General features: G+C 43.7%; 4 protein-coding genes across 12 annotated transcripts in view; 2 read left to right on the plus strand and 2 right to left on the minus strand.

Moving 5' to 3' along the window:
- The window catches only part of LOC143298839 (uncharacterized), a 27,069-nt gene extending 25,111 nt beyond the window's left edge, over positions 1 to 1,958 (minus strand). For all 3 annotated transcript variants that reach the window (XM_076611838.1, XM_076611839.1, XM_076611837.1), the window contains exon 1: positions 1,602 to 1,958. The gene's annotated coding sequence lies outside the window, so the exon portion shown is untranslated. The remainder of the gene's footprint in view (positions 1 to 1,601) is intronic.
- A 7,792-nt stretch (positions 1,959 to 9,750) lies between these two features.
- Positions 9,751 to 62,989, minus strand: LOC143298505 (UDP-N-acetylglucosamine--peptide N-acetylglucosaminyltransferase 110 kDa subunit-like). 5 transcript variants are annotated; one of them, XM_076611336.1, is made up of 23 exons: positions 62,713 to 62,989; positions 58,909 to 59,050; positions 55,996 to 56,239; positions 54,629 to 54,697; positions 51,298 to 51,414; positions 47,949 to 48,028; positions 43,396 to 43,485; positions 42,938 to 43,043; positions 40,797 to 40,937; positions 38,801 to 38,901; positions 37,590 to 37,743; positions 34,869 to 34,970; positions 30,536 to 30,715; positions 28,922 to 29,074; positions 28,117 to 28,206; positions 24,423 to 24,548; positions 22,762 to 23,040; positions 20,826 to 21,014; positions 17,671 to 17,871; positions 15,166 to 15,288; positions 14,161 to 14,278; positions 12,981 to 13,104; positions 9,751 to 11,292 (listed from the first exon to the last, which is right to left on the minus strand). In XM_076611336.1, the coding sequence occupies exons 1-23, from the start codon at positions 62,741 to 62,743 to the stop codon at positions 11,097 to 11,099; spliced, it is 3,156 nt and encodes a 1,051-aa protein (XP_076467451.1). In that variant the 5' UTR covers positions 62,744 to 62,989; the 3' UTR covers positions 9,751 to 11,096. The 5 variants fall into 5 exon arrangements, with proteins under 5 accessions (XP_076467451.1, XP_076467452.1, XP_076467450.1 ...); XM_076611337.1 differs by having other exon boundaries at positions 17,671 to 17,835; positions 58,909 to 59,059; XM_076611335.1 differs by having other exon boundaries at positions 58,909 to 59,059.
- Positions 62,990 to 66,160: 3,171 nt separating this feature from the next.
- Positions 66,161 to 85,158, plus strand: LOC143298544 (torsin-1A-like). Its single transcript, XM_076611411.1, has 5 exons — positions 66,161 to 66,418; positions 69,319 to 69,584; positions 76,137 to 76,312; positions 80,294 to 80,424; positions 83,430 to 85,158. Exons 1-5 carry the CDS (start codon positions 66,226 to 66,228, stop codon positions 83,693 to 83,695), a joined length of 1,032 nt encoding a protein of 343 aa, XP_076467526.1. The 5' UTR covers positions 66,161 to 66,225; the 3' UTR covers positions 83,696 to 85,158.
- A 7,848-nt stretch (positions 85,159 to 93,006) lies between these two features.
- LOC143299027 (torsin-1A-like) lies at positions 93,007 to 99,930 on the plus strand. 3 transcript variants are annotated; one of them, XM_076612109.1, is made up of 5 exons: positions 93,007 to 93,128; positions 95,399 to 95,664; positions 96,190 to 96,365; positions 96,810 to 96,940; positions 98,042 to 99,930. In XM_076612109.1, exons 1-5 carry the CDS (start codon positions 93,089 to 93,091, stop codon positions 98,302 to 98,304), a joined length of 876 nt encoding a protein of 291 aa, XP_076468224.1. In that variant the 5' UTR covers positions 93,007 to 93,088; the 3' UTR covers positions 98,305 to 99,930. The 3 variants fall into 3 exon arrangements, with proteins under 3 accessions (XP_076468224.1, XP_076468223.1, XP_076468225.1); XM_076612108.1 differs by having other exon boundaries at positions 93,014 to 93,375; positions 98,042 to 99,929; XM_076612110.1 differs by having other exon boundaries at positions 93,060 to 93,101.
- The last annotated feature ends 5,070 nt before the right edge of the window (positions 99,931 to 105,000 follow it).

Below are 105,000 nucleotides of genomic sequence, written 5' to 3' on the forward strand. Positions count from 1 at the left end.
ATGGCCCCAAAGCATGCATTCAATATTTCAATGGCCCCAATGGATGCATTCAATGTTTCAATGGCCCAAATAGATGCATTCAATGTTTCAATGGCCCAAATAGATGCGTTCACTGTTTCAATGGCCCAAATAGATGCATTCAATGTTTCACCGGATAGCCCCAATAGATGCATGAAATAATTTCCTAACAGACTTGCCTTCCCGTGCCACGTTTTGCTTCCTTGGCCCCAAAATGATATCGGTTAACTTGAACTGACTCGCCCACTGAAGCCAAGTATGAAGCGCCTGAACCACAAACACAGCAACGACTTAGTGAATCCTTCAGGACCACAGCTGGAAATAATGTCAACACTAATGTTGATTTCTGTCTTCACCAGTTCACATGATTGTTTGAAGTTGACGCTTTACCGCTGAATGACAGAACGTCACGGATAACGACTGGGGATGAGGATGTCAAAGACTGATAAGACGTGGCATTGTCGTTGACTACTGTCGTCAAAAAAGTGTGTGTGTATGTGTGTGATAGGTAGAGAGAGCGTTTATCTGATTTTGATTAGTTTATTTATTTTTACATTTGTAATTCAGGCCTTCGCTAACTCAGTCGCACAATACGCACACACGGCACGGCAAACATGCACGTCCAGTACGAACATAACCCAACTGAACATAAAAGGCAAACACGTGCAAGCAAACACGCACGTACGCACATTACACACGGCCGGCACATACGCGCGCGCGCCGTGAGCAATCACTGAGAGAGAGAGAATTGCGAATGCGAATATTGTATTCATATTAAGGAATTAGCCCCTTCCTGGTAACAAATATATATATATATATATATATATATATATATATATATATATAAAGAACTGAATAATATAATTCTCACTAACTTACACAGGTAAAAGTCAGCAGACATGAGCTCTACAAACAAATATCAAAAGACCGCAGTGCTAATCCTCTTGCTTGCTTCATAATTATACATGGCTGAATGAAAGAGACCCGTCTGGTTGTTGTTGAACCAACCTATCATTTTAGCCTGAAATCACATGGTTCCGTATAACGGGCCCACTTTGAATGAATTAATTTCACGAGAGAGAGAGAGAGACAGAGACAGAGAGAGACAGAGAGAGACAGAGAGAGCCTGGGAGAGAGAGACAGACAGACAGAGAAACGCGTTCGCGCGGTCCTGTGTGTGTGTGTGAGTGTGTGTGTGTGAGTGTGTGTGTGAGTGTGTGTGTGTGTGTGTGTGTGTGTGTGTGTGTGTGTGTGTGTGTGTGTGTGTCACTGTGTGTGTGTGTGTGTGTGTGTGTGTGTGTGTGTGTGTGTGTGTGTGTGTGTGTGTCGCGCGGTCCTGTATTTGTGTGTGTGTGTGTGTGTGTGTGTGTGTGTGTGTGTGTGTGTGTGTGTGTGTGTGTGTGTGTGTCAGTGTGTGCGTGTGTGCGTGCGCGCGCGCATGTTTACTTTGAGAACAAACAGACAAACAGAAGAAGCAGACCGTCGGATAATCTCAGTGAAAGACTGACGAGCAATACACACATAGAGGCCAAGTATTCACCCAAAGAACAGACCCGGCAATAAGATTATGATCAAGAACTTACCTGACATACTGGTCTACATGAAGTGTACTCTCCAATCGGCACCGTCCCGACACACCTGGGATCAAACCCCAACACACACTTTCCTCTCCACTTCACCAACACCCCTCAAACACGCCCTGTGTCCCGGAGTTCATTTCCTCCAACCATGTTGACAACAACAACAGCACGAAACGCAAACTAAGTAAACGACAAGACTGAAAACTTTGTTCCAGAGCCCCGGCAAGTTTTCTCACCGGGAACGGCACCAGCAGAACAAAGCAGAAGGAATCGCTGGGTGTGTGTGTGGGTGGGCGGGCCTGACTGTCTCCGTGCCTCTGATACAAAGTCAACGATTGAACATGACCCTGCTGTTCTCGTTTCTTGCCCAACACAGCACAGCACAGCACAGCACAACGTGACACACACACACACAGGGGCATATCTTCCAAGACATGTTCAGGCCCATTTTGGCATTCCCCCCACGCACCCGGGTATTATTCTACCCGCACATACATAGGTATGTATATATATATAGGGGCAGGGCCTGTCAGGTCTTGTAGAAAGCGTCGGCTCCCTACCACTACAACACCCAAACGCGCTATACATACGGTCCTCTCTCTCTCTCTCTCTCTCCTCAAAGCTCGGTCGATCAGTAGCTGCCCCGTCTCCACTCCCCAACCCAGCCACCAGTGGCTTTAATCCCAAGTCTATCTCTACAGGCAGTGAATACATACAACAGGCTCACAGATTAGAGCTTGTGGGGCGAAACATAGTCTGTGGGAACGCGTCTCAACTCGTTGTTAAAAAAGTTGGCTTTGATGCAGCCTGTATAGGGCCTGTTACACACACACACACACACACACACACACACACACACACACACACACACACACACACTGGTTTGGTTTGACTGGAACGGTGTATTGAGTGACAGCAGACAAGGTCTATGACTGAACTAGGAGTCTGGAACTGAAGTGGATAAACACAGGTATGGTCGTTCAGCAACGGTAATCTGCTTCTGTTTTGACTTTGGCTGTTTGAACAAGAAGAGGTGCCGGTCAAGTTGTTGGAACAACTTGAGCTTAGCATTCTAAGGTTCTCAGTGACGTGTCACTGAGTGGAAACGGGAACCTCAGTGCTAGCTCAGTAATCATCAGTGCAGCCAGCGGTGATGTATTTTCTCTGCTGACTCCAGCTCTGACGACTGAACACAAAAGACGTCCGGTACATTGTTGCATGACGGCGCCACTGGGAGTGCGAATATATGTGCACTGTATGTGGCGAGAAGTGATGAGAGGAAGATATTATGATAACTAAGGAAAAACAGTGATGAAATACTGACGGTCTACCTTTCTGAGGGAGAGTCACAAGTTTCACAAACTACAACACTCGGATCAGTGATAATCCACACACACACACACACACACACACACACACACACACACACACACATGTAACCTCTGTGACACATACACTGCACGCACATGCACTGACACAATGTGACAGACACACAAACCGTCACACTGGCACACACATCACATCACACACACACCGTCGCACACACACACTGTCACACACACACACACACACACACACACACACTGGGCACACACACACACCGCGACACACACACACACAAAAAAAAAACCCACAAAAAATCACGCACACACACACACACACACACACACACACACACACACACACCACACCGCACACACACACACACCGCACACACACACACACTGTCACACACACACACACACACACACACACACACACACACACACACTGGGCACACACACACACCGCGACACACACACACACACACACACAAAACACTAAAAATCACGCACGCACACACACACACACACACACACACACACACACACACACACACACACACACTGTGTAGATGTTAAAAGGGTGATTCAAAGAGAACGAGTGCGAGCACGTTTGTTTCCATGTCAGTGTGGGGAAGAGAGAGAGAGACACTGACACTGACACTAGTTTATTGAATAGGCCACAGCCCCTTTCAATGGGGGTTCACAGTCGACAGACACATTATTATTTACACGAGGAGAAAAAAAATTACACAGAGAGAGAGAGAGAGAATACGAGCAAGCATGTGCCCAAACCGCCCGCTGAATGAATCGGGTCAACACACAGTCCCATTATGACCTCGCTTTGACGTCTCTGTGAAACAAACTGAAACGGAACTTGTAAAAGGTCACCATGACTTAGCTCCCCTGAAGAGACAGTAGCGTTCATTTTGTCGGAAGGCATTCTTTAAACCGAATGGAGATGGTCGGGGGAACATGACTGGGCCTGTTCCTCCCCCACGCCCCTCCTTCCCCGTCACCACACTCTAACTCACAAGTGTCTGTGCAAGGGCACTATTTGATGTATGGTGTATTGACGTGGGCTATTTTATCGGACAACTTGGACGGGCAGCCCGTGGAGTCAGTGCGTGGGTGCTGTCCCCCCCCCTCCCCCCCTTTTTTTTTTGGGTGGGGGACAAAAAGATGCGATCATTTTACAAACGCAGGTCATTGGATGCCTCCTTCAAACCGGATTTTCCCTGAAAGAGTCTTTTCCATCTCTCACCTTGTGTGTGTGTGTGTGTGTGTGTGTTGTGAATACATGTGTGTTTGTGCTCGCCAATGTGTATGTATGTGGAGGGTAGCAGCTATGCACAGATACGTATGTTAAAATGTATGTATGCATTGTATGTTTGTGCGTGTGTGTGTTCGTCACATTTTGGTGTGTGTACGAAACATTGATGTAATGTGTTAACAAGTTTTTTTGTAAAGCACCCAGAGCAGAATTCCGGATAGTGTGCTGTATAAGTATCCATTATTATTATAGTTATTATCCATTTCCACCACCCCTCCCACTTTTACCCCTTCTTTCTCTTTTCTTTCCCTGTTTCCTAGTTCCTCCCCCCCCCCTCCCCCATTTGTTCTCCACCCTTTTGTCAGTCCAGGGAGGAGGGTGGCAGAATGGTTACGAAGCTCATCAGTCTGCCAACACACAGTCCTTGAGGGTCAGGGTTCAAATCCCGCTCTCGCCAGGCTTTCTCCCAAGTGTGACTGCAAAATCAAATTGAGCATCTTGTCGTTCAGATCAGACGATAAACTGAGGTCCCATTTGCAGCACAAACTTGGCGCAGTGAAAAAGAACCCATGGCAATGAGAGCGTTGTCCTCTGGCAAAATTCTTTTGAAGAAATCCACTGATAGGTACGCAAATAAATATGCATGCACTCAGGGCCTGACTAAGGCGTTGGGTTACACTACTGGTCAGGCATCTGCCCAGCAGATGTGCTGTAGTGTCATGCACTCAAGGCCTGACTGAGCGCGTTGGGTTACACTACTGGTCAGGCATCTGCCCAGCAGATGTGGTGTAGTGTCATGCACTCAAGGCCTGACTGAGCGCGTTGGGTTACACTACTGGTCAGGCATCTGCCCAGCAGATGTGCTGTAGCGTGGATTAGTCCAAACTCAGTGATGCCTCCTTGAGAAACTTAAACTGAAATTTTCTTCACCATCCTCTTTTCCGTCTGTGACTTTGTGATGTGTGTTAACACCTGTATGTTAGTCTGTGGCAGTTGGTCTTTGAGGATAGGAGTGCATGACCACATCTTCAGTCTGTGGCGGTTGGTCTTTGAGGATAGGAGTGCATGACCACATCTTTACTCTGTGGCAGTTGGTCTTTGAGGATAGGAGCGCATGACCACATCTTCAGTCTGTGGCGGTTGGTCTTTGAGGATAGGAGTGCATGACCACATCTTCAGTCTGTGGCGGTTGGTCTTTGAGGATAGGAGTGCATGACCACATCTTCAGTCTGTGGCAGTTGGTCTTTGAGGATAGGAGCGCATGACCACATCTTCAGTCTGTGGCGGTTGGTCTTTGAGGATAGGAGTGCATGACCACATCTTCAGTCTGTGGCAGTTGGTCTTTGAGGATAGGAGTGCATGACCACATCTTTCCATCTTTGCTGTTCCCCCTGCCCTCCCTGTGTCCCCTCCCCCCATTTCCTTTTTCTCAGCTTGTGTGAGTGATGATGAGTTTCCTCTTCTTATCGCAACAGTGAAAATGCCTGGCCGCAACAATTTTACTATCACTCAGTCTTGATGCTATCCGTAAAATACACACTTAATAAATATATTACGTGGTCTGTATGTAATAAACCACATGGCATTCAATCAGTGTCATGGTGCTATTTATAGAATGCACACTTCATACTGTATGTGGTCTGTGTGTGTCCTTTGGGCAAGGCAGAACAGATTTTGGGTTGGGAGAGAAGATGATCAGGAAAACTAGGCAGTAGTGAGGTGGGAGGAGAGCAGGAGAGGGTGAGTGCTGCAGACACACTTTACTTGAGGCATACACATCACTATCAACTTCACGGAGACCATTGTTACTGTCTTAGCAAGGTGACATTGTAGTGTAACCAGCTGGAGTGTTCACAGGTGGAATGACTTATTTCTGTCACGCTTGAATGTATACAGGTGGAGTCTGGGGGCTGTTTGACCTAATTTTTTGTCTTATTTAGTACTAAAACAAAATAAAGGGGGGGGGGGAAAAGTAGGGAAATCCGCATTATATGGAAATACTCCCATTCATGGTATTGTAGAGTGGAGAGTGACCACCTGTTGTACTGACCACAAGATGTGTGTTGCTGAACACGTCTGCCTCAGTGCAGGGATGTCAGAGGGACTGAATCAAAAAACGTACTATAGACGGGGAGCAATATGGGGGAGGGCTGCGAAAGACCGGCATGGTGCATTGGAAAGATGACACCTCAGTGGAGGGTCTGGGGGCAAAGTCCCCCGGAAGCTGAGAGGAAAAAGATCACAAACCCCATAGTAGTGCAGGAATCACCATGGTTTGTTTTGCAGGGATCAATATATATATATATATATATATATATATATATATATATATATATATATATATAAATGGCACACAAACACACAAAAGGCAGAACAGTGTTTCCTTACAAAACGTTCTCTGCTCATAATGGAAATGAATCGTTGGTACTTTCACAACAGATCTCAGATCTATACAACAGCCATAACTGCAGCCACCATGTGTATCACCGTATCATTGGCTGACGTAATTTCAGTGCACACACACACAAAAAAAAGTAAAACTAGTGCTAGTTGGTTAGGGAGCAAGAAAAATTCTAAGACTCGTTATATGAAACATTTAGGTATGGACTGGAATCCTACAAGATTATGAATTTTGGGAATTTGGTTTACTAATGATTTAAAAGAAAGTGTAACTATAAATTATTCAGAGATTAGTAGAAATATTTGTATAAGATATGGGTAAAACGCCAGTTAACACCTCTGGGCAGTGTAGCAATTCTGAAATCTATTATTCTTTCTAAATTGACTCACCTGTGGTCGTTTTTGCCAAACCCACCAGATACATGTTAAGTTGTTTGGAACAATAAACCAGATAAAATCAGCTGTAAAACTGCTCATAAAAGTGTAAAAAAAAAAATTTTTAAATGGTGGCATAGGTCTTCCTGATGTTAAATTGTTTGCCTTATCTTTAAAACTTTCCTGGATTCGTAAAGCTGAAAAAATCAAATCACACGTGGAAGCACCTTCTGTTAACTTTCCCCAGTGGCCAGTTATTGATAAATATGGTCCAGAGTTTATGTTAAATTTTGCCAAATATAACCAGTTCTGGAGAAACTTGAAATTTATAAGGTTTTCTTTTATAAATGTGAACCCAAAAACTCAGCGGAACTGCTTGCTGAGCCACTGTGTAAAAATAATTCTGTATATCATATCCAGACTCTTCAGTTATCATGATGTGTATTGTCCAGCACAGTTTTTTTGATGATGATGGCAAGTTCTTTCATATGTACGCTTCAAAGAAAAATATAATTTGCACATAGATTGCCTTACTTATGCTGGATATAAATCGACAATAAATGAATTAGTTAAAAAATATATTACTGTGGAGAGCAACAGACACACAAGTACTTCGCTCTGCTTCAAACACTTGTTTTCTGTTTCTAAAGGCTCAAGACCATATTATGATGTGTTGACTGAAAATAATATGAAACCAAAATGTTGTAATAAATGGGACTTAAAGCTTTTCATGCATCATAACTGGAAATCCTGTTTTATGCATGCACACAAGATAGTCGATGTAAAACTGAAATGGTTTCAGCTGAAAATAATACACAGATATTTAAAATGTACAAAAATGATTTTAAAAGAGATTGGTGTTACTGATAACAACTGTAGTTTTTGTAGAGAACACAAATACAATACTGATCATACATTTTGGAAGTGCAATTATGTGCAAATGTTTTTGAATGCTTTAACAGATTTGATAAAAGAGAGATGTGTAAACACAGGAAATTTAAAGTTAACAGAATCACTTGTGTTATTTGGATATGATGTAACAATAGCAACTGATGCTGTTTTGTGTTTTATAATATTATTTGCAAAGTATTACTTATATTCATGTAAAACTGAAGACAGCTTTCCACAAATATCAAGATGTTTTTTTTTTTGTTTGTTTTTTAACAAATTAAAAACTCAACAAAGAATTGAAGAATCTAGTGCATATATTAACTTTTAACTATGCCACTTTATCTGCCAGATGGCTGCCTTACAAATTATTGACCACAAAAAACACAAAAACAAAAAAAAAGATTAGTAACCTGTTCATGATTAGCGAAAATTAACCACCTATTTTTTGTTCATTTATTTATTTATTGATATTCATAAGAAATGAGTGTGAATGTTCACTAACTGTGAACATTCTCTGAGACACTTCACAGTTTGTATTCCTTAACAGCTTGTGTAAGATCTTAAGAAATGAATGATAATACTCCATGATAACCAACCCATGTGTAACCCTGCTGCTTGGCTGTTTCTGTCAATCTGTTTATACATGTTTTTTTTTTCTGTTGTTTTGTTTTTCTTTCTTTATAAATGTCCATTAAGATGTTGCTGTTGTTGGTTGTGTTGTAGTAAAATGTCAACCTATCAAAATGGAATTTAAAAAAAAAAGTTAAAAAAAAAAGTCAATTGTAGTGTTTTTTGTCAAATGAAGCGAGGAATGGCTAAAGTGGCAAGACAGGAACACTGATCATGCATGTGCATGTGTGTGTGTATGCACACGTGTGTATTTGCATCTGTACCTGTGTGGGGTGGGGGTGTCTATGTATGCATGTATACCAGTGTGCGTGTGTGCGTGCGTTCCCTGTTAAAACTAGGTTTAGTGTGAAGAACGCATATTGGCACATCGGGCTATGGGAACACTGGTATGCTCTGACAAGAGTGAATAATTTTGTTTGTTTCTTGTTGTTTTTAATCCAAAGCATGCTAGATTTCATCAAAACAACTCAGAATTGACTGTCAGCCGGTTCTAATGAGTTGGTTCCATCGACACAGAACACAACAGGCCTTTCATCACTGGGATGGAAGAGTATGGCAGTGCGTTGCTTTTTTATTTTCCATCGTCAAATACACCTGCAGTAGCTTTGCACCAGCCACTGGCAGCAACATCATACTTGTCTTTACCCCTTTCCACTCCATTTTCTTCCCACATTTCCACAGATCTGAGGAATGGACTCTGCGGCTGCTCTGCAGAAGTCATGCCAATCTGACAGACGTGATTTTTTTTAGAATATTTTTTAATGAAATGAGTTTCAGTGTCGTTCTCACATCCCTGCCAGTATCTAACCATCACCAACTAATCATACAAAAAGCATGTACAAACTTAACTTCTGAAGAATCTTTCTTTTCAGCAGAGCGCACTTCTTCTTAATTTTGGCTTTATCGAAGCTGGTTAATGCACACTGTCTGAATTATAACTTCCCATACCCTGTAAGGTCAATCCACCTGTGAAAAAAGATACCATTTGTTTCTTTTTTATTTGTTTTTTCCCCCATAATGCATGATCAGGCCTCAGGGACTGTAAAATCTGAACTGGCAATTTTTTTTTTATATGTTTCCATAAAAAAAGCATGGCAAATTGGGAGCGCAGGGCATGTATGGTGATGTAACACTGCGTTACCTACCCTTCTGCTGCAGACCTCAGCATCACTTGCCTCCCTCTCCATTCACCACACTTCACCCACAGCTGAACCCAAACCAATCAATCAATCCATCTATACTCAATCAAAAATAAGATAAACAATTTCTCAGAAATTTTTAATCAAATAAAAACAAGACCTGAAAATAATACAAATTAAAAAAAATCCAAAACAAACAAACAAATGGATCAACATTTGTCGAGCCCAATTAACAAACAATCCAACATTCAATCAAACAGCGATCTGACCTCCAGACCAGATCCCCTTTTCAAGTAGCCATGAAGCTGCAGTGCTCATTTCTACCAGAACCTCTGAATCTTCACCATTTCCTCCGCTGCCTGCCAGGACTGGGACAGTCCATCGCTCACACATGCTGCTCCAGATCCATCATCATCAGGACCAGCAAGTTCAAAGCCTTTGTCTTACATGACCCACAGAGGCCAGCCACTACACTGCATCCAGTGAAAACAACGAACTCGACATTTGGCACTGTTGCTAGTGTCCAACTGACCAAACAGCGCCTTGTCAGGACTGCCCCACTAAATAGAAAATTCAAACATATTGAACACAATACTCTCACACCAGGTAATAAAAAAAAAAAGAGAAAAAAAAAGAAAGAAAGAAAAAAAAGTGTACTGAAAACTTCAAACCCAGATCATTTTGCTGTAAGACAGTGGATCCATCCATTGCAAAGTGAGCCCCTGACATACACAGTGTCACCAGGCAGCGCTGAGAAAAAGAACCGCTACTCATTCTGTAAGTTAGAAATAAAAGGAAACCCCAGTCTCACATGAATTCTGCAAGAATCTGCACATTCTGAACTTGTAATGCAAAAAGGACATTTTTACACAAACATTCAAGAACTTCTTCATGAGAACACAATATTAAAGGCTAGATGAACCAAGTTTCCCATCTTAATATAAAAAAAAAATAAAAAAATTACACACACAAAAAAACATGCATTTTCTTATTCCTGACAGTTTTAAAACCATCTTGATTGGCTACTCCATTAATGAAAATCAGGCTGAATATTAAATGCAAGCAAGCTAAGTCTTTGACGTCTCTGCATTGCCGCAGCAGACTGCTGGAACCCAGAGCATCACACGATACAAGGCGAACTCATCACTGTACACTATTTTACATGGTCAATGCTCCTGGGCGTGGGGTGGGGAAGGGGAGGTAGGCAGGGGAGAGGGGTTCAGCCACTGCAGTCACTTTCCTTCCTACACACACACACACACACACACATACACACACGCAGAGTTCCCAGAAATCACTTATGAAAAAAAACAACGCCCAGTCATGTCATTTAAATGAAAGACTCCTTTGTAAGGCTGAGCTAAAAAAAAACCAAAAAACAAAAAAAAAAAAAAAAAAAAAGTGGTGGGCGATAGGGGGAGAGAGGGGTTGGAGTTACCAGGGGAACCACATCACACACACACAGAGTTCAGTGTCCGTTGTGGGGAAGGGCACATGGGGGTGTGGGGGCGGCGATGTGGGTGAGGTGGTCGGGGGCGCCGTGTGCCTCCTGCTGGTTCCACATCTGGTAGAACAGCGTCTCCAGGTTGGTGGCGTACGTCTTCGTGTTGAACAGGGGAGACGACTTCCTCGCCAGGGACACCTTGGCCTGCATCCCCCGCAGGCTGCAACACACCACACCGCCTTCAGCGTCAACACACCACCACCTTCAGCGTCAAACACACCACACCGCCTTCAACGTCAACACACCACACCGCCTTCAGCGTCAAACACACCACACCGCCTTCAACGTCAACACACCACACCACCTTCAGCGTCAACACACCACACCACCTTCAGCGTCAAACACACCACACCGCCTTCAACGTCAACACACCACACCACCTTCAGCGTCAACACACCACACCACCTTCAGCGTCAAACACACCACACCACACCACCTTCAGCGTCAACACACCACAACACACCACACCGCCTTCAACGTCAACACACCACACCACCTTCAGTGTCAACACACCACACCGCCTTCAGCGTCAAACACACCACACCACCTTCAGCGTCAACACATCACATTACATGGCCTTCAGCATCAACATACCACACCACCTTCAGCGTCAACACACACCACCACACCACCTTCAGCATCATCACACCACACCACACCACCTTCGGCATCAACACAACACACCACCTTCAGCATCAACACAACACACTACCTTCGGCATCAACACATAACACCACACCACCTTCAGCGTTAACACAACACACCACACCACCTTCGGCATCAACACATCACACCACACCACCTTCAGCATCATCACACACACCACACCACCTTCAGCATCAACCACCACACCACACCACCTTCAGCATCAACACACACCACCACCACCTTCAGCATCAACACAACCACCACACCACCTTCAGCATCATCACACCACACCACACCACCTTCAGCATCAACACACCACACCACACCACCTTCAGCATCATCACACACACACACCACCTTCAGCATCTCCACCACCACCTTCGCATCACAACGACCACCACCACCTTCTAGCATCATCACACACACAAACACACATCAGCACACTACCTTCGGCATCAACACATAACACCACACCACCTTCAGCGTTAACACAACACACCACACCACCTTCGGCATCAACACATCACACCACACCACCTTCAGCATCATCACACCACACCACACCACCTTCAGCATCAACACACACCACCACACCACCTTCAGCATCAACACACACCACCACACCACCTTCAGCATCATCACACCACACCACACCACCTTCAGCATCAACACACACCACCACACCACCTTCAGCATCATCACACCACACCACACCACCTTCAGCATCAACACATCACACCACACCACCTTCGGCATCAACACATCGCACCACACCACCTTCAGCGTCAACACACACCATCACACCACCTTCGGCGTCAACAAATCACACCATACCACCTTCAGCATCAACACACCACACCACACCACCTTCAGCATCAACACACCACACCACACCACCTTCAGCGTCAACACACCACACACCACCTTCAGCATTCCTCTCATCAGCAGTGGTGTCTCCCATCAAAATGTGATGTCACCTTTATGTTCACAGTCTCTCTCTCCCTTGAAAAAAAAAAAAAAAAAAAAAAAATCTTAACTAATAAGCTCCACATTTTCCTGCCACTTATATGTAAAATACTTCCAAATTTACCAAAGTCTATACTACCAGATCAAGGAAACATGTTAACACTAAATCAGCTTGGCGGCACTAAATTCGCTGGAGCCAGGTGAGGGAGAACAGGCAGAGGAGAAGTGACTCACTATTCGAGGTCGGTGCCCAGCTGCACAGCAATCCTGATGTAGTCCTCCCGGGATGTGGCCACCAGCTCCGGACATCCCAGACAATTCAGCTGGGAGGACGCAACTCGGGAGGCTAGCGTCTCACCTGACACACACACACATGAACATGTTACAACACACACACACAACACGTCACAACATATGCACACACATCGTCATAACATACACATACAACATGTCATAACATACACACACACATCCACACATCACAACACACATCCACACAACATGTCACGACAAAAACACATGTCACAACACAAACAAAACATGTCACACCACACACACAACATGTCACAAAACACATGCATCTCACCTCACACAAACCTGTCACACCACACACAACATGTCACAACACACACACACACACGTCACAACACACATCCACACACAACATGTCACAACATACACACACACACGCACGTCACAACATTAACACACACACACACACACACACACGTCACAACACACATCCACACACATCACAACATTAACACAGACACTCACACATCACAACGTAAACACACACACACATGTCACAGCACACATCCACACACATGTCACAACATTAACACACACACACACAAACACATCACAACACACCCACAACAATTAACAACATTCTCACACACACAACAGTACAGGCTTTGGATGATAAGGCAACAAAGGGAAGTAACTGATCATCTCGTATCACAGGATTTGGAAAAGGTGACACACAAAGGGCAGTTACTGGTCAGCTCTTAGCACAGGATTCAGACAAGCACTTCAGTGCCAGGAACATTTTTCTGTTCTGGGGAAGACAGACAGATGATGATGGCATAGACACAAAAGACAGCTGATGGTAATAAACCAAAGACCAGGGAAAGTGACCATGGGCATGCCATTATCACTGGCAGTTGATTTGTACAGGGAAGACAGAGACAGATACTGATGATGGCAAACAAAAACAGATGATGGTAATAAACCAAAGACCAGGGAAAGTGACCATGGGCATGCCATTATCACTGGCAGTTGATTTGTACAGGGAAGACAGAGACAGATACTGATGATGGCAAACAAAAACAGATGATGGTAATAAATCACAGACCAGGCAAAGTGGCGATCACACACACACACACACACACACACGTAAGGATGCACTGACCAGGCAGTGTCACCATGGGAGTGCCAGCCCACAACACGTCCATGCCCGTCGTGTGCCCGTTACACAGCGGAGTGTCCAGACACACGTCCGCCAGCTGACCACGACGCACATGTTCTTCCTGCAACAACACACCATGCACATCAATTTTGCTGCCTTCAACACCACAACAAAGCACCACCTGGTAAAACACTCATGAGCCATCAACCTAATCCAGGCAACTGCTTGAAACAAAACAAAACAAAACGCTGAAAACTATGGGCATCCATGATCCCCCGGATGTTACAAGAAACAACAACAAAATGTTCAAAGTACAGAAATATCTCCGTGCAATCAGGGGCTATCATGGGGATATCTTCTAGTTTTAAAAAAGATGTCTGACGTAATATGTAACTTGCATTCAGAATGTCACAACTCCACTGACATTCACCTTATGACATCGCACTACTAGCACTCACGCCACACCACACATGTGCATGCTCGCTCGCACGCACACACACACACACACACCACACCCCATCTCACATTCACATTCACACACACACTCACACCACACACACACACACACACACACACACACACACACACACACACACAGTCATCAAAAATCACACGAGTTTTTGTACATGTAAAGTGCTTTGAGCTCCATTTGAGAAAAAGGGCTGGATAAGTGCTCTTCATTATTATCATGAACGGAAGCATACAGAACATCAATGTCATGCTGTGCGAACCAAATTGCATATATGTATCTAGGTTACTAAAAAATAAATAAATAAAATATATAAAAAAATTTTAAAAAGAAGAAAAGAAACAAATCTACCTGAAAGATGGGATGGGACAGCACAAAATGTACACACCCAAACCCAAACAAATTATCCTGAAACAGTAACCCACATAACATCTGCACTTCATGCGGTACAAGACGACAGACATCATTTCAGTCAGGTCAAAAAATAATGAGCCCAGCTGCTGCCCTCAGTTCCCACCCAGACCTCAGTGTGTGTGTACCTTGGGAGCCACGTTGGAGAAGATGATGCGACCCGACGGCAGACCGAATGCGCTGGCGGCCTGGGAGATGTTGGTCTCTCCTACTGCAGGGAACCGAAGCAACCACAGCACTCCGTTGGGGACCTGTCACATCATCATCATCAACAACCACATCAACATCCACATCAACCACAGCACTCCGTTGGGGACCTGTCACATCATCATCATCAACAACCACATCAACATCCACATCAACCACAGCACTCCGTTGGGGACCTGTCACATCATCATCATCAACAACCACATCAACATCCACATCAACCACAGCACTCCGTTGGGGACCTGTCACATCATCATCATCATCAACCACATCAACATCCACATCAACCACAGCACTCCGTTGGGGACCTGTCACATCATCATCATCAACAACCACATCAACATCCACATCAACCACAGCACTCCGTTGGGGACCTGTCACATCATCATCATCAACAACCACATCAACAGCACTCCGTTGGGGACCTGTCACATCATCATCAACCACATCAACATCCACATCACCCACAACACTCCGTTGGGGACAGGTCACATCATCACATCAACATCCACATCACCCACAGCACTCCGTTGGGGACCTGTCACATCATCACATCAACAACCACATCAACCACAGCACTCCGTTGGGGACCTGTCACATCATCACATCCACATCAACCACAGCACTCCGTTGGGGACCTGTCACATCATCACATCAATATCCACATCAACCACAGCACTCCGTTGGGGACCTGTCACATCATCACATCCACATCAACCACAGCACTCCGTTGGGGACCTGTCACATCATCACATCCACATCAACCACAGCACTCCATTGGGGACCTGTCACATCATCACATCAACATCCACATCAACCACAGCACTCCATTGGGGACCTGTCACATCATCATCAACATCCACATCAACCACAGCACTCCGTTGGGGACCTGTCATATCATCACATCAACATCCACATCAACCACAGCACTCCGTTGATGACATGTCACATCCACATCATCAATCACACCACTCTGTTGGGGACATGTCACATAATCAATCACACCACTCCGTTGGGGACATGTCACATCATCAATCACACCACTCCGTTGGAGACATGTCACATCATCAATCACACCACTCCGATGGGGACATGTCACATCATCAATCACACCACTCCGTTGGGGACATGTCACATCATCAACCACACCACTCCGTTGGGGACATGTCACATCATCAATCACACCACTCCGCTGGGGACATGTCACATCATCAATCACACCACTCCGTTGGGGACATGTCACATCATCAATCACACCACTCCGTTGGGGACATGTCACATCATCAACCACACCACTCCGTTGGGGACATGTCACATCAACAACCACAGCACTCCACTGGGGACATGTCACATCATCAATCACACCACTCCGTTGGGGACATGTCACATCATCAATCACAGCACTCCGTTGGGGACATGTCACATCATCAATCACACCACTCCGTTGGGGACATGTCACATCATCAATCACACCACTCCGTTGGGGACATGTCACATCATCAATCACACCACTCCGCTGGGGACATGTCACATCATCAACCACACCACTCCGTTGGGGACATGTCACATCATCAATCACACCACTCCGCTGGGGACATGTCACATCATCAATCACACCACTCCGTTGGGGACATGTCACATCATCAATCACACCACTCCGTTGGGGACATGTCACATCATCAATCACACCACTCCGTTGGGGACATGTCACATCATCAATCACAGCACTCCGTTGGGGACATGTCACATCATCAATCACAGCACTCTGTTAGGGACATGTCACATCCACATCATCAATGACAACAACGACACCACTCCGTTGGGGACATGTCACATCAACAACCACAGCACTCCATTGGTGACCTGGTTCACACAAAACCATGCTTCACTATCTCCTTTCAGAAAGGACCCCACCCCCACGCCCCCAAAAAAATCTGGCCATGATCCGACAGTGCTGACCCTGACAGGGGTCTGATTCCTGCCCTGTGCAGAACACTGGTCAACAAGAAGGGACAGAAATAAAACTAGCGATAGCTGGTGATCTCCTGTAGGTTTATTACCTCCCTTCTACTTATGCACAAAACACCCTCTTTGAAGGCTAGCCATCTACAATCACTCAACCTGTGTTCTGTATGGCCACATTATTTTTTGCAGTTCTACGGACATGTGCTCTGTATGCTAAGTTATTTTCTACATTTCTATCAAACTGTGCTCTGTATGAGTGTATGTGAGAGTATGTGTGAGTGAGTGCACGCTTCCTTGCTGTGTGTGTGTGTGTGTGTGTGTGTTTGTGCATGCGTGTGCATGTATAAGCGGACTTGTACACTTGAAAACGTCAAGTAAATCCCTATCAATTCCTACCAGCCCTCACTGACTATCCATCTACCCCTCCACACCCCCCCCCCCCTCCCCCCAAAGCCACATACCTGTTTGAGGATCTGAACCCACATGTCCAGGGTGGCGGGCTCTATCTTGTAGAGCTGGTTAAAGTTGCAGTAGACGATGGCGTCCTCTGGCAGACCGTACTGTGCGCGTGCCGACAGGACAATACAGCGTGGAACCTCCTCCCCAGTGGCAGCCTTGTTGTTTGTCTGTAATAGTGTTCCCATGCGCAGTTCAGCCACAGGCTACCACCATTAACAAAAAGGTGGAAATCACTGGACTGCTCCTTATCGTCATGGCATCACACTATGGCATCAGTCTATCGCTTTTGACACAAAGTTCATCATCACTGACTGCTCCTTACCTACACAGTAATCACACTGTGGCATCAGTCTATCGCTTTTGACATAAAGTTCATCATCACTGACTGCTCCTGACCTACACAGTAATCACACTGTGGCATCAGTCTATCGCTTTTGACATAAAGTTCATCATCACTGACTGCTCCTGACCTACACAGTAATCACACTGTGGCATCAGTCTATCGCTTTTGACATAAAGTTCATCATCACTGACTGCTCCTGACCTACACAGTAATCACACTGTGGCATCAGTCTATCGCTTTTGACAAAGTTCATCATCACTGACTGCTCCTGACCTACACAGTAATCACACTGTGGCATCAGTCTATCGCTTTTGACATAAAGTTCATCATCACTGACTGCTCCTGACCTACACAGTAATCACACTGTGGCATCAGTCTATCGCTTTTGACAAAGTTCATCATCACTGACTGCTCCTGACCTACACAGTAATCACACTGTGGCATCACTCTGTTGCTTGTAACTGTAAAGATCATATTGTGTATGTTACTACTCTATTGCTTCTAGCTGTCAAAATCACATTGAATATTTTACCACTCTACTGCTTGTAACTGCTATAATCACATGAAGTATGGTATCACTTTGCTCCTTCTTGCAACAAGAAAAAGTACCAAATCACTCTACCACTTCTTAGTCACAACAGCACAGTATGGCATCACTTCACCACTTCTAACAGTTCTAGTAAAAAAACACATAAATCATCACTTTATCAGTTCTTACAAAAACAACAAAAAGCATTTTATCAGCTTAAAACATAAACATTTTTTGACATTAATGTACAAACAGTGACAAACTACAGTACTTTCAATACAAACACATTACAACAAGCTGCAGTGGTTTAAACAGCAGTTTGAAAATACACATACTATAACAGCTACACTGGTCTGAAAATGAACACATCATGACAAGCTGCTGTGGTTTGAACTGTAACCAACACACCCAAACAAACCACGGTGGGGTAAAACACAGTGACAATGGTTTCCAATATGAACAGACTGTGACCAGCGGTATCAATCATAAACAGACTGTGACAGTGGTATCAAACAAAACATACAGACCGTCTGACAGATGCAACATAAACATCCACACCATGCCAAGTGACAGTGATTATCAAAAACAACATCAAATAAAAACCAAAGCCACACTGATTATTAAGGCCACACAAGCACAACAGTTAAAAACAACAAGAAAAAAAAACGAAAAAAAAAAGAAAGAAAGAAGGGCCCCTGATCATCACGGCCACACCAAAACAATAGTTAAAAAAACACAAAAACAAAGAGAACAAAGGCTCCCTCATAACCAAGGACACACCAGCACACAGACACTGATCCCTACACCAAAGCAGTCCACTGATCAAGGCCACACCAGCACACAGACACTGACCATCAAGGCCACACCAACATAGACACTGACCATCAAGGCCACACCACTTAGGGACTCGGTTTATCGTCTCATCCGAAAGACTAGACGCTCAGTTTGATTTTCCAGTCAAACTTAGGAGAAAGGGCGAGAGCGGGATTCGAACCCACACCCTCACGGACTCTCTGTATTGGCAGCTGAGCGTCTTAACCATTCTGCCACCTTCCTCCCACACCAACATAGACACTGACCATCAAGGCCACACCAACACGGACACTGACCATCAAGGCCACACCAACACACAGACACTGACCATCAAGGCCACACCAACAGACACTGACCATCAAGGCCACTGATCACACACAGACACTGACCATCAAGGCCACACCAACAGACACTGACCATCAAGGCCACACCAACAGACACTGACCATCAAGGCCACTGATCACACATAGACACTGACCATCAAGCCCACTGATCACGTGAATACAGACACTGACCATCAAGGCCATACCAACACACAGACACTGATGACTGACCGTCAAGCCCACTGATCACACACAGACACTGACCGTCAAGCCCACTGATCACACACAGACACTGACCGTCAAGCCCACTGATCACACACTGACACTGACCATCAAGCCCACTGATCACACACAGACCATCAAGCCCACTGATCACACACAGACACTGACCATCACCAACAGACACTGACCATCAGGCCCACTGATCACACACAGACACTGACCATCAGGCCCACTGATCACACACAGACACTGACCATCAAGCCCACTGATCACACACAGACACTGACCATCAAGCCCACTGATCACACATAGACACTGACCATCAAGCCCACTGATCACACACAGACACTGACCATCAGGCCCACTGATCACACACAGACACTGACCATCAAGCCCACTGATCACACACAGACACTGACCATCAAGCCCACTGATCACACACAGACACTGACCATCAAGCCCACTGATCACACACAGACACTGACCATCAGGCCCACTGATCACACACAGACACTGACCGTCAAGCCCACTGATCACACACAGACACTGACCATCAAGCCCACTGATCACACACAGACACTGACCATCAGGCCCACTGATCACACACAGACACTGACCATCAGCCCACTGATCACACAGACACTGACCATCAAGCCCACTGATCACACACAGACACTGACCATCAGGCCCACTGATCACACACAGACACTGACCATCAAGCCCACTGATCACACACAGACACTGACCATCAAGCCCACTGATCACACACAGACACTGACCATCAAGCCCACTGATCACACACTGACACTGACCATCAAGCCCACTGATCACACACAGACACTGACCATCAAGCCCACTGATCACACACAGACACTGACCATCAAGCCCACTGATCACACACAGACACATCCCTTCTAAGGTGCTGACCTGGTTGGTGGTGAGGCCATTCTGCACCAGCACGGTGCCGACGTTGCACTGCGGCTGGTTGGAGGTGATCATGGTCTGCAGGGCCTGGACCATGGCCAGGGGCAGCTCAATCACCGTGCTCTTCACCTCCCCCACCTCCCCTGTTGCCAGGTCTGTTGTGGGGCCAGGCAGGGCTTTCTGGGTGTTCTCCTGTCGTCAATGACACAATACTGTTATCTGGCTGTTCTGTCACCAGTGACACAATACTGTTATCATCTGGCTGTTTCCTGTCACCAGTGACACAATACTGTTATCATCTGGCTGTTCTGTCACCAGTGACACAATACTGTTATCATCTGGCTGTTTCCTGTCACCAGTGACACAATACTGTTATCATCTGGCTGTTCTGTCACTAGTGACACAATACTGTTATCATCTGGCTGTTTCCTGTCACCAGTGACACAATACTGTTATCCTCTGGCTGTTCTGTCACCAGTGACACAATACTGTTATCATCTGGCTGTTTCCTGTCACCAGTGACACAATACTGTTGTCATCTGACTGTTCTGTCACTAGTGACACAATACTGTTATCATCTGGCTGTTCTGTCACCAGTGACACAATACTGTTATCATCTGACTGTTCTGTCACCAGTGACACAATACTGTTATCATCTGGCTGTTCTGTCACTAGTGACACAATACTGTTATCATCTGGCTGTTTCCTGTCACCAGTGACACAATACTGTTATCATCTGACTGTTCTGTCACAAAACTGTTATCATCTGACTGTTCTGTCACCAGTGACACAATACTGTTATCATCTGGCTGTTCTGTCACCAGTGACACAATACTGTTATCATCTGACTGTTCTGTCACCAGTGTCACAAAACTGTTATCATCTGACTGTTCTGTCACCAGTGACACAATACTGTTATCATCTGGCTGTTCTGTCACTAGTGACACAATACTGTTATCATCTGACTGTTCTGTCACCAGTGACACAATACTGTTATCATCTGGCTGTTCTGTCACCAGTGACACAATACTGTTATCATCTGGCTGTTCTGTCACCAGTGACACAATACTGTTATCATCTGGCTGTTCTGTCACTAGTGACACAATACTGTTATCATCTGACTGTTCTGTCACCAGTGACACAATACTGTCATCATCTGTCTGCATAAGAGGGTCACAGTAAAGTATGTGTAGTGAAAACTGTTATCATCTGCCTGTTCTGTCACCAATGACACAATACTGTTGTCTGCCTTTTCTCCTGTCACCAGTGACACAATACTTTACATATCTGGCTGTTCTGTCACCAGTGACATAATACTTTAAATATCTGGCTGTTCTGTCACCAGTGACACAATACTGTTATCATCTGGCTGTTTCCTGTCGCCAATGACACAATACTTTTATCATCTAGCTGTTCTCCTGTCAGCTCACAAATCCTTTATGTTCAGCCCACAGTCTGTCAGTCATAGTTTCTGTTTCTCAAGGAGGCATCACTGCGTTCGGACAAATCCATATACACTACACCACATCTGCTAGGCAGATACCTGACAACAGCATAACCCAATGAGCTTGTCAAGACTTGAGTGCATGCTTATATATTTGTGTACCTATCAGAATGGATTTCTTTATATATAATTTTGCCAGAGGACAACATTCTAGTTGCCATGGGTTCTTTTTCAGTGCGCCAAGTGCGTGCTGCACAAGGAACCTTGGTTTATTGTCTCAACCTAACGACTAGACACTCAGTTTAATTTTCCAGTCAAACTTGGGAGAAAGAAAGGGTGAGAGCAGGATTCAATCCCACGGATTCTCTGTATTGGCAGACGAGCGTCTTAACCAATCTGCCAGCTTCCTCCTTGGGACTCCAAAGATGATCTAACAGATCCTGTGACCCCCCCAACCCCCCACCACCTTCCCCCGCCCCTGACCCCACCACCCACCTCCACAGTGGTGGCCAGCTGTTTGACGGCCTCCAGGTCCATACCGCTGAAGATCCAGTGGAACTTGCTGCCCGTGCTGGCGTCCACGATGCGTAGCAGGATGCGCTCAGTCATGTGGGGGAACATGTGCTGGTGGTCGCCGATGAAGAACGTGTCGCGCATGTAGGCCAGCTTCTCCGAGTACTGGTCGGCCAGCTCCGCAGGGGAAGTAATGTGGTCCGTCACGATGTAGTCCATGAAGGACGCCCCACTTGTGCCAGGGTACCCCAGCCACATCACCTGAACACACAACACGCCCCTGCTTTATTCTTTTGCAAGTGTGTGTGTTGTGTGTATTGTGTGCGTGTTGTGTTGTGTTGTGTTGTGTGTTGTTGTGCTGTGTGTGTGTGTGTGTGTGTGTGCGTGTGTGTGTGTGTGTGTGTGTGTGTAGGTGAGTCTGCATGCGTGTGTCTGTGTGTGCGAGTCTGTGTGCGCTTGTGTGTATGCATACTCCAAACAACAACAGATATGTAAGTCAGCCTATGTGCTGATATCTCCACCATTAGAAGTAAAAGATTCTGTCATTCACAGAGCTGAAACAGGCACTCCTTGAGTCCCTCTCTGAAAAACACACACACATAATTGCCAACATCATTCATTCATTCATGTAACTAGAGATGGAATTAAGTGCAAAGCGATCATTTAAAAAAAACACACACTGTTCCCCATACAAAATCATGCACACAGTGTCATTATGCTACCCGCATGGTGGCAGGTGTGAGGGCAAACAGCTGGTTATGTTACCTGTATGGGGACAGGTGTGAGGGCAAACAGCTGGTTATGTTACCTGTATGGGGACAGGTGTGAGGGCAAACAGCTGGTTATGTTACCTGTATGGTGGCAGGTGTGAGGGCAAACAGCTGGTTATGTTACCTGTATGGGGACAGGTGTGAGGGCAAACAGTTGGTTATGTTACCTGCATGGTGGCAGGTGTGAGGGCAAACAGCTGGTTATGTTACCTGTATGGGGACAGGTGTGAGGGCAAACAGCTGGTTATGTTTCCTGTATGGGGACAGGTGTGAGGGCAAACAGCTGGTTATGTTACCTGTATGGGGACAGGTGTGAGGGCAAACAGCTGGTTATGTTACCTGTATGGGGACAGGTGTGAGTGCAAACAGCTAGTTGTTATCTGTATGGGGGCAGGTGTGAGGGCAAACAACTGGTTGTTACCTGTATGGGGGCATGTGTGAGAGCAAACAGCTGGTTGTTACCTGTATGGGGACAGGTGTGAGTGCAAACAGCTAGTTGTTATCCTGTATGGGGGCAGGTGTGAGGGCAAACAACTGGTTGTTACCTGTATGGGGGCAGGTGTGAGGGCAAACAGCTAGTTGTTACCTGTATGGGGGCAGGTGTGAGAGCAAACAACTGGTTGTTACCTGTATGGGGGCAGGTGTGAGGGCAAACAGCTGGTTGTTACCTGTATGGGGGCAGGTGTGAGGGCAAACAGCTGGTTGTTACCTGTATGGGGGCATGTGTGAGAGCAAACAACTGGTTGTTACCTGTATGGGGGCAGGTGTGAGGGCAAACAGCTAGTTGTTACCTATATGGGGGCAGGTGTGAGGGCAAACAGCTAGTTGTTATCTGTATTGGGGCAGGTGTGAGGGCAAACAGCTGGTTGTTACCTGTATGGGGGCAGGTCTGAGGGCAAACAGCTCGTTGCGAGCGCCTTTCGTGTAGCCGTTCATGTTGACCAGAATGTGGATGCCATCCGCATGGATTCTGTCCGCCGCCTTGCCGTTACATGGAATCTGCAACCAGCATCACACATTGCCTCACACACTCAAATCAAATCAAATTACGGTGAATCTGCCACGTAAAGTCTGTGTCTAATGTCATGCAGATCTGATCCCAGCGCATGTTTCACAGTAGGAGGCTCGTTACATGGAATGCATTGAGGGACCTCCTACTCTTTTAATCAGTAAAAATGAGTGAGCAAAGTGTGCCCTGTGTGCAGTCTGCACAATGCAGACTGTTCCTTGCCGTTCCTCATGACCGACGGGAGGATCTCTTTTAGGTCTGGACGAATTTTGAACAGCTTGTCCGTCTGTGTGTTCCACTCCTCTTACCACAGACCTTTAACATAAGTGTTTACTTTCTGCTTCATGTCTGTGTATGGTACACAGGACTTGGATAATGTCTCCTTTGTGGCATTCTTGGCCAGCTGGTCTGCCATTTCATTATCAGACCCGTTTACCCTTTATTTGTGCTTGGTGTATTCTTGTCAAAAAAATGGTGTACTCCTCCTCAAAATAGTGTACCAAGCGAACATGTCCGAAACTGTTATTCTGCAATTTCCACTGTACAACTGTGTTATCTATATACTGCAGATTCCACAATATTATCATCACTGTTAGCACTGTTGATTTCAGTTTAGCCCAGCCGACCATCCAGGGCCAACTCAAGACTAATGACTTTTTTAACCTCCACTGCAAACAGCAACATGTGTGGAGTGGAGGCGTGGGCTGTCATGTATGTGTTTCAGTGTGTGTATGTGTGTGTGAGGGGTGTGGTCGTGTTGTTTGTTTTGGGTTTTTTTTTTTCGGGGAGGTGGGGTGGAGGGGTACAGTATGTGTTTCACAGTATGTGTGTGTGTTTCAGGTATTCATAGTGTGTGTGTGTGTGTGTGTGTGTGTGTGTGTGTGTGTGTGTGTGTGTGACTGAAATAAAAGAGGATGGTGAAGGGTCACAGTTCCAGAGAGGGAAGATGTAGTGGTGCAGCCAGCTGGTCTATCTACATGGAGGTTGCTTAGCAACAGGGTTTTCCACAGTGCCCTTCGATAAGTCTCGGTCCCCTCAGCATAACTGAACTTTGACCCCCTCCCCCCCACTCTGACTCCATCCCTCTGGCATCCCCACACCTTGAAAAGGAGGGTTGGGGGAGGGGAGGGGTGGGTTAAGTAGCAAGTTTGCAATACAGGCGGTACAGGTGGAGGGAAGAAAGAGAAAGTGAGTGAGAGGGGGTGAAGGAATGAGAGGGGTGGGGGGGGGGGGGGATTGTGGAGGTCATGTTTGTGTTGACTTGGTTTAAGTCAGTTCTCCAGAATGGCCGATTCCTTTTTGATTGACCCACAGGACCTTAACACTAAGATGGGAGAGATAGAGAGAGAGAGAGACAGACAGACAGACAGAGACAGAGACAGAGACAGAGAAATTCTAACGCTCAATGAACCTCATACAAAAAATTGAAAGTGGAATGGGAAGCCCAGAGTGGCATGAGGCAATGCACAACTTTCAGATTAAAAAAAACTTACATAGTCATACTGCCTGGGACATGCAGGTGTTAAGGGAAATAAGCGAGCTGACATGCTGGTAATGCAGTAACGAGTGGCCTACATCTAGGAAAATCGGAAATCCTGAGGAAAGTAAAGAATACCAAAAAGAACAGGTACAAGGCCATCACACCATCAACTGCTTCAAAGAAAGAAAGGTAGAGAGAAGGAGCAGCCTAAGTCTAGCATGAAAGGTAGAGCATGATGCTTTGCAAATCAAATGAATATTGGCATCTTTTCCAAACCAGCATTGCGCAAATTTCTTCAACAGTCTCTCTTGGCTTTTCCAAATATAACAGACTGAGCAACACACAAGGCGCCATGTTCCTAGCATCAGAGATCTTTTCCCACCCCTCTTGCTGCCAATCAGTGGCAGCCTGTGTGCGTGCATGTGTCTGTGTGTGTGTGTGTAAGTGTACACGTGTCAGGAGAGCTCTGTGCATGTGCAAGCACATGCATGTGTGTTTCTGCTTAAGTGTGTGTGTGTGTGTGGATGAGGGTGTGAGGGTTGTGTGTTGTGGGGGTTACGATTTGTGTGTGTGTGTGTGTGTGTGTTGAGGATGAGGCGTGTGTGTATGCATGTCTGTATTGTAGGAGCAGTGGAATATTGGAACGTGCGGGTGTGCATATATATGTGTGGGAGTGGTATAGGCGTATGTGTGTGTGTTTGTGTGAGTGAGTGAGTGTGTGTATGTGTGTGTGTGTGCCAGGTGTGTGAGTGTGTGTGCCGTGGAAGCTGCTATACATAGCCAAGAAAAGCGTGTGTGGGGAGTGGGGGGAAAACAGGATAATTTGGGAGATGGTGTGTGTATGTGTGTGTGTGTGTCAGTGCTCGTGTTCATTTATGTGTATTTGGGCCTGTGCACTTTTGCTTGTGCTTTCACATCTGTGAAACTGCATGGTTGTTGCATATCTGTTATGCATGTGTGTGTGAGTGTGCGTCTGTATGTTTTACATTTATTTGCTTATTTGTTTATTTATTATCATTACTGGCTTTTTATTCTAATTTCTTTTTTCTTTCTTTTTTTTTTATATAATTTTTCATTCTATTTCATTTTATTTTATTCATTTTATTATCATTATCTTTTTTTTTTTTAACTATCCATGTATTTATCTTTTTTTTTCTTTTTTTTTCATTTGAGCTTCACTTCTATTTCTTTTTTTTTCTCAAGTCCTGACTAAGCGCTTTGGGTTATGCTGCTGGTCAGGCATCTGCTTAGCAGATGTGGTATAGCATATTTGGATTTGTTCAAACGCAGCAACGCCTCCTTGAGCTACTGATACTTAAAAATTACACGCATACAAACCAACCACAAAAGAAAGAACAATGTTTCCAACAGGCCTAAAATCTGACAGCAAACATGGCCTTCTGTCTGAAAACCTGAGGGACATTTGGCAATTTCAGAGGAACAAGTCTGGATAAAAAGAAAAAGGAAATTTGTTTTCCTAAAATTAGGTGTAACAAACATACTTACTGTGACCCACTGGTGCAGACTCCGACAGGGGTCTGGATTCCTGTCCTGTCCAAACTACTAGTCCAGTATGCAGAGAAATCGAAAGAAGCTGCGGCAAATAGCCTCCCTTGTGTTACCAGACGCAGCGTTTTCCAGCAGCAGCAATCTTAACGTATCTATATCATTTGTATTACTAGTGTGTGTGTGTGTGTGTGTTTTGGAATTCACATTGGGTATGTGCTAAACTGAGAGGTTGGAAAGGTGTAACCATGACATGTTCTTTTGATTATCTGTACATGTGGCAGTCGCATCTATGTGACAGACTTTCTTGTTCTTTTCTTTTCTAATATGGATAGGTGCACTGATGAGTTGATGCCTTATGTCTCACATCCCTGAAATCTCTGTTATCATTATGATTATCATGGTTTTTTTACATGCCAGCTGACAGCCCAGCACCACATCAGGGTGACAACATCGTCATTACTGATCCCACAGAACCTCCTTGTACATAGACACACATGCACTCCCCCTCCACACACACACAGACATACACATTCACATTCTCTCTCTGTCTTTTAAAAGCCATTGTTTACCTTTGACAGATCAATGAAATTCTCTGCCTCCAAAGCAATCTTGCTCCTGAAGTTTGTACTGTCATCAGCACTCAGAGAATAGCAGAATACCTGCAACAGTTTTCCTTTCCTGTTAATTTAACCCATCAATCAATTCCTTAATACTTTCAGTGAAACTGCAACCTAATTACTTAAGATACATTTTCATCTTAACATTTCCTTTCAAAACTCAAGTTGGGATTACAAATCTTTCAAATGCAGTCAAGGAATACTTATGAAAACAGGCCATTATAATACTCAGCTGATTATCAAAAATCATTATTGTCACACTGGTTTACAACAGGAAACAAGCCTGCATCAAAAAAGCAAGAAACCAACGACCAAACAAACAAACTTTCAATTATCTCTTCACCCACTGTATAACTTTAATCTCTTTGAACTCGATCCTTTAACTCTGTGCCAGCCCTGCACCCGAGCACTGCACTGGTGTCAAAACTCGTCTCATCACAATGGTTTTCTCGTTCCTACTTATGCATAAACCGCAAAGAGAGGGAACTAACTAGCTGAAAAAATGGTGACTACTGGACCTTTTAAAACAAAGTTAAAAATGATGAAAGTTGGTGTACACCACCTTTTATCAACACCACCTTTCATCATTTTTAACTACTACAGCATTCCTCGAAGTGTTCACATGTAATGTAGAGGAGAAACAGTACATTTTCTATGGGTTTTTTTCCCCACATCAACATAGCCGAGAAGCCTGGCTAGGCAGCAAACTCCCCAGGGTTGAAAAGGTTAAAGCTGCACAACTGACAGCTGCCCTCACCTCCACCTTGTCTCTGTCGTGCATGCCGGGAATGCTCTGCATCAGGTGGGAGGTGGGGTGGTTTCCAAAGTCAGAGCTAACGTAGCCGATACGTAGACGGCCCCCGCCGAGGTCCTTGGGGTGCTGGTAGGGGGGCTTGTGCAGCACGTTGATCTGGGGACAGCAGTGTGAACAACACCTTCATGATGACTTTGAGCAAACAGCATGGTACAAACTGTCAATGTAGTGGAGGAAACAGCGTGGTACAAACTGTCAATGTAGTGGAGGAAACAGCATGGTACAAACTGTCAATGTAGTGGAGGAAACAGCGTGGTACAAACTGTCAATCTAGTGGAGGAAACAGCATGGTACAAACTGTCAATGTAGTGGAGCAAACAGCGTGGTACAAACTGTCAATCTAGTGGAGGAAACAGCATGGTACAAACTGTCAATGTAGTGGAGCAAACAGCGTGGTACAAACTGTCAATCTAGTGGAGGAAACAGCATGGTACAAACTGTCAATGTAGTGGAGCAAACAGCGTGGTACAAACTGTCAATGTAGTGGAGGAAACAGCATGGTACAAACTGTCAATGTAGTGGAGGAAACAGCATGGTACAAACTGTCAATGTAGTGGAGCAAACAGCATGGTACAAACTGTCAATGTAGTGGAGGAAACAGCATGGTACAAACTGTCAATGTAGTGGAGCAAACAGCATGGTACAAACTGTCAATGTAGTGGAGGAAACAGCATGGTACAAACTGTCAATGTAGTGGAGGAAACAGCGTGGTATAAACTGTCACACATGTATTGGAGCAAACAGCGTGGTACAAACTGTCACACATGTATTGCAGTAAACAGCATGGTACAAAATGTCACACATGTATTGCAGTAAACAGCATGGTACAAACTGTCACACATGTATCATTGGAGGAAACAGCGTGGTACAAACTGTCACACATGTACTGGAGGAAACAGCAATGGTACAAACTGTCACACATGTGTTATTGGAGGAAACAGCGTGGTACAAACTGTCACACATGTATTGGAGGAAACAGCGTGGTACAAACTGTCACACATGTATTTTGGGGGGAAACAGCGTGGTACAAACTGTCACACATGTATTGGAGGAAACAGTATGGTACAAACTGTCACACATGTACTGGAGGAAACAGCGTGGTACAAACTGTCACACATGTACTGGAGGAAACAGCGTGGTACAAACTGTCACACATGTACTGGAGGAAACAGCATGGTACAAACTGTCACACATGTATTGGAGGAAACAGCATGGTACAAACTGTCACATATGTACTGGAGGACACAGCGTGGTACAAACTGTCACACATGTAATGGAGGAAACAGCATGGTACAAACTGTCACACATGTATTGGAAGAAGGAGCAGCATGGTACAAACTGTCACATATGTACTGGAGGAAACAGCATGGTACAAACTGTCACATATGTACTGGAGGAAACAGCATGGTACAAACTGTCACACATGTACTGGAGGAAACAGCATGGTACAAACTGTCACATATGTACTGGAGGAAACAGCATGGTACAAACTGTCACACATGTACTGGAGCACACAAAAGACGACCACCCAAGTTTTCCTCTCAGAACACCACCCACCTTTTCCAGACAGAGACTGGCGTGTCTGGCGGCAATGGCTTTCCTCATGGGGTGTGACAGGGGGTACAGCATGGAGTGGTGCGGGTGCACTGACGGCAGACGGTTCTTCTCCAGCTGGTCCTGAACGATCTGCACCAGGCGCTTCATGCGCGCACTGTAGTCGCTCCAGTCACACACGATCTGAACACCGCAACACAGCACAATATTGTAGTCCCTCCAGTCACACGATGTGAATGCCGCAACACAACACAATAGTCACTCCACTCACACACGATCTGAACACCACAACACAACACAATACTGTAGTCGCTCCACTCACACACAATCTGAACACCACAACACAACACAATACTGTAGTCGCTCCACTCATACGATCTGAACACCACAACACAACACGATACTGTAGTCGCTCCACTCATATGATCTGAACACCACAACACAACACAATACTGTAGTCGCTCCACTCATATGATCTGAACACCACAACACAACAATACTGTAGTCGCTCCACTCATACGATCTGAACACCACAACACTACACAATACTGTAGTCGCTCCACTCATACGATCTGAACACCACAACACAACACGATACTGTAGTCGCTCCACTCATATGATCTGAACACCACAACACAACAATACTGTAGTCGCTCCACTCATACGATCTGAACACCACAACACAACACAATACTGTAGTCGCTCCACTCATACGATCTGAACACCACAACACAACACAATACTGTAGTCCCTCCACTCATACGATCTGAACACCACAACACAACACAATACTGTAGTCGCTCCACTCATACGATCTGAACACCACAACACAACACAATACTGTAGTCGCTCCACTCACACACGATCTGAACACCACAACACAACACAATACTGTAGTCGCTCCACTCATACGATCTGAACACCACAACACAACACAATACTGTAGTCGCTCCACTCATACGATCTGAACACCACAACACAACACAATACTGTAGTCGCTCCACTCATACGATCTGAACACCACAACACAACACGATACTGTAGTCGCTCCACTCATATGATCTGAACACCACAACACAACAATACTGTAGTCGCTCCACTCATACGATCTGAACACCACAACACAACACAATACTGTAGTCGCTCCACTCATACGATCTGAACACCACAACACAACACAATACTGTAGTCCCTCCACTCATACGATCTGAACACCACAACACAACACAATACTGTAGTCGCTCCACTCATACGATCTGAACACCACAACACAACACAATACTGTAGTCGCTCCACTCATATGATCTGAACACCACAACACAACAATACTGTAGTCGCTCCACTCATACGATCTGAACACCACAACACAACACAATACTGTAGTCGCTCCACTCACACACGATCTAAACACCACAACACTACACAATACTGTAGTGGCTCCACACACATACTCTGAACACCACAACACATCACAAAGCTCTAGTCACTCCACTCACACGATCTGAACACCACAACACACTGCTGTAGTCGCTCCACTCACACGATCTGAACACCACAACACAACACAAAGCTGTAGTCGCTCCACACATACAATCTGAACACCACAACACAACACAATACTGCAGTTGCTCTACACACATACTCTGAATACCACAACACAACACAATACTGTAGTCGCTTCAGTAACATACGATCTGAGTACAGAAATACAATACTGTAGTCGCTCCAGTCACACATTATCTATACACTACAACACAACAAAACAATACTATGTACCCACATGCAGTCACTCCAGTCACACAATGTCTGAAGACTACAACAAAACAAAATACTATGTACCTCCATGTAGTCACTTCAGACACACATGATCTAAACACCATAACACAACAAAAACTTGCTATGTATATTTGCCAAAAAATAAAGTGGCCACACGCACATTCAACCAAAACATTTTATGTGCATTACGGTGATGAATCTACAGATGCAATGAATGTTGAAAAACTTCAAGATTCTTTATTTTTGATATTTTGCAAAGCTGATGGCATGGTTCTTTCCACATCTTTCACAAAAGAAAGTGGCAATACCAGTTACATTCATATTAGTTTAATTTTCATACATTGTGTACACCAGACTATTTTTGTAACATGGAAGGTGCAAAATGTACAGAGCAGTTCATGATTTAGCTTGGACAACACAGGAATAAATAATGTTTCGCTGGTATTTTATTGTTGGTCAACAAGTCAGAACATAAGACGATACTTAGATCTGGAAGAGAAACATCTCCATTTCATCAATCAAATCTCAGCAGATTCTTTTCCAACTCACAGGCACAGCATGCTCGTTGTGATAAGAATCTGTGTCAGTTTGATCAAAATGATGTATTTCACTCCCCGATCTAACTTAGGTATAGCATTTCTTGATTCTAGCAAGCTCACAAACAAGGAAGGACACACTGATCTACTGCAGACTGTCCAAATCCCCACAGCTTTGCAAAGAAATCTGTTGTGACAAAAAAAGCAATCAAAACAAATTACAGCATAATAATACAGAATAGGACCAGAAATCTCGGTAACAGTGCCTGGTGGGTGAAGGGTGGAGATTTTTCCCATCTCCCAGGTCAGTATATATGCAGACCTGCTTGTGTCTGAACCCCCCTTGAGTGTATGAGCATGCAGAACATCAAATACGCACGTTAACTCTTTCATCCCTGCAGCACGGTTTTCCGGTTTACAGGATTTTTACCCTTCATTCCTGGAGGCCGGAAAACCGTGCAGCAGAGAATTCCCCCTTTCCTTCCTGCAGCCCGGAAAATCGGTTCTCGCGGTAAGCGCTTTGAACTTCCCGCGAGTCGCGTCATCACTGCACGTCATCTATCCTTGACCGGGTCACTAGCAGGGCAGTGTTTATGAGTGGAATGGATGCCAGACACCCCCTTCCCCCTAGGCCGTGGGAAAGTGGGCGCCGCTACATTCTTGCTGATGTGCTGTGTAGACACACGGGCACAGAAAAACGGAATGTGTAGAAAGTTCGGATTGTAACCAGTTTTCTGATGATGAGTTTCACAACGCTCTAACAGATAATGATTTCGATCTGTTTCAAATGAATGACAAGGAGACAGTGCAATTAGCTGTTGCTACAGAAGCACAGATAGCGGGTGATGAAAAGTTAAAAAAGTAAGAAGTGTAAAAAATTGTTGTGTATACTTGTGCAGTAACTGGCATGACTGCTTCAAGGTATATCACACACGTGTCACCTTTGTGTGGCATATTACGTGATGATTGTGACATGGACATGCGTATTTAGAGACAGTATCGTTTCTGAATAGTTTTTGCTCAAGAATTGTGTAGATAATGAACTGATTCTGGCTCAGTGACTGCTAGTGTAGTGAAAGGCATATAATATTCTCTTTGAGACAAAGTTCAAATCATTCATGTGATAAGGACAATAGTTGTGACAATTGTGACAGTTTTTCGTGGATATGACTAGCAGTGTGGCACTGAGATACATGCAAGGCACTACTCGGTAAGTACCTGCATGATGTGCATACTCTGCAAGCAAAACACTGTCCTGCATGTGCATGTAGTACATAGTTGTATGCACTCTGTTTGACCCCAAAGTCACCTGTTTTACACCTGAATGTCACCAGAGATATCACCCTATAGTGTCAACAGGGTCTCAGACAACTTCTCACATCAATTCTGAACACAACAGAAAATGACAATCTTAGTGTACTGTAATGAGCCGCGTTACCGTAAGCCTCCAAAATAAGTACCCTGCTTCATACTTTCTTTCTCTTCTCTAAATCCAGGAATGAAGGGAATATGCGAATGGTAGGGATCTCAGAACAAGGGGGAGTAATGGTTCATAGAAAAATAGGAACGAAAGAGTTAAAGATCCAGTAATCAATGTCATCATTTGTTGAGTTATGGAAACAAGAACATGCCCAGCATGTACACTCCCCAAAACGGAGTATGGCTGCCTACATGGTGTGGTATATAAACAAAATGGTCACACACATAAAATGTGCGCCCAATGGCAGCTGTCAGTCAGCTCTACCCAGTTAGGCAGCATGTTGTGCAAGTGACCCTGTGTTTGTAGAGCGCTTAGAGATTGGTCTCTGACGAATAGGCACTATGCGAGTATCCATATCATTCATTCATTCAACAGCATGCCTCAATCTGCATAACAAGGAAGCTTTCAAAACACACACTAAATTTTAGATGAGATCAAATAAAAAGAAAAGAGCACACCCCTCTCTCAATATATAAACCATGCCTTTCTCCTGTCTCTGTTGTGAAGGAGCAACAACACAACCAGACCCTGATCCTCCACCCACCTGTAAGCAGTGGGCCAGATTGCAGTAGGCATCGGGAAAGTCAGGTTTCAGCTTCAGTGCCGTCCTGTAGGAAGCTATGGCTTCTGGAATGTTGCCAGAGTCCTGTCCACACACACACACACACACAATACTCAGTGTCTAACAGGGAGCATCTGACCACGCACACACACAAACACACCACACTCAATGCCTAACATACACAAACCACACAGTGTCTTACGCACAAACACACTCCAACACACACACACATATATATACATATACTAAAGTGTCTTACAGGGCGCATTGTACAACACGCACACACATGCCCACACACACACACACACGAGCACACATGTATGCAGGCACACACACACATCTCACTTTTAATACAATAAAAGAAACAGTCAGTTTCCAACAAATACAGAATTCCATGAAAGCGTAAGAAAGACTACTTAACTGTTAACATCAAAAAAAAAAAAAAAAAAAGAAAAAGGAAAGAAAAAAGAAATCTATCTGCAGCTGACAAAGCAAGGTGTGAAAAAACCAACTCTGTGGACAATCAGCAAGTTGAGGAAGACCACAGACTGCCCTTTGTACTCCCACCAGACCAGTGTAGTCATCACTGACCCCTGTACACAGTGCTTCACTGACCGCAAGGCCCTTCCCATGTAAGGCACACGCTCCACATCTTTTTAAATATTCTGGATTTTAACATTCACTAGAGGCAACATGTTGTAAGGTGCACATCAAAAATGAAAACTGAACCAACAGTGATCAGAATCACAGAGAATGAATAGAACAGAATAGAATATGTCTTTATTACCAAGTGTACTGGGGTCACAAGGAATACTGGATCTATGGCTGTGACTGGTGAGGCCAAGTCTGCACCGTCAGCCAATACTGTACTCTATCACATGCTGCATCCTCACCTCCCTTCTCTACACTGTCCATCTCTGCCTTCGTCGTGCTCACCACGTACCACCATCACACTTCCCACAGTAAGAGGTCGACCTCACTATCATTCACATTCATGACAGCATTCTGACAATTTTAACTACACATAGGACATACAATATTATAGAGCGCATGGGTCAGAAATAAGGAAAGATGTATGGCTTCAGTGTGTAAAACAAGGAACACATCACAAGAAAAAAAGAAAAGTATGGCCTCACAGTCTTTAATACAGTATAACATCGCTGTGTCCCTGGCCAGCTGTTAAACCAGGGAACCCCTCACTGTGTCATGGCCAGCTGTTAAACCAGGGAACCCTTCACTGTGTCATGGCCAGCTGTCAAGATAAGGAACCCCTCACTGTGTCAAGGCCAGCTGTCAAGACAAGGAACCCCTCACTGTCATGGCCAGCTGTTAAACCAGGGAACCCTTCACTGTGTCATGGCCAGCTGTCAAGATAAGGAACCCCTCACTGTGTCGTGGCCAGCTGTTAAAGCAGGGAACCCCTCACTGTGTCAAGGCCACCTGTCAAGACAAGGAACCCCTCACTGTGTCATGGCCAGCTGTTAAACCAGGGAACCCCTCACTGTGTCATGGCCAGCTGTTAAACCAGGGAATCCCTCACTGTGTCATGGCCAGCTGTTAAAGCAGGGAACCCCTCACTGTGTCATGGCCAGCTGTAAAGATAAGGAACCCCTCATTGTGTCATGGCCAGCTGTTAAAGCAGGGAACCCCTCACTGTGTCAAGGCCAGCTGTCAAGACAAGGAACCCCTCACTGTGTCATGGCCAGCTGTTAAACCAGGGAACCCCTCACTGTGTCATGGCCAGCTGTTAAAGCAGGGAACCCCTCACTGTGTCAAGGCCAGCTGCCAAGATAAGGAACCCTCACTGTGTCAAGGCCAGCTGTTAGGGAACCCCTCACTGTGTCATGGCCAGCTGTTAAAGCAGGGAACCCCTCACTGTGTCATGGCCAGCTGTTAAACTAGGGAACCCCTCACTGTGTCAAGGCCAGCTGTCAAGATAATGAACCCCTCACTGTGTCATGGCCAGCTGTCAAGATAATGAACCCCTCACTGTGTCATGGCCAGTTGTTAAACCAGGGAACCCCTCACTGTGTCATGGCCAGCTGTCAAGATAAGGAACCCCTCACTGTGTAATGGCCAGCTGTCAAGATAAGGAACCCCTCACTGTGTCATGGCCAGCTGTTAAACCAGGGAACCCCTCACTGTGTAATGGCCAGCTGCCAAGATAAGGAACCCCTCACTGTGTCATGGCCAGCTGTCAAGATAAGGAACCCTTCACTGTGTCATGGCCAGCTGTCAAGATAAGGAACCCCTCACTGTGTCATGGCCAGTTGTTAAACCAGGGAACCCTTCACTGTGTCATGGCCAGCTGCCAAGATAAGGAACCCCTCACTGTGTCATGGCCAGCTGCCAAGACAAGGAACCCTTCACTGTGTCATGACCAGCTGCCAAGATAAGGAACCCCTCACTGTGTCATGGCCAGCTGTCAAGATAAGGAACCCTTCACTGTGTCATGGCCAGCTGCCAAGATAAGGAACCCCTCACTGTGTCATGGCCAGCTGTCAAGATAAGGAACCCTTCACTGTGTCATGGCCAGCTGTCAAGATAAGGAACCCTTCACTGTGTCATGGCCAGCTGCCAAGACAAGGAACCCTTCACTGTGTCATGACCAGCTGTCAAGATAAGGAACCCTCACTGTCATGGCCAGCTGTTAAACCAGGGAACCCCTCACTGTGTCATGGCCAGCCGTGCCTGGTAGTGTACCTTGTGTATGGAAGCCAGGTTGCTGTGGGCATCAGCGAAGGCAGGGTTGATCTGGATAGCACGGGTGTAGCACTGCAGAGCCCCCTGGATGTCCTGCATCTCCTTCAGCGTGTTGCCCATGTTGGAGTACGCATCCGCAAACGCCGGGGATATTCTGCACCACAGGCCAACACGCAACACCATAATTTTTAATTGAAACGCACCAAACCCTGAGTGAAGCATTTCACTTTTTTCTTCAGCTGTTTGTCTGCAGGGGGTAAAAAAGCAGAATCATAATGTGACGGTGAGTTCATGACACTTGCATGAAGAAGTACAAGGAAGACAGATCTCAGCATGCAGAGTACCAGTCTGTAGGTTCAGGTGTGCTACAGGGCTATCAATATTGATCAGGTGAGTAGATTTACTTAGTTGTATCATCCATCCCAAACTCTAATTGAACACAGACCATAAGAGAGTAAAGTAAGCATGATGGAATATTTACAGAGCAACTGAAAGCTTTTTCCACATTACTTATGTTAAAAGTAAATTAAAAGTTTTGACTGCACTTTGTAATCCATGTCACACTGACCTTATTTCACCAACGTTCAGCACTCCTACGGTTATCAATGGAAGTACAATCACCAAAGTTCAACAGTCCTAGGCTTAATATTGAAAATACAATCATTGACAGAAAACTTAGGCATAGTACACTTAAACTGGTGGTTAGTTATAAGAAGCAATGTGGAATGGTGGCCTCACCTGATACCTGATGTCCCTGTAAAGCATGAGGGTTAGTTGTGAGAGGCATAGTGTCATTTAGGGAGGAAGGTGGCAGAATGGTTAGGACACTGATCTGCCAATACAGTGTCCATGAGGGTCTGGCTTCCATTCCTGGTTTCACCCTTTCTCCAAAGTTTGAGTGGAAAATAAAAACTGAGCGTTCAGCGATACATTTGAGACGATAAACCAAGCAGCAAGCACATTACACACTGAAAAAGAACCGATGGCAACATAAGTGTTGTCCTCTGGCAAAATTCTCTTGAAGAAATCCACTCTTAATCGGTACACATACATAAATATATGCACACACTCAAGGCCTGATAGCGCGCTGGGTTGTGCTGCTGGTCAGGCATCTGCTTGGCAGATGCGGTGTGGTGTATATGGATTTATCAGAATGCAGTGATGCCTCCTTGAGATTCTGAGACTGAAACAGTGTCATGTGGTGACCTCACCTGATGGCCTCCTTGTAGTGCATAAGGGCTTCGTGCAGTTTGCCTTGCTGCTGTAAAACACTTGCCAGGTTTGAGTGCGCCACAGCAAACTCTGGGTACACCTGCACCAACCAAAACCACCTCACTTTTACCAATCAAACTCCGGGTACACCTGCATCAACCACAACCATCTCCCTTTTACCAATCAATCTCTGGGTACACCTGCACCAACCACAACCACTCCTTTTCTACCAATAAAACCCTGAGTACACCTACACCAACCACAACCAGTTCCCTTTTACCAATCAAACTCAAACCTGCATCTACCACAACATCCTCCCTTTTTTTAAAACTTTAGGTAAACCTGCACCAACCACAATATTCTCCTTTTATCAAACCTTGGGTACACTTGAACCAACCACAACATTCATCTGTTTACCTAACAGTGGGTACACATGCACCAACCACAATGAAACTGGGTGCACCTGCACCAACCACAATCTTCCTTTTTCAAACTCTGGGTGCATCTGCACCAATCACCCCTTTACTGAACTCTGGGTACACCTGCACCACATCCTCCCTTTCTGTTTCCTTTCACCAGTTTCAGCAACGATTAAGCAACGATAATATGAATATCACAATAATATTTCAGGCAACAACCTAATACACAAAAGGCAAGCAATAATGTACACTCTGTAAATCTTATTTCTGTTAAATATATTTAAAAAAAAAACTGAAATGAAAAAACCCACCTTCCCCCAACACACCTTGTCAAACATTACAGACCCACCTACAGGGCTTTGAGGTACAACCTCTGAACAACATTACTAACCCACTTACAGGGCTTTGAGGTACAACCTCTCTGAACAACATTACTGACCCACCTACAGGGCTTTGAGGTACAACCTCTCTGAACAACATTACTGACCCACCTCCAGGGCTTTGAGGTACAACCTCTCTGAACAACATTACTGACCCACCTCCAGTGCCTTGTGGTACAACCTCTCTGAACAACATTACTGACCCACCTCCAGTGCCTTGAGGTACAACCTCTCTGAATATTACTGACCCACCTCCAGTGCCTTGAGGTACAACCTCTCTGAACATTACTGACCCACCTCCAGTGCCTTGAGGTACAACCTCTCTGAACATTACTGACCCACCTCCAATGCTTTGAGGTACAACCTCTCTGAACAACATTACTGACCCACCTCCAGTGCCTTGTGGTACAACCTCTCTGAACAACATTACTGACCCACCTCCACTGCTTTGAGGTCCAACCTCTCTGAACAACATTACTGACCCACCTCCAGTGCCTTGAGGTACAACCTCTCTGAACATTACTGACCCACCTCCAATGCTTTGGGGTACAACCTCTCTGAACAACATTACTGACCCACCTCCAGTGCCTTGTGGTACAACCTCTCTGAACAACATTACTGACCCACCTCCAGTGCCTTGAGGTACAACCTCTCTGAACATTACTGACCCACCTCCAGTGCCTTGTGGTACAACCTCTCTGAACAACATTACTGACCCACCTCCAGTGCCTTGAGGTACAACCTCTCTGAACAACATTACTGACCCACCTCCAATGCTTTGAGGTCCAACCTCTCTGAACATTACTGACCCACCTCCAGTGCCTTGTGGTACAACCTCTCTGAACAACATTACTGACCCACCTCCAGTGCCTTGAGGTACAACCTCTCTGAACAACATTACTGACCCACCTCCAGTGCTTTGAGGTACAACCTCTCTGAACAACATTACTGACCCACCTCCAGTGCTTTGAGGTACAACCTCTCTGAACACTGAACATTACTGACCCAACTCCAGGGCTTTGAGGTACAACCTCTCTGAACAACATTACTGACCCACCTCCAGTGCCTTGAGGTACAACCTCTCTGAACATTACTGACCCACCTCCAGGGCTTTGAGGTACAACCTCTGAACAACATTACTGACCCACCTCCAGTGCCTTGTGGTACAACCTCTCTGAACAACATTACTGACTCACCTCCAGGGCTTTGAGGTACAGTCTGACGGCCTCCTCTGTGTTGCCCTGTTCCCGTTTGATGTTGGCCAGGTTGTTGAGGGAGTCGGCATGAGTGGGGCTGAGTCGCAGTGCTGTGTTGTAACAGTCTTCTGCCTCCTTCACCTGAGGAGCAACGTGGCAGAATCTACAAGTGGCTTATCTGCCAATACTGTTTCTGTGAGTGTCTGGGTTTGAATCCTGCTTTTGCCCTTTCTCCCAGGTTTGACTAGAAAATCAAACTGAGCATCTAGTCATGGGGATGAGACGACAGACAGAGGTCCTCTGTGAAGCAAACACTTGACGCAATGAGAGAAAACCCCTGAGGCAACAGAAGGGTTGTCCTCTGGCAAAATTCTGGTGATGAAATCCATTCCGATAGGTAAAAAAAATATATGCATGCACTCAAGGCCTGACTTAGCGTGTTGGGCTATGCTGCTGGTCAGGCATCTGCAAAGCAGATGTGGTGTAGCATATATGGATTTGTCCGAATGCTCCTTGAGAAACTGAAACTTCACCTGACAGCAGCAACTACAACAAATAACAACATCAACAATAATATTTTTTTATTTTTTTAAAATTACGTCACAAACTCGCAATAATGATAATACTATAAATATAACACAAACTCCACACATACTGGACTTATTACACCTCCCATGAAACAACACACATGCATCAGTATGTAGAGACTAACAAGAATAAAATCGAACACACATCAAGACAATTATACTGATTACAAATCTTCACATCTCAACAGAAAAAAAAGCCTTACACACACATGCACACACACAGTAAACACATACAAGCTCGCTCACACACATGCACACTACATGGGTACTTCATTGGGCAGAGAGAAGAGAGGCTCTGGTCGATCAGAAAAAAACAAAAAACCAATGGACCTCAAATGCACATGATCAATATTGAAGTCAGTGTGACTGGTTCTAGCATGATCAACCATAAATGCCACAACACAGTGTGACAGATTAACACCTAGGCTGCCTATATGACAAGATAACTCATCAGCGCAACTGTGTATGCTTTGCTGCCACAATGAGAAGATAACTTGTCAGCCATATATTCTGACTTTTCCCTGGTTTGTATTGAGTTTGTTGACAAAAACACTGGTAGCTAAAGCTTGGGGAATCTATTGATAGATAGAAACCCGATCTACATCATGAGGCAGTCCTTTATTTAACAATTTGGCTGGCTAACTGCAGCAGTGTTTTGCCTGGCTTGTTGCTCACTCAGCAAAATGTCTGACACCGTGCTCAAGCAATCGAGATGTACTGAAAAACCAAAAAAAAATTGCTTTCTTTCGCTGATGATCAGAAAGAATTGAAGCATCACCTCAAAGAAGAAGGCAGTGAAGAAATCTATCAGACGATTCGATAGAAAATAAATGGAGCACTGAAGAGACTGGCCAAGATCTGATGAACAGTGAGGACATCGGCTGTGCAGAGCAGACAGTAATGCGACCAAAAGGAGGAGTTTGTATCATACTCCATGTTTGGTCATACATATACTTACCATGTCAAACTGATGCAAACTAGGCCTATCGGTTTGCTCTGCTTGGCCAAATTTCACGCGGCTAACAGTGAAAAGACGACCCGTCTTGCCCGGTCCGCTCTTAGCCAATCAAACATCTCTAAAAGCTATAAGCGCTGAATCGTTCCTTTGGCCAGGGCTCTCCACGCCATCTTGTCAGGTTTACGCCCATTATTTTGTGAAAAAACCCTGGCAAATTGGTTTCACTTAAACCGTATTTCCCTGGCAGTGAAAGGGTTAAAACTGTATAACACCTAAAATGTTCATAATAGCTGGAACGAGTCAACAATTGAACTGCCAAGTCCTGTTACAAAAAGCTAAAATATTACTTCACAGGTGTACTTTTGGGTGTGTGCTCAAACTGCTCAGAGTTGGAGGTGTCTGTATCTCTTGAGACAGGTTGACAGCAGGACATATTATAAGCACAACTTTGTCAAACAGTCCACAACCTAAATGAACCCCAACAGCAGCATCGCCATCATCTTCATCACCATTTTTTAAAATATAGAAAGCAAAATCATGGGGCACAAAACACACACACACACACAAAGTCTCAGATGGTAAAGAAATGCACTGACCTGTCCCTTCTCTTTAAGGGCATTGGCCAGATTACAGTAGGCATCAGGGAAGTTGGGCTGTAGTTCAATGGCACGTCTGTAGGTGTCGATGGCTAAATCTATCAACCTGTGTTCACAAACACACCGTATGTTCCATTGATTAACACTGGGCAATAAAGCACACACACACTGGAGTTCTGGTTTTTACAACAACATCAACACCAAAACACTGATTCCTACATCATTGGTGCTACACACTTATGACATACAGGACTATCATTCCCTCTATATTTCTGTTGCTATCTATCTGCTCTTCATTCTCTTTTAGTATTGTTGTTATTCCAGTAAAAAAAACAATCTGCGTAAATATTATTAAAGGTATGAAGTGGGGTCATTACATTCACTGACAGATACCAAGGCCAATGACAAAAAGAAAAAGAAAAAAAAAGAGGGCAAAATGTGTAAAATGAAACAATTACCCTTGCTCATAGTAGACACAGGCCAGGTTGCCATGGACAACTGCATGATTAGGACTGAGATTCAACGCTCGCAGGTACGCTGCTACAGATCTGAAAAGGCCACAATAAAGACAATGATATCACACACATCAAGTCTTCCTGAACACATCAAAAACCACAACAATGATATCACACACATCAAGTCTTCCTGAACACATCAAAAACCACAACAATGATATCACACACATCAAGTCTTCCTCAACACATCAAAAACCACAACAATGATATCACACACATCAAGTCTTCCTCAACACATTAAAAACCACAACAATGATATCACACATCAAGTCTTCCTCAACACATTAAAAACCACAACAAAGATGATGATATCACACACATCAAGTCTTCCTCAACACATTAAAAACCACAACAAAGATGATGATTACACACACATCAAGTCTTCCTGAACACATTAAAAACCACAACAAAGATGATATCACACACATCAAGTCTTCCTCAACACATCAGAAACCACAACAAAGATGATGATATCACACACATCAAGTCTTCCTCAACACATCAAAAACCACAACAATGATATCACACACATCAAGTCTTCCTCAACAAGTCAAAAACCACAACAAAGATGATGACGTCACACACATCAAGTCTTCCTCAACACATTAAAAACAAAGATCAGCATACAAAGTTAGGATCCAAATTTGCCCAGGAAATAATTGGCAAAAAAGCTGAAAGTATCCCTGCCCTTGGACGTGAATAAAGGAAGTTCCATGGAGCTGTATCTTTGTAGTTTATCCAGCCATGTTTTCTGCTGCTCTTTTTATTCATATCTCTTCTCAGTTCTCTTTCATTAAAAAAAAAAACTGCAAAAGACCAGGCATTTGCATATCATTGATACAGATGACGTGTATTAAAAAAAAAAGAAGTATAACTGCAGAAGAAACAGCCTTTCCAGGTCACCTACAAAAAAACAGGAACAGAACCAGCCGCCGTGGCGAAGTGGTTAGCGTCGCGGACTGACGGCTGGGAGGACGCGGGTTCGAATCCCAGCGGAGGTGGGTTTTTCGGCCTGTGGCCGGCTCCTACCCAGAGTTGAGTGTGCTGTGGGCTTAAATGGGGAGACTGGGACCACACAGTCGAGTGTCATCCACTTCAAGGATGCGTCTTTGGGTGTGTTGCTCTAATTACCTGACCAACACTGCAAGTGTCTGTATCTCTCGGGCCTGGTTAACGCCGGGATATCATTATGACAGGAAGCGTAGAGTACAGCCTTGTCACGCAGTCCCAAACCAAAATGGACCTCCATAGCAACATCGTCATCATCATCGTCATCCTCTTCCTCCTTCATCGTCATCAATATAAAACAAAATAGTCTCAAAGTCTCTGGCCTTTCATGCCCTGCTCTCATGGTGACCTCAGTTTCGATACCCCTCCACTTCCGTGCTTGGGGTGAGCCCTGTCAATGTTGTCGGTGTCGGCAGATTCATGGGGGGCTGTTGTTTGAGGGACGTGGTGGCGGTCTCCACTCTGGGAGAGACGCTCACTCAGTCTGGCTCCGCGACTAAGCCATTATTGTCGTTAGTAGGGGGCTTAGTAGGTGGTGTCCTAAGTACGTTAAAACAGAACAGGCACCACTGAACACCACCGAAGTGACTCAGCAGCAGTGCAGGGTCTCCTCTGGTGTGTGGCCTCCAGGCGACCTAACATCGATCGTTCCCTGTGGACTGCCGACGCTGGAACTGCAACGGACGAACCCAGGTGTGGCCGTGTATGGGGGAATCTAAATTAGCGGCGTGGGAGTAATGCCACTGAAACGGCGCAGATGATGGGGCAGCAAAAAAAACACAAAAAAAACAACAACAAAAAAACAAACAGGAACAGACAAGTGCCTAACATTCCCCTTTCATCAGTAACCACACTCTATCCTTCATAACTGTTAACACACAGAAGGAAACAGAAACTGCTCTTTTAATCTTCTGGGAGAAAAGACTATACATGTACAAGGAGCTGTACGGTATTTCTAATACACGGCATGAAACAGAAACTTCTTTTGGGAGACAATGTAGATCTACAAGGATTATGCAGTGCAGCATTAACAGATTCAACAAAGTTGTCAAGAAGCGATGTTTTAGAAAGTTTTGATTTTGATGAGTGGCTTTTGCTTCTTGCCTATGTCAACGCAGCAACAAAGCTGTGAGCTGCACAAGAATTTGCAGAGTTCGGTTCAGTAAGTTGAGGTCTTTAATTTTTTTAATGCTAGAGCACAGTGTCGAGATCGTCTGTTGATGAAAGTCGTTGTCTCCACCTGTAAAGGTCGTGAATTGCCAGCTGATTCGCTAAGTGAATTTAGAATATTTTTGGTGCCATGGATTGCATAAGAAAACTTTTGTTTTCTAAATGAGTTCAATGACTGTATTCAAAGTTTATCATTTCTACTTTCGGTTGTTTTTATTTCAAAATTCACCAAGTCAGACTCGGAAAATGTGTGATATTTTTGATTGGGATTTGGGTTTTGAACCCTGGCAGTGTTAAGTTTGATTAAGGCAGAGACAACCTATGCTGTTTCTCTCCATCTCAGGTCAGTTTGATTAAGGCAGAGACAACCTATGCTGTTTCTCTCCATCTCAGGTCCGTTTGATTAAGGCAGAAACAACCTATGCTGTTTCTCTCCATCTCAGGTCAGTTTGATTAAGGCACAGACAACCTATGCTGTTTCTCTCCATCTCAGGTCAGCTTCTTCCCCTTCTCCCTCTCCTGTCCTGTTTCCTCTGAGCATGACTCCAGTCCCACTGGCTGTGGTCCGCCAGCTGGCCACATTACAGAGGACAACCTCCACTCCAGTTGGCCATGTTACAGAGGACAACCTTCACTCCAGCTGGCCATGTTACAGAGGACAACCTTCACTCCAGCTGGCCATGTTACAGAGGACAACCTTCACTCCAGCTGGCCATGTTACAGAGGACAACCTTCACTCCAGCTGGCCATGTTACAGAGGACAACCTTCACTCCAGCTGGCCACGTTACAGAGGACAACCTTCACTCCAGCTGGCCATGTTACAGAGGACAACCTTCACTCCAGCTGGCCATGTTACAGAGGACAACCTTCACTCCAGCTGGCCATGTTACAGAGGACAACCTTCACTCCAGCTGGCCACGTTACAGAGGACAACCTTCACTCCAGCTGGCCATGTTACAGAGGACAACCTTCACTCCAGCTGGCCATGTTACAGAGGACAACCTTCACTCCAGTTGGCCACGTTACAGAGGACAACCTTCACTCCAGCTGGCCATGTTACAGAGGACAACCTTCACTCCAGCTGGCCATGTTACAGAGGACAACCTTCACTCCAGCTGGCCATGTTACAGAGGACAACCTTCACTCCAGCTGGCCATGTTACAGAGGACAACCTTCACTCCAGCTGGCCATGTTACAGAGGACAACCTGCACTCCAGCTGGCCATGTTACAGAGGACAACCTTCACTCCAGCTGGTAGACTCTGAGCGTCTAGAGAAGACGCAAGGACTACGATTCAAGGTGGACGGTGGTGTTCACTAGGCAGACGTCAAGATGTCAATTTAATGTGAGGCATTATTTAGCCCAATATTTTTTATGTGGAGACACTTCCCTTAGTTTTGGAAAGAACAAGGAACCGGACTCTATGTACTGAGTCTGAAATTATTGGGCCGTGTGAGGCTTGAAAGAAAGGAACACTGAAATATTTGTCAGCACTCGTATGGAGTTTGGACGTGCTACCAGGATATCTGTTTGTATTTCTGATTTGATTATCATTTTTGATCTTTTGAAGTGCATAGATGGCGGGTGTGCTGGGAATTTATAAAACCTCTTTGTGGGATTCTTGTGTCAGAAGTCCCTCTGAGCTGAGCCTTTATTACGAAGTTTTGAGAGGCTGGAAATTATTGTAACTGGTGTTGACAGTACTGGAGATTGAAGTTGTGTATAACGCACATGGGGTGTGCATTGTGGCCGTCTTTGTGGGTGTGTGGCTCAAAGACTGAGTGGTGTGAGTAGGCCTTAAAAAGCCACAAGACAGTGGTGTGAGCAGGCCCTTAGAAGCCACAAGCTATCACTCAGGGTAAGATTGGTGAGCTTGCTCTGTTCCCTGACGTGGGAATCGAACCAGCATTTTTTTTTTTTGTTTGTTTGAATACTTGGATGGGTTTAGTAAGTGAAGTGATTACTGCGCACATGAGAATAATAACAACTGCGTGTGCTGCACTTGCGTGTAATGTTGTCTGTGCTTGGTGTGGTTGAAAGCGAATTTGTTACAGACAGCCCTTACATATTCTTCTCACTTTTCCCCACACTGTGCACATGACAAAAGTTGAAGGCTTGACCACTGAATTCAGTCTGAGTGAATCTTATATTTTGTATGGTCTTTTTTTAATTCTTTTTTTTTAATTTTTTTTTTACTCATCTAATATTCTTTTTTATTCACAAATATCTATAGTAATGGAAACGCAAACCAGCAAATCTAAACTGAAGAGGTTGTTTACTGCTGAGTGCTTGTTGCTACTTCCTGAACAACCCTTACCTGTCGAATATCCTTGCTTCTTTTAACACATTCCCTAAGTTGATATATGCATCCAGGAAGTTTGGGTCCAGTGCAACTGCCTGAAAAATGACCAGAGCAGCATGTTGTAACATGGAAAGAAGCAAAAATGAAACTGATAGGAGGAGTTTGTATTATACTCCATGTTTAGTGATATATATACTTACCATGTCAAACTGATTCAAACTAGGCCTATCAGTTTGCTCTGCTTGGCCAAATTTTGCGTGGCTAACAGTGAAAAGACGACCCGTCTTGACCGGTCCACTCTTAGCCAATCAAACGCTGAATCATTCCGTGGCCATTGAGGAAATGCCCCATGAGAACCACGGCAGAGATGCGGGGATGGATGGGCGGGCATCTGAGTTTGACATGGTAAGTATATGTAACACCAAACATGAAGTATAATACAAACTCCTCCTTTTGGTGTCATATACTGTACCATGTCAAAATGATGCAGATTTTAAAGCAAATGGAGGAGGACAACACCTACTGGTTCACATGGGGAGCCTTTGTAACCGAGACGGCTGTGTTAGCCGCAACAAAGAAAATCCCCTTGGAACCGTCAACCCTGGTCATATGGAAATCCTTGAGGTAGAAGTTGATGAAGTGGCACCTTAAGACAGCTGATATCTCTGTGAACATGAGAGTAGCCTCTAAGAATGACTTGGGAAACCCAGTGGGAAATGGTGCCTGCAGTAATGTCTTTCTTGTAATTCTCATTGAGGGAGATGAGAAGATGTCTCTGAGAAGAACGCCTGTGGCAAGACCTATCCCAATAGTATCTGAGGCACCTAACAGGGCAGAGATGCCTATCCTCATCATCTTGGGCAAGAATATCAGACAACGGTCTGACCCTCAGAGAGGGGGAAGGGACCTCGGGGTCTTGGTTCTTAGCCAGGAACTATGGAAGGAAATGGAGGGTGATGGAACCATCTCTGTGGAAGGCCAAATCTTGTGGCATTCCACTAAGACCATGTATCTCGCTTCTATGACAGCCCGTGGCCAGAAACAGAAGGAAAGTGGTCTTGAGGGTGAGTAAGTCGAAAGGAATAGTACCCTAAGGCTCGAAGGGTTGCTTTCGAATGAAATCAAGCACCAGGAACGAGTCCCACAGGGGCACTCTCCTGGGGTTTCTAGCTTCCTTCAGAGAGGCGCCCCTAGCCAGCTGCTCTGAGCAGGAAATCTGCTTCAAAGGAAGGACCACCTAGCTGTCTGATGGTGGTACAGATGGCAGACCTGAACCCTTGCACAGAACTAGTGGACAGGTTGAGAACCCAGGAGCAGTGAGCCAGAAAGCTGGCCAGCTGCATGCTCACAGGGTTAGTAGGGGGAACATCCTGAGCCGTACACCACCGCAACCATTTCTTCAAGCTAAAGTCATACAAAGCCTCAGTCCCCACCCTCCTTGCTATGGAGACTATGGAGAGGACGTCAGAGGAGGCGATCCCCTCGGTAAGCGCCTCCAACACAGAGGCCAACCGAGGGGTCGAAGACTTAATGGTTGTGCTGACAGTTCCAACCGCACAGCAGCCACGCGTGCAGGTGGAGCAGCTCCCCCACAGATGGAGGTGGGGGAGGGGGCTCGGCAGTGGAGGGAGGAGGGAAAATAGCAATGGAGGCCCTGAGGGCCTGTCACAGTGTGGGGACCAGGGTAATGGCCAGGCACGGCCTCCACTTGCGAGTTCATGCCTAGCCCCGAGTCCCCACCACCAAGAGAGGACTTGCCACTCCCCCTTATTCCTGCCTCCCAATGGGACACCTCAGGAGGCGACGCTCGCACCCCTTTGCCCCCTGTCCCCTTCATGACCGTTTCAATGGGACAAGCATCGCCTCCACCATCCGCGTCCAAAGACGCATCACCGCAGTCCCTATCAGGAGAAACCATGAGCTCTGGGCCTGGGAGAGTCTCTTGCCAAGTCTCGATCCCAGCACCAAGGTTTCTGCAGTTGTGGGATGACGTACAAGGCATGGTAACCGTGCTTAGGCACCCAGCGAACAATCTGATCCCCAACAGAGAAAGGAAAGACAAGATCGACTGAGAGGCAGAGAAAAAGTATGATGCGAGGGGGCAGAGTCAAACTGAGTACACAAAAGGTAAGAATACAATAAAATCAAGCCGCATGCAACAAAATAAGGCCAAATAAACACGCTTAATTGCCAAAAAAAAGCGTTAGGCGAGACAGAGGGTAAACCTGACAAGATGGCATCGAGAGCCTTGGCCAAAGGAATGATTTAGCGCTTGTAGCTTTAAGAGGCATTTGATTGGCTGAGAGCAGATTGGGTAAGACGGGTCGTCTTTTCACCGTTAGCCATGAGAAATTTGGCCAAGCAGAGCAAACCGACAGGCCTAGTTTGCATCAGTCTGACATGGTACAGTATATAACACCAAAAACTAATTTCCAATAATACTATAATCATAATAACATCATTATCTTCCCAGTTCTTGAAGAACTCATACATGCCATTAATGGCCTTTCTATGTGATGTAGTTTGAAACATGCAGTGTTACTTTACAATGGTGAAAGTGTTCATTTTGATATCAATGCCTATTCAATGTGATTCCTTTTAAAATAGCAATACTACTTTACGATGGTAAAAGTGATAATTTTGGTTTTGATGGCTATTCCTTGTGATATATTTTGAAAATAGCAAAGTTACTTTACAATGGTAAGATGTTTATTTTGGCAGCCAATGTTTATACTGGCTGAATATATAATGGGAGAGGTTAAGACATTTCAGACTGGAGTCTTACAGAGTAATGATCAGAAAAGGCTGGTGACTATAGTACACATAGCTCAGAATACTTCTGTATTAACAATGAGTTTAGCATCAGACTGATACAGCATCTCTTTTACATAACTCAGAGTAAACATTCCCCTATTTACAATAAGACTGGCACATACTGACTGATACAGTAATCACTTTTTCACAGCTCAGAATATTTCCATTTCATGAGTATGGGACATATAGACACAATCCTCACTTTTCCATAACTTAGAATACTTCCATTTTACAATGAGTTTGGCACATACAGATAGTCACTTTTCCATGACTTAGAATACTTCCTTTTTACAATGAGTTTGGCACATACAGATACAGTCACCTTTCCATAACTTAGAATACTTCAGTATTTACAATGAGTCTGACACATACAGATACAGACACTTTTCCATAACTTAGAATACTTGAGTATTTACAATGAGTCTGACACATAGATACTTTCCCATAACTTAGAATACTTCTGTATTTACAACGTGTGTGACACATACCGATACAGGCACTTTTCCATAACTTAGAATACTTCTGTATTTACAGTAAGTTTGGTACTCACTTTTTCAAAGTGGTGGATGGCCAGCCAAATTTCTCCCTGAGCGTTGAACACACAGCCCAGGTTGCTCCAGGCCACAGCAAAGTTGGGACAGGTCTCTATGGCCTTCAGGTAACACGCCTGTGGTTGAAGACAAGGGCAGAAAGGTGTGGGGATGGGGGGGGAGAGGGTTGGGAGGGGGTAAGCCAGAATTAGTGACAGGATTTCACCGTCCATGTCTCGCGCGCCTAACAGCTCTACTGACTTTCTCTGCCATCCACCGCCAAGCGCTTCCTTTCCCTAGAAAAGACTGACGGTCATTTTTCTTGTCAGTAAAAACATCCGTCAGTCTGCCTTGACTTTGCTCTTTCTTCAGTGCACAACCCGCAGAGACCTGGGTCGGCAGACACTGGTCCTGGTCACAGGTTAGAAGGGCGGACACACAAACCAAACAATATCTGTAAAAGCTGGGGCCGTGAAATCCTTAATTTCATCTCCTCCTCACTTTCAAGCCACAGTGAGCTCCTGGAAGTCAAGGTGTAACCAGAAAACGTGTGCATTCCATGACCACTTCCATCCTGTGACTGGCCAGTCCCCCGTCCCAGCTCATGCCCATTCTTCCATTAAAACATATCATGTTCGTTCAGTGCAGTTTTCCATGACTGGTAACCAAGTCTTAGCAGTAAATGTCTTCAAACCAAGAGGAAATTTCTTCCGGGGAAAAAAGAGCAAAGTTCGCGCAGCCTAGCGCACAACTGGCCTAAGCGCAGACTGAAGAGACTTGCGCAGACCAAAGTCTGAATGCGTCTTCTGTATTCAAGGCTATGCAAACTGAAGTTAAAATACTCTGCGCCAATAGAATATAATTTATTTTACATCTGATGCTACATGTGTTAGTTGTTTGCAGAAGCGCGCTGAATCTATCGCCTTATCGTCGGGACAGCAAAAAGAAAAAGAAAAAATACACATATGCAGCGAAGTTTGTATATTGGCTCAGATAGTGATCTTCTGTTCTGAAAAAGCATCTCAAGTCTTCTGTATCAAAATGTTGATGCTTCAAGGCATTGCACAACTTTTTGTCTTTTGAATAACAATGTAATCCATTAAAAAAAAAATTATTTTCTTCAGCCATAACCTTTTTTTGTCATTTTCTTTTAAAATATCTTTGAACATTAAACAAGTTGCCTATATCATTTATAATGTTTTCCTGTGAACTCAAAAGGTAAAAAAGACCCATGTGAATATCGTGCTGACACCAAGGAAACAAACGTCACTGCGTTATGTGTTCTTTGTCGCTGCAGAGGGCTATGGGGGAGCACTGGCAAGCCTACAGCAATCACTTGGCCTTTGCAATGCGCAACGCTTGTGCGTTATACAATACCTCCGACGTGGAACAGGCGTCCGGGAAGAGCCCAGCTGCCATGGTCCGTCTGGATTTCAGGCGACAAGACCACTATCCATTATTTAGCACACCGTGTCTCTGCCTAAAAACTTGTAAATAAAAAACACTTGTTAGTCAGATCCTGCAGGTAATACAGTTTTGTACACATTTCAAAAAAAAGAGAAAAGTCCTAATTCAAATAACACATTTCAATGATTATTTCTAATCGTTTTGTGTACCTTGTCATCAATGAAACATTAAAAAATAAAAGCATTTAATTCAACATGAGATACAGTACTGAACAATTTATTCCATTGGTACATCATTCTGAGCATTTCCCAAACAGACAAACAAAAATTAGGCAGCCTTGAGGCCAAATCAGCAAACGACCAATGTTTATTGTTTTCAGAATTCTGAATCCGTTTGTTCACAATGTTGTGTCTGATGCCAATCCCATGACATGGAGACACTGCCCCCTCACTCCTGTCTTTCAGTCTCAGTCCCTCAACCTTGCAAAAAGCCCCTTATAATTCTCATTTCTTTGCCCAAACAATTCTTTTTTTAAATTTAAAACTTTAAAAAATAGAAAAAAAGTGTATATATATATATAAAATGAATCAAATGCAAACTGCCATTCTCATAGACATATCCAAACCTGAAATTTCTATTTAACACGGGGGAAAAAAAAAGGAAGAAAAGAATATTCAAAAATAAAATACATATATCCTTTTTTATATTTGTACCAAAAGTTAAATGGGCAAAATTTCTACAAGAGACGTGCTGGTCCTAAAAGTGACGAGAATTTCCAGAGTTGTATCTCAGTCAGGTTTGGACAGACATCCACAGTTGCTGCTCTGTTCTCCAAGCTGCCCTCAGTTATTTCAATCTGCTCGACAGATTTTACCCATCTTGAGACCTTTCATCAATGTCTTCTCTTCTAAATGAAATACAGGTTTCCATGAAGTTCTGATAAAAGTCAACTTAAAAAACAATTTTCAATAACTATAAGCATGGTCTGGATCAACCCAAAATGAACTGTCATCAATATGGTCCATCATTTGCACTGCTTTAATATGACCCCAAAACATGTATCTTATTTTGGAAGAGAAGACTTTGAAAAGAAAGAAACAACAGCCATTTCCCTGTGTCTGTCCGGTCATTGATGAAATTATTATCAGAGAAGTGCAACTGGTTGCCACAATGAAGTATAACGCAAACTTTACACACTTCTTTTCATTAACTCTCTACGGAAAAAAAAAAAAGAAAAAGAAAAAGAAAAAAAAAAGAGAGAGAGAGAGGACCCCCCCCAAAAAAAACAACAACAAAAAACACATCACAGTTCAACACTGAATTTGAAGTATTGATCATTTGATGATCATAACAAATAAATCTCTTTTCTAATTTTTGTTCCTGTCTTTTTTTGGCGTTTGGATGGTTGGATTGATGGCCATGAATTGAGAAAAAAAACATCAGAAACGAGACTGCTGACAAAAAGTCAATCAGTACTGCTCAATGCTTTACAAATACCAAACTTGGAAGTAAAAAAAATTTTTTTTTAATTAAAAAATATAGAAATAAAAAATGGTAGGGAAATGGGGGGTGGTTGGGAGGGGGGAGGGGAAGAAACTGTTCTCCGTCAGACTTCCCATTAAATTTATTTAACTGGCGGAATCAGAAAATAACATCCAGCTCAAAAACATCCAGAAGAAAAAAAAAATCCTTTCTAATATTTTGAATGTAACTGATTCATCTTCCTGGTGGCAACCTTGACACTGCAAACATGGACAGTCTATTTAAAATGTTTGGGAATGCTTTGAATGACAAAAGGAAAAAAGAAAAAGAAAAAGAAAGAAAAAAAAGAAAGAAAATTAAGAAGGGAGACTGGGATGGGTCTGAACTGTGCATACTTGGTTTTTACAAACTGCTCAAACTGTTAACTATAGGAAACTTATACTACCATCACGCCAGTTTTACCTTGGCCTCATCTAAACGACCCAAAGCCTTCAGAAGGTTGCCTAAGTCACTGCGCACACAGTATAAGTCCTGAAACAAAACAAGAACACACCTGGTAAAATGACCATGGTAAGCTTCCCAACAGACTTAGCTAATCACTATTACAAACTTCTTAAAGGTAACTCTTCAATCCACCTCCCCCATGTTTTTACCCTTTCCTCAAAATATATATGAACATGCAAGCACATGTGCACCCACAAAAACATGCTGTACAGTTATATCAAAAGTGGATTTAGTGCAAGCACTACCGGGAGTTTGAAAGACCATCACTTCTCACTTTCATTTTGTAGAAATTAGAATGCAATGTAGAACTGTCAATCTTCTCAAACACAAGCTTTTTTGTTGCATATTTTGAAAGAAGATTATGAACAAAGGAATTTTAGTGGTTCTTTTTTTCAGTATCATAAAAAAAAAACACCACCACAGAAACAAACTGTCAGCATCAGTCAAATGCAACTTTTGAGCTGGCTGAAGTGATCTGAAAAGTCAAAGCTGTAAATGACCAATTCTCATTCTAAAATAATGACCGTTCTATCAAATTGTCAGAGTTATGATTTATATTTAGAATGGTACAAGTACAAGCAGTCCTAAATTTTGCATTAAAAAATAACAACATCAAAGCCTTGTTCAACTCAATATAACTTAAAGCATACAAACAGCCATATCCAATGCTCCTGTCTCCCTCAACATTCCTCACCCTGCCCCCCAAGCACTGTGACTGCATCAGCGTACATACTGCTGCCCCCCCACCCCTATCTTCTTTTTCTTCTTCTTTGTTCGTGGGCTCCCACATTCACTCATATGTACACGAGCGGGCCCTTACATGTATGACCATTTTTACCCAACCATGTAGGCAACCACACTCTGTTTTCAGGGGTTTGCATGCTGGGAATTTTCTTGTTTCCATAACCCACCGAACACTGACATGGATTACAGGATCTTTAACATGCATATTTTATCTCCTGCATGTGTGTACACATGAAGGGGATTCAGGTACAAGCAGGTCTGCATATATGTTGAATTCGGAGATCCGAAAAATCTCCAACCTTTACCCACCAGGTGCCATTACTGAGATTGAAATGTAGGACCCTCAGATTGAAAGTCCAACACTTTAACCACTCGGTCGCATCCATGTATGATTGTCCACCAGTGTGCATACTGGGTAATACTGCCCGCCCCCTCCCCCACACCCACCCCTCTCCCCAACATCCCCCCCCAAACACACCCACTGTGACTCTACAATCAGTGCACATCCTGGGTTGTACTGGCCCCCCTGCCACCTGACTCACACCCCACACCCACTGTGACTCTACAATCAGTGCACATACTGGGTTGTACTGCAGAGCTGTGACGTACGCCTGCACCGCCTGCTCCATGTCACCGGCGGCCACCAGCGCAGCAGCCAGGTTGATGTAGCCATCGATGAAGTCTGGCTTGAGGCGCACGGCATGCCGGTAGTTCTCCAAGGCTTCCTGCAGCTGGCCCCGCTCTTTGTACACGTTGCCCAGGTTGGAGTAGGCCTCCGCCAGCATGGGGTTCTGCTTGATGGCCAACTGGCTGAAGTAGGACGATCTGAAACCAGACAGGAGGAATGATGAATCACTTAACAGTTACACGTATACATATTTGATCTACAAGCAATCATTGAATTAACCCTTTCGCTGCCAGGAAAATAAGATTTAAGTGAAATCTATTTGCCAGGGTTTTTTCCACAAAAAACGGGTATAAATTTTCAAAAAATTCTGTGCTCTTTGTTATTGGAGAAAGACCCATAAAAGTATATATTTTCTGAAAGGTAAATGAATAAAGAACACAAAACACATGATGTTTCCCATTTTATATATTTTTAGTGACATGCTGTTGTTTTGAAATCAGTGTTTTGTTTTTTGTCACATTTTCAACTTGTTCATTACTAACATTAGTCAGGTAATTTGCACTAAAATATCATATTTTCTGGACAAATGGATATCTGCATTGACAAAATCATACTAGAACAACCACAATAAAAAAAAAAATCAAAAAGAGATACATATACAATACATTGTGACTTCTCCAAGTGATAATGTGGATGAGAGGCCACGCCCCCTCAGTCTCCACCCCCTCCTCTTCACCCCTCTCACACGGTCACTTTATCCAGTTCTCATCAGACTGCGTTGGCTGAGTGCCAAGAATATCGCTCACACTGTCCTGTTCAGTCACTTTCTGTCATCTGCTAAGGTTTGCACAGCCGGCATCACTCACTGATAGTCGTATCTTGGCCACTCTTGATTGCTCCCTTTATTTTCTATCAAATCGTCCTATAAATGTTCATCACTGTCTTCTTCGCGTTTACGCTTCAATTCTTTCTGAGCATCAGCAAAAGAAAGCAATCTTGGTTGATTTAGTTCGCTACGATCGCATGTCTTGAGCACGGCGTCAGTCCGACATTTTGTTGAGCGAGCGAGGAGAGGAGCCAGGCAAACACTGGGACAGTAACCCAACCAAAACGTTCAAATAAAGGACTGCCTCATGACGCTGATGGTGTTTCTAGCTATGAATAGAATCCAGAAAGAGTCCCCAAGCTAAAGCTACCAGCATTTTTGTCAACGAACTGAACGCAAAGCAGGGAAAAGTCCGAATATTTCAATGACGAGTTATCTCATCATTGTGGCAGCGAAGCATACATGCTTGCCATGACGAGTTATCTCGTCATATAGGCAGCCTAGGGGTCAAGATTAACACTCATTGTTTTATTTGTGTATCTTTCGCTCAACAGCAAGTTGAACTGATTTTGATCGTCGAAAGAAAAGAACTCAAGTTTCTAAGTTTCAATGTACAAGGTAAACTAAAGGCATCGAACCAACTGTGTGTGCATCAACTGATCAAGATATTCAGCTACCCTACACCAAAAGTAATAATAATAATAATAATGGACACTTACATAGCACACTATCCAGAAATATGCTCTAGGAACTTTACACAACACTTTTGCTTGTATAACACATTACATCAATGTTATGCACACACACCAAAATGTGACCAACAAACTACACACACGCACAAACAATGCATACATTCATTTTAATATACATTTATTTACATAGCAGCTGCCCTCCACACAGGTGCACACAAATACACAGATGCACACACACACTCACACAGCCAGGTGCACGCATACACACGCGCACGTGCATTATAACATATTAACACATACTAATACACATTCATACAAATGCGTGTGTATGTGTACAGATATGCATACACACAAAGTCAAGTGCACCACATGCATAGAAGTGGACCTGCCACAACTAAACGTTTTGCTGTGGGAACAGGTGAGTTCTGAGACCAGATTTGAAAGATGCGAGGGAGTCAGAATGACGGAGGTTATCAGGAAGCTTGTTCCATGTCTTTGGCGATTGACCTGTTGTTGAGAGAACCTGAGGTAGAGGGCCCTTACGATTGCGATTACGCCATAATTTTAGCTCGACTGCCCAAATGAGCTAAGTAAGATTGTGACCTGATACAAGTCTTCGTCAGACACGAAACATGATTGTCAAAGAATCGATAGACAGACAGAAATACGAAAAAACTTAGCCGTATGAAGAGCACAGGATCAGGAGTCAAGATGGCTGCTGGAAAAAGTGGAAGCTAGTCAGGCATACAGAGGGGAGGTAACCTACTTCCGGGAGGTTATCGGCCGTAGTTACTTTCGTTTTCTCCGCATAGGCAGATAGTAGTTTGCACAGGACAGGAATCAGACTCCCTGCCGGAGTCTGCACTCGTGGGTCACGGTGAAGTATGTGTTGTGTAGTTAAAAAAAAAAAATCTGTGTCCGCAAGTCTTACTTTTGATGTAAGATATCCTGAGAAATCAAGTATCGGAGGAAGAAAAGAGTTGGTGATAAACTGTACACAGATATCAGTTGTCTTAAAAAAAAAAAAGAAAGAAAACAGATTCAAGGTTAAGTATGTGTTGTTAAAACAATCTTTTCAAACCATGGTTAATCCATGGTATGACGGATTATCTGGCTTCCCAAACAATTCAACCACAAGAATTTAAGAACCTCCCACAACACCCATTCAGTCCCTCTAAGGAGGTTTCGGAAGAGGGTGAGGGGACTGTGGCAGGAGGGGGCAGGGCAATTGAGGTTGCTTTTTACTGATTCATTCTCTACAAAAGTACAACAACAAATTACAATGGACATGTCAGAAATGAAGCAACAATCTAAATCCTAGACTTAAGACTGAGGAATTTGGCTTTACCTGTCTAGCCTGCGGCACTGGAAATGGATGGAGCTGAGCAGTAAGAGAACACCTGTGTTCTCTGGCTCCTGCCGCCACAGCTGCATGCAGTGCTGTTCAGCATGTTCATAGTCGCCCGCTTGGTACTCACGATGAGCAAGCTCTGCCAGCCCTGAAAAATACTCTTAAGTATTATGTCATTAGAAGCAAGGTAGTTTAACAAACCATTGCTTCACAAATATATATTGCAGTTAATCATCAATGCAACTGTGATGAAGCACACATGAATCAGTCTTGATGATTATCTTTAATCAAATTCCATGCACAGCTGCACCACTCTTCTCCCCACAATTTCCATGCTAAACTGCACCACTCATTTCCCCACAGATTTCCATGCTCAACTCCAACACTCTCCTCCCCACTATATATATGTATTAAAAAGTCATGTGATAGAAAAGCCAGAAAAAGATCAAATTCATTGGAACAGCAATGGCCGTTTTCTCAACACACACACACACACACAACATACACACTCATTCACTCATACATGTAGCAACAATATGAAATGCTAGAATGTTTATAGATTCTGATTGAATGGGTCACACACAGGAGCGATACTTTTTTCTTCAGTTCAGTTGTTAAAAATCTGCAGGAGGTTTATGTCGCTGTGACAGCAGAAACTGACTTGACTTCGCCCTTCTTGTTTCTGGTTCCGTGACAGTTGAAAATCTTAACACGACAAACAAGTTCAACTTTCGCGCTACTTGTCAGTTGTCCGTTCTTTTAAAAAAATACTCTTTCAGTTGTTTAACTTTATGGATTCAAGCGCACTTTCAGTTTCAGCGGACAGAGTCGCCATGTTGCCTTCTCCGGATGTCCCAAGGTGAAGCGGCTGAACTTTTCACTGACTTCCAGTTTTCTAACGAACAAGGTCTATAGGCACTATGGCAATACTTTTTGTAGGACGTCAGCTGACGTCTTATAGGCACTCTACTGGTTAAGTGGTGGGGGTATGTTTCAGACAAGTGTAATTTGACCAGAGAAGCTAGAATATTGGGATTTTCATCGATCTTAATGTCACAATAGTGGATGTCAAAAGCTGCTCCAGTTAATTCCCATAATGGAACTGGTGAAGTGCTCATAATCGGAGCAACATTTTGTGGATCTACATTCGATTGATTAATAGTATCTGACACGGATGTAGAAATAGTTTCTAGATTTCTGTTCTGTTTCGCTCGTTCTGAAAAAAGTTTGTCAGACGTATATTGATCTCAGTTTTGACAGAAATTTCTGTAGCATTTGCTCTAATTACATATTCTGCCGATGCTAGCTTTCTTTATTCATGAAGAGGTAGTATTCCTGCAGCTCTATACAACTGTAATGTGTTCGTATGAAACGGAACACCAAGAGCTAACTTTGGGCTTTGCTATCTTGGCTTTGCAATTTTTCAAAGCAAGCATTCGGAGCTGAGAAAAGTACCTCCTGTCCACGCATCAATCTAGATCTTACCAGTGCAGAAGCGAGATGAATAAGCATTTTTGAATCTTGACCCCAATGTTGTTTACTGGCGATTTAAAGAAAATTTAAGCTTTTCATTGCTTTTGATGTTTTCCAGAAGTTTTTTCCAATTTAGCTTAGAAGTAAAATAAACACCATGGAATTTAACTTCAGATTTGTAGAAGAGTTCTTTTTCCATCAAGGTGAAAAGTTGGTAATTTTTTGGGGGGCAGTACCATTATTAAAAAGTATCATATCAAGTGACGTTCATTTTGACAAGCTGTGTTTATACTCTTTCACTATCATGACTATGGCTATCACTATGCACTGGCAGTTGGATACATTCTACAGGACATTCTGAAGGACTAAGGAGTCTGTAGACACCAGAGTCACCACTTCAACAACCAGGACAGGCCCAGCATGACCAATGCAGTGGTGGCTCCACAATGATCATGGTGTGGGGTAAAACACCATGGAGGGCAGAATAGACAGGTCCTTATACATGTTCCACATAATGGCACAATGAGTGAATGACCACTGCTGGGAACCATGGTGAAACTGAATGCTTAATTTTAATACTCTTTTGTCAGACCATATGGTCATACTCACTTGACCAGGCTTTGTTCTGATCAACAACAGTGGTAAACCTCATTAAGTCTGGGTGGTCACAATGATAATAAAGGAACCAAGTGCAAAGAAATAGAATGGCCTTGAACTTTTAGATCATGGGACTTACATCATCCTCACACCATACCAGAGTTTGCAAATAGATCTATCATTCTTTGGTCTTGGTGGAAATGTAAGGATTTTTATTAGCACGCAATGGGTAAACAGGCTTTAGTTAACAAAAGTTAAGAATAATTTCAATAAATAAGTGTTATAAGATAATAACTTAAAGAAAGCTGCTCAAAGCACTATACATATGTAAATATATTGTATAGTAATTAGTATACAAAGCCATTTACCTGTAAAGTGTAATGACAATGAAATAAATCAGGTAACACACTCTTTGCAGCACATCCTGACACCTTTCATCCAACTCTCTTCCAATTCCATGCTCTTTCTCCCTCTCTCTCACACAAAGCAGTTTTTTCACAGAATCACAGAAATATTTGGCTAAAGGCTAAAAGCCTTTTGCCCTCATAATCAGTGTCTGATTTATGTGCTTTTGGATCACTTGTTGTGAACAGACCCTTGTTTAAATCAGGCATAGTGTATACTACATTTATCTACAACTCAATAAAGATTTAACTCTGTGGAAAATACATGGTCCTTAAACTTTTTGTCAATGTGATTTCTGAAGGCATTTACCGATGGTGCATTGATGGTGTTATAGGAAAGACTATTCCACAGATTTATGATACGGTTAGTAAAAAAAAAACTTGCGGAACTGGTTAGTTATGAAATTAGTTTTGTTTATTTTGAAGTTCTGCCCTCGAGTTTTATCGTAGTGGTTGATTTTTTTTCCCCTCCCATACCTCGAGACAATCTATAGCTATAGAAAGGGTACAAAGAAGAGCAACTAAAACATTAAAAGAATGCAAATCTATGAGCTATCAACAGAGACTTATAATACTTAAATCTGCATTCATTAAAGGGAAGAAGGCTAAGAGGGGATTTAACAGAAACATACAAAATGTTAAATTGCTATAATGAAGTCAATGTGAATAATATTTTTAGAATGTCAGAGAATGAGAGTACAAGAAATTCAAAGATGAAAATTTGTAAAGAGCACTGTAATACTAACCTAAGGAAAAATTCAATACTTAATAGAATTGCACAAATATGGAATGCACCAGCCACTACCAATCGAAACTAAACTTGCAGAAAATACTAATAAGTTCAAAAATCTCCTTGACATGAACATCAATTTAAAAGAAAAAATTACTGACTTTGATGTGTGATTTACAGAACAAGTAAAAGAAAATATATATGTATCCCACAAATAAAAGGAGACGGATATTGAAGGGGACATAAAAAAAAGGCCGTGAGGCCTCGCCAGTCAAATGCCAGTCCCGACACTACTACCACTACTATTACTACATAACACGGACACCACTGCCGTACAGCCCTACGGCTAAGATAATGAACTTCAGCAAAAATTGTAGTTACGGGTTCATCTGTGCATTATCAACCTGTCTGAAGAAATATTGACTGTCAATGGCAGCAAATCAATGATGCGCAAACACGCTGTCTGTGGATGCCAGCCCACACGATCGATTGTTTACAGTCATTTAATTCTCAGTGACCTAGCAAAAGTCAAACAAAAAACACACAGACTAAGGATTCTTATCTGTCTTCTCTTCAGGATTCATCATTATAACTCACCAGTAGCGTCTAATGTGATATGCGCCGTCATCGGTTCTTTGTTTGCAACTACAGTCCAGCAATATGGCGAACTTGCAGTGCCAACTGAGCACTGACTTCCAAAGGCCTGCTCTGAATGCCGATGTCCGACAGCTCTTTTTATACGTATTACGCCCAATTGCAACAATACGTTTCACAATCACAAAAGCAATAAGTTCAAATGTGAATGACGAAAATCGTCAAAGAAAGCAGCAAACAAAAACACTTCCAATGAACTCCATTGCAAATGGTGGCATTGTTGACGTCAAACCATGGATGAATAAATGAAAGGCATGAATCCTGCAGCAAAATAACTGTTGCATAATAAGGGCCTATAAGGAAACGTACAAATAATAAATTCTTAAATTACAGACAAAAAAATGCGGCGTTAGTAGCATGATATTCATCGTAATTGATTTTTGAATATTCCTGAATTTGAAAATACACGTTCTGGGTTAATGACGTCATAGTAGCAGACTACATGTGCATAAAATTTCCAAATACACACACACCCCAAGTTTGTCCTTTCGAGGCCTATGTTACAGACTGATGTGCATTCAATAATGATCTTTGAAAAATAGGAAAAGTTATACAGACAGTGATTAAAATAATTCAAAACGAACGCAAGTAACATTTCTCTATTATACAGTTGAATAACTAAACACTTCATTTTCTTCAACGAGGATCTTTCATGATCAACGGCTAGAACATCATATTCGAAAAGTCGATGCAGCGAATCAGTGCGGGGTGAAAAAAAAGATCGGGTTGCTCTGGCTCATCATTGCAGCTCATTTTTGTTCAGTCCATCTCATGTTGCTATTGAATTCATTCTGAGACAGAAAATAGTCCCACTTCGTTTTTAAATACACATTTTTATGTTTATAAATGACCTTACAGGCTGTGCAGAATCATACTCTACACCACTCCACTCACACCTCTCATTCAGTTGACACTTATCAGGTCATGAAATGTATGCTGATGATACTCAACTAAAACATTCTGATTCCCCTACAAATTATGAGCATCTTATTCAAACTGTCTAAGACTGTGTCACAGAAGTGAAAAATTGGATGACAGAAAAATGTCATATCTAGACTGAAATGCACACCGGGCCGATACCTCTCGATCTGACATCTTTCAAATCTATGTACCCTCCCGTTCTCTTCGCTCTGCTGCTGATGATAGAACCTTCCACGTCCCAAAATACAAAAGAGAACTGCAGTACGGTGGTCGAGCCTTTTCATTATCTGCTGTTCAAATATGGAACTCTTTGCCTCACCACGTCCGTCACAGCCCCTCCGGTCTCTGCCTTCCTTTAAATCTAACCTAAAGACTTCCCTCTTCCAGCAGCATTTCCTATAGACCTTATCTCATACATGAAAGTAGTTAGTTGATTGTGTAGGTATGTTTGTAACACTGTATTGTGTGTGTGTCGAATGGATGTACGTATGTATGTATTGTACGTACGAGTTTGTATGTGCATATATATGTTTATTGTGCATGATTGTGAGTTGATGACTGAGTGTGTTTAGTTTACATGTGTGTGTGTGTGAATTGAAAAGTGCTTTGTGCAATGAGGAAACGGTGCTGATAAATTTCCTACTATTATTATTATTATTATTATTATTATTATCATTATCATTATCATCATCATCGTTGTTGTTGTTGTTATTATATTATTATTATTATATATTATTATTATTATTATTATCATGATTATTATCCTGCAATTTTTTTTCTGCTGACGATACCAAAATATATAATAAGATATGCAACAGTAACATCTAGACAAACTCGATCAATGCTTGGACAGAGCAATGGAATCTGTATTTTAACGTGGACAAATGTAAAGTAATACATGTTGGCGGAAGAAATCCAAGCAAAGCATTAAGTATGCAACTGAAGTCTTTCATTTGAACTGCACATTCATAGAGCTGGATAAATAAAGCAAATCAAATGATCATGTTGGAATAATCAAAAAAACTTTTACTTATCTTGACCTTGACATTTGTAAAACTATATAACGCTCTGGTGTGACCTCACTTGGGGTTTGGAAACACTGTGTGGTGTCTTTATCTGAAGTGACAGTCTATTGTAATCGAGAGGGTGCAGAGAAAAGCCACAAAGTTTGATTGTACACGAATGTAGGCACATTAGTTTCCCTAAAAGACCCACAAAAAGCCCCATTTAAAAAGAGGTTTGTCTTCAGCTTTTCCTTTTCGGCCAGTTCTGGTCAGATATCACAAAACTGTCAATGTGGTGAGCTAGTCAGTGCCACTGGGCATTTTGCATTTCTGTCTAAACCGTCTGTTCTTTTAGTTGAAGAAGCCGTCGTATTGATTCTCTGACCTTTGGTGTAATACCAGAAAACCTTCATTCATGACTTGGTGTCTTCTTCTCCATCTGCTGCATGTGATTCAGTGAAGAATCTGTCAAATCATTGACACGAACTTATTGTGTCTAAGGCCAAATGTTATTTCAAGGGGACCTCAGCATTTCTACCAGATGTTTCACTTGACTGGTCACGATGTATCTGAATACACACGATAAAGTTTATTTTGGCATATATTGTCCTTGCACATTGTCGGCAGATAAGTGTGGGCACATCAGTCTGTGTGCTGGCTGCTCCGAGCTTGAGGAGTTCCCTGATACACTGTTCCTCAACAGTTCTCTTGCCTCTGAAGTCTGACAATTGTCACGTGTTTGAAGCTCGCCACTTCGAGCGGTTCTGTGTAAGAGTGTCCCAGGTGGCAGTTTAATGTCAAGAGGCATCATGGAGGCCTTCACGCAGAGTGTTATAACAGTGCTTTTTCAGTCCCTACACACCACTCACTCCCAATTGCACGCTGCTTTTCCACTGGCCGACAGTTGGTGAATGATGGAGTTGCTTGGGGATATGTCCCAGCCATGTGCAGCACGCACTTAACGCACTGAAAAAGAACCCATGACAACAACTGAAAGTTTTGTCCTCTGGCAATATTCTGTGGACGAAATCCACGTCTGACTTAGGTACACAAATACACATGCATGCACTCAAGGCCTGACTAGCGTGTCGATCGGGTTATGCTGCTGTCAAGCACCTGCCTAGCAGATGTGGTGTAGCGTATATGGATTTGTCCGAACGCAGTGACGCCTCCTTGAGAAACTGAAACTGCATATTAAATTTGTTTCATCATAAGTGGTGTTCCTTAGAGGACACCTCTCAAAAACTGTTTTTTCTCTTGTTGGGACTTTCAGAGTGGGGTTGACACATTTTATAACATAAGTAACCAGTACAATGTCGACAGAGAGAGAGAGAGAGAGAGAGAGAGAGAGAGAGCGACCGACCGACCGACCGACGGACAGACAGAGTATTCGTTACAGCTCTAGTAAAGTTTGCAACATTGAACACTTTTGTAAACCGGAGGCAATGCTTTCCGGTGAAGGGAGGTTATTCTGTTTATCTGTGGTACAAAACTTGTCCAGGAAATAATTTGTGAACACGCCTCAATAAACATGCCTGTCAAAAATGTGTTGCTGTTCGTGGTGATCCTGGGATCGATTCAGATTGTGGAAAATGTCGAACCACTTTCTGGTGTTTATGCTTTGGGAGCAGCTATTACGGCTCTTGGCATGGCCAGTTACAACATTGTGATGTGTCAGTTCTACGAATGCTGTGATAAAAAGTGGATTACCAACAATGCTACAGGTTTGTTGTTGAGGGTTTGTATTAAAAAAACCAACAACAACAACAACAAAAAACAACAACAAAAAAACAAAACAAAAACAAAAACAAAAAAACTCTAGAATCTCTTTGATGTGTTTTAGTTAATACTTGACAATGACGTTTCGAAATTTGCATGCGCGAGATATAACTTCCACCATCACTCACATACAATAGTTATTCTTCTTTTTAATTAAAAAAAAAGAAGTTAAGCAACAACACAGGATTGAGCTGAAAGGTGGAACCATATGGAAAAGTAACTTGACAGAAAACATACTTTATACAGGCATAAATAAGTGCTCACACATAATCAAAATTAAGAGCAAAAGTCACAGACTGAAACTGAGGATCTATGGAATGAAAGAGATAAAAAAAAAAAAGAAAAGAGAAAAAAGAAAAAAAAAAAGGAATTTTTTTTTTTTTTTTTTTTTAAAGTAAAAGAATGATATCAGAAGACCTCATTGTTCAAACTTTCACATATGTAGTGTACATAGAACATTGGTTGTTCAACATATGCGCACACATACACACATGTTTGCATGTATACATACGCTTTCACATTCATGACACTTACACAGTGACACTGACACACACATTCATGCACACTTGCAGCTTCCCACAGTATCAGTATCAGTAGCTCAAGGTAGGTGTCACTGTGTTTGGACAAATCCATATAGTATACGCTACATCACATCTGCCAAGCCAGCAGTGTAACCCAATGCACTTAGTCAGGCCTTAAGAAAAAAAAGAAGAAGAAATAATTAAACAAATAAAGAGGTAAATAAATATTTAAATATGAAAAAAAGAAGAAAAAAGGTAATAATGATAATAATGATAATAATAATGATAAACACATAAAAAAAAGAAAGAGAATAGTAATAATAATAAATAGGAAAATATGCAAATAAATGTAAAACACACACACACACACACACACACACACACACACACACACATGCACAACAGATATGCAACAAACATGAAACTATGAAAGCACAAACAAATACACATAAACGTACACAAGCCCTGACACACACACACACACACACACACACACACACACACACACACACACACACACTCACTCACTCACACATGCATGATCATGCACACTCACTCACTCACTCACTCACTCACTCACTCACACACACATGCATGATTATGCACATGCACACGTGCGTGCACACACACACACACACACACACACACACACACACACACACACACTGCTTCATTTCTCTGTCCTTTTTCATTTATATAAACTGATTGATGGTGTAGTAGCCTGTTGTCTTCATTCTAAACATCAAAAAAACCTTTCAGTTCTTATCACTGCAGAACATTCTAGTTGCAAGCCAGTGGACAACATAAGCCCAGTTAAGTTTTTGATGAAGAAAGTCAAGTCCAGTGTCATTGTGTGACACAAATGTTCATAAACTGGCTTCTGTAATGCCAAGTTTTTGTGTCAGAGTGTGACACAAATGTTGATGAACAGTCTGCTGTCTAGCAGACAGTAGTGGAAAACCGATGTTTGGGGAGTCACTAAAAAGTAGGGGAGAAATGAGACCGGATCCAGTAACCTGGGCATCGGGTAAACACGACTCCACAGAAGCATTGTCAGATACAGTATCGCCCACAGCAACTGCTGTCTCGTGTCTGTCAGGAAGTTTTAGCTCATGTTGTTGACCAGACTAGTGCTCCCTTTCTGTTCAACATTTGTTCAATGTTTTACATTTATTTGCTTATTTATCATCATTGTTGTCTTATTTATTTATTTGTTTATTTATTTATTTATTTATTATTATAATAATTATTATTATTATCACTACCTTTTTTCATATTATAATTATTATTTATTTATTTATCTATTTATGTATTTATTTACTTCTTTATGTACGCTTATCTATTATTTATTCACCTTTTCTTTTTTTCAAGGCCTGACTAAGCGCGTTGGGCTACGCCGCTGGTCAGGCATCTTCTTGGCAGATGTGGTGTAGCGTATAAGGATTTGTCCGAACGCAGTAACGCCTCCTTGAGCGACTGAAACTGAAATTGTTCAACAACCAACCCAGAACACACTAGAAAGAAACAGAACCCAACTGAAGCCTCTTTTCTTGTCAAGTTCTGTGAGAGAGTAGTAAATTGTTTTAAGTAGTACTGTGGTCATTTATAGAAAAAAAAAACAAAAACAACATTTGTTCTTACTGATGAAAGAAAATTTCGTCTTTAACTACTGTTCAGCAACTTTTTTCATGTTTCGTTCGTTCGTGCATTAGTTTAACGTCTTTTCACTGTAAGTGATATTAGACGAAGGTAGGAAAAAAATCAAGTGGGAGGAGGGGGACGGGGTGGGGTGGGGGGGAGGGGGGGATTACTGTGTACGCATGCAAGTAAGTGAAAGTGTTTGTGTGTGTGTGTGTGTGTTACATATAGAAAATGATTGATTTAAGTTTTGTTAAAAAACAACAACAAAAAAACAAAAACAAAACAAAGCCAAAAAAACCAAAAAAAACCATAACAGTATAACATATTTCTAATGAAAAACAAACAACTATAACAGCGAACCAACTGGACTATTTAACAAGGAGTTGAAAAAGTCATACATTAGCAATGGACTGCGGAAGATCGTCAACACTGAAGATGATTTCAGTTCAGGGATTTGAGACTTTAACATATTACAAGTTGGTATATGATCAGCTGTTATGTGAGCACCACAGATGCAAGAAACATTACTGACATATTTTGTCCTAAAACAGTTCATTTGTGCGCTTCTTTTTTTCACTGTACATTGCCTTTTTTTTCTTTTGCCATCAAAGGAGATGTTTTTACAAGGCAACATTGGTAATTGAAGTGAAAGTAATTCATGTTTCCTGTTTGTGTGTGTGCAGCTTTATACACAGAACTGGATGGGCGTTTGTATGGTCAGCATCTTGTGAAACAAGTGGTCACCAGTCATGTAAAAGGCCATGTAAGAACTCGGTCTCCAGTCAAAGCACTGGTGTTATCCTTCCATGGACCCACGGGAACAGGAAAGAACCATGTCAGCCGTATCGTTGCAGAAGCCCTGTATAAAAAGGGACTGCGCAGTCAAAATGTTCGATTGATGTCAGCCACAAAAGAATTCCCACATCAAGAAATGGTTCCATTGTATAAGGTAGAGGATGAGAATATGGTTATATATAATATATATATATATATATATATATATATATATATATTGGTGTCATATACTGTACCATGTCAAACTGATGCAAACTAGGCCTATGGTTTGCTCTGTTTGGCCAAATTTCGCGCGGCTAACAGTGAAAAGACGCCCCTCTTAGTCTGGCCCGCTCTTAGCCAATCAAACGCCTCTAACAGCTATAAGCGCTGAATCATTCCTTTGGCCAAGGCTCTCCACGCCATCTTGTCAGGTTTTCGCTCTGTCTCGTCTAACGCTTTTTTTGGCTATTAAGCGTTTTCATTTGGCCTTATTTTGTTGTATGCGGCTTGCATGTGTATTGTGCTTACATTCTGTGTACTCGTTTCGACTCGGCCCCCTCGATTTCTTCGTATTTTCTACCTCTGAGTCGATCCGGTCTTTCCTTTCTCTGTTGGGGTTCGTATTGTTCGCTGGGTGCTTACGCGCGGTACCATGCCTCGTTTGCCATCCTACGAAGGCAGGGATCATGATGCTGGCAGAGATACTCGCCAAGAGACTCTCCCAGGCCCGGAGCTCATGATTTCTCCCGATAGGGACCGCGGCGATGCGTCTGCAGACGCTGATCGCGGAGGGGACGCTCGTCCCGATAAAACGGTCATGAAGGGGACCGGGGGGAAGGGATTCGAGCGTCACCTCCCGAAGTGTCCCAGCGCGAGGCGGGTGGAAGGGGGAGTAGCACGTCCTCTCTTGGTGGTGGGAACTCGCGGCTGGGTGCGGACTCCCAAGGGGAGGCCGCCCCCCGCCGTTATCCGGGTCCCCACACGGAGACGGCCCTCAGGGGCCCCAGTGCTGTTTCCCCTCCTCCCTCCTCGGTCGACCCCCCTCCCCCACCTCCTCCTGGGGGAGAAAAACAGTTGGTTCCGGGGGGGGACCTCCACTTAGCCCACCCCGGGCCAAGCCACCCCAGTCTCCCCACGGGAGGGGATTCTGGGCGCGTGGCAACCTGCTCTGCAGGTCTCCCCGCTATCCGGCCGGTCTCCCCTGCTGGGGGAGTCCCGCGCGTGTCAGGCGGTTCCGGGCAGTCAGACCGCCGGCCTTTCGGCCTGTCTGACACCCAAGTCGGACCTGACCTCCCTCCGACTTGGCCAGGCTTTTCCCTTCAACGAGGTCAAGGCACCAGTGACCCTTGGGGCTGGGGTCACGGGATGGCTGGTGCCCACGGGTGGTATCCCCCATTCTACCCGTACTGGGGTGCACCTATGGTGCATGCTGGGTTCCCGGGAGGACCAGGGACTAACCCCTGGTCCGCTCCCCACCAGACCCAACCCAGCACAGACCACAGAGTGACACACACAGCCCCGACAAGAGGGATTGACTCTTCGTTGGGCAGGTCGAGCTCCTTGACCAGTGTTAACACTACAGCCTCGAATAGGTCCTCTGTCAGCATGCAGGTGACCGCCACGGTCACTACGGCTTCCTTTTCAGGACCGACGGCAGCTGAGGGACCCCGCTCAGCCCGTGGGAGCCTGCTGGTCCCACCTACCCAGCCCTCGGTCCTAAAAGGAGATGAGTGGGTGTTCGTCCCCTCACAGCACTCGTGGGTCCCTCTGGCGTCCAGGGACGCTCTCTCTGAGAAGGTGTGGCACCCACCATCCCAAGCATGGTTGGACCTACGGTCCACACACTCCCCACCCTCTTCAGGTGTCAAGGACATAACAGAGGAGACCAGGGTCCCTGCTCGGGATCGCCCCAGCTCATCCCGCTGGGCTGACCACAGCCCACAGGACGCCCCCGTGGGTACATCCACTTGGGATGGCACCCAACAGGGGATGGACTGTGAACAAGAAGGACAGCCCCTGTCTTCGGATGAGGACGAACAAGCAGATGAGCACTCTTCGCCCCCATCCCAGTGCGACAGATGGAGCCCACGCCTCCCTAGGGACCAGCCTGAACCAAACTCGGACTTTGCCGAGCTCGAACTGACCCTCCCCAATAGGGTCACACATGCTGAATCAGTCCCTCAGGCAACTTTGTCACCCTTAACCCTCCTACGGTCAGGTGACTCTAACTCCAGAACCACAAGGCGACTCAGAGTGCCAGAAATGGCTCAGGAGTGGCTTAATAAGCCAGCCCGCACCGTCAGGGGTGCTGCTTCCATCCCTCCTCCAGGCAGGGAGTCACTCTCTGCCCCGGGCGCTTTTGCCCCAGGCAAGTTCCTTAAAGATCCCTCCAAGGGAGGAGTGTGGTCCTGGTACACACAGGACCACCCTGCCTACAGGGAAGCAGAGCCCTCCGCGCAGGACAGGATGTTGGTCTCACAGCGCACCACCTTCCCCACCTCAGCTACTCTTCCCTTTAAGACATTTGCAGAGTGGGACAAACTGGCCCGCCGCTGCCTCCTCGAGGTGTCCACGGCTTATACCTTCTTTGACGCGTTCCTCCACAGAGCCAATGAGCTGTGGGAACGACGTCCAGTTCAGCAGGACACGGAGTCTCCTTCCTCTGGCCTGCCTGGCCTCTTCTCAGACCCGAGGTTAAACACTTTTGGCAATCGAGTAGCGTCTGGTCTCACGGCAGCTGCAGACGCAGCTACCAGCCTTCACTTCAATATGGTGCTAGCGCGGCGGGATGCTGTTCTCCGCCTCTCTAACATTCCAGTAGAGGAGAGGGCTGCTCTGCGGTCCATCCCAGCACAGCAGCACTCCCTCTTCGGCCAGTATGCGCCGCATTTTGTCAGCCACAGGGCAGAGACAAACCGGGAGGTGGCCTCATATTTAGCCCAATCCTCCCAGGGGCGCCAGGGTTCTATGCCTTTGAAGAGACCCGCCACCAGGGCTCCTCCATATACCTCGCCTCCTAAGCCAAAGCGGCGTGCTCAGAATCAGCGGCAGAGGAACAAACCACCTCATGGCCGTCCAAGCCGTCCGGCCATGCCCAAGGCCAGAAGGCAGCACCCCCAATGACTGGGCCCCGATTCAGCACCGCCAGTCGTTCAGCCCCTCCAAGTAGGAAACTTGTCCCGGCACGTCGATGGAGCAGGAGAGCGTCTTAGAGAAAGAGATATCGCACCTACTCCTCATAGGGGCGATATCTCAACTCTCGGACCCGGGCCCCGGTTTTTACGGCCGGTTGTTCGTGATTCCAAAAGTCTCCGGAGGGTGGAGACCAGTCCTGGACTTGTCCCCCCTCAACAGTTTCCTCCCCAAGATGAAATTCAAGATGGACACACAGGCACAGATTCGGGAGACCATGCAACAGGGAGATTGGGCGACGTCCATCGATCTGAAAGATGCTTATTTCCATATCCTCATCCACCCGGCTTCCCGCCGGTACCTGAGGTTCGTGTGGAGGGACAGAGTGTTCCAGTTCTCTGCCCTCCCATTTGGTCTGTCCCTTGCCCCTTTCCTGTTTACCAAGGTGGTGCGGGAATTGGTGTCAATCGTCCGGTCGGAGTCCATTCGGCTCTGTGTGTACCTGGACGACTGGCTTATTCTGGCCCAGTCACAGGCTCTGTGCCAGAGTCATACAGCCAGACTTCTAGACCTGTGCTCCCAACTGGGCTTCATCACGAACCAGGAGAAATGCGATCTGTCCCCGAGCCAGTCCTTCGACTTCTTAGGGATGAGATTCGACACGCGGTCCATGATAGTCTCTCCGACGCCAGATCGGTGGGACCGTCTGGCAGGCCTCCTCAACCACTTGCGCCATTCCTCCCAAGCAACGGCGCGGACACTGTCTTCCCTCCTGGGCATGATGGAGTCCATGGCACCTCTCATCCCTCTGGGCAGGGTTCTCAAGCGCCCTCTTCAGAGGGCACTCAGGCTACGGTGGTCCCAGAGCACTCAGCCATGGGATACCCGGATATGTCTGGGCGAGTGGTTCCTCGAGGTGACATCAGAGTGGTTAACCACCCCTCTTCTGACACAGGGGGTGCCCATAGCCCCACCTACTCTTCAGGTGGCACTATTCACAGACGCCTCCTCCATGGGCTGGGGAGCCCACATGGACTCACTCCATGCAGCAGGGACTTGGTCCCCGGAGGAGCGCCTATGCCACATCAATGTTCTGGAACTGGAGGCAGTTCGCAGGGCTCTCCAGCACTTCATAGCGGAGGCCAAAGGCAAGACCATTCGCTTGTTCACGGACAACACAACAGTCGCTTGTTACGTGAACAAAGGGGGCGGAGCGCACTCGGCAGACCTCTCTCTGCGGACCGAGGCTCTCCTCCGTTGGTGCCACAGCAGGGGCATTGCACTTTCAGCGAGACACATAGCAGGGAAAGACAACATTTTGGCAGATGCTCTCAGCAGGTCCAAGAGTGTCATACACACAGAGTGGACCCTGGACAAGGACACCCTGCAAGGAGTGTGGGAACAGTGGTTCCGGCCGATGGTGGACCTCTTTGCGACAAGGTTCAGCAAGAGACTTCCCACGTACGTCTCTCCAGTCGCCGACCCAGAAGCATGGGCAGTGGACGCTCTCTCTCTAGACTGGAGCAGTCTGATTGCCTACGCGTTTCCTCCCTTTCCAATCCTGTCCAAGGTGATACGGAAAGCCAGGTTGGAACGCCCGCAGATGATCCTCATTGCGCCGAAATGGCCAGCCCAGCCCTGGTTTCCGGTCCTTCAGTCCCTGACACATGTTCCACCACTGGAACTGGAAACCAAACCTCATCTGCTGAGGCAGCCTCGTTCGGGCATTCCTCACTCCAATCCTCAAATGCTCCACCTGCACGCGTGGCTGCTGTGCGGGCGGATCTGTCAGCATCACCATTGAAGTCTTCCACCCCTCGGTCAGCCTCTGTGTCCGCCGCGCTGACCAAGGGGGGTGCCTCCTCCGACCTCCTCTCCATAGTCTCCAAAGCCAGGAGGGAGGGAACAGAGACTTTGTATGACTTTCGATGGAAGAAATGGCTGAGTTGGTGTACAGCTCAGAACATTCCCCCTACTAACCCTACGAGCATGCAGCTGGCCAACTTTTTGGCTCACTGCTCCTCGGTTCTCAACCTGTCTGCTAGTTCTGTGAGAGGGTACAGGTCTGCCATTTGTACCACTATCAAACAGCTAGGTGGTCCCGCTTTTGAAGCTGATTTCCTGCTCAGAGAAGTGGCTAGGGGCGCCTCTCTGAAGGAAGCTAGGAATCCCAGAAGAGTGCCCCTCTGGGACTTGTTCCTGGTGCTGGATTTCATTCGAAAACAGCCCTTTGAGCCATTGGGGACTATTCCTTTTGACCTGCTCACTCTCAAGACCACTTTCCTTCTGTTGCTGGCCACGGGCCGTCGTAGAAGTGAGATTCATGGTCTTAGTGGTCTGCCACAAGATCTAGCATTCCACAGAGATGGTTCCATCACTCTTCGTTTCCTTCCAGAGTTTCTGGCTAAGAACCAAGACCCCGAGGTCCCTTCCCCCTCTCTGAGGGTCAGACCTTTGTCGGATATTCTGGCACAAGATGATGAAGATAGGCATCTCTGCCCCGTTCGGTGCCTCAAATACTATTGCAATAGGTCTCGCCATAGGCGTTCTTCTCAGAGGCGCCTTCTCATCTCCCTCAATGAGAATTACAAGAAAGATATCGCTGCAGGCACCATTTCCCGCTGGGTTTCCCAAGTCATTCGTAGAGCCTACTCTCATGCACACAAGGATCTCAGCTGTCTTAATCCCAGAACACACGAAGTGCGGGCCATAGCTACTTCGGCTGCTTTCCAGCACTCGGTACCACTGCAGCATGTCTTGGAGGCAGCCTTCTGGCGGTCGGAGAATCCCTTCATCAACTTCTACCTCCGGGATTTCCGTATGACCAGGGCTGACGGTTCCAAGGGGATTTCCTTTGTCGCGGCTAACACTGCCGTCTCAGTTTCAAGGGCTCCCCATACGAACCAGTAGGCGTTGCCCTCCTCCATTTGCTTTAAATTCTGCATCAGTTTGACATGGTACAGTATATGACACCAAAAGGAGGAGTTTGTATTATACTCCATGTTTGGTGTTTACATATACTTACCATGTCAAACTCGAATGCCCGCCCGTCCGTCCCCGCGTCTCCGCCGTGGTTCTCATGGGGCATTTTCATTCATGGCCACGGAATGATTCAGCGCTTATAGCTGTTAGAGGCGTTTGATTGGCTAAGAGCGGGCCAGACTAAGAGGGGCGTCTTTTCACTGTTAGCCGCGCGAAATTTGGCCAAACAGAGCAAACCATAGGCCTAGTTTGCATCAGTTTGACATGGTAAGTATATGTAAACACCAAACATGGAGTATAATACAAACTCCTCCTTTTAGTATTATTATTATTATTATATTATCATTATTTGAATTTTTACACACACACACACACACACACACACATATACATAGAATGTTTTTTTTTGTGCGCTTTGTTTCTTGTTGCTTAGTTCCTGTTTCACTGAACATTGCCTTTTTTTTTTCTTTTGCCATTGAAGGAAATGTTTTTACAAGGCAACACTGGTAATTGAAGTGAACATAATTCGTTTTAGTTTTTACTAACTACCAACTTACATCTGGCTGGGTATTCTAATTGTTTAAGATGTATGTGTGTGTGCATACACCAGGACCGGCTGAGAGACATAGTAGAGAAGCAGGTGAAGAAGTGTCCCCAGTCGCTGTTCATCTTTGACGAGATTGACAAACTGCCGGGCGGTCTGATCGACACCATCAAGCCCTACCTTGACTACCATGAACAGCTGGGGGGTGTGGACTATCGCCATGCCATCTTCATCTTCCTCAGGTGTGGCCTCCTGTTTGCTCAAGATAAAAAATGGATTGAATTATTTTCAACTTTTTTCTCTCAGTGTTTTAGGTTAGATATATGTTATTGGCTCTGTTGATGAATTTGGTTCTGTTTTTTTGTTGTTTTTTTGTTTGTTTATTGTTTTTTTGTTGTTGTTGGATTGTAATTTCTTCATTGACACACTCATTTTGCACTCAGTATTAGATGCTTATCAAAGGTATTTTGGTTGTGGAGGTAACAATTAACTTGTTCACTACCAGGCCTCTGCCAAGCATTTTTCAATGAAAATGGGTATTTAAAAAAAAAAAAAATCTGCAGGCTATGTTTTTTGCCGAAAGTATGCAAACCATGTGTTTCTGAAAGAAAACTGACTGAGGGGTCTGTTGAAAGCATTTTAAAATTATTTGATATACAGATTATGATTTTGAGCTAATTGAACGATGAAGTATATTTTGGCTATGTAATTTTATATTTTTTGACACGCAAAACATAGGTATATCATTGTGAATTTTTCAACAACAAAAAACAAGAACAACACCACACACACACATACACAAAACAACAGGAGAAAAAACAACAACAAACAACAACAACAGCAACAAAGTCACAAAGAAGCATGCAAACGATTTCCAAATTAATGGATCAAGAAAAGCAGCCCCTTATTCCTGCCTACAGATCTCCATCAGGTCATCCCACATCCCCAGAATTTGTTCATGTATATGTTCATATATGTTTGTATGTACGTATATATGTGTGTGAGTGTGTGTGTGTGTGTGTGTGTGTGTGTGTGACGGTATGTAGAGACTATATGCTGATGTCTGCTGTGCCATGATGAACACAGAAAATACAGTATTTTTTTTAATACAGTCATTTTTAAACGTTTTTCTATAATGCTAAAAGACTGATTTAAGCTGACTGGTTTTGAGTCATTTGACAGTAAATATTTACATTATGGTCCAATTGATACAAGGGAAAAAGAAAAAGAAAACAAACCCAAAGCATTAAAGCTGAAAGACATCAGGTCTACAGTGTCACTGTTGCTTGCATTAGTCTAATACAGTTTCAGGAAGACACTTTACTCTGCTTTGTGATGAGCCAAATCATCAAAGTGGCAAAATGTTTGTAAAATTTCCTGTTGTACCATAACCAGACCTAGTTGATTCCGTTCTTGGTGTATACACAGGTGGAAGATCAAATACATGCACTTTAAAGATAATGGTATCTATGTATGCACATGCAAGTTGGGTTATGGAAACATGAACATACCATGAAAATAAAGTATGGCTGCTCAAATGACTAATGAAAAATGGTCATGCATGTTTAACCCTTTTGCTGCGAGGAAAATAAGATTTAAGTTAAATCTATTTGCCAGGGGTTTTTTCACCAAAAAACGGCTATAAATTTTCAAAAAATTCTGTGCTCTTTGTTATTGGAGAAAGAACCATAAAAGTGTACATTTTCTGAAAGGTAAATGAATAAAGAATACAAAACACATGATGTGTTCCCATTTTATATATTTTCAGTGACATGCTGTTGTTTTGAAATCAGTGTTTTGTTTTTTGTCACATTTTCAACTTGTTCATTACAAACATTAGTCAGGTAATTTGCACTAAAAAATATTTTCTGGACAAATGGATATCTGCACACACAAAATCATACTAGAACAACCAGAAAAAAAAAGAAAAGAAAAAAAAGAGGGATAGATGCACAATGCATTCTGACTTCTCCAAGTGATAATATGGATGTGAGGCCACGCCCCCTCAGTCTCCACCCCCCTCCTCTTCACCCTTATCACATGATCATTTTATCCAGTTCTCATCAGACCGCGTTGGCTGAGTGCCAAGAAAATCGCTCACACTGTGTCCTGCTAACAATTCGGTCACTTTCTGTCGCCTTCTAAAGCCATACAGCCGGCATCACTCACTGATAGTCGTATCTTGGCCATTCTCTTGATTGCTCCCTTTATTTTCTATCAAATCGTCCAATAAATGTTCATCACTGTCTTCTCCTTCGAATTTACGCTTCAATTCTTTCTGAGCATCAGCTAAAGAAAGCAATCTTGGTTGATTTAGTTCGCCATGATCGCATGTCTTGAGCACAGCGTCAGTCCGACATTTTGAGCGAGCGAGGAAAGGAGCCAGGCAAAACACTGCAACAGTAACCCAACCAAAACATTCAAATAAAGGACTGCCTCATGACGTAGATGGTGTCAATAGCTATGAATAGACCCTAGAAAGATTTCCCAAGCTAAAGCGACCAATATTTTTGTCAACGAACTGAATGCAAACCAGGGAAAAGTCAGAATATTTCGATGAGTTATCTTGTCATTGTGGCAGTGAAGCATACATGTTTGCGATGACAAATTATCTCATCATATAGGCAGTCTAGGGGTTAAGTGCGCTTGTGCATATCTTGATTGGATCTTGATTTTAGTGGAAAGAGTCGCACTGTGAAGTAAACACGTAAGTTGTCCATGAACACTAAAGAAATCTGTCAGATTCAGACTCGCCACATGCTTGCAGAACGGAAGAGACTGAAACTGTTCTGAACACCCTTTCAATCTTTCTCAGAATTAGGCAGCTCCTTTGGGCGGCATGCTCCATGATGCAGGTGATAATTTCTAATGGCAAAATGAACTGTAGGTATCGAAGCCGTCCACAATCAAGAAGACTGGCAGAAAAGTGAAAATCTGAACTGGCAGTTGACAATACACAAGCGACAACACCTTTGTGTATGCCTTGTTTTGTTTCCTGGTCAGCTACAGTATTGACATTTTTTTCACAGTGTTCATCTGCTTGAAGTCAAACTGCAGAGCAAGAACAGTTACGACTATATTTGTATTTTTCTGAGTTTGAATCTGCAATCATGATTTTGCTGGAGAATTAGAGAAATCAGTATAAGCCCTTTTAGCATGAACTGTTGTACGAAAAATTACTGAGTCAGGTGACCAAATCGATGGGTCATTTCAAAATGTATGTGTCAGTGACCGATGACAGATATGAAACCTAAAACCAGACTACAGGATGGCAGGTTAACATGTATGCTATGCAATAAATGGGTTAGAAAAAAATCTAGCTGTCCAACAATTGAAGGAAAATGTGCATAAGATATGGGCGTCACTCTGTGTGTGTGTGTGTGTGTGTGCATGGTGTGTGTGTGTGTGTGTGTGTGTGTGTGTGTGTGTGCATGGTGTGTGCTTGTGTGTGTGTGTGCATGGTGTGTGTGTGTGTGTGTGTGTGTGTGTGTGTGTGTTTGCATGGTGTGTGTGTGTGTGTGTGTGCATGTTGTGTGTGTGTGTGTGTGTGTGTGTGTGTGTGTGTGTGTGTGTGTGCATGGTGTGTGTCTGTGTTTGTGTGTGTGGTGTGTGTGTGTGTGTGTGTGTGTGTGTGTGTGTGTGTGTGTGTGTGTGTGTGTGTGTGTGTGTGTGAGTGTGTGTGTGTGTTTTATCTTCAGTTTAACGTCTATTCACTATAAGTGTTTTTAGACGGAAAGGAGTAAGGTAGTGTATAAAGGAAAGGGAGTGCATGTGAATATTAGTGTAAAAAAGTGTTCATGTTATGTATCAGAGGAAAGGTATATTATTATAAGAAAAAGTCTAAAGAGATTGTGGTGTGTATTGAATGAGGTGTCCTGGGAGGGAGAATATGTATATGCATATCAACAAGTATTAACCTACAACAATGTAAATATAAATAACAACATTAATTATAATACATCAAAGGAGGATACCAACTGGACTGGAGTTTAAAATTTCTGAAAACATTCTAAGCAATGAATAATCATTCAAAATCTTTTCAGTGGCAAATGAAATATTGGAAGAAAAGTCATCAGCCACATCTTTTGGAATTAACGGTGTGTGTGTGTGTGTGTGTGTGTGTGTGTGTGTGTGGTGTGTGAGTATGTGCATGGTGTGTGTGTGTGTGTGTGTGTGTTGTGTGTGTGTGTGTGTGTGTGTGTGTGTGTGTGCGTGTGTTGCAGCAATGCCGGAGGAGAGTCCATCACAAAGCATGTCCTGGAACAGTGGCGAGAGGGAAAGAAAAGGGAGGATATCGGGTTGGCTGAAATGGAAAATATTCTGGCCAGAGCTGCCATCAACTCTGAATCTGAAGGTAACTCACTGTTTTCTGCATGTATTTCGTTGAGTCTGAAGGTAACTCACTGTTTTCTGCATGTGTTTCATTGAATCTGAAGGTAACTCACTGTTTTCTGCATGTATTTCATTGAGTCTGAAGGTAGTTAACTGTGTTTTCTGCATGTGTTTCATTGAGTCTGAAGGTAACTCTGTGGGTTTTTTTTTCATGTATTTTGTTGAGTCTGAAGGTAACTCACTGTTTTCTGCATGTATTTCATTGAATCTGAATGTAGTTAACTGTGTTTTCTGCATGTGTTTCATTGAATCTGAAGGTGACTCACTGTTTTCTGCATGTATTTCATTGAATCTGAAGGTAGTTAACTGTGTTTTCTGCATGTATTTCATTGAGTCTGAAGGTAACTCACTGTTTTCTGCATGTATTTCATTGAGTCTGAAGGTAACTCACTGTTTTCTGCATGTGTTTCATTGAGTCTGAAGGTAACTCACTGTTTTCTGCATGTGTTTCATTGAGTCTGAAGGTAGTTAACTGTGTTTTCTGCATGTATTTCATTGAGTCTGAAGGTAACTCACTGTTTTCTGCATGTATTTCATTGAGTCTGAAGGTAGCTCACTGTTTTCTGCATGTGTTTCATTGAGTCTGAAGGTAGTTAACTGTGTTTTCTGCATGTATTTCATTGAGTCTGAAGGTAACTCACTGTTTTCTGCATGTATTTCATTGAGTCTGAAGGTAACTCACTGTTTTCTGCATGTGTTTCATTGAGTCTGAAGGTAGTTAACTGTGTTTTCTGCATGCATTTCATTGAGTCTGAAGGTAGTTAACTGTGTTTTCTGCATGCATTTCATTGAGTCTGAAGGTAGTTAACTGTGTTTTCTGCATGTGTTTCATTGAGTCTGAAGGTAACTCACTGTTTTCTGCATGTATTTCATTGAGTCTGAAGGTAGTTAACTGTGTTTTCTGCATGTGTTTCATTGAGTCTGAAGGTAACTCACTGTTTTCTGCATGTATTTCATTGAGTCTGAAGGTAACTCACTGTTTTCTGCATGTATTTCATTGAGTCTGAAGGTAACTCTGTGGGTTTTTTTTCATGTGTTTCATTGAGTCTGAAGGTAACTCACTGTTTTCTGCATGTATTTCATTGAGTCTGAAGGTAACTCACTGTTTTCTGCATGTGTTTCATTGAGTCTGAAGGTAACTCACTGTTTTCTGCATGTATTTCATTGAGTCTGAAGGTAGTTAACTGTGTTTTCTGCATGCATTTCATTGAGTCTGAAGGTAGTTAACTGTGTTTTCTGCATGCATTTCATTGAGTCTGAAGGTAGTTAACTGTGTTTTCTGCATGTGTTTCATTGAGTCTGAAGGTAACTCACTGTTTTCTGCATGTATTTCATTGAGTCTGAAGGTAACTCTGTGGGTTTTTTTTTCCATGTGTTTCATTGAATCTGAAGGTAACTCACTGTTTTCTGCATGTGTTTCATTGAGTCTGAAGGTAACTCACTGTTTTCTGCATGTATTTCATTGAATCTGAAGGTAACTCACTGTTTTCTGCATGTGTTTCATTGAATCTGAAGGTAACTCTGCATGTACTTCATTCCTGTTGACTGTAATGGTGGAGGAAGGTGGCAGAATGGTTAAGATGCTCATCTGCCAATGGAGTCCCTGAGGGTGTGGGTTTGAATCCCGCTCTCGCCCTTTTCTCCCAAGTTTGACTGGAAAATCAAACTGAGCATCTAGTCTTTCAGATGAGACAATAAATAAAGGTGCTGTGTGCAACACGCACCTGGCGCACTGAAAAAGAACCCATGGCAACGGGAGTGTTGCCCTCTGGCAAAATTCTTGCAGAAGAAACCCACTCTGATAGGTACACAGATATATATGCTTGCACTGAAGACCTGACTAAGGGCATTGAGTTACGCTGCTGGTCAACCTCCTGCCCAGCAGATGTGGTGTAGCATATATGGATATGACCGAATGCAGTGATTCCTCCTTGAGAAACTGAAACTGAAAACTGGTGGTATGTCTGTAAGGGCAGGTTGTTGATTGTTCCAGTTCATTATTTGGGGCATTTTTGCTTGAGGTTTTACTTGTGAAAGAGTGGCTCAGTGGTGAGATACCTGACTAGGAAGCAAGTGTGTGTCCAAGGGTTTGAGTCCTGTATATGGACCAGAACTTTTACTCCACTTCCACTGGATCTTAGTGGTGGTCTGGGTTCTAGTCTTTTGAATTAGATTATAAAAACAGGGCCAGTGAGCAGCATGTGCATAGCGCGTGAAAAGGCATCCACGACAATAAAGTGATTGTCTCTGGCAAAATTCTGTAGAAAAAATCCACTTCGATAGTAAAACATATACACTTGTAAACAGAGAGAGAGAGGAAAAGGGTGGCACTGCGCTGTGGTGATATATTCTCCTCAGGGAGAGCAGTTTGAAGATCATGCTGACAAATTTGTTGTGACAAAAAAAAACAACAACAAAAAAAGCGATACAATACAATACAATACAATACAATACAATACAATACAATGTGGACTAAGGAAGGCAACATGGTATGTTTAATGTGGCCAGCTAGTAATGTTGATCTTTCAGCCTGTGGACTTCAGAAGGCAACATAGTTTCTTACTATGTATCATGTGGACTTAAGGAGGCAACATAGTATCTTATCACAGTATTTTGCCATGTATCATGTGAACTTTAGAAGGCAACACAGTATCTTACCATGTATCATGTGGACTTTAGAAGGCAACACAGTATTTTGCCATGTATCATGTGGACTTTAGAAGGCAACATAGTATCTTACCATGTACCATGTGGACTTTAGAAGGCAACATAGTATATTACCATGTATCATGTGGACTTTAGAAGGCAACATAGTATTTTACCATGTATCATGTGGACTTTAGAAGGCAACAACGTGTTCTGCCATGTATTATGAGGACTTAAGAAGGCAACACAGTATCTTGCCATGTACCATGTGGACTTAAGAAGGCAGCCGAGTAAGGTAAAGGTGTCCAGCATTGTCCTCAGGGGGCCTGTGGCACAGTGAGCTGATCAGCAAACACCTGGTGACTGCCTTCATCCCATACCTGCCCTTGGAGCGGCGACATGTCCGTGAGTGTGTCCGTGACACGCTGGTGCAGCGCCAGCACTACAAGTCCCGCGGCCAGGTGCCAGACGACGTGGTGAGGAAGGTGATGGCAGAGCTGACCTTCTACCCAGAGAAAGAACAGCTGTTCTCCGTGACCGGGTGCAAACGTGTGGCTGAGAAGGTGGACTATGTTATGTTGGTTTGACATTTTGTCTTTCGGGAATCGATAGGAATGATATGTGAGTTTCTATTTGCTTGACTGATTGGGAGTCATTATGCGACTGTTTTGTATCAGCTTTCCATTTTTTACTGTCATTTTTTTTTCTGCAGTGTGATTGCCATTGTTGGAACAAAGCGGTAAGACAGCTGCTTTGTTTGTGACACGTTGTTGTTGTTGCTGTTGTTTGCTGGTCATATCCTGGAGTCTGTGTCAGAGATTATGGGAGTCCTCTCTGTGACTGGGTGCAAACCAGTGGCTGTGAAGGTGGACTATGTTGTGCTGATTTGACATTTTGTCTTTCGGGAATCGATAGGAATGATATGTGAGTTTCTACTTGCTTGATTGATTGAGAGTCATTATCCGGCTGTTTTGTATCAGCTTTCCATTTTTTACTGTCATTTTTTCTTCTGCAGTGTGATTGCCACTGTTGGAACAAAGCGGTAACACAGCTGCTTTGTTTGTGACATGTTGTTGTTGTTGCTGTTGTTTGCTGGTCATATGATGAATGGATTGTTATTGCTGGGGCTGTTTGTTTGAGTTATGGTCTTTAGTCATTTTTTTTCAGGAATGTCTACCATCCATCAGGTTTTCTGAATCTGCACCTGGTGCTTGTATATATAATTTTTTTTACGCAAGAACAGTGAGGTCAAGTCCCCACAGAGTTTATTTTCTATATATTTATCTCTATAGATCTTCCATGTGCCATCATGTGACAAAGTATCATACCAATGTGTATGTGTGTGAAAAGTATAACCATGCTTAAGAGTTAGAAATACTTGCAAAAGATGCTGAGAAATGGAGACATCTGACATTGATCTCCATATCTGGCACAAACAGAAGTGAAAACATAAATGTGCTCCCAAGTTTTCTGTCCAGGTTCTCTGTGTCCTTTGAAGCAAAAGGTGTCACAATTTTTGTTTTACTTTGGTGTGTGTTCTTAGGCTGAAAGATTGATTTCATGCACTTCTTTTCCTCTACTACTATACAGCTATAGGTTGTGTGTGTGTGTGTGTGTGTGTGTGTGTGTGTGTGTGTAGTGTGTGTGTGTGATAGAGAGAGAGAGAGAGAGAGAGAGAGAGAGAGAGAGAGAGAGATGTATACTGTAAACTTAACTGTTGATATTCAAAGTTGAAGTACATTTACATGTTTTATTCCATGTTCCTTACAGACTTGGTCTTTGTTTCTTTTTTTAAATATATATATATTTTTTTATATTTGTATATAACTTTACTGTTTACCTGTTGATGAATTTGGTTCAGTCCAACTTTATGCTGTTGAAAACCAGTGAATGAAGAATAGACCTATTTGCATGTTTGTAGCATGCATGTCACATGTTTTTCACAACATGCCTGTTGTGACTACCTGTTTGTTTTCTCTGCTAACTTGAGAAGCTGCTTGTTGAGCATTTTCAATAAAATCACATTGAAAATAAAAAGTGACTTCCCCTTCCTTCCCCTCCCTCCCTTCCTTTGGTTTCTGGTAGAAGTGCATTGATGAAAGTGTGGAGCTGTAAAATCTTCCAGTGTATCTGTCTACAAGAGAGGGCGGGTAAAGGTGTGATAGTACTGGTAATAATAATTATAATGATGATGATCGCATTTGCATAGTGTATTTTTTAAGGTTGATTTCAGACTCAGTACACTGGCGATCACCCATTCACACACACAGCCATGCTGCAAAATAGCATGCTCAAACACACACACACACACACACACACACACACGCACACACACACGCACACACACACACACACACACACACACACACACACACGCACACACACACACACACACACACATGATTTTGACAGAAAGGCAGAGAGGGAGAGTCACAAGACAGGTTAACTACCTCAGAAAAAGTGCTGCTACATGAAAGTGCACAACCTTCTTGTTGCACATGTGCAGGACAGTCATCACCATGGACATGATGTCCGAATGGTATGTCAGTGTGACCTGACTGCTTGCTGTCTGAATGGTATGTCAGTGTGACCTGACTGCTTGCTGTCTGAATGGTATGTCAGTGTGACCTGACTGCTTGATGTCAGTGTGACCTGACTGCTTGATGTCTGAATGGTATGTCAGTGTGACCTGACTGCTTGATGTCTGAATGGTATGTCAGTGTGACCTGACTGCTTGCTGTCTGAATGGTATGTCAGTGTGACCTGACTGCTTGATGTCTGAATGGTATGTCAGTGTGACCTGATTGCTTGCTGTCTGAATGGTATGTCAGTGTGACCTGACTGCTTGCTTGATGTGGGTAAATGTTAGTGTGACTTGACTGCTGTGTTCCAGTTCTGTTGATCCTCACACTGCTCATGTCAAGTCCCCCCAAACCCCCTCCACAACCAGACCCCCTTTTATCTGCTGCAGTCCCTGCACAGCAGTCCACAGGAACTATTGATGTCAGGGGGCCACACACCAGCAGTCCACAGGGACTATTGATGTCAGGGGGCCACACCAGTTGTTCCACAGGAACTATTGATGTCAGCAGGCCAGGCACCAGCACTCCACAGGAACTATTGATGTCAGCAGGCCAGGCACCAGCAGTCCACAGGAACTATTGATGTCAGCAGGCCAGGCACCAGCACTCCACAGGAACTATTGATGTCAGCAGGCCAGGCACCAGCAGTCCACAGGAACTATTGATGTCAGCAGGCCAGGCACCAGCACTCCACAGGAACTATTGATGTCAGCAGGCCAGGCACCAGCAGTCCACAGGAACTATTGATGACAGGAGGCCACACACCAGCAGTCCACAGGAACTATTGATGTCAGGGGGCCACACACCAGCAGTCCACAGGAACTATTGATGTCAGGAGGCCACACACCAGCACTCCACAGGAACTATTGATGTCAGGAGGCCACACACCAGCAGTCCATAGGAACTATTGATGTCAGGATGTCATGAGGCTACACACCAGCAGTCCATAGGAACTATTGATGTCAGGATGTCATGAGGCCACACACCAGCACTCCACAGGAACTATTGATGTCAGCAGGCCAGGCACCAGCAGTCCATAGGAACTATTGATGTCAGGGTGTCAGGAGGCTACACACCAGCAGTCCACAGGAACTATTGATGTCAGGGTGTCAGGAGGCCACACACCAGCAGTCCATAGGAACTATTGATGTCAGGGTGTCAGGAGGCCACACACCAGCAATCCACAGGAACTATTGATGTCAGGAGGCCACACACCAGCAGTCCACAGGGACTATTGATGTCAGGAGGCCACACACCAGCAGTCCACAGGAACTATTGATGTCAGGATGTCAGGAGGCCACACACCAGCAGTCCACAGGAACTATTGATGTCAGGGTGTCAGGAGGCCACACACCAGCAGTCCATAGGAACTATTGATGTCAGGGTGTCAGGAGGCCACACACCAGCAATCCACAGGAACTATTGATGTCAGGAGGCCACACACCAGCAGTCCACAGGGACTATTGATGTCAGGAGGCCACACACCAGCAGTCCACAGAGACTATTGATGTCAGGAGGCCACACACCAGCAGTCCACAGGGACTATTGATGTCAGGATGTCAGGAGGCCACACACCAGCAGTCCACAGGGACTATTGATGTCAAGTCCCCCCAAACCCCCTCCACAACCAGACCCCCTTTTATCTGCTGCAGTCCCTGCACAGCAGTCCACAGGAACTATTGATGTCAGGGGGCCACACACCAGCAGTCCACAGGGACTATTGATGTCAGGGGGCCACACCAGCAGTCCACAGGGACTATTGATGACAGGAGGCCACACACCAGCAGTCCACAGGGACTATTGATGTCAGGAGGCCACACACCAGCAGTCCACAGGAACTATTGATGTCAGGGGGCCACACACCAGCAGTCCACAGGGACTATTGATGTCAGGGGGCCACACACCAGCAGTCCACAGGGACTATTGATGTCAGGGGGCCACACACCAGCAGTCCACAGGGACTATTGATGTCAGGAGGCCACACACCAGCAGTCCACAGGGACTATTGACGTCAGGAGGCCACACACCAGCAGTCCACAGGGACTATTGACGTCAGGATGTCAGGAGGCCATACAAAAGAGGAGACAGTGCATTGTTGCTGAGCTCCTTCAGAAGTGTTCACTTGTGCCTGTCTCTGATCCAACATACACAGAAGACAGTCCACTAAGCTCCCTACTGATAACAATAAGCACTCAGGCGTGGAGCCACACTGAAGACTCCCTGGAGTGCAGACTGTTGCCCCAGTGGCAGTTTCCCATGATGTGGAGCAGTGGGTTGGTTTAGCATCTGCGGAGTCTGGGGGAATGGAGACAACTGACGATTCACTTCTTCAACCTTCAGAGTCAACCCACACCAAACTGCATGTTTGGTGCATATCTGTTATGCATATGTGTGTGAATGTGGGTCTGAATTTTTTTTTTACATTTATTTGCTTATTTATCATCATTGTTGTCTTATTTATTTATTTAATTTATTTATCTTATATTATTATTTACTTATTTATTTTATCTATTTATTTATTTATTTTTATTTATTTATTTAGTTATATAGTTATTTATTTATATATTTATTTATTTTATTTTATTTTATTTTATTATTATTATTTTTTGTATGCTTAGAGTTGACTTCATCAAGTTTTTGCGCCTTATACATATTATTATTAGTAGTAGTTCTTTTTTTATGTATTTATTTATTTTATTTTATTTTATTATTAATTTTTTAAATTTATTTATTTATTTATTATTTTATTTTACTTTTTATTTATTTATCTAATTTATTTATATATATTTTATTATTATTATTATTTTTTTTCTCAAGGCCTGACTAAGCGCGTTGGGTTACGCTGCTGGTCAGGCATCTGCTTGGCAGATGTGGTGTAGCGTATATGGATTTGTCCGAACGCATAGACGCCTCCTTGAGCTACTGAAACTGAAAACTGAAACAAACTGTTCAAAGAAAAACCACCACCAAACAACAACAGACTTATCTCCTCTCCCCTAAAAAAAAAAAAAAAAATGCAGCCTTGGTACTTTATGAGGCAGATGCCTCAGTGACCAGCAGCATAACACGAAGTGCGCAGTCTGGCCTGGACTGCATGCATGTATCATGTATTCATTTTGTGAACCAACGAGAGTGGATTTCTTCTACAGAATTTTGCCAAAGGACAACACTTATGTTGACATGGGTTCTTTTTTCAGTGCGCCAAGTGCATGCTGCACACAGGACGTCGGTTTACCGTCTCGTCTGACTGACAGGCTCGGTTTGATTTTTCAGTCAAACGTTGGGGAGACGCATTCACTGACTTGTGCAGACCACTAATAATATGCATACTCACAAGTGCGTGTGTGCGCTCACACACACACACACACACACACCAACTAGAAACAGTGTACACAATATAAGTTAAGTTTTCTGACTAAAAAAGACATTCATTTATTGCCAGTGACGAAGACGTCAGTGGCTTGTGAGGTAAAAAGAAGGAAACAACAGAAAAAGACATATTACAGTCGATAACAGTGAATGGGTGGTTCATCACACAGAGACTGTTACAGTCAATAACAGTGAATGGGTGGTTCATCACACAGACTGTTACAGTCAATAACAGTGAATGGGTGGTTCATCACAGAGAGACTGTTACAGTCAATAACAGTGAATGGGTGGTTCATCACACAGAGACTGTTACAGTCAATAACTGAATGGGTGGTTCAGCACAGAGACTGTTACAGTCAATAACAGTGAATGGGTGGTTCATCACACAGAGACTGTTACAGTCATTAACAGTGAATGGGTGGTTCATCACACAGAGACTGTTAAACAGTCATTAACAGTGAATGGGTGGTTCATCACAGAGGCTGTTACAGTCAATAACAGTGAATGGGTGGTTCATCACACAGAGACTGTTACAGTCAGTAACAGTGAATGGGTGGTTCATCACAGAGACTGTTACAGTCAATAACAGTGAATGGGTGGTTCATCACACAGAGACTGTTACAGTCAATAACAGTGAATGGGTGGTTCATCACAGAGACTGTTACAGTCAATAACAGTGAATGGGTGGTTCATCACACAGAGACTGTTACAGTCAATAACTGAATGGGTGGTTCATCACACAGAGACTGTTACAGTCATTAACAGTGAATGGGTGGTTCATCACACAGAGACTGTTACAGTCAATAACAGTGAATGGGTGGTTCATCACACAGAGACTGTTACAGTCAATAACTGAATGGGTGGTTCATCACAGAGAGACTGTTACAGTCAATAACAGTGAATGGGTGGTTCATCACACAGAGACTGTTACAGTCAATAACTGAATGGGTGGTTCATCACAGAGAGACTGTTACAGTCAATAACAGTGAATGGGTGGTTCATCACAGAGAGACTGTTACAGTCAATAACAGTGAATGGGTGGTTCATCACAGAGAGACTGTTACAGTCAATAACAGTGAATGGGTGGTTCATCACAGAGAGACTGTTACAGTCAATAACTGAATGGGTGGTTCATCACAGAGAGACTGTTACAGTCAATAACAGTGAATGGGTGGTTCATCACAGAGAGACTGTTACAGTCAATAACTGAATGGGTGGTTCATCACAGAGACTGTTACAGTCATTAACAGTGAATGGGTGGTTCATCACACAGACTGTTAAATAGTCAATAACAGTGAATGGGTGGTTCATCACACAGAGACTGTTACAGTCAATAACTGAATGGGAGGTTCATCACACAGAGACTGTTACAGTCATTAACAGTGAATGGGTGGTTCATCACAGAGACTGTTACAGTCAATAACAGTGAATGGGTGGTTCATCATACAGAGACTGTTACAGTCAATAACAGTGAATGGGTGGTTCATCACACAGAGACTGTTACAGTCAATAACAGTGAATTGGTGGTTCATCAGACTGTTACAGTCAATAACAGTGAATGGGTGGTTCATCACAGAGACTGTTACAGTCAATAACAGTGAATGGGTGGTTCATCACAGAGACTGTTACAGTCAATAACAGTGAATGGGTGGTTCATCACACAGAGACTGTTACAGTCAATAACTGAATGGGTGGTTCATCACAGAGACTGTTACAGTGAATGGGTGGTTCAGCACAGAGACTGTTAAACAGTCAATAACAGTGAATGGGTGGTTCATCACAGAGACTGTTACAGTCAATAACTGAATGGGTGGTTCATCACACAGAGACTGTTACAGTCAGTAACAGTGAATGGGTGGTTCATCACAGAGAGACTGTTACAGTCAATAACAGTGAATGGGTGGTTCATCACACAGAGACTGTTACAGTCAATAACTGAATGGGTGGTTCATCACAGAGACTGTTACAGTCATTAACAGTGAATGGGTGGTTCATCACAGAGAGACTGTTACAGTCAGTAACAGTGAATGGGTGGTTCATCACAGAGACTGTTACAGTCAATAACAGTGAATGGGTGGTTCATCATACAGAGACTGTTACAGTCAATAACAGTGAATGGGTGGTTCATCACAGAGACTGTTACAGTCAATAACAGTGAATGGGTGGTTCATCACAGAGAGACTGTTACAGTCAATAACTGAATGGGTGGTTCATCACAGAGACTGTTACAGTCATTAACAGTGAATGGGTGGTTCATCACACAGACTGTTAAATAGTCAATAACAGTGAATGGGTGGTTCATCACAGAGAGACTGTTACAGTCAATAACTGAATGGGTGGTTCATCACAGAGACTGTTACAGTCATTAACAGTGAATGTGTGGTTCATCACAGAGACTGTTACAGTCATTAACAGTGAATGGGTTGTTCATCACAGAGACTGTTACAGTCAATAACAGTGAATGGGTGGTTCATCACACAGAGACTGTTACAGTCAATAACTGAATGGGTGGTTCATCACACAGACTGTTACAGTCAATAACAGTGAATGGGTGGTTCATCACAGAGACTGTTAAATAGTCAATAACAGTGAATGGGTGGTTCATCACAGAGAGACTGTTACAGTCAATAACTGAATGGGTGGTTCATCACAGAGACTGTTACAGTCATTAACAGTGAATGGGTGGTTCATCACAGAGACTGTTACAGTCAATAACAGTGAATGGGTGGTTCATCACAGAGAGACTGTTACAGTCAATAACAGTGAATGGGTGGTTCATCACAGAGACTGTTAAATAGTCAATAACAGTGAATGGGTGGTTCATCACAGAGAGACTGTTACAGTCAATAACTGAATGGGTGGTTCATCACAGAGACTGTTACAGTCATTAACAGTGAATGTGTGGTTCATCACACAGACTGTTACAGTCATTAACAGTGAATAGGTAGTTCATCACAGAGACTGTTACAGTCAATAACAGTGAATGGGTGGTTCATCATACAGAGACTGTTACAGTCAATAACAGTGAATGGGTGGTTCATCACAGAGACCGTTTCAGTCAATAACAATGATTGGGTAGTTCATCACAGAGAGACACCGAACACTGAACACTGAAATGTTTAATCATTAGCTGTAAAGCTCTAGTGACATAGTAGGTATTAATCAGAACAAAATTGTGCAAAACAGATAAAATTGAAACACTTTGGCACTTTGTCATTAGCTTAAAGTACATGTGACAGGGGGGTAGTGCCTTTTTTTCCAGTCATTCGTCTCTAAGATTTGGACAGTACACAGCAGAAAACAAAGTACATATAAATCATATGATAAATATATACGTATGTAACATCAACACACATAATATCAATCCAAACACACACTAAAGAACATGTAAATCATGAAATAATTATTTATGCCTGAACATCAAAACCCATCATATCAACGCGAACACATAGTGATATTGTCGATATCGACCACCCAAATGTAGCCCTTCCTTTTTATCTGTGCTATTTTCCTCATGGAACCCATACTAACTCTTAATTGATTAATGAGTAGTTAGGCAGATGATGGACGTTTTCCGTACATTTATTGCCTCAGATCATAGACACTAGAATTCCTAGAGATACTAGTGTCTATGTTCAGATACAAATTTTGCAACTGAAATGGAAGTATAACTTGATTGAATGATTATCATCATTTTTTTTTTTTTTTTTGTCATCAGTATGCCAAACAAATCTTTTCTCTGTGCTGGAGCTGTATTGAAAAGTGTACAGTTTTTACACATTCCATCGTATATTTTGCAGTTAAATATGAAACACACACACACACACACACACACACACACACACACACACACACACACACACACACAGAGGTGTGTGTGCACGCGTTTCACTAATAAGACGAAATAACGAAGGGCATTCACTCTCATTACTCAGAAAACGAAACAAGGAAATTCCCCTTACACGTTAGCAGGAAGACTGAGAAGTGAAACTTGCAGAGATTAGAGAATGGTTTATACACAGTATACATATGTTCATTTCTTGTAAGAGATACGTGATTTTCTCGTCTGGTAACATATTATTGTTATTATTATTTCCGGTTATTCGTGGTTTCTGAGAAGAGCAATAACATGCTTCTGAAGACAGTCGTGTTGCCTGTCGTGCTTGTGGGACTTGTTCCAAATGCTTTGAGTATTGAGCCAGTGACGCTTGCTCTTGGTTTGGGGGCGGTGGCCACTGCTGTTTGCAGCCTCAATTACCTCAAGTGTCTGGTCAGGGAATGCTGTCAGGATCGTTGGATTGTCAACAACATGACTGGTTTGGTTTCTTATCCGTGCTAAAAAAAAAGAAAAGAAGAGAGAGAGAGAGAGAGAGAGAGAGAGAGAGAGAGAGAGAGAGAGAGAGAAAAGAGAAGAGATGATGATGATGATGATGATTGATGATGATGATGATGATGATCTGCTGTGGGTGCTTTACAAAACACACATTTCTTTACATAACACAGTACATCAATGTTATGTATGCACAGCGAACTACACACACACACACACACACACACACACACACACACACACACACACACACACACACACACACACACACACACACACACACACACACACACACACACACACACACACTCACCTTTATTGTATAGTGGAACAGATCCAGCGATCAGACTTTGAGTTAAAAGAAAGGAATACAGGCTGTTCAAATTTACACGAAGAAATAATTAAAATCCATGGAATTGTTGGCAAACATGAACAACACAATAAAAAGCAGATTGGTCATTGATCTGTGGATGGAAACTGAACTGTTTCAAGACAAAATGCATAAAACGTTTTTCCTGTATATGTGGTAATTCAGGGGGAGGAGGTGGGGGGTGGGGGGTTAAAGAAATCTTGGACTTTTCACTGTCTGATTTTTTCTCGCCAAATCTTTGTAAAAAAAAGTCTAATTTGATTGTTGTTATAACCTTTGAATCGGTTATTCTCTTAGTCAGATTGTTGTTAAGTTAATGTTGTGAATAGTATTGTTTTCATCCCTTTCTCTTCCCCCTCTCCCTCCCTTTTTTCTCCCCACTTTTGTTTTCATGTCTAATATCACTTAATGTGGATAGACGTTAAATGAAGTTGAACTCACCACACACACACACACACACACACACACACACACACACACACACACACACACACACACACACACACACACACACACACACACACACACACACACACACACACACACACACACATTCTAATATACATTGAAACATACATATGTGTGGTTCGTCCGTCGGGATCGACGAGGACCATCTAGTCATCCTGGGGGTGGGTGGGTTGGGCTCTGTGGGTGCGCAGATGACTGGTCAGGCCAATCCGCGCCCGGAAGGTTCTGACGCAGTGTGGACAGGGGATGGTGGCGGCTGTCGGGGACTTGCTGGCACTGCTTTTCCTGGCCTGTCTGCATATGTACATACCAGAACACAGAATACTTTATTATCTCCATGGAGAAATCAATTTGTTGTGTAAAACAAATAAACTAAGCTCGGGAATCACAGTCATATCAATATATACATGTATACATGTATTTAAAAGACACAAAATGCTTGAATGTTGACATATAGTTAACCACGGATTACCTCTGCTGTCAAACGAAAACCTGATGACTTGGAAGCCGGTCATGTTTTTTCTTTTTCTACTGCTTTCTCCATGCTGTTCTGGACAGAGATGGGCAGGGTATGCAGTAAGAACAATGTTGTCAGCAGTAATCATGGGTGACCAGTATGGCTGTTGACCTGGTGTGTGTGTGTGTGTGTGTGTGTGTGTGTGTGTGTGTGTGTGTGTGTGTGTGTGTGTGCGTGTGCGTGTGTGTGTGTATGTAGAGGATGAGGTATATATGTGTATGCATGTCGGTACTGTGGGAGCAACGGAATGATATTGGAACGTGCAGGTGTGCATATATATGGGTATGTGTGTGTGCTTGGACAAGTGTGTGTGTGTGTGTGTGTGTGTGTGTGTGTGTGTTGTGTGTGTGCTTAGTGTACATGTGTGTGTAAGTGCATTTGTGTATGTGTGTGTGTGTACCTTACTTGTTACCCATTGGCAATGTTGCTTACAAATTTATCCCATGAGTGGGATGGAAACTAGATATGATAATCTCTTGTGGTTAATTCCTCTGATCAGTCCATTAGCTATTTTTGTATTCTGCCTCATTCCAGAAATCATTTTTGCTTTGGACAATAGCCTAAAATCTGTTTGTTGTGCAGAGTTGTGCTTTACACCGATTAGAAGAATGCTTGCAGACATTCGGTTTATTACTGTGAATTTTTTGTTTACAGACTTGAAATATCAACTTGAGATGCGATTATATGGCCAGCATCTGGTGAGCAAAGCCGTCACTAGCCACTTACTTGGACACTTGCAGTTGCGTCGTCCACTGAAGGCGTTGACGTTATCGTTCCATGGACCTACTGGCACTGGCAAGAACCACGTCAGCCGAATCATCACTGCAGCAATGTTTAAAAAAGGAATGAACAGTGAATATGTTCGGTTTATAGCAGTGACCAAAGAGTTCCCTCATCAGCAGAAGATATCCATCTACAAGGTTGGTTAACTGACCGTCAGTCTTCGACATATCCATCTGTCTGTTTGCCAGTCTGTCATTTTGTTTTTCTGTCTGTATTTGTTTATTTCGAGTGATGTCTGTATCTTTCTTTGTAGGTTGGTTGGTTGGAGTGTGGTAGGAATGACTGAAAAACAAAGAAAAGAAAAGAAAATGTCATTTCAGTCACACATTAATTGATGCAATCATATTTGATGTCTTGAGTTGACTTAGATGTGGAGTAGGAGGTAGAAGAGCCAAAAATAATTGACAGTCACATTGAAGTTCAAGTGACTCTTCTCATTTTGACCTCAGAATGTAAAATGTAGCCCTGTCATATGTGCAGTGATGGCCTAGAGGTAACGCGTCCACCTAGGAAGCGAGAGAATCTGAGCGTGCTGGATCGAATCACGGCTCAGCCGCTGATACATGTGTGTGTGTGTGTGTGTGTGTGTGTGTGTGTGTGTGTGTGTGTGTGTGTGTGTGTGTGTGTGTGTGTGTGTGTGTGTGTGTGTGTCCATACACCAGGACCGGCTGAGAGACATAGTAGAGAAGCAGGTGAAGAAGTGTCCCCAGTCGCTGTTCATCTTTGACGAGATTGACAAACTGCCGGGCGGTCTGATCGACACCATCAAGCCCTACCTTGACTACCATGAACAGCTGGGGGGTGTGGACTATCGCCATGCCATCTTCATCTTCCTCAGGTGAGCGGCTGCTGTTGATGATGCAGTAAAAATCACACTTCAGCTGTTTGGATCTTCCTCTGTTCGTCTGTTTGTCTCAAACTGAAATGAAAAAAGTTGGAAAGTTATCGCCCAGTATGCACTGCAGTTATGTCCCCACACTCTGTGTGTGTGTGTGTGTGTGTGTGTGTGTGTGTGTGTGTGTGTGTGTGTGTGTGTGTGTGCATGCATAATTATGTGTGTGTGCATGTATGTATGTATGTGTGTGTGCATGTGTGTGTGTGTGCGTGCATAATTATGTGTGTGTGTGCATGTATGTATGTGTGTATATGTGTGTGTGTGTGTGTGTGTGTGTGTGTGTGTGTGTGTGTGTGTGTGTGTGTGTGTGTGCTTGCGTGCGTGCATGTGTGTGTGTGGACAAGTCAGCGGATCAGAGTGCACACTAACGACACTGTGCACTGACAGCAACACTGGCGGAGAATCCATCACGCAATACGTGCTACAACGGCGGAGGGACGGGGGGTCCAGAGAGGACATTGGTCTGGCTGATGTGGAGAACGTCCTGGCCAAAGCTGCCCTCAACTCTCAGTCTAAAGGTAGTCCTCTTCATCTCATGGCCTTGGTAGCGGCTTTCAGAGTTGAGTTTTGGAGGTGTGCATGTGTGCCTGTGTGAGTAGTTAGTTAAAGGACACGCATGCAGCATATGTTCCTTGACCTGCCCAGTTTTACCACATCGTCACGATATTTACTCACTGGATGTTATCAAGCCAGCTGTGACGGTTTTCTTTCCTTACCCCAGCCTGAAAAAGCTGTACTCTAGTGAAAATGTGCTATATTTTAATAAAGAGTTTTAAAGACATGAACAGACTGTATATACATAGTCAGCTGATTTTTCTACAGAACTTTGCCAGGGACAACCCTTATGTTGCTGTGGGTTCTTTTACGTGTAATTATCATTGCTGCACATGTGACCTCTGTTTTGTCATCTCCTCCAAAAGTCAAGCATCCATACCTCAATGGCAGATATATGTAATGTGTATATATCACATGTGTCTCTTAAAACAATGGCAGATATATGTAATATGTATGTATCACATGTGTCTCTTAAAACAATGGCAGATATATGTAATGTGTATATATCACATGTGTCTCTTAAAACAATGGCAGATATATGTAATATGTATGTATCACATGTGTGTCTCTCAAACCAGTGTGCTGATATCTCTCCGCCACTGGAAAATATAGATCCATTCCTTCAGGAGGAAGGAGCACGGTGGCAGAATGGTTAAGATGCTCAGTTGCCAATACAGAAAGTCTGTGAAGGTGTAGGTTCAAATCCTGCTCTCACCCTTTCTCCCAAGTTTGACTGGAAAATAAAACTGAGCGTCTAGTCTTTCTGATGAGACAATAAACCGAGGTCCCGTGTGCAGCACGCTTCCTGGCGCTCTGAACAAGAACCCATGGCGATGAGAGTGTTGTCCTCTGGCACAATTATGAAGAAAGAAATCCACTCTGATCGGTGCACCAATATATAAACATGCACTCTCTAGGCCTGACAAGCAAGTTGGGTTATGCTGCTGTCAGGCATCTGCCTAGCAGATGTGGTGTAGCATGTATGGATTTGTCCGAAAGCATTGTCCCCTCCTTGAGAAACTGTAAGTGAAACTGATTTCTTCCTTCCTTCCTTTCCGTTGCAGGTGGGCTGTGGCACAGCCAGGTGGTCAGCATGCACCTGGTGACCGCCTTCATTCCCTTCCTGCCGCTGGAGCGCCGCCACGTCCGTCAGTGCATTCAGGAAACGATGTTGTCACGGCGATACTACAGGTCTGCCCATGACATTCCCCGCAGCAAGGTGGATCAGGTGATGGGAGAGCTAACCTTCTACCCTCCCGGCCAGCCGCTCTTCTCTGCCACCGGCTGTAAACGAGTGGCAGAAAAAGTGGACTATGTTATGTTTTGAGTGAGGGAGGGTTGGGGGGAGGGGGGGAGGGGAGAAGGTGGGCTTTCATTAAGCTCGAGTCTTGAGAAAGGATATTATTTCAGGTGTTTTTTTTTCTCGCGTTATCAGTCAGGATGTTGAAGTTCCTGTACATCCCTTTTTTTGTCTGTAGAAATATTTAAAAAGATCCTTTTTGTTTTTATTACATTTATTCTGAATTAAATGTTGACCTCAGTTTCTATATATTGGAGTTGATTTCCATTGTCTAGATTGAATTGTTAACAAATAAAGACATCTTGCAAATTAGAGCAACTCCTGTATTTCAGCTTTGTGGGTCTGATAAACCCACACTTTGTGAAGAACAAGATGCAGCCACACAAAAATGCGCTTTGTTGACTTACCCCAGCACCACTTTCCAAACTCAGCGTCCAGTCGGTTTCATGAAAACAGCCTTGGGTTTTTGTGCCATGTTTTATGAAGGGTTTCATGAAAACAGCCTTGGGTTTTTGTACCATATTTTATGAAGGGTTTCATGAAAACAGCCTCGGGTTTTTGTACCATATTTTATGAAGGGTTTCATGAAAACAGCCTTCGGTTTTTGTACCATATTTTATGAAGAGTTTCATGATGGCAACCTTGGTTTTTGTGCATCACCACCCGAAAAAAAGAAAAGAAAAAAAAAAGGCCAGCCCACAGACCCATAATTCTAAGTGCTTTATAATACTCAAGGCAGAGTGGGTGTGTTAATACTTTGTCAGTTGACACCAAATTTGGCATAAAAATAGGAAAAATTCTGTTCTTTCCAGTCATCTTGTTTAAACAATATTGCACCTCTGGGATGGGCACAAAAAATAAAAAGAAGCCTAATTATATGCAAACTGCATTTACTGTTATATTTAGATTTTTTGTATTCTCTAAACTTGGCACTTTGACCTCTTATTCTGACACAACAACAAGAGGAGTCATTATTATCATTTTTTATTCAAACAGGAACTTCTTTTGCTAAGCATGGAATTTTTATTTATTTTGCAAACGTTTTGGTGCAGATAGTAAAGAAGGGAAATTACTCTGTAATTAATGCTAGGGGACTTAATTTATCACAAGTGAGTCTTGAAGGCCTTGCCTCACTTGTTCTTTTATATATTAGTAAGCTTTCTGATGTAAACCTGAAATGGTTCCAGTTGAGTATCGTACACAGATATCTTGGAACAAATGTTTTGTTGAAAGAGATGGTGGTAATTAACAGTGATCAATGCAGTTTTTGCAAAATAATGAAAGACAGTAAAAGACATATGTTATGGTCATGCATGATTATTCAACGTTTCTGGCAAGCATTGATGAATATACTGAATGAAAGATGTCCAAATATTCAAAAACTGCATTTAACTAAGCTGTTAGTCATATTTGTTTTTAGCTAAACAATACTTATAGGAGTTAAATAAAACTGTGCCTGTTCTGCAAGGTTTTAATAATAAACTGAAACATACATATACAATTGAAGAGAATATAGCCTGAAAAACAATGTTCATATGATTTTATCACTTGATGGTTTGTATATACTTATAAAGTCATGTTTTATATACAAACTGAAGTGATGAATATATGTTAACTACAGATATATATATATATATATATATATATATATATATATATATATATATATATATATATATATATATATATATATATATATGTCTAGTAGTTTTCTAGTTGAAAAATATTCTAAATGTTTTTATCCTTTCTGCAATTCTTTTTGTGTATTCTGTTATTACTTTTCATTTGATGATAATGTTGATAGTTTTTCTTTTTTCCTTCATATATAAGGTGCTTTTTTTGTTTGTATTTCAGCATGTGTGCGTATGGGTGTTTGAGTGTTTTGTAAAATGAATATGAAAATTTTGAATGAAAATGTAAAAACAACCCCCAACACCCCCCCCCCCCCCCCCCCCCCCCCAAAGTGGAAAAGTACTTTACAGTAACATGCCAGTCAGACGCAAAGAATATCACACACACACACACACACACACACACACACACACACACACACACACACACACACACACACACACACACACACACACACACATGAATGCATGAACATACTCACGCACACACACACAACCACACACACACACATGCACACACGCCAAACCCGCCCACCTGCACGCACGCACACACGCATGCATTGAAGAAATAGATGTGAATCCATAACATTCAGGTATGGAATAGAGTGCCTTAATTATGTAGATACTGCTTGAAAAGAACTGTTTTCAGACTTCTCCCCTGAAGAGACCGTTATACTTGTCAAGAAAACACATGTAATCAAATTCCATGTCAGTCATTGAAATCACAAAACATGTAATCGGATTCCATGTCAGGTCATCAAAATAGCAAAAAACGTAATCAGATTCAAGCCAAAACCAGTCAAGCATTGCACAGTAGAAACTTCTTCAAACAGTACACTTTAACACTGACAAGCTCACTTCACTGAAGTTATGATATTGATTACAAGGGATTTGTGTATTTTGCATACCCCCTTTCCCAACACACACACACACACACACACACACACACACACACACACACACACACACACACACACACACACACACAGAGTTTATGCTAACAATCATGTTGAGAGAATAGGGTGTGAGAGTGTCTTCCATGCTACACAGAAAAAGGAGCACAACAGTGAAAAAAAAGGTAACCACCAATTCTTGAGCATGTTCTTCCTCCTCTTCCCTCTCCTCTTATTATTTTCTACTTCTCTTTTTTTAACACCATAGGATAGCAAAGTGTCACCTCATTTTTATGCAGTAAAGACTGTATCAACTGCTCTGCGTATAAAAACAAACATGTAGTTTTGTGAACAATAAAGAGATTGTCAACAATTTTTTTTCTGTGTGTGTCAGTAACAGTATTTCACTCTCACGCTTTTGTGCAACTGAAACATGAAATCTGCACTTATACGTAATGAACACCATCTGGCAAAAACACACACACACACACACACACACACACACACACACACAGAGCTGAACTGAATTGATAAATTCTATTTTCTGAAGGTAACAGAGTAAGCACGACAATACTTTTTTCATCCAGCCCTCGAAGGAGAAACATTAAAATAAAACAAAGGGAGGAATCATTATATCAATACATCATGTACATTATAGTCATGGATACAGGAATGGTAATTTGACATTTACAACACTACATAGAGGAGAATAAGAGGAGAGAGATATTAGGGGACAGATAGAGCAAGAGAGAGAGAGAGACAGAGAGAGACAGAGAGAGAGAGAGAGAGAGAGAGAGAGAGAGAGTATAAGACATGAAAATTAATATATGTCAAGATAATGATCAAGCAATTAAAAATAAAATTGAACTAAAATAAGCATGCACATGTTACAAAAAGCTACTAGAAATAACGCCGTGTAAATAGTTGTTGGAGCAAAAAAGACTTTGGTGGGAAAGATACGGAGAGAGACAGAGACACAGAGAGAGATAGAGACACAAAGATAGAGATGACGTTATATAACAGTCAGTTGTGGTGGATGTTCTGTTCCTGTGGAGTCTGGAGTCCCCCAAGGCTCTGTTCTTAGGCCTAGCCTATTTTTACTCTACATCAACGACATGCCGACTGGGCTGTCCTCCACTGCTCGTCTCTTTGCTGATGATACTCTGTGCCACAAAACTGTCTCCTCCACTAGCGACCAGCAAGCCCTCCAGAAGGATCTCGACCACCTCGCAGAGTGGGAGCAGAGGTGGCTCATGAGCTTTCATCCAGACATATGCCAGACACTGCGAGTGAGCCGGAAGAGGAACCCCCTACCTACAAACTACACTCTGAGGGGCCACACCCTCGATACAGTCAGCAGGTCTAAGTACCTTGGCGTCACCATCACTTCTGACCTCAGTGGGAGCCCACACACCTCCAATGTCTCCAACCGTGCCAACAAGACTCTTGAGAAGGAACCTGAAGGTAGGATCCCAGGGCATTAAGCAGCAAGTATCAAGCTGCCTATGTGGAGTGATGGCCTAGAGGTAACGCGTCCGCCTTGGAAGCGAGAGAATCTGAGCGCGCTGGTTCCAATCACAGCTCAGCCGCCGATATTTTCTCCCCTTCCACTAGACCTTGAGTGGTGGTCTGGACGCTAGTCATTCGGATGAGACGATAAACCGAGGTCCCGTGTGCAGCATGCACTTAGCGCACGTAAAAGAACCCACGGCGACAAAAGGATTGTCCCTGGTAAAATTCTATAGGAAAATCCACTTCGATAGGAAAAACAAATAAAACTGCACGCAGGAAAAAATACAAAAAAATGGGTGGCGCTGTACTATTGCGACGCGCTCTCCCTGGGGAGAGTAGCCCGAATTTCACACAGAGAAATCTGTTGTGATAAAAAGAAATACAAATGCAAATACAAAATCACTTTTCCGCCCAATCCTTGAATATCCCATCTCTGTGTGGGACCCCTACATAGAGAAGGACATCAAGAAACTGGAAACAATCCAACGCCGAGCTGCCCGCTGTGTCACCCATCAACATCGGAAAACCTCCAGTGTACAAGACATGCTGGAGACCTTTCAGTGGTCCCCTCTCACAGAGTGAAGGAGAAGGGCGCGGCTGATGAACTTTTAAAATTCCACAGCGGAAGCCTCATCAACAACACATGAAACAAACCCTCCCCAAACCCCTCTGCACCCAAAGGAACCCGACGGTCGCATCCAGCAACGTATCATCCCCCCAACTGCAGGACTCTATACAGACAGGTCCCTCTTCCACAGGACAATATCCGATTGGAAGAGCCTTCCTGCTGAGGTTGCCCTCAGCCCCAACCTGGAAAGCTTCAAGTCCCAAATCTGATCCCCTTCCCCCCACGCCCCCCGCCCCAAGCTCCCCACCCCCCACCCATCCCCATCCCACCAGCACCCACGGACCAGCAAACTGTGTCACAAGTGACTCAAACAACAGGCAACCCCCCCTTATAATCTACAGAATCTTCACTATGATGAAGGCGGTAGAGAAGGGAAAGAAGAAGAAGAAGAAGATCATGTCTGTTAATATAAAGAAATATATGATTACAAAAACATATGCATGCACACATACGTGAAAATATAAGGCAATCAATATAAGATTATTATCATCAGAAGAATAAAAGAGAAGGAGGGGGAAGAGGTGTGTGTGTGTGTGTGTGTGTGTGTGTGTGTGTGTGTGTGTGTGTGTGTGTGTGTGTGTGTGACAGAGAGAGAGAGAGAGAGAGAGAGAGAGGAGGGGGGGGGGGTATGAATTACTATTGAAACAAACTGTCATATCGAAACCAGTTTTGGGTAACCTGAACAAAGCTGCCATCAATATAAATATCGCCACGATTTCCTGATAATTACTTTCTTAGCACACGTAAAAGAATCCACGGCAACAAAACGGTTGTCCCTGGCAAAATTCTGTAGAAAATCCACTTCGATTGGAAAAACAAATAAAAACTGCAGGCAGGAAAAAATACAAAAAATAAAGAAAAGAAAAAAGGGTGGTCACCTCTGACCTACAGTGACATAGATTACACTGTTACCTCTATGTGTGTGTGTGTGTGTGTGTGTGTGTGTGTGTGTGTGTGTGTGTGTGTGTGTGTGTGTGTGTGTGTGTGTGTGTGTGTGTGTATGTAACATTGATGTAATGTGTTATGTTAACAAAAGTGCTTTTGTAAAGCACCTTGAGCAGATTTCTGGATAGTGTGCTATATAAGTATCCATTATTATTATTATTTATGAAAAGAGACAGTTCTGCTGCGAATAAAACTAATTATGCGGAGAATGAGCAAAGGATGAACATGTAAGCTCCACAGTTTTGAGGGCAGGGAGATGAGGAAGTGTTGTGTTAGAAGCGGAAGAGAAGTCAACAACAAGAATGCGAACAAAAGACCCTGTGCTGTTTTAGTGGAGGAAAGCATTATGAAGGAGAGCTGAAAAGACGTCATGTATACTGCAGTCCGTGTGGTTGGTCCACAAACTGAAGAGGGTCAAGGTGCCGGTGTGTGAAAGATGGCGGAGAGCTATAATAATTATTATTTATTCAAAGCATTCCAGACATGGTTGTTGAAGTGAGGGCGACAGAGTTGTGGTGCAGCTGGGTTCTTTTTCTTGGGGACAGGACAAATGGCGGAGTTCTTCCCCCACGTGTTGGGCACGGAGCAGTCGTTGAGAGACCAGCTGATGATTGTGCAGTCAGATCACATGGTTCATAGGCACATGTCTTCAGTAACTTTTCGCCTGGTGTTTGCTTAGCGTCAGTCAGGTAGGCCGCAATACAACACAATACAATACAATACATTATAGCACAGCAAAGCACAGCAAACTACAGGAGAAGATAGAACAGGACAATTCAATGCAATAGAACACAGTACAATACAACAAAATATAGCACAATACAATACAAATCATATACTACAATACAATATCACTTGACCAATCCCTCACAGGGGAAATATTTATGTGTCTGCTCTCTCTCTCTCTCTCTCTCTCTCTCTCTCTCTCTCTCTCTCTCTCTCTCTCTCACCCACACACCAAGTATCACACAAAGACACGAGCATAAGAACATACAGGCATAACAATCATTCGTTTGAAAACAGATGACTATGGCAAACAATCACTGACGGGTACGTGCAGAAGGTTCACACGATTGGCCCTCTCATCCCTTCTTTCTGTCCTCACTGTTTGTGC

The sequence above is a fragment of the Babylonia areolata genome, chromosome 24, assembly GCF_041734735.1.
Source record: "Babylonia areolata isolate BAREFJ2019XMU chromosome 24, ASM4173473v1, whole genome shotgun sequence".
Lineage (NCBI taxonomy): Eukaryota > Metazoa > Mollusca > Gastropoda > Neogastropoda > Buccinidae > Babylonia > Babylonia areolata.

What these genes read in the sequence shown, in the direction of transcription:
- LOC143298544 (XM_076611411.1), top strand. Translation starts at nt 66,226, where the DNA reads ATGCCTGTCAAAAATGTGTTGCTGTTCGTGGTGATCCTGGGATCGATT. An exon ending in GATTACCAACAATGCTACAG is followed by an intron (nt 66,419 to 69,318) that starts GTTTGTTGTTGA and finishes GTGTGTGTGCAG; the next exon opens with CTTTATACACAGAACTGGAT. An exon ending in CATCAACTCTGAATCTGAAG is followed by an intron (nt 80,425 to 83,429) that starts GTAACTCACTGT and finishes CATTGTCCTCAG; the next exon opens with GGGGCCTGTGGCACAGTGAG.
- LOC143299027 (XM_076612108.1), top strand. Translation starts at nt 93,189, where the DNA reads ATGCTTCTGAAGACAGTCGTGTTGCCTGTCGTGCTTGTGGGACTTGTT. An exon ending in GCCATCTTCATCTTCCTCAG is followed by an intron (nt 96,366 to 96,809) that starts GTGAGCGGCTGC and finishes GTGCACTGACAG; the next exon opens with CAACACTGGCGGAGAATCCA. An exon ending in CCTCAACTCTCAGTCTAAAG is followed by an intron (nt 96,941 to 98,041) that starts GTAGTCCTCTTC and finishes TTTCCGTTGCAG; the next exon opens with GTGGGCTGTGGCACAGCCAG.
- LOC143298505 (XM_076611335.1), bottom strand. Translation starts at nt 62,743, where the DNA reads ATGACGGCGCATATCACATTAGACGCTACTG. An exon ending in ATTTCATTGATCTGTCAAAG is followed by an intron (nt 24,549 to 28,116) that starts GTAAACAATGGC and finishes TGCTGGTTGCAG; the next exon opens with ATTCCATGTAACGGCAAGGC. An exon ending in ATGGCCTCACCACCAACCAG is followed by an intron (nt 17,872 to 20,825) that starts GTCAGCACCTTA and finishes TAATGGTGGTAG; the next exon opens with CCTGTGGCTGAACTGCGCAT.